The sequence below is a fragment of the Strix aluco genome, chromosome 9 (assembly GCF_031877795.1).
Source record: "Strix aluco isolate bStrAlu1 chromosome 9, bStrAlu1.hap1, whole genome shotgun sequence".
NCBI classification, from domain to species: Eukaryota; Metazoa; Chordata; class Aves; order Strigiformes; family Strigidae; genus Strix; species Strix aluco.
The window spans coordinates 20,245,959-20,367,854 of record NC_133939.1 but is presented as its reverse complement, the minus strand read 5'-3'; the positions used below and the strand labels follow the sequence as shown (position 1 = coordinate 20,367,854).

General features: G+C 50.0%; 4 protein-coding genes and 1 long non-coding RNA gene across 13 annotated transcripts; 3 read left to right on the top strand and 2 right to left on the bottom strand.

The window, feature by feature from the left end:
* Positions 1-13,281: 13,281 nt before the first annotated feature.
* On the top strand, positions 13,282-17,069 carry NPPC (natriuretic peptide C). The gene is made up of 3 exons (XM_074834086.1): positions 13,282-13,500; positions 15,003-15,294; positions 16,623-17,069. Exons 1-2 carry the CDS (start codon positions 13,408-13,410, stop codon positions 15,279-15,281), a joined length of 372 nt encoding a protein of 123 aa, XP_074690187.1. The 5' UTR covers positions 13,282-13,407; the 3' UTR covers positions 15,282-15,294; positions 16,623-17,069.
* Positions 15,698-41,008, bottom strand: COPS7B (COP9 signalosome subunit 7B). Of its 9 annotated transcripts, none has more exons than XM_074834080.1 (10): positions 40,901-40,997; positions 37,987-38,064; positions 37,478-37,606; positions 33,848-34,023; positions 32,575-32,650; positions 30,936-31,024; positions 30,153-30,355; positions 28,760-28,865; positions 16,597-16,707; positions 15,698-16,147 (listed from the first exon to the last, which is right to left on the bottom strand). In XM_074834080.1, exons 4-10 carry the CDS (start codon positions 34,007-34,009, stop codon positions 15,983-15,985), a joined length of 912 nt encoding a protein of 303 aa, XP_074690181.1. In that variant the 5' UTR covers positions 34,010-34,023; positions 37,478-37,606; positions 37,987-38,064; positions 40,901-40,997; the 3' UTR covers positions 15,698-15,982. The 9 variants fall into 9 exon arrangements, 6 of the variants coding, with proteins under 6 accessions (XP_074690181.1, XP_074690180.1, XP_074690183.1 ...); XM_074834079.1 differs by lacking the exon at positions 40,901-40,997 and adding an exon at positions 38,190-40,873; XR_012624306.1 differs by lacking the exons at positions 15,698-16,147; positions 16,597-16,707; positions 40,901-40,997 and adding exons at positions 17,067-17,401; positions 18,308-27,285; positions 38,190-40,865.
* Positions 41,009-41,218: 210 nt separating this feature from the next.
* PDE6D (phosphodiesterase 6D) lies at positions 41,219-81,400 on the top strand. Its single transcript, XM_074834078.1, has 5 exons — positions 41,219-41,380; positions 72,509-72,597; positions 77,324-77,449; positions 78,297-78,402; positions 80,771-81,400. The coding sequence occupies exons 1-5, from the start codon at positions 41,331-41,333 to the stop codon at positions 80,850-80,852; spliced, it is 453 nt and encodes a 150-aa protein (XP_074690179.1). The 5' UTR covers positions 41,219-41,330; the 3' UTR covers positions 80,853-81,400.
* On the top strand, positions 41,680-71,603 carry LOC141927150 (uncharacterized). Its single transcript, XR_012624305.1, has 4 exons — positions 41,680-42,078; positions 46,990-47,134; positions 68,891-69,104; positions 71,519-71,603. It is a non-coding gene; the product is annotated as an uncharacterized LOC141927150 (long non-coding RNA).
* A 10,732-nt stretch (positions 81,401-92,132) lies between the features above and the next one.
* PTMA (prothymosin alpha) lies at positions 92,133-101,598 on the bottom strand. Its single transcript, XM_074834077.1, is given in 6 exon segments — positions 92,133-93,000; positions 93,446-93,519; positions 96,075-96,162; positions 96,850-96,921; positions 101,375-101,452; positions 101,455-101,598. Coding segments are annotated over 6 exon segments (489 nt in total). The 5' UTR covers positions 101,584-101,598; the 3' UTR covers positions 92,133-92,952.
* Positions 101,599-121,896: the final 20,298 nt, after the last annotated feature.

The following is a 121,896-nucleotide window of genomic DNA, read 5'->3' as shown; positions in this document are numbered from 1 at the left end:
GATGGACTCATGCCAGTCGCGTTAAAGGCCCAGTGACAAGACCCCACTGGAAAGTAATCAGTACTCCAGGTGACACCAAGATAACCCTGAAAAGATAAAGTAATGATAAAAACTTTGCTTGATTATTTTGTCGCATTACCTTTTGGTATAAAGTGTGTATTGTTGTTTATATTCGCAATAATTATTTCTCTCTTCGTATATTATATATGGAAGCATACAAAATGTACTAAAGGAAATTGTTAAACTCATGCAACCACACAATATTGAATATAGAAAATATGTTGATATAAACACTCTAGATATACGAATTAAGTATAATAATTTGAACCGCAATTGTTATCCGTTTGCTTGTTCCAAGTGTATGGTATGCCAGGATAAATGGTGGACTCACTGTGAATGTGGATACCCTTCAATAGGGGTTTGCACACAGTGTTGGAAAATCCAAAGAACTCTCACTGAGTGAAAATCAAAGCAATCAGAATCTAAACAAGAAATTATTTAAGAATCCCATGAGTGGTGGGAAATTTTTACCAAAGGAATAAACCCCCAATATTATTGTTACTATTCCAATGAACCAATCCCCTTTGTAACTGAAATCTTGGCTATAAAGTGTAAGAAGGGAAGTACCAACTGTGCCTTGCCTCATCCCATTAGTTAAAGCTGTAAAGTGGGGAGCCTATATAAACAGGCAGAAAGCCCAAAACAGCTGTTCTCCTGAAGAATTCCCTTGCTGCCGAGAAGATGGTACACCCCGTGGCTCGAAGCAACCGAGTCGACGGGCGAGGCAGAGGAGGAACAAACTGTGGAGAAAAGAATCAGAACAATGGGACACAAAAGCAACAATGGCCAAACTTCCCCAGGGATGATAAAAATATACTTAAATTGGCAAAATTGACAGACACCTTTTTTTCTGGTATACCGCTAGTTTTGTTACTGATAATAACCCAAGCAAATGGAAACCCCCATGAACCAATGCTCTGGAAACTATATAACTTACAGGAATCTAGACTAATACAAAATCAGACCTCTCCGGGAAATTGGAATTTTACTGTCCAATTAGTCTCAATGATTCCGGTCGATATCCAGAGAGGCTGGGAGGCGACGGAAGCCAACTCCAAAGCCTTCTATGTGTGTCCAGCTTCCAATCCTGGAAAGAGTTATTGCAACTATCCAGGCCATTTTTATTGCGGTTATTGGGGTTGCGAGACAATAGCCTCAGACTGGCCAACAAAAGGAGACAAATATATAAGTATCACTTGGGGACCTCCAGGTTGCATTCCACCACAACATGGATCTGACGGCTCCGGGGTCTGGGGATCTGTAAGGGGGGTGAAATCATCTCCATCAGAATGCGACAGAATAGAAATTGAAGTTAAACAACCAGAAGATGACACATGGTTAATTGGCCGTACCTGGGGAATTAGATATTGGGAACCTGGAGCAGATAGAGGAAGCTTTTTCAAAATAATAAAAGAAAGGATACCCCACGATCCTTTACCAGTAGGACCAAATCCGGTCCTGAATCCACCCACTTTCTCTAAAAAAAAAAAAGTTGTCCCCGTGAACATCGCAACCCCTTCCCCAGACTCCTTCTTGAAAACAGCTAATGGTACCATGACTGAATTCTCCTTATCCAGGGATTTAAAGTTGTTAGAATCCAAAGACCCTTTATGGAATCTAATGCAAGCCTCTTATCGTACCCTTAATGAAAGCAAACCAAATTTAACTGAAGAATGTTGTTCTTTTGCTGACCATACGGGAGTTGTCCAAGACACCATGTCCGAACTTCGGAAAAGGTTAGACCAACGTAGAAAGGATCGTGAAGCGGGCAGGTCATGGTATGAAAACTGGTTTAATGTTTCACCTTGGCTAACCACTTTGTTGTCGGCTTTAGCAGGACCGCTTATTATGTTGATCCTGGGACTTATATTTGGGCCTTGTATATTACGCTATATTTTTCATTTTATTAAAGAACGGTTTGACACAGCTAAATTGCTTATTTTAACCTCGAGAGTAGAATATGAAAGTGTATCTAATAATGAAGATGAAAATTATTGTGAATGTATTATGCCACGCGAAAATCATTATTGTGAGTGCTATAATAAATGTCAAAATTGTGAAAAAGAAATTGTTTACAAGAATGAAGATGAAAGTAGCACCTAATAAACAATAGGATAAAAAGAAAAAGGGGGGATTGTGAGAAACTATGGACTAAGGTATTGTTTATTAAGATTTATGTTAAGCTCAAGGTAAAGTTAGACGACAGAAACCACTCATGCAAACAACCACTGGACGCCGCCTGTGTGAGATAAGATAACTGTAATCGCTCACACAAACTGAACCAGATACTGCTCATGCAAGATAAACACCAGATTTCCAGGAAAGCGACAAGAAACAGGACAAGACAGCCCATATAAGGATATATGAGTGAAAGATCAACTATGAGACAAAGAGGGAAGACTTCTTACTTCAGCCTCAACAAATACCAGGAGGCAGGAAACGACCCCCCTAACAACAACTGAAGCATGCGCGGAGTACCTCCACTACCTCATGAGCAGGGAAGTAAAGATGTATAAAAAGGGGACTGTTTGAACTACTCAGCACGGCAGTTGGCGGAGCGCAGACTCCCCTGCCGTCCAGCGCTGTCTTTGCTCATATTCTACTTGCTATAATTAATAAAGAGTGAATTATAGTCCATTGTGGTCTCAATTTATAACACTGGTATTGTCCCAGTGGAAGCTCAGAGCGTTGCAGACACCTGTACCTCCAAAAGCAGCATGAGGAAGCCTCCTTCAAGACCGACATGGCCTCACCTTCACTGCAGAGGAGAGCAGGCTCCCGGGCTCCTGTTCCCTGAGCTCTTCACACTCCCCTAGCACTGGAGGTTGGGCACCAGGCAACCTGCCGACCCTCCAGCCCACATGCGCCACAGCGCCCAAGTAGTGACCAACTCATGGTGCTGAGCAGCAGCAGCCTGATCTCTGCCAGGATAAATCAGAGCCTTCACATCAGAGGGTGACATTAAAGCATGAGATCAGAGTCAGGAGCTGGGACTTTAACTCCCTGCTCTTTCTGTGGCTGCACACCTCCCACGGAGCTTTATAGCAGAGTCAGACCCAGGGTCTGGCTGGCTGGGAGTAGGTGGTTTGGTCACCCTGGTGTTACCTGCAAACCTAGGCTGGGTTTGCCAAAGAACTTCAGCCAGAAGTAAAACTGGAGGAGAGCATTAAACTGGTCTGATGGCACCCCTAATCATGCCCATTGGATCTCTCTGCCTGGAGCAACCCCACGTGGGGTGGAGGACAGTTCCAAAGGGACCTGAGCTGGTGTGTCCAGGCAGAGATCTAGTGGGGAAAGGCTCTGTTGAGTCTTCAGTTCAGCAGGAACATGGCTCTGAGCAGGCTATCCGTGCTGCCCCTTTACTTAGGATGGGGAAGACACCTGTCCCATGGTGCTTGTTCCTCATCCTGCAGGTCAGTGTCCACAGTGCCTGGCATCAGTCACCTCTAAAGACTACGCGGCTGTGTCTGCTCAGTGTGTAGCACAACCCGTGGCTGCCAGCCCCTCCTTGACACAAACCAGTCCTGAGGTCATGCTCCCAGTCAGCGCTGCTGAGCCTCCAGGAAGCCGTGGCAAGCGTCTGAGATGGAGGTGCTGAAGGTGAAGTGCCCCATGACAGCTGTGGCAGGCACAGACTGCTCCAGCTCCCACCCTCGGGTCAGTCGAGGGAGCTGCTTTGAGAAAGCACTGGGCTTTTGCTGTGAGACCAAGTGCAGCAAGCACAGACCTGCCTGTGCAAGGACAGTCACATCTCCCTGAGCGCTGGGATGTCACCAGCAAAGGCAGCATCTTGTTCAGTTGAACCACACTCTGCTTGCAATTGCTGGCAGCTTATCAGCTGCCCCAACCCTGGCAGCTCTGGCCACCTCAAGGAGGGAACTGAGGACTCAGCTCTGCCCTTGCACAGCTGGGAGGCATCGAGCTGCCCCATGCCAGCCACACAGACACTGTACAGCCCAGACGGTGAGGAAGCAAGCAGCCCTTCTCTCTGCAACTGTGTGATTACACAACAGCTGGTTCCCCCTGAACCCAAAGATGGAGGGTGGATGCCGTTTCCACTGGAGCTGGTCCCAGCGGGAGCGTGGCCATGTGGAATCACCCTTCCAGTGGAAGGATGTGTGCTCCCTCGCTTCCTCCTGCTCCCCCAGCTGCTGCTGAAGCAAGGCGGTTGGCGTCTGTTCTGCTAAGGCACAGTGGTGGCATGTCCCCAGCTGTGCAGGACTGGTTTACACTGTCCCTCCAGGCTTCTCTTGCTGCTTGGAGAAGTGAGGAGCCTGGAAAAGTGGGAGATGGGGCAGGGGGGACCCGGGACCCCTCACCCCCTCTGCCCCACTCCCTGTGCAAGTCAGCTGTGAGCAGCAGCTCCTCTCCATGCCGCTGAGTCACGCCACCATGTCTCTGCTCTTCTTCATCCCGTGGGGATGAAGCTGAGCCCAGAGCTTGGCCAGGTTCCCTCCTGCACCAGGTGGTGCCACCAGCTGCAGCAGCTTCAGCGTGCCCCATTCCTTCCACAGAAGACGATGGACAGGGGGGAGGATGCAGGATGGATTCCGTGTTTGTTAGCACCGCTGCTGCAGTTGGGGCCTGTGGTTTCGCAGTGATATCATGTGTGGTGAGAGGAGTACGGCTCAATGGCTGGACACCTCTGTCATCCTCGCCTCCTGCCTCCAGCTGGGCCCCTGCTGCACAAGGGATCATGAGCACCCAGCAGACTGGCAGAGCATTTCTCAGCTCTCCTCTCCTGGTAGCAGCCAGGGATCTGGAAATCTGGCCTGGTCCATGGGGCAGAGCCTGGTTTGTGCCTCCTTTTGCTCTGCCCCATCACTGGCCCAGACAAAGAGATACAGCAAATATGTGTCACTCTCTCGGTGCTCCACGACATGCAGCAGATCCCTGTGTGGCTGGGACCAGCTGTGTGCCCATCCTTCGCACCCTTTGAAAGGAACCACCTGCAAACATGGCAGCAAGCCGATACCTCGTGCAGGATCTTGCCAAGCACAATCCCTCCCAGGGAAGGGCTGGACTGCTTCAGTCCCGCCTTTAGCTCCATCTTCCATCCACATCATCCTCATGGCTGCTGAGCAGAAAGGAGCAGTCTCCTTGCTGCTTCCATGACCCTCCATGGCAACTCATGGTCTTTCTAAAAGGGAGCGGGTCCATTGGCAAATTTTTCCCCTGCGCTCTTGTTTCCTGGGGTCCTGTAGCAGCAAGCCCAGCCCAGTGTCCCAGCTTGCTTTCCCACAGCACAAGATTATCTCACTATCTTCCCCCGGGCAGTAACTGGTAGCTGCTCCCCAAATTCGGAGGCTGGAACGTGTTGTGGCACCTCGGCTGAGGCAGGAGCACCGCATGGCTCCTTGGCCGGGAGCACCCCGCTTACGAAGGCTTTGGCTCCTCTGCTTGTGGTTTCAGTGAGGAGTAAGGGCCCGCCCGGTGCTCGTTTACATCAGTGTTAATCAGGAGTGACTGGCCAAAGGGCTGGAGCCGCCCCGAGATGACTCAACGAGGGGAACCCTGGATGGGAGCAGAGCGGTTCCTCCGATGTCTCCATCTGCTTCCTGCAGCCTATCTGGCGTGAACCAACACTGCGCATGGAAATGTCACCCCTGCCAACCCAAAAGTGACCTCTTATTGATGCTGAATATTTCAGATTGCAGGCCATGGCAGGGGGATGAAGGGCAGCGGGGTGCTCTGCCTCTGCCTCCCTGCTGTTGTCCAGAGGATAGACCCACATGCCACGAGGATATGCACAAAGGCAGAGCCAGGCCTTAGGTTTGCTCTGGAACCTCTGAGCACCCTTGGAAACATCTTGATTGCAGCAGCAGCACCCAGGTTTAACATCACTCAGGCGCTGGGAGCCGTCTGGGCGCTTGACCTGAGGACACAAGCCACGCTCAGGGGGGGATAGAGGAGGGGGAGACAGATTTATTACCATAAATAAGCTAAAAAACATCTCTCTCCACAGTAGATACCCATCTGCTAACTGTGTCACAACATATGTGGTCTTGCCCCACCCGTCCTTCAGCTTCTCCAGTCTTCTCCCGAGCCCTCCATACCTCTGGTTGGGAAACACAGCACCCAAGATCAGGACTGATGGGTTCCCATCTCCTTCAGATGCAGCAGCGCCTGGAGGAACGCCTGCAGCTCGCCCCGGACAGGGGAGAAGGTCTGGTTTGGCTGTGTTTGTTCAGTAAAGCAAAGGGAGAACCAGACTCCAGCAAAGAGGGACAAGCAAGCAGCACAGAAAGAGGTGAAGGAGGCAGCAGAGGGAAGAAGTGGAGTGTCAGGGTAGGATGTTGAAGCAGCAGGGTTAGTGCCATGCTCCTGGTTTAGCTGGGATTTCCTGGATTTGTCTCCTGGATACCTTCAAGTCTCCTCCTCCCTAGTTATAGATGGCCAAATCTCTTTTAAAACCTGGCCCTCAGTTTCTCTGCACCTTCCTGCCCTGCCAGTGGCAGGACTGAGCCTCCCAAAGGCGCTCAAAGTGGTTTTGGGTGATAAAGCTCTGAGGTCCCAGAGTGCTGGGGCACTTGATGGGACACAGCTCCCATCAGGAAACCCAGGCAGGCAGCTGCCCTGCACCTACCAAGCGTGTGGGCAGTGGGAACAGAGGAGGGGAGGGGGGGGACGGGGGGGACGGATGGAAGACGACAGAGCGCATGGGCCAGGTGACATGCAGTGAGTTCAAGCCCCATCTGATGCCCCCAGGGAGGCGGAAAAGGTGCCTTCAAGGCAGGCAGAGACTAATGGACCATGCTGCTCTGAAGTCCCAGCGTTAGGGACTCACCCCACAACCCTCCGTTGCTGCCACCCGTTTCCCCACCCCACACACATGGGACGGGGTCTGAACAGCCCCCGCGGTGGCCGCTTTGGGGCTGCCAGCCAGGTGGGGACAGCATGCCGAGGGCGAGTTGGGGGTAATGCTCCAGCAGAGACCACAGGACCAAGGGGCCAGCAGGCACGTCCCAGCAGCTTGGCGAACGCGAGTGGGGGCCACTGCGGGCCCTGCTGCCGGCTGGCAGGCGGAGCAGTGAATGAGAGCGTAACTTATCAGTATTACCTCATGTGAAAGCCCTGTGCCTTTGTATCTCAAGCAAACACCGGCCATTATACCCCAGCGGGCCGGCATTGTTATTCTGTCTGGTCGCAAAAGGTTAGGGCTGTGGAGCCCCGCACGTCCACACCGGCTGCCCGTGGGGTGACAGCGGGGCCACCGCGACGCAGCTCCCCGGCCACAGGAGCGACGGTCCCGGCCGTTCCCAGACCCGGCTGAGGCCTGGCTGGACTGTTATCTGCTCTGCAAGGCTGGCCCACTACCCACAGTGCCAAAATCTACCTGGGAAAGGCCCAGGAAGCCCAAAGGTTTTGCCCCGAAGGACCGATGTCAAAAGGGACTTCCCACCACCTGGCACTGGGTTCCCAGTAAGCCAGCTCAGAGGGGCTGGGGGGCGTTTGGGGCTGGCAGGCAGGGCCACAAGGGAGCTGCTGACGGCATCTTCAAGGGTGACAGGGTTTCTCCCAGCCAAGTCAGGTGGAAGAGGCTCCTGCCAAGCCGGGGCGTGCACTGCCGCCAGAGCCGTGGGACTAGTAAGGACCTGCTTGCCCGGCCCGGATGCGCACGTAGCACGTTAGGGCACAGACCCCCCTGGGGCTGCGGTGGGGTGATGCGGTGCGGCGGTGGCATCTGGCTCCAGCACCACGATGGGGTCCCCCCTGGGTACAGACTGGGGGTCTGCCCCCACTGGCCTGCTGGATCCCTGCCCGGGATCTGCAGAAGACACGGCTCCCTGTGGGGACAAATGTGGTGATGATAACTCATCCTTTGGCCTTTCCAGGCCATCACCTCTTTGGGCAGTACCTCTTTCCAAAGGGATGCCTAGCGCCAAAACTGACAAGCCTGGGCTGATGTTGGGACCTCCAGGCTGCAGGTGAAATGCTGCCAGTCCCGCATTTCTGGGGAGAAAGCGTCTGAGAAGGGAAGGACAAAGACGACCGTGATGTTTAGCTTGGAAAATCCCTACAACCTGCCCCTACATTAGCTGTGGCGCCGAGGCTGCTGACAGCTGGAGGCAATGCAACTCGTATCCTCTGAGGACTGACACAGAGGGAGGCTCATGGTGTGGACTCACCCGTGCATTAGAATTGCTTCATTTTCTCGACATTCAACAAAAGTCTGAGACATCGTGTTCCCGCTCCCGACAGCCCAGCAAGGCAGCCCAGCCCCAGAGCACGGCCATCCCAGCACAGCCCCGGGGAAAAGATACCCAGAAAGTCAGGAAGAGGCTGCAGCATCCCCGGGAGCTCAGGGAAATTGGCAAACCCCTAAAGGCAAACCTCAAAGCAAGCCCCTGGGGGGAAAACACACTGTGCCTGCTAGGATACCAGCACTTGGCTAGCAAAGCCCTGGGAGTCTCTACCGGGAATTTCCATTGTCTCCTTGCTCTTGCCACCCTGGGAGGCTCAGGAAGGGACAGGGGTGCCCTCTTGGTCTCCATGCCCTTGCTGCGTCTGCAACCCCATCCCCACCTGCCCCATCAGGGCATCTCTGCAGGGCCTCTCCCCATCATGATCCCGGTTTGGGAAGAGGGGATGTTGGCCATGTCCTGGGCCAGAGCCCTCTTCCAGACCCAAAGGAGACAGAGGAAAATGTAAAATCTTGTAGTGTTTCCTGTAATGCCTCATTCAGCAGCAACATCCAAAATAAACACCAGAGATGTTCAAACAGGTCGAAATCTCTGTCAGCATTTCAGACACAGAGACCTGGAGGTGAAGCAGGCACTGGTGCTGTCACAGCACTCCAGGAGCATCACACCCCTGTATGTGGAGCCACCCTGTCCCCATGATGGTCTGGTGGCTGCCTGGACCATGGGGCTATTGGTAGCCACATCTGAGTGCCCAGCTGATGCTCCTGCCCTTGGGGGCTATAGGGTTATTCTCCAGAAAATCTTGCTTCCTTTGAAGGTGATTCATATCACCTGCTGTGTCCTGCCACAGCGGTGGGACCAGATGGTCCCCTGCCACCACATGCACTGGTGGCTGCTCATCCATCCCTACAGCCAAAACTGAAATCCCTCCCCAAAACTGCTTTTCACTGAGCCTGCTATCTCCAGACCCCTAGAAAGGTACTCTAAAACCTGTAAAAAACCATGTAAATTGTAAAAAGCACCTGTTGTGCCATGCCAAACCCTCGATGGCTTTCTCTTGGCAAACACCAGCAAGCATCTTGTTCCTGGGGGCTTGTAGCTGGTGACTGTGCTGGAGGGGAAGTAGCTCCTCCATCCTTGTACCTGGTCTGTCCTTGTACCTGCTCCTCTCCCCTGGCCCTGCCCCGGGCAAGTACCGAGCAACACGGGCAGGACTAGCAGAGAGCAACCACTTTTTGAGGCTTGTTCCAAAGCTACTGAGGGACTTTGGGATGGTGCTTAACCAACAGCTCCTTGGGTTGGCCACTGGTTGTGGGAAAACATTGGCCACTCCAGCATCTCCATCACATGCACACAGCCTCTTTTTGCAAAGGGACAACTGGCCCTCACGCAGCATCAGCTGGAAATCCTCACGCTATAGTTATCCACCGCTCCGTCGGGAAATGCTCCCTGGCCCATGGCAGCAGAAGAGACATAAATCTGGGCAACAATTTCCCCAAATCAATATAGAAACATGCTCCCTAATAAAGAGTGAGTGGAAGAAAAAGGGGATAGATAGCTGGCTGTTCACTGCTGAGGTGGCACAGCTTTCTTCAGGCTAGAGTCCACATTTCTGTCCTGTAAACCTTCTCGGGGTCATCCTCTGGAAAGTGCCCAGAACCTGGCTCCTGACTTCAGCCGAGAGAGCCGGGACCCCAGCACTGCCTGGCAGGATCCAGCCTCACCCGCAGGCATTGCTCACCCCTTCCTTGTGATGGGGTCGAAACACCCAGTGCTGCTGTCACACGTACCCCCATGACCCGTCTCCTCCCACCCTCCAAATCATGCTGGCACTGGTCACACTTTGATGAATCCCTCTCCATCCTCAGGCGCGGGGACCCGTGTGTCCTCTCGCACACACACCCGTTCTGCTCCCTTCCCTGCTCCCTACACACCAACAGTCCCCCTTTTCACCCCCACTTTGGTAAGCCTCTGCAGTGTCTCCCCATTTTCAGCCCTACAGCAGCAATGTTCTCCGCCTTTGGGCAGTTTCCAGCACAAGCAGCTTCCCACCCCACTCCGGGAGCGGGGCTTTCTGGAGAACAGGATATGTCCTGGTGTTGGGTGATGCCCAGCAGCACCCAAAGGGGTGAGAGGCTCAAATCCAGGCTGGGCAGAGCCAGCACCACTGCCACTATACAGACACCTCTGAACAGCTGTTAGTCTGCTGTCACCCGGGAAAGGGTGTAAGGGACATTATGTGACATGAAGAGCAGTCAAATATGGATTTTCACGCCTTTCTTAGGTCACCCTGAGCCACCCCCTCACCAAACGCACCGCAGCCCGTCTCCCCATAACCCCTGGTTCAACGCTGGCATTCCTTAGGGCCAGACCAGCCCTGGAGCTCCTCCCTCCCCCCAGCTCTCTTGGGGCTCCTGGGTGCAATGGGGAGGGGTGTCACCCCCTCCAGCCCTCCCCGTGGGTCTCCATCCCTCCTTGTCCCGCTGTGCAGGATCCCCTTTGCTCTCCAGCTCTCGGGGAAAGCCCCCAGTGAGCGTAGCCCTCTCCACCTCACGCTCTAAGCTTCCACATGTGCCCCAAGTCTGTCAGTTCTGAGCCTGGGCGAGCATCCTGCAGGACCGTGGGCTAATGCAGGCACATCCCTTTAAGGGTTAAAAGCTTTCAGGCCCCCATCCCATGAAGCAAAAGGGTTTTGTGCTCTTAACCCCTTCCTGCCCACCTCTTCTCCCCCCCCTCTGAGTTTTTGCCACCCGGGTGGATCCGATCTGGTTTGAGTTAAGGGAAAGGCTTTGTGTTCGCTGGGCTCTGACTCCAGCAACTTTCAGCAGAAAAGGCAGAGTAATTTGAATAACAAGACTAATTGGATTTATAAAGCACAGCCCCCCCCCAAACCCGAGGCTCTGCACAGTGTGACAAAGAAAACACACTAATGAAAACCACTCTGGTTGAAAGCCGAGGGCTCGGGATGAGCCTCCTGCAGGCAGGCGCTGGCTGAGACCTGACCACGTTGTGGCATTTGTGGCAATGCTCTAATACTCCGTGGTGAGGGGCTGGTGGAGAAGCTCCAATACGGCTCCCAACCCCACGTCCCGCAGCGTGCAGGGGGCTGGTGGCAAGCAAGGCAGCCCTTCCTCCCCACACCGTGACATTTCCCTCAGCCGCCTGCCCCATCTCCTTCCCCATCCCGGGTCCTCCAGGGAGAAGTTGTGGGGCAGGGCTGCCCGCAGCATCAGGGCAGGAGCCAGCACAGCCAGGACAGTGATGGCAGGACCCTGTGTCACTGTCGTGCTGCTGGTGACCTCAGGCACCCCGACACCCCCAGGTTGCAGAGACCCAGGGCTCAGCTGCCTGCTGCTCCCCTTTCCCCTGCACAATGCCTGCTGAGAGGGGTAGTGCTGCATAGCCCCCCTCCTTGCACTCCAGCGTGGGGTGTCACATCTCAGCTATGCTTTGGGTGGGATGAGAGCTGAACCCCGAGAAGGGGCCTCTCTCTGCTTCTGGCCTGCACCCACAGCTCCCTGGCACCCGGGGTCAGCTCTAATCCCGACTCCATCGCCTCGCACTGCCTGCACGCAGACAAATGCCCAAGCACAACTTTACACTCCAAAAAGTCCAAGTTGTCTCCACCTGGCAGGCACAATGGAAAAACCACCGAGACCTTCTCCTTCCAGCTCCTGTTCACATGGAGCTGAAAAGCCAATCTCTCCTTTGAAGTGTCCCGTGCCCAGTAGCCTGGGCTGTGGAGGAGGAAACATCTCCCTGCTCCCGAGCAGGGAAACCACGGACCCCCAAAGAGCCATGGCCCCCCGGCAGCAGCAGCTCTGCAGGGGTTTGGGGAGCAGCAGAGCCCAGAAAGACCAAGAGAAGGAGCAGGAGGAAGGGACCAGCCTGGAGCTGACCCTGGGGACGAAGGGGGAAGAGCAGAGAGCATTTCCCTGGTCCCAGGAAAGGGATTTGGGGTGCAAATCCAGCCTGGTGCAATGCAGCCCTGCATACTTCTGCAAAGGGGGGGTGTCTTGTCTCCCTTCTGATCCCAGTAAGAGCATCCCCCCAAGCTGGGGTGACAGGGATGGTGCCCACCTCCATCCACAAAAACCAACCAGAGCCCCAGAGCTGCCTGGTGCCAGGCACACCAGCAGCAGCACAAATCCTGCCCTCCCAGCTGCTGAAGAGGAATGGTGAGGGCAGGGGGGAGCCCCCACTGTCCCCAGAGCCCCTGCAAGTCGCTGGGGTTAATCCTGAGATCACATCCCCCTCCTGCACCCTCCAGCTCTGGGAGCAGGTCAGAGGAGGCCAGGCTGCACAGACCTGCAGTGGGTCAGCCCCTGGGGTTCTTTCCCCAGCAGGGACCCTGTGACACTGACTGTGCCCTGCAGAAGACATCCCCAGGGTGTGAAAAGCCCCATCTCCAGAGCCAAGGACACCATCCAGCCCCCCCCTCCCAGGAGACCAGAGGCAGCAGGTCACCCCCTCACAGCTGAGGGATCCACCTAGGTGCCCTGAAGCAGTGCCACTGCCCCCCACATCCCCTGTGTCCCCAGTGTCCCTGCCAGGGAGAGCAGTGTCCCCCCTCCTGCCAAGAAGGGACCTGGGAGAGAAGTTGGGGAATGAACAGGTTCTGATTTAATTCTGGATGCGAAAAAAAGTGCCTTTTGCATTCGTTCCTGTCTTTTGGGCTTCACCCCTTGCTGGGACCCCCCCCCCAGCCTGCTACAGCCACCCCAGGCTGGCCCGTGTTCTTTCACGGGGGGGGTCACTGGGGAAGTGGGGAGGAGTGGAGGAGCTGTGGGCAAGGGGAGGGCAGACAGCTTGCAGAGGGGTCCGGGGTGCTTGAGGGGGGGGCATGAAGCCAAATGCCCCCCGATTACCCTTTCTGCTCTCAAGTCCCGGAGCCGGTTGCCTTGGGCTGATGTGTCATTTGTTCCTGCCAGGGGAGAGGGACACCCCCCCCCCCTTTAAATTCCTGCTATTGTGGAGTGGGAGGCCGGGTTGGACCTGGGTTTAGATGACATCACCGAGCAGGTTGGGTTATAAAATGAATGAAGCAGAAAGCCCAAGTTCACTAGCTCGGCACTTCGCAGGCGGCAGGAGGGACCTCAGGGCTCTGCTCTGAACTTTGACTCCCGTCGGTCCCGGCCTCTCCCCGGGGCTCCCCTTGGCTCCCCGCTGCCCCCCCGGCCCCCATCTCTCTCGGCCTCCCAGGATGCAGATCTCACCCTTGCTGGCTGGTGGACTTTTACTCGCTCTGCTCTCCGTCAGGCTGGAGGCGAAGCCGGCGTCTCAGCTCCCACAGAAGGTACGGCTGGAGCTGCCCCCCGGCTCTCCCTCCTCTCCCCGTCCCGCTGAGGGTCCTCATGGCACAGGGGGGAGACTTGGGGTGACTCTGGGGCAGCGGAGTCAGTGCAAAGTAGGGTCCTCCTTCCCTGTGGGCTTTTCGAGTGCTAGGGGACCCCCTGCTTCTCCAGCCTGTCCCAAAGAGTGCGTGTCCTGGGGACGTCAGCCCCAAACCAGGGGCTGGAGGGGGACGCTGTGTGCCCCGTACCCTGCGGGAGTGGGGCCGGGGAGGGCGGCAGTCTGCTCCCTGGTGTCACCCCTGGACCCCGCTCTGTGCCGGGCACTGGGGAAGGGGGGCAGACCCGGAGCGGGACGGGCAGCAGGTGCATGACAGGCAGGGTGCGAGGGCAGAGTCCTCCAGGCAGCCCTGCCCATACAGGCCAGGCAGGGGCACCCGGGGCGTCCCCCGGGGAAGGGGTACCCCAAATCGGGGTGTCCCAGGGAGCTGGGTGTCCTGCAGTGCTGAGGAGGAGGAATGGCCCGGTGGCCACCGACACTGGGTGGCACTGCCCCGAGGGCTGGGCACAGAGACGGGGACATGGACTGAGGGGTGCCCCAGGACAGTGGTGGGACAGGGCTGGCAGTGTCCCTGTAAGAAACTGGGGTGCAGGCTGCAGAGAAAGGGGTGATAAGGGAGGGGGGGGTCAGGGAGATGAATGGGGGTGAGCAACCCCAGGGCTTTGGTGGGCAGCAGTCCCGAGCAGGGAGAGAGATGGGGGGCCTGGGAGATGGGGGGGGGGGGCGGTAAGAAAGGGGGTGCAGAAGGGGGGTCAGAACTGCAGGAGTGGGGGGACCCAGAGAGCATTAATTAGGGGAGGGGGCAGTGGGGAAGGGGAGCCCTGATCTCCCCACCACTGCTGGGGACACTCTGGAAGGCAGGGGTACAGGGAGGGCTGCTCAGAGTAGTGTCACTCCCCCGGAGGTGGGCTGGGGGGCAGAAATACCCCCCCAAAATCTGAAGGGGCCCAAAAGCTGGCAGGGGGACACCATGATCGACCTCATTGAGGTCACTGCATCCCATGACAGTTTTCGGGCCCCTTCAGATTATTGGGGGGGGGGGGTGTGCAGCACCACCAGCCCTTTTTTGAGGGGGATGCAGTGACCCCAGCTGGGGAGGAGGGGGGAGCACGCAGTGACTAGGACAGTGCTGGTGGGACTGGAAGGCACCGCTGTGGTGCGGGGTAGGGGGATGCTCTGACCCCAGGGCAGGGAGCATGGATCTGGGGAGGGGGGAGGATGCCCCGGGCACAGTCGCGGGGTGATGGGCTGCACTGCTGAGGGAGGGGGTGCGCACAGACCCCAACCCCGGGTGTGCATCGCGGGGGGGCGCGGGGATACACCGACCCCGCTGCGGGTCCCTTACCCTGATGCGGGTGGGGGGGGGTCCTGAGCGGGGGGCGGCGGCGGGGGGGGCCGCTGGGGGGCGGCGGCGCTCTGACCTTCTCCCCCCATCTCCCCCCCCAGGCCTCCCGCGGCTCGGCAGCGGCGGCGGGTCCGCCCGAAGCGGCGGCGGAACGGGAGAAGGAGCGGGACAAGGAGCGCGGCGGCGGCGGCGGCGGCGGGTCGGTGCCGCGGGAGGCGCGGGAGACGCGGGGCGAGGCGCGGCCGCGGGCGGGCTGGGCGCGGCTGCTGCAGGACCCGCCGGGCCGCCGCCACAAGGGCCTCCATAAGAAGAGCCTGGGCAAGGGCTGCTTCGGCCTCAAGCTGGACCGCATCGGCGCCATGAGCGGCCTCGGCTGCTGAGGGACCCCTGGTGGTGAGTGCGAGGGCGGGCCCGGGGCGGGGGGGGACGGGACACCGTTGGCGGGACACCCCGGCCCCGCCGTGGCCGAGGATTGCAGGTAGCGAACCCGCGGAGCCGCCGGCACAGCCCGGCGTTGCGGGTGTAAAGAGGAGGAGCCCCAAGTTGGGTTTAATTGCCCGCCCGCCCTCCCAGCAGCACGCCCGCTGCCCGGCGGCCTGGCCTGTCCCGGCAGAAGGACCGGAGACCCCCGGGAGATCCCCCGGGGTCAGGCAGACCCGTCGGCTCCGGGGCAGCCATACGCTCCCGGTTGCTCCCTGTGCTTGACAAACACAGGTGACAGACGGACGTGCGTTAGGAGGGCAGGGTACCCCCTACGTGCCTGTGATGGGAGGATTAGTGAGGCAGCTGTCTCAGCCATGCTCCAGTTCTTTTAATTTAAGGAAAAACAATACACAAGTTCCCCAGGTGTCTCCTAGTTGTGGTGACAGCCAAGGGTAGCGTTTTCCCAACTCAGGCTTTGCATCCGAGCAGGTTCTGCGAAGCTGGGAGAAGTTCCTCCAGGGCCACAGTGCTTAGGGACCGATGGGCAGGAGAAGTGTCACTTCCCCGCAGTGACCGGTCTGGGAGAAACACAGCAGCTCCTTGCTGAGGGTGATGAGGGGGATGGAGGTACCACCCTGGCACGGTCCCTGCCAGCAGGTCACACGTAGCTGAACTCACACCTGGGGAAGCGCTCGCCTGCTGCAGCCCAGGCCACTCGCTCTTCATCCCACGGCGCGGCGCTGCCCCACTCGCAGGGACGTGCCTTGGCCCAGCGGTAACATAAACGGGCACAGAAGGGACCAGATCCAGGCATCCTGCTGCTCTGCAGAGCAATGGGAAGAGCAGGGCCCGGCGGTGTCTGCAGGACCCCCGTGCTGGTGCATGGCCCTGCCCGGAGGGATGGGTGCTGCTCCTCTGCTCCCTCCCGTAGAGGCTCCTCAGGTCACCCAAGGAATGGCCCAGCTCAGGGCTCTGAGAAGCACACGCACGCGGGCAGCCAGCTTGCACCCATCCTCTCTCATTAAATTCTCATAACAAAAACGACTTCTGCTAGACCCCGGACCAGGAGAAACAACAGCACACTTCTCTCAGCCTCCCCCCTAAATACCCAATAGCCAGAAAGCAAAGGGTGAGCTTCTTACTTGCTTTAGCACAAGCAAAAAGCTCAGAGGGCTTCTATTGACTTCAGCACCCCCCAGCCCTATGCCAAGATTATTCTCCCAGGAGTTTCAGCTTGGGATGGGTAAGAGGTGTTATATGGCAAGTACTAACAGGCACTTTGTTCTCATTCCTCGCAGGGCTTTGAAACTGTAGTCCATTTTCTCCTACCGTGGCCAGGCAGGGCCATCCCCCAGGCAACGCCTCGAAGAGCAGAGACCCCCCCTGGAATGGACAAAAGATGTGGCTGTGTTTTTCTTTTTGGTACGAGGAGTCATGGCACCAGCTGTTTTGGTTTTGTTATTTTTTTAAAAAGTGCTCTCTACCTTATATATATTATATATACAAACACTCACCAAGACAAGGGACAGTGCTTTTCCAAGAGACTGATGAAGCCAGCTGTATAACATTGCTGTTTGTAAATTCATGTCATGCATAAATGTATTTATGTTGTAAAGCTATTTATATATTGTTTATAAAGAGATATTTATAAAAAAATTATTTATGTAACTAAATGAAAAGTCAAGCATTGTAACATTTTTTGTCCTAAGTAGTTGAAAAACTTAAAAAAAAATCATTCCGTGTGGCATTTTGTAACCTGTCTTTATTTATCAAATTCACATACAATTTAAATGTCAAGAGTGATTGATTTTAATAGAGTTAAAGAAGAAATCGTTCAGATGTTTTAGAAAAGTCAGGAGCAAGAGAAAGGCCAGCTTTGATCCTCTATGTAAAAGTAAACTTGCACCCAAACCCTGTGATGCTCTGACGGACCAAATCCTGCCCGGCGCTGCGTGCAGCTGCAAGCCTCCGCAGAACCCAGCTGAGCTCCCTGCGAGAGCACACAGCCTCGGGCAACCCGTCTATCACCCAGATCCTGAGCGGCACCGGTGGAAACAAGCCCACCACGTTCAACGGCCTAGACCCGGATTGAGAGCAGAGTGAGAAGAGCAGCGTTCGGCCTGGACGCATTTTAACCGCTTCCCAGTCTGCAGGTTTGGGTCCAAATTTCATCCCGTAACTATAGCTCTGCCACTGGGCGCCGTACGGAGATGCGGTCCCCGCTGACAGCAACAAAGAGACGGCGCTGGATCCGGCCCCCGGCTGCGCTAGTGGGAGCAGAGCTTTATGCCGGAGGCGCTGTTATTTAGGATCCAGCAGCTCACTAAGTATCTTGTCGATATTCCCATTCGCCAAACCTTTGCTGCTAAGCTGTAAAGTCCCTTCCTCCAGCAGAGATTTATTTAACTGTGCCTGGGACAATACATAGACAGACTAAAATATACCGAGGGCTGCCTGGTAAGGATTCACGGACACAGCTGTTGCTACAGCTTCTTGCTATGTAAAGTGCATGAAATAAATCATTAAAATGACTTGGAGCTCTAAAGGAAACAGCAAGTGAGGGGGTGGGGAGCGCAGCAAACACACAAACTCCTGCATGAAGGCTCTTTGGTCTTGTTCTTCAAAGACGCCTTAGAAAAAAAAAGAGTGGCAGGCACCCAGCCCAGCCGTGACGGGAGTCACAAATTATGCCCTGACCATTGTAGTGGGCTGGGAAACAACGAGCATTATGTTCTGCTGGGCTCTGGTGCCTAGGACAGGGCAAAAAGAAAGTCACCAAGACCTAGAGGCAGAGAGATCCTTTTCCTTAGCAACCACCAGGAAACCATAGAAACCTCCAGCCAGACTCTCCCCAACTATTAGAGAACATTAGGTTTACAGAACAAGAGGATTCGTCCCGAGAGCTCAATCATCAGGTTAAGAGCACGCACGTGACATTTGTAGCCTCGTACGATCAAAGCCTCCGTCAGAGACAGGTACCCACCTCGCGGTGCCCACAGAGTCCAGCTGGACGGGGAGCAGCAGCTGACGGACCATGTCAGATGTTGCCTATGGAGAACAAAATCAAGACCCTGGGAGGCCGGGCTGGGAGGGAGGCAGGACGGGCAGTGGCAGCTCGTGCCCTGCCTCAGGGTCAGCTAGAGCCCTCCAGAAGTGTCTGTAGGTAACAACAGCCCACTGTCAGGGCTCTGTGAGGCAAATACAACCCTGGTGAAGGTCACCCTACTGGCTCCACACACCTTTAGAGGGAAAGAGGGGCTGTACCAAGAGCTCCTAAAGAGATGTCCATCAGAGGGGACTGTCTGCTGTCACCCAGCAAACATAAAGGACAATAAGGAAATCACCTCCTGCACAGACCTTGCACACCAGGTCTGAACAGTGGTGAAAGGGGATGGTACTGCGGGTCCCCCTCAGGGTCCTGGTCCTTGAGCATGAAGCAGTGACCACAACAGAGTACCAGGCTGGGACCAAGACGGGGCCAATTCCCCTCCCAGTTTTGGCTTTTTGCTGCAAAGCCAGAGCTGGAATGAAACCATCTGCCCAGTGACAGGGGGCCTCTCCTCAACTGAGCAGAGGGAACTCAGTCTCAGGAATTCAATTCAATTTTGACCACCTAAGTGCAGCACAACCTGAGATCAGGTTGAGGGAGATCCCAGAGATCCCAGCCTGGGGTCGCATACGGTCTGGATTCCCGTTTCTCCTCTGCAGCGTAGTCCGAGGGGAAAAGCGTAGCCCCACAGCACGGGTTCCTTCCTTCACTGGGCTTCCTGGAAAAGAGTAAGCCCAAGGAAAAGGACAAAGCTGCATTGCAAAAGGACACTAGTTTGGCAGAAGGCGAGCGATCTGAGCAAGAGCTCCCTGGGCAGAGGGAGGGGATAACAGCTTGGCTCCTCGCCTTGCTGCTTCCGCTCTGACTGGGGATAAGTCACCCTGTTCCTCAGCACACTGGTTTCCCACCTGCAGGACAGGAACGTGGTGCCCACGTTGGGGAGTGAGCTTATGTGCAACAGAGGAGGCAGCACTTGGGGGTGAAAGAGCACTTGGGAAAACTTCCAGATCCACTCAACCTTAGCACCCACGTGGCACAGCCAGACTGGTGGGTCTGACGGGCAGAGAGTGGCATTGCGAGTAGAGATCAGTTTTCAGAGTGCTGACAAGCACCTTCCTCGGTTTGGTGGACAGGCCAGAACAGGACATAGAAATGGTTCATTAGAGCACAGCAAGCACCTAGTAAGGCCACAACTGGGTCTCCCTGACAGGGGCTCAGTAGGAAATGAGGCCAGCAGGAAAGTGAGGGGCCACAGGAATCTAATTAATAGGGGAGGAGGCATCATGTGCAGTAGAAACAAATTGATCTCACCTCACTGCCTCCCTTGTGGGCCAGCTAGGTCAAATCCTCACAACACCCAGTAAAAGCATACAAGGCCAGCACTGGAAAACCCCCTTCCCACATTCCAGCCCGGAAACAGCATAACTGAACAGCAAGAACTGTCCTGGATGAAATCTGCAGCCTCAGGGGGGTGGCATCTGACATCTCAGCAGCACGCTCAGAGAATGGCCTTTAGCAGAGGTGTATACACACATCTGGGAGCGAGGGTGGCAGGAGTCCCAGGCTCCTCTGTTCACACTCAGGTCAAACTAGCACTCAGGACCTATACGTTTCCTGTGCTACCAGCTGAATAAGCAATAGCCACATTCAGCTTCCAAGTGGGAGCACTTGTGACATGACATGGGAACAGCCTTGATTTCCCTTCTCCAGAAGCTATTCCTACCATGAGACGAGCCATAGGCCCTCAGCCTGAAAAAGCACACTGCTCTCCAGTGAAAAAGGGCAAGAGCTGTTGTACAAGTGCCTTGCAAAGCCCAAACAGGCCAGAGCAGACCTTGGAGCTCTCACAACAGGGACAGAGTTGCCCTCTAATGTGTGGGAAGTCCGTTTGGTTCCCCCAGCCTGCACTGCATGTTCTTCCCTGGTACCATTAATGCAACTTTTCCAAGGTATTTATTGCTGAAGGGTTACAAAGCCCAGCTCAGGTGACAGCAAATCCCAAATCAATGGAAGAAAAAGAAAATCCCAGAGTCCCAGAGCAGGAGAACAGTGGAATTTTCCAGCTGGAAAGGGACTTGAGGCATTGAGCAGGGACTGCTGGGGGCAGTAGCACACATGCCCCTGCCACTTGCTCTAGGACTTCTCCAAGCATGGGCTGCTTCCCTCAGAATGCAGAAAAACAAAGGGAAGGGATCACAGAGCAGCTTCCAGAGGGAGCCTGCGCTTGACACAAGCGTGAGTTGAAAACAAGAAGGGAATTGAATTCAGGCCCCTTCCTGTCAGTCAGCAACTAACCTTGTCAGAAGGGATGGCAGCACTAACCGAATCAGGCAATTCATTAGGTTGGGGCACACAGCAAAAGCCCACGCTCTCTGGAGCAGAACTACAGTGAAAATCCAGGGTAATGAGTTGCAAACTGCCTTTGTAAATGACACTTCTGCAGTGACTCTGGCAGGCTGGGAAAAGAGCTAATAGGAAAATCATTAGGTAGCATCCCTTTGATATTGTTGAAAACGACACAGGCTATTTTTCCTGCCCCCTCCATAATTAACCTGGCATATTACCCATAATACTCCAGGCTGATATTCCCACAGTGGACCACCTTATTTGTGTCAGGGGAAAAGAAGGGTATGGTACACAGGAGGAAGATGACTTCTGGAAAAGCTTAAAAAGCTTTTAAGATTCCCCCCCTCCCGTACACATGCATCTTCTTCAATTCCATCAGCAATGAACCTCTCTGCCCAGCCAGGGGACCAAAGCACTTTCCAAACCTCTGTCACAAGTCAGCACACAAGAGAAAGGCTGTCCTGGGAAACGCAGCTGCAGAGGAGCCGATTTGCCCAAGGTTGCTTTCTGCAGCTGTAGCAGAGCTGGAATAGACACAGCTCTGCGCTTTGCCCCCTATTTATAACACTGTCCTTTGTCCTTGATTTCCATTACGCTAAAACAGGCAACAGCCTGCGCCTCCCTAGATGCAGAACAGCTCCGAGGAGCAATGCCTACCCACCTGGCTTGTCTGCCAGCAAGGAGAGGTGTCATCTCACAGTCGTGATGTAAAAGGAATAGCATCACAGCTGGCAGGTGATCCTGTAGGAACTGGTGCTCTCTAACAGCTGCGGAGGTGACAATGAAACACCAAGACGTTACTTATTGCATCAGCGCAAGGCAGCCTTAGGACTGTGCTGATCATGAGACAGCGACTGAAACATTAGGGCTGGTGAGGTAAACAGCATCTTCAGGAAGAGTCTGGAGGGCTAGACAGCACTACTTCCAAACTTCGCACCCATGAAGATACAACCCTGCAGTCAGAGAAGCTCAAAATACTCACAAAAAGGCTGATCTCTGATGGAGCGAGGCTTCACTTACCCACCACAATCAGCTCTTCTGGAAACACAGAGGTATCATGTGCCCGAACATTTGAAAAATGCCCTAATGATACTGAGGTTCACAAGCCTCTATAGGAGACCTGGACCTGTAGGAGGGTGTCCTCTCTTCTACTAAAATTACACCAAGCAAGGACTATTGGCACAAATTCTTTTGCGCTCTGTGGCAAAATACACATTTCAGGACTGTTGAATGACCTTATGGCGTACCACTACCACCTAGAATTTCCAGTGTGTATGTTCATTTGCTAAGACAGAGACACCTTTTCTTCTTGACAAGAAAAAGTCATGGTCACAGCTATCACACTCGTGCAATTTGCAACCCGTAGCAAATATATCAGAGCATCTCGTGAGGTCTACACACTGTGGGAAAAAGAAGCGTGCGTGCCTGTGTATTTTGAGACAGTGAGCAAAGTGCTGCTCTGAGTAATCCCTTACGTGGTTCACTAATCAGAGAAGGGGGTACCACCACAGTGCCACTAAGAAGCAGGGTGCAGCCTAGGCTAGGGGGTAAATACGCACTCTCTTTACAGTACACCTCTCTAGCTTCAATCACTTACCTCTGGTAGCTCTGTGGTAGGGCCAAACTTGATGAAATATCAGCAAAATGTCAACAGTCCCTGAGAGACACTGACCTTTGCCACAGAGCAGAGTGAAACAATGACATACTTCTAAAAACTCTGCTGAGAAATTCAGTCAGACTGTCAGGTTAAAATTCCATAATAAAAATACAAGGTTGAGGTTACAAGTAGGAGCTGAGATCACTCTAAACTTTAATTTACCATTCTTGATGCCTGTGGGTTACTTTCTCTCAGATTACGCAAAAATAAGCTAGACAGATTCAGGTTTTGGTTCCCTTGCATTAGGTCAGATGCCATAAAGGACTTGGAGGGGAAAAAACAACAGAAAACTTTGTATGGGAGTAGGTACCAGACATCTGGCTAGCTGGGTCTATATACCTGTGAGGCAGGTTCTTTAATTTCTCCATTTCTCCATTATTCAGAATAACAAAGAGCAATGCTGTTTCTCTCCATTGCGAAGTTTGCAACAGGCTCAGATACTGAAGTAACAAAACCAGCATCAGCAACACACGTAAGAATGCACAAGCTGTGACTGTTTTACCCCAGCAGGAGTTGGGCTTTACATGGTTTTCAAGGTCAGAGGCCTCCCTAAACAGTTTAGATGCCCTCATATAAACCTGTGCAGAACTGAAAGTTTAGGAAAAGCCTGTTTTACCCACGTGACTTGTTACATTCTAATACAGCTATCAAAGTTGATGGCACTCTTCCTTCTGCCTCCCCTGTGATGAGTAAACCCAACTTCCTTCTTGCACACATGGACCAATGCATTTTCCCCTCATAGGAGAAGCAAACACTAAAAACAAAATCAAAAACGCCCACTGGGTTCTGTACCATTTTCCACTCTTCCAGGAACAGAAAGCTGTTCAGCAAAATGCACTTTGCAGGGCTGGTAGAAAAATGGCCACCTCTTACCACCGCTCCCTTCTATGGGAACAAAAGCTTCACTTTCCCCAGCTTCACTCTGAAGAGCAGGTCTGCAGGTCCTACTCCTGTACACGGTCCATGGAGAGAGACCTGCAAGCCTGCACACAGCTCCACAAGCACCCACGGGATTCCAGAAGTCTGCACAAGACTGATTGCAGGATGGGTCTCAAATCTGAACACAGAAGGGTCTGTCAGCATCACTGATTTTCCCTCCTGCTCTCAACAGAAGACTAAGCTAGCATTCAACTTACCTAAGGAGGTGAGGAGGGAAGTAAAAGAACAATAGATTTTGAGCAAAAACTTCTTTTCTGTAAAAAGATTGACATCAGCATTGCTTTATCATGTTCCAGAATTGCCTGATGTTAGCTGGTATCAACTGAGTCACAGCAGGAATGCCAGGGACATTTGTTAGCATGAGGCACAGCTTTAGGGCTAGGGCAGTCTACCAGCACTGCAATCAGCTGAGATCCTCTCTTTCATTTTCCAGCTCAGTGCTCAATTCCATATTAAACAAGCACTAGTACAAGTGGAGCTGCAGAACATGAAGCTAGACAATAAAGCCCTGAAGAGCAGAGGGAAGGCAGCTCCATCTACTCTGTCTCCCTCCGGGTGGAGGAGGCAAACAGAAGTTCCAATAGCTCAAACTCTGTCCTGCTGCAGTCTTGAAGTGAGCTGCAGCTGGAGCAGCCCATGGCTGCCATAAAACAAAGTAGGGCAGGATGCTGTCCCCACATCAGGGAGCAGTGTCCAGCAGTGCTCAGACAAACGGCGTTAGCTGCCTCCAGCAGGCACAAGCAATACATGGGAGTTTGCATCAAATCCACTTCTGCTTCCATCTCCCTCTTGTTCCCAGAGCACAATTAGGCTCGCCAGGCACTCCCCACTTGAAACTGTCCAACAATTTAGTCCCCACCAGCCCCCAATTCACACAACTGCACTCCAAGCTGATGCCCTCCCTGAAGTCACAGGGAGTCAATGCAGCCTTTTTCTGCTGCCCTTCTCAAACAGCATAGCACCTCCTGCATCCTTCCCTGTTAACAACTATGCCTTCTGCTTCATTCCTGGAATAGCTTCTAACTCTTTCCTTCAAGCCAGATTCATTAACCAGCTGCTGCAGAGCTGTTTGCCTCCCCCAGGTACTCTGTGCATGTCATTTGTTAATGACTCATCTCCGACTGGGCTCATTGCAAAGACACCCCCCTCCTTTTGCGGCACCAAGCGCATTGCTGGCACAACAGGAAAGCCAAACACGCAAACAGCTCGGTTCCCTCCAATACCCCATTCCTTTCTCCGTCCTCTATCACCGTCAGGCATGGGACAGCTCTTTATTCAAAGTGCTATTTCCTCCCTTGCTTCTTTGCTGATCAAAGGCAATGTGTACTGAAGCATAAATAATATCTTCACCCCCAGCCAGGCTTTAAGAACAGCAAAAACGTAAGAACAAACTCAAAAACTTCCAACACGCTAAAGAAGCTTCAGCAAACTAATGTGACTCCTGTAACTGGCAGGGACTAAACACCAAGGATGCCAAATTCACATCTATTTCCCCAGCAGACTGCAGCTTGCTGAGGAGCTAAAACGATTTCCAAAGGCATTTCTATTCTCCAGCCTCTTCACAGGACTGATATTAAAAATGGGAAGGAACGAGAACAGCTAGTGAGGACCACAGAACCTCTCCTCAATCTAGTGACAAACTAGTCAAATCTAGTGAGGAACTGGATGGCCAGTACACTGCAGCTGCCCCCGCGGGAAGCCATAAACAGACTCGGTCCACCTCCATCACACAGATCGATTATACTTGGGTACACAAAGTCTACCTACACGTCCTGAGAAGCTGACAGCTAAACACTGGAAGAAGTTAGTACAGAAACTAGTACTGCTGCTGCTTGGGAAACAGTTCCCTTGAGATACAGGGGAAGGCTTCGTATTCACTTATCCTTCCCTTGGACTTTTTTGGCTAGCATTTCTAGGGGGAGAGCGAGCTGGCAAAGAATCAGAAACCAAGGGACTTGACCCAGAGGAAGCTGGATGGGAGGTATTTAGATCCACCTCTCAAGATTAAAAGCTGGTGTGCCTGCACTGCAGGAGAAGGAGAGGAATTTACTTTCACAAGAGTACAAGTCCTGTGGCTGAGGACTGAAAACACACAGATGGCAAAGAATTCTGGTAGCAATAAGAGGAAGGCACGTGCATTACACAAGTAAGTGCAGGTGACAGCTGGCTGCAGGGCTGGAGCACTGTCACAGTCCTCTGTTTGAACAGCTCCCCTGCCCGCTCACTGAAAGCCCTTCTCTTTACAGCATGGAGTGAAGTGAAATGCAGGGGCCAAACTACAAAGCAATACTCTGCTAGACCCAGAGGAAGGAATCAACTGGCCTAATACAGAGCACAACTACAAACCTTCCACAATCAGGCATCAAAGGTATTCAGGCTCAGGACACTGGGCTCAGCTACTGGCTTTGCCATAGATCCTTCTGCACAAATGTGGACAAACTACTGACAAAATGGGAAAAGCACTTCCCTGCCTCCCGGATGCATCAGGGAGATTAGTCAGACCTTCTGATAACATAACATCAAGAATCATATAAATGCTCAATTGAACAAGTGTCGTTGGACTACAAGCCTAAAACAGCCTCAAAGCCAAGACTCCAGACTCTGACATTAAATCAGCATTTTTAATTTTTTTCTAAAATGTGCTTTTTTGTGAACTGCTGTTTCAATGCCAACCCCATCCTCCCCCTTAAAAAAAAAACCCCACACCTTGCCAAACTAGGTGCAAATCACCTGAAGTTAGTCTGTAACAAATAAAAAACACAAAACAAAGGCTGAAATGCTTTAGAATCACAACAATGTACAAAAAAGTGAGGAAAATACAACCTGAAAGTGTTCAAAATTCAGAAAGACTAGTCAAGTCCATTGCTTCAGCAAGGGGATGCTGCTGCGACCCCTGCCAGTGGGTCCTGGGCCACCAGCCTGCCATGATACTAAACGGGCTCTTCTCCCATGCAGACCACTGTCACTAGCATCCAAGGAAGAGCGAACACATCACTCTTTGAAGGTATCAATGGGGGAAACAACTCACAAGCAGCTCTGGGAGGTCATATCACATTCAGAAGGAACAGTTTCTAGTATGCTCCTAACTACCTGTAAGAAGGAAGGCTTGAAAGAGCAGCTCACTTCCTCCTTATTGTATTGATGCCTCAGAGATGCAGAACAGTGCTTTAAATCTGTGAGAGATTAAAGGGCTTTGTAAGGGCAGTAAACAGACAGTTAAGTAAACAGCCCAGCACTGGATCTCATCTTCACAGAGCGAGGTAGTGTGAATTTCACCCCAGTTTAAAATAGACAGGGGTAGCGGAAAGGCTGAAGACTTCCATGTAAAGCAGTTCCTGGCCTAGAAACCTTTCTGCGCTCCCTTTGGGAATGTAAAGATCTGTGTTGATGGCTTCCTCGCTCCCAGCCTGGCTTTGGTAGCCACACTTCAACCCTGGGACTCAGACACTTGCTACAGAAGTTCTCCCAAGATCTGATTTAGTACAGCAGCTTCCTCAAGGTTAAGCAGCAATGAGACTGGCTGGGAGGGAGCAAAACTGTCCACAGATATTTTTTTTTCCTGCCCCTTTTGGTTAGTCCCTCTCTTTAGAAGTCTCTCTTTACAGGACCAGAACAAGGACACCCTGGAATTTAATAGGGGCTGCACAGTGTAACTTAGCCAGGTGCTGCTAACTGGGAGCTGTATTCAAACAGGGCTTTTATTTGCCAGCCTGGAAGTGACTGGCCCAGAACCCACTGAAAAAGGAGACGCAGGCCCTTTTTTGCTCCTCCTGTTGTCATTCCTAGCTGAATGACATTTAGATGGCATGTTCTAGTGACGGCTGGAGACCAGCCCTTTGACTTTGGACATCTTCTTTGTGGGCTGCCTTTGTTCTGTGTGTGGAGGGCACTCTCGCTCTACCAGCTGCTGTTCCATCTCCTGTGCCGACGACGAGGCTGTAGCTTTTAATGTTTTCTTTATGTTTGTGACCTGGCCAAGAAGAGACAGTGAATCAGCACCTGCTTCTTCCTCCCCTTGCAGTAGAAACTCTGCTCATATACATATTGAAAAACCCCTGGAGTAGCATGGAGATTATAAAATAAACTCTCCCATCAGAAACATGCTCTGCACTTGAGTTTATTAAAGGTAATGTTTCATCCTCACTTGGAGCCAGGAGTTATAAATATTTCCAGTCTGGGTCCAATACGGAATAACTAGAGATTTTTTTTTTTTTTCTTAAGAGACAATGGCACAATATTGTACCACCTTTCTGGCTGGCTGGAGGGACCTATTACTGCCTTGGTACAGAAGGCAGTCATCCTACCATTATGTTGGCCAGAAGCAGGAAGAACAAAGGAGACTGTGAAAGAAACAAACTTATACTTAGGGCAGCACTCAGAAAGAGAAAATGCCATTTGGCCTAGCCCGCTGTCTGGGACACAGATATTTGCTAGAAGCAGGAACAGAAATTGGTTTCATGCGAGGCAACAGTAGTGCTTCTGCTACTCTTGCTGAAAAGGAGAGATATAGCACCAGGCACCATACTCTGTCCCCTGGAACCCTGTAGAGCTCACCAGAAATACAATGAGCAAACCTCAAAAAAAAAAAAAAACAACACAGGCCAAAACAAGTTTTCGAGTCAGGTGTGCCAACTCCAGGCCAAAGGCATCTGGCAAACCAAATGCACCATGGGTGCCAGTCAAGCCGCCAAGCATATGCTGCTTCAGAAGGCAAACGTAAACCTGCAGGGATGCAGCACTCCGCAAGAAATAAACCCTGAGCAAGCGTCTCAGGAGGACCATTTTCACCTTTACAGCTGTATTAGCCAAGATTTGTTCTCACAAGTAAATACACATCAGCAGGGGCTACAATCGCGTGCCCCTGCTGCCATCTATCGCCTAGCTGCCGTGGAGCAGAGGCGGGAGCGCTCCCCGGTCACAGCTGCTGCGAGAGCTCAGAGCCCTGTCTGGGTGCTCAACTTGATTCCCGAGAGAAAGACCCCGAAGGAAGCCGCTGAGGATGCTTTTTGCAAAAGCAATGAGACTCGAGAGATTTTTGTTAATTACACTTTCAGGTTTAAAACAAAGAGAACTGTTTTTTCCTTCCTTCCTGACTTGTACAAAAGGAAGAGAATTGCACCAAAGCTCTGTGTTAAAAGCACAGTTTTCTTAACAAATCAATTCAGGAAACCATAGCTAGTGCAGCCACCTAGCCGAAATTTGTAAAAATTTATAAAGAAAAGTTCCAACCTGCTCGGAGTGGGCAAATTGGATGTTTGTGGTATTACTAGCACACGGAAGCAGACGTGTTTTCTTCCTACCTCAAACCACCACATCCAGTTTGCATGATTGCTAGCCTACTTCAAAGAAGCCATGACCATTATCCAGGTGTTACCATATTATCCTCCTCAGTAAAGAAACATTTATTAAAAACGATGAGTGGTCTGAAGTGACTCTGTACCCACCTCCATCTCTACCTGCTGTTGAGTTCGGTGGTGGTTCTCTTTGTATTGGTTGGCTCTAAGTACTTGCTGCTCAATTCCTAAAAGAACCGCTTCACAACCATCACACCTGCAAGATACAACGTCAAACAGTGTTTACAAGTCCACTCTGGAGCAGCTCAATCAGGCAATCTGAAAAGTCATGCTCACCTAAAAGTTTAGGAGATTACTAAATCGATGCTTCATGCTTAAGAGTTCCAAAAAGCTGGCAAGAAAAAGCTTTGCTGTTTATTCAATGTATTCCACAGCATTCTTTAGCCAGTCCATGTTACTCTTACCTGCCCATCAAAAAGTAAGTGCAGGTTCGATGCACTTTCAACTTCCTTTGCAATCAGAATTACTGCTTAAACAGGGATGCAACACATTTCTCAAAAGTAAGTAAAATTTTAAAATTAAGCCAAAAAGTTAGATTGACAGAATTCCCCTGTCTGTTAAGTGTTCAAGAGACAAGAGCACTCCTCCAACACAGAACTCATAACCAGAGAGGACAGAAAGGGAATTGGTAGTGGTTCATTGTTACCTTCCAAACAATGCTGTAAGGTCCTGGAAGCTGCCAGAGCCCTCCCACCATGATGGGATTGGGGGAGTTGGAGCAGAGAAGCAAAAAATCTGCCCTCTCCTCAAGACAGCATATTTGCCCAGCAGTTTAAATACTTTTCATGCGCTCATTACCATAGCAACTAGGAAGCAATTCCCAGTCAGCTCAGAACCTGCCACAGGCTCCACAGTCTACAGAAGAATTTGTTTGGGTGGGAAAGGAATCCTACAAAAGGATGAGAAGCAGCCTGCTGGCAAAGGTACAAAAAGATAGTACCACAGTCCCAGTATGGTTGCATGCAGCCTGCATTTGCAGGACAAAGAGAAGGCAAACAAAGGCATCTGAATCTTCAGACTTGAAGAGACATCCCCTCCAAAGAACTGTGATTCTCTAGAATTCGCCCATGCAGTCCTCATCACAGTGAAAAAGGCTGAAAAGTAATGGACTGTACTGTTTTCATTATCAAGTGTAACAGCAGAAGGGGAAGTAGCTCCCACCATAAGACCATGAGCCCAGTTTGGCACATCTGTTTGAAGAGGCCTTGACTCCTCACTAGGGTTCTGCCATGTAAGAACTAAGGGGAGAGCAGAATCTCAAGACCTAGTATAGTTTGGCTTGATACATAACACAAATTAAATCCTAGATGGGATCTTGGAAAACATGCCCAATAGAGTCTTCCTCCAAGTACCTACTTACAGCATAAGACTCCTGATTAATGGAACACGGTGAAATTGAGCCAGCACTTGAAACTTTGAGGAGTAAGAAAAAACCAGAACAAGCCATGTACAAGGAACAAGGAAGGTGGAGAGACTGCCTCACCATTCCTGGAGTGTTTTGACAATGTTACTGATGTCCTTCTTCTGAATGTCTCTGCCGATACAAAAGTCCACCTCTAGCACCTGGTTTCGTTGATCCAACTTCCCCTGGATAATATCTGTATAAACCGCTTCAATAATCAGATCTTCCAACTCCCTCAGATTCCTCATATCCAGGTCCTTCAGCAACACAGAATAGGGAATGCACTGAAAACAGCAAGTCCAAGAATAAGTTAACAGTCCTAGAGACAAAATGAACAGCTGAGTCTCAGGTCAAGACCCAAGTGTTTATTGTATCCTACACTTCAGCCTGCAAGTAGAGCAGTGACTGATCGTAGCAGAACAAACGCCTGCTACTAGGCTACATAATATTCTGACACAACTTTGGTAACTCCTGAAGCTTTGGCATAGCACATTCAGGAGGAAAAAAGGTAATGGGATTGTAGAAGTAATTAAGACTGTTGCTTAGTTTTCTCTAGAACGAAAAGTCAGTGTTTTTAAGAATGATTCTCCATCTCCAGCCATGGAAGAAGCCATACAAAGTTTCCCAGCCCTTCCTGACCAATTTGCATGCAGTTCAGACAGCCCCACATCTAACCCAGTGGACTTCCATGGATGAACATCCCAAATGCACCACAAGAGAACACCATACATTACGGGTAGTTTCCTAGCTGCAGGATTTTTTGTGAGTACTCATGCAGGCTGATACAACTTCAATACTACAGAATCGATGCCATTTTCAAAAACAAACAAAAAGACGACTGCTACCATACACGGTGTACGTTACCTTCATTCTGGAAGCCAGGCTTACAATCGTCAAGTGTTTCAGCTTGTTTTTCTGAGTCACCGTTAATTCAGGCAGGTTATCTTTGTTTGCTGTTGATGTTAAAAAGACAAGATTTGGGACTTTCCTTCAAGAATTATATATCCAGGCCGCAGAACTTCAGGCTAGTTACACTACACTAAACCCTGAAAGGCTGAACTCCTCCAGCTACTGTGGGTGCTGGTGAGCAAAGTGAGCTGCCGCTGATGACAGATTAGCACTCCCAGAGAGAGAGGGGAAAAGTTAAAAAACAAGTTGGCAATTCCATTCTTCTCTGCTTCTTCGGTAATTCTGGTTTTGGAATTAGAACATAATTCACATCTACACAAGTGGTGTCCTGCCAAACGGTTGGTCAATGCTTTGTTTCTACCACCAAGTCATTTTTACTTCATTAGCAAGCTGACAGAATAAAATCTTCCCCCTTTGCTGATCTGGTTGTAAATACAGCTGGTTTTATTTCTCTGAAGAGCTGCAGAATTTAGGGTTGAAAGTGTAAAGTACCAGGCTGAGGAAGAGAGGAGAAATTACTAATCTAGATGGCCTTACTGTCATTGTATTATATCCATGTGCCTCATGAATATTTAAAAACAGAAGGGAAACTGGCAGCCTTCCAAAGCAAAGAAACTCTTTAAAATATCTGCTTTAATGGAAATTAGTGTTGCAGAGCCACTCAAGTCCTCCCATCTATCCCACCTCATTCAGAGCTCTACATTTTGATTACTTTTCCCCCTTTCTCTTTCTTCACTAGAAAAGGAAGAACAAACTGCGCTGTCACATGCTGGGACACAAGACCCATGCACAGCAAACACATCCTCTAATCAGTCACAGAATTCATGAGGCTCGTGTTGCTCCACAGCCACTGGAATTTCCAGTCCTTGCACTTACGGATGCCACTTCTTACAGGAACTCGATAGCTCATCCACCACAGTGACAGCCAGCACTATGACAGAATTATCTGTCACACTCTGTAATGGTCTGGATTAGGCTGCTACCCACAAATGAAGTGTTAAATTGTAGCAGAATGGAAGCATAAGCACCAGAGATAAAAGCACATCTCGACAGATACTAAGATGATTCACACATAGTCCTTCTGAAGCTGTATAAAAGTCATTATTTCGATTTGTATTCTAGCTAAGAAATGCTTCATTTTGTTTCAGCAATGCCATCACAGAATAAAAGGTTATCCCATAAACCATATAGGTTTTTATAAATAATGCAGAACAATTTTGTCTAAGTTTTCTGCAGCTTCCATAACCAGTGTCATCTGAATTTCAAAACAGATGTCTGAAATTGCACTCCACAGAGGTAAGTGGCCTGTGAACATCAATGAATACTGCTACAGACCAACTCAATCCAGTGCTGCAGTCCAATCCAAACCAGTAAAACACCATAGTCTCTTGTCCTTCCTCCACATTTTAGCAATTCAAAAGCACATATGACCCAGAGACCCCCTACGAACAATTCTCCTCCTGAGCAAATTCTGTTCTTGGACACTTTCACCCAGCCGCACTACACCAGCTACCACAGAAAGCAAAGAACTGCCTCTGACAATTCTAAAGGGCAACCCAGTCTCGTACTCTGCAAACAGGCAGCCGTCTCTTACCTACATAGTCTGGGTATGTTCCATATGCAAACAGGCTCAACAACTGGAAATAAGCAGCATGAGACCCTTCAGCAAGCTGGATGGGAAGAAAACAAAAGAAATTCCACGTAAAACGGTAACATCCAAGACAACCCTGGTAGGCAACTTCTCCAGAGAACGTTTTAAGTCTACATAGGACAAGCAATACCCAGAAAAGCAATTATGTCCAGGTCTTAAAGAGCTGGACCTGCTCTAAGGCCTCATGAGCAGAAGCAAATTTCAGCAGTTTCAGAGACAAGATGATCCAGCCATTTCTGTGCACCAGAACATAACTACAGTTTGGACTGTCAACCGCTTTGTGCGGCACCTTAGGAGGTAACAGAAAAAAGTGGCTCAATTTCAGCTGACATCCTGCAGGGCCAGCTCTTCTCATCATGTGACAAGTAAGCAGGCAGTGGTGTTGGTTGGTTAAGCATCCTTGCTATTAGTGGGAAAGCTAAGACAGCTTACCTGCAGAGCCACAAAAACTTCAAAGCAAAGCAAGCTAGTACATTGGAAAGTAATAGCACTCCTCTCACATGCAAACACTTCACTGGAATAACTGCAGCACCAAGCAGTGATTTTTATTGAGTGGTTTTTTTTAATACCATTTGCTGCACACAGATTCAGGAAAAAAAACATACTTTGGGATTTGATGCTGCAAAACCATAGAGGCATTTTTCGGCATATCTAAGAGCCCCTTTGGAAAGCCAAACTTGCTGTATGCCACATTACCCCAGCTGCAGAGATACTCAACCTAGATTTCCTCACTGTAGTAGAGGGGCATGCTGGCAAGGCATTTTCAATAAAAGCTCTGGAACTTACTTTCCACCTTGGTTTGAAATGGTTTGGATTTGGTTACCACCCAGGCCTGATACACTAGACATCTGTTCACAAAGACTTTTGGAGCGCATTGAAGTTATGCTTTCCAGGACAATGAAGGAACAGAAAGGGATTTCTTCATTGTTGGCTGGCTAGGTGCCTTCTTAAAATTGTGACTGCGCTGATGCCAGGTTTTTGCTGTATTAGCAATCGCATTAAGGTAGCAAAGCTTTATGTAGGTATTTTTTAATGTCTAATATATACAGGGAAAAACAACGTCAATCTCTCACACACAAATATCTCAGAACCAAGGTAAGTAGCACCAGACCCTTCCTGGCACAGAAATTTCACACACGGGTTGTCTGGGGGAACTTCTGAGATCCCTTATACAGGGAGTGCAGAAGGGGCATTAGGATAGAAACTCATCTCTTACCTCTTGCACATTTGTTAACTCCAATAGCTCTCCGAAGACATAAACCCCAGGAGCCTCCAGCACTTGATTTATAAGAGCAGTCAGAGCTGAGCCACTTGTACCTTTGGCTAGTAAAATAAACTGCTCTAGAAGATTGCAGGACGGTTTCTGTTCTCCTGCCATTCTAGGTTTTCAATCTGTCAATAAAAGAACATGATATTAATACATCCTTTCTCCTCTGCTGAATTCTGTCTGGCAGAGGATCGGAAGGTACACTCAGCATAGTAATGTTTCAGTGTCAGCAGAGCCAGGTTTTTCTTCAGCATTCAGAGGGCAGGCCAGGAACCCAGCAGGTTTGACTGCTGATTTATCTGGGGAGCAAAAACGATTCATGCAATATCTGCGCAAAATTTCTGCAGACTGGCCGGTCAGTTCCCTAAAAGGATCTACTCCTGCTAGTAGGAAAGGAGATTAGATTCCATGCTGGTTTCAGACTTTTTCTTCTACTGATGCTGCCAAATAATACTAACTGCAAAGATGTTTATTATTACCTCTAATAGAGGCCAGTTAAGACTTCCTCCTTCCTCATTACACAGCTTCAAAACACCAACTAAATTAAGTCTCCATGAAGAACTGATCCACCTTGTAGGCCAGCACATCATACCTTTTCCTTTGATATCAGCTACAGATAAAGCGTGCATACATAATTCCTATTGCTTTTTGAGCCTAAAATGCAAAAAAGAACTGTGGCCTGTAGGTAGCTTACCAGTTTACATTGTACTGTTGAAGTGTTTGGGGTTAACTGGAAAGCTTAAGTGATAAAAATACCCTTTCTACAAAGGCTTTATTTAAGTCCTGGTAAAGAGAGGTCTTTGTCTCCAGCTGCTGCCTGACATTTCTGGTGTCCATGTTGCCTCCCAGCACCAACATGTTGCTTTTGAAATGTAAACCACTATTTATTAACAAGCTCAACAAAATAAGTTGTTTGTTTACAAACAACTAAGAAAAAATTTCCGAAGCACATTATTCAGACACCAAACAAAGCACTTAGCAGATAAGGGTTTCTTTGTGTTGTGTTTGTATTGAATAATTATCAACTGTAGCATGTAACCTTTACTCTGGGGTGAAGAAAACCAAACACCAGAGAACCTGTCTCGTTCTGCATGACCACTGGGACCACATCCGCCCTTGTGGGGGTAGTACAGTCACACAGGTGTTTGCACTGTTTTACCATGCCTAACCAAATTAAGACTTGTGAAGGCAACGCTGCCAGCTTCCTTTATTAGTCAACTTCTAAAAACACACTTTACTTCATTCAATTGCGCCTGCAGGTATAAATGGTCCCAACTTGAGTGGGTAATCTTTTGCACTCTCCACACAAAGATTTTTCGGTTCTCAGTGTAAAGTCTCTTTGGGGTTCTTTTCATCAGAGGCACAGCCTGACTGAATAGTACTTCAGTTTCAACCGAGAAATCCCTGCAATACAATAACACTCAATGTGGCTTCCTGATACACCTGAGGGCACATCAGCACTGCTCTCCACGCTCACCGACACAGAGGACTGGCAATTTTCTCAGGAGGGCGCATGAAGTGACTGAGCTGGGAATGAAATCCAGATTTCACGGTTCCCAAGTTATTGTCCGCCCTCACAGGTAATCAAAACACACGCTGGTGTATGGGGTTACAAAAGACTGGTTGGCTTTATCCACGCCTTGCTAGGAAAGGAATGCTAAAATGCCAATTCTCTGCCCCTTTCCAAGTTAAGGTTCAGACAACAGCATCGCTATTGCAACCTGTCCGCGCAGCCGTGTCACCGGGACGACCTCAACCGACTTACGCTGGTGAGAAGTGACTGAAATACAAATGGAAGACACTTTAAGGGAGCTTGCCCGAAGGCTGCAGCAGCCCACTCAGGGGACGAACCGGGCTTCTCCCCACAGGCCGGCCTTGCTGCAGCCCCTCCGGGCTCCCTGGAGGGGGTTCGCGGCAGGAAGCGGCACGCAGAGCCCCCCGGAGGGCGGCGGGCACGGACGCAGCCAGGCCCCCCAGACCCCCGGCAGCGCGCTCGGGCCCCGCCGAGCCCCGCCGCAGTGGGCGATTTACCCGGGGTTCCGCGGCGGGGCCCTCTGGCCCCTCACCGCCGCCCCGGTCCCCCGCTCGCCTCTCTCAGGGCTCGGGGGAGCCGCACGCCCGGCAGCACCGGGACGCGGCCGCGGAGCGGGGAAGGGAAAAGGGTCGGTGCGCGGAGGGACGGACGGACGGGCGGCCGGCACCTCCCTCCCCCGGCGTTACCTCTCCGCTCCCGGCCTCTCCGCCTGGCCTCCCGCCCCGCGGCTCCCGGCGCCGTGCCCGCCGCGCCTCAGGCCGCCATGATGGCGGCGCCGGTGTCCCGCGCGCGGCTCCTTCCCCCGGAACGCGCGGCCGCGCACGGAGCGTTCCGCCCCCGGGCGGCGGCCGGGCCCGAGCCCCGGCATCCCCCGGCGGCGGCCGGGCCCCTTGGCGGCAGGGGCGGGGACACCCCCCGGAGCAGGGGACGGCAGCCCGGCTGTGCTGGCAGCGGCTCCCGCTGAGCTGCGGCCTAGCAGCCCCCTCAGCAAATGCCGCCCCTCCGGCTCCACCGCGGCCCGAGCAGCTGTTTAATTACAAGCAAGTGAAGTTTCTGCCTGTCTCTCTTTGGGGATGGCAGCGTCGCGGGGTTTACACGCTCCCAAATGACCCATGCACTGGGCCACCCTTGTAAGGCCACACTGTAGCGTGTTCTTTGTTCTGACAGCATGGCAGCACGGGTCTCTTTTACATGTACAGGTCCCATTCCTCTTTGGAGTCCTCGCATACACCACAGCCTTCAGAGAGGATTAAATCTCCCGGTTTATGGCAAGAACCAGGCAATGCCCGAAAAGCTGAAGTGGGGCCATTTTTACATTGAACAGTTGCGCGAGGCTACCAGCCGAACCCCTTGGGCCAGTCCTGCTGGGGTGCGAATGGAAAAATGCCAAGAGATGGGGTGAAAGATCACAAGGTGCTTGAAGTGATTTTAAACTTTATAGAAAAATGGCCCATCTAAATGACAAACCAAAGGGCAGAGCTCAGTCTGTGATGTGGGGGAGCAGGGAAGGAGCTGGAGGGATTGAGGTCCTCTCCAGGCACAGATCAGACTCTTGAGGAGGTAGAAGAACCGGTGTGGAAACGAGGGCTTTTAGGGTTGTTGCCCTCTCCAAGGTCTGTACGCTCACCTGTGCCACGCTGTGAATAAAGCATGCTTCTCTTAAAAATCCTTTAGCCAAGAGCAAAGTGCTTCTGGCTTTCAATCAGCTAGTCCCTGAAGATCAAACCGTGGACAGGCACTGTCAGGAGGGGGGAGCTTTCAGGGAATGAACTATCAGAAACTATTAGGAAAACTGATGGGGCTTAGCCTGTGCCTCAGAGCCATCTGCAGCCGGTCCCCAGGGTCCCATCTTCCAGAGAAGGGGTGTCAGATAAGTGCAGACATGCAGGTGTTGGGATGCTGTTGTGACACTGGACTTCATAGCAAATTGAATGTAAAAAACCAGGCCCTGCACAGGAAGGGTGCTCAGCCAGGGCTATAACAAGCCGTTCGATAATTTACTTAAGCCACACTTAGATCTCATCTGCACAGGGAGGGAGAATTACCTCTTCAATCACATCCTAAACAGGCCCTCCACCGTGGTTCATGTCCCCCGCAGACACGTTGGAACAGTTGCCTTGGGCAAGCGGTGCGTGGCCTCATTTGTCTCGACTTGTTAAAGCTGAAATCCCAGGCTGAAATAGAAATAGAAATGTATGATTGTGAGCTATTTGCCATGGATCATTTTTGCAACCTCTGGCTGGAGCCTGCAGGTAAAAATCAGCTGTTAGCCCTGTGTAGGTCAGCCAGGAGGGTCTTTTAGTCAGGCTGTTCTGACACCTCCTGGCTGCTGAAAGCCAGCCTGGATGGCTGACATGGACTTTGGAGGACAGCGTTAGCTAAGCTCAGCTTTTGGGATGGATTTCTTTTTTTTAAGAGAAAAATATGTGGATGCCCAGCTGTCTCATCCCCTTTTAAATAGCTATTGCAACCTCTTGCTCCACCCACGCAGCTTTCTGCGTGCAGGATGTTAATCCATTTTATCTTTTAATGTTGGCATTATCTCTTGACTCACCCCATCTCTTCCCCTTGTGATTGTGCAGTCCAGGTCCCTTTTAGGCAGCAGATAGTTCACCTTATTCCCCTGCATTGCCTGAGAAAATAAACCATAAATTCAGAATAATCTCCCTAAGCAATGGGGTCACCAGAGCCCCAGAGAAGACTTTGAGAACATGGTTTCTCTCAGTCAGAAGCCAAGACATGAGGCTGCAAAGTCACCTGTAAGGGACAGAGACCAGGAAGGGTGTGATTAACAGCACAGAGTGACACCCCTCTGTCCTGCAGCTTCCATCACGAGTTCAGTGTCTGGTTTTCCAGCTGCTCATCCTGCCTGCATCTGCCTCCTGCATGCCAGGCCAGCAGCACCAGCTTCACCCCTTGTAGGTGTGCACCCCCTGATGCCCGGGGACATAATTCTGGAGCTGGTTCTTCCCCTCCTAAAGTCCCAATTCTGAATGTCATTGGCAAGAAAATTACCACCTGGCATCACCAAGGAGAGGGTCGACAGTGAAAGTGGGTACTTTTGTGTTTCTTATCTTTTTCCTTACCTTTCATAACTAAGGTGGATTAAATCAAAAACTCTTGTGAAAAGTGGCACTTAAGGACAACATAGGACCTTACCAATAACCCACATATAATACACATTATATTCAGAAATCATATGCTAGGCTAGATTTAACCACCAGGATTAGGATCTGGTTCCTAAAGTGCCTATAATAATTTTACTTCCTAACAACTTAAAGCAAAATAAAATCAACTGTTGGCACCATGGCCACGTTAGAGCAGGAGCAGGTGCAGCTACACATGACCAAATGCCCAGTTGCTCTAGGGGTAAGCTGGGCTGTGTAAATGCTAACACAATCCTGGATGCAGTTTCATTCCTCATCTGTGTGTGTCTTCACCATGCTTCATCCATTTATTCTTTCTCCTTCCAGGCTTCCGATCAGCTTCCAGCACACATCTCCAGAGCACAGGGTGATGGGAGCTCCCACGCTCTGCTGAAGATGCTGTCAAGCTCTCTGCATTCCCCAGGATCCAGAGACTAAGCTGCTCGCTGGACTCTCATCTCTCACCTTGGCCAGGCAAGGAGCGATGTGTGTGTCTGGATGGTTGTAGATACAACCTCTTCCATCAAATGTGGGGTGGGATGAAGCCCCAGCTTATGAAACCATCTCTCAGTTACGCTGAGCTGCAGAAACACCAGGTCATTTATCTGCACCTTGAGAGAACAGCTTCTGGGGAAGCAGAAAGCAGGTTGGAGGCATCTTGTCACCTGCAATGGCAGCTCAGAAACTGTCACACCTGCTTGAGATGTGAAAGCAAAGGTGAAGTCTTCAGTACAAAGTGGTACCAAGGGACAGTGAGACTTCCAGCAACTTTCTTGCAAGTAGATTGGAAAAACGACGTGCTCAAGGGTGTCATTTGTGTTAATGCAGCCAAAGGATTTTGAGAGAGATCCCAGGGTTTCTGTCACTCTCTGAGTTACAGTGTCACATGTTCCACCGCTGCTCGTGCCTGGAGCAGTCACAAGAACTTCACACTTCAGCCATGAGATCTTTTGTGATTTTCCAAAGTTCAAAAATGAGAGGCCTGTACTTCCCTGCACAGCATGGTGAATTAGGGAATTCTGAGATTTGGTCAGAAAACACAAAGGCCCCAACTCTAAATTCTGGAAACACTCCTAGCCCTGTGCTGGAGAAGCCCTTCAACATTGCAGGAGTTCCTCACTGCAAGATCTATTTGCAAGACCTCTCTTTCATCTCTGAGGAGCCTGAAGAGAGGCAGGATTGAGTTCCTTATGTCTTGTGTAAACCAGCATGCCATACATCCACCTGGCAGCCTCTTCCCGCACACACAACCATTTGTTTCTGCCTTCTTCAGGTCTGCTCTTTTTCTTGCTCACCTTTTCTCCCTGTCAGTCTTTTTTCCTCAGTGATCTTTAGTCCCTCTTCCTTACATAGGCTGTGTAATTGCATGCTATCTAAAACCCAGGAAGGATTCTTAATAAAAGATGGATATATATTAGCATAGCATACCCCTGGCACTCTGCCCAGATTCAAAATGATCTGTTCATACAATTTTAAACTGATGGTGTGGAACTGAGCATGGATCACATGCATCAGGGAAATAAATGCTACCTATTTTTATTATTAAGATCTCTTATTGGTTATACTGGCAGTGGCCTTGTCCTTATGCATTAAACGCAACCTTTATTAATGTTCATGTTCTCATTTGTACAGTGGCTGATTTGGAGGCAAGCAGAGCCATGAATATATTGGTGGCACCCTGATTGTTTGCTGGTCCTGTTCTGAGCCTGGATTACAACTGCTGCCTTTATTTTTCTCATGACTTATTAATGCTCTGTATTACTGCACTCAGATTGTTAATGGAGAAGTTAATTTGTCGTGCTCGTATTAAAGAATAGCCTGGCTTCTGGCACGCGCTAATGAACCAGAGACTCCCCCACAATCTGCTTTGTTACACAAACGCCAAATTTCTGTAGTACAAAGAAAGCTGCTTTTGTTCTAGGGAAAATAAACTATTTGTTTTAAACTTTCCCCATAATGCTGGCCCTACGAGCTCCGGCCTTGGCACGCAAAAGGTGCTCTGGGTCTGAAGACAGCAAGCACCAGGTCCCCAGGACTACCCAAATCCACGGCTGGGGCTCGGCTGGGCCGCCCTCAAGCTTGATTCGCTGCCGGACCTGCCCACCGTGTGAGGAGAAGCGCCAACCGACCTCCAGCAGCGCGGGCACGGCCCAGGCGCCGTTCGCCCGGTCGGCACCGAGCCGGGAGGGCTGGCGGCGGGCGGGTGCTGACAGACCTGTGGCGATTTCTCGCCCCCTCGACTACACCCCCCTGAGGCCTCCCCTCGCCCGCGCCGTCGCCACCGCCGGCCCCGGCCCGCGCCCCCCCGCGGCCCAGCCTCACAACGGCGGAGCGGAGCGGCCGGGAAAGGTTTGTCCTGCGGCGACTCCCGTCCCCCGGCGACGTCAGGCTCGGCCGGGGCGGATCGTACGCCTTAACGACCGCCGCGCAGCCGCCCTTGAACGAGGGGGGGTGGGGTGGGGGGTGGGCACGCGGACGCGCCGTCTGATTGGCCAGCCCCGCCGTCCTTCCTGCGCCAGAAGGCGGGGAGACGAGGCGGCGACAGAGGATGATTGGCCGGAGTGGCGCGCCGGGGGGCGGGGCGGCGGGAGGCCGCTCGGGTTGGTTGCGCCGGCCAGTGGCGGGTGCGAGGGAGTGAGGGGGGAGGGGTGGGGGGGTCCTGAGGCGCCGCTGTCACCGCCGCCTTCCCGCCCAGGCCCACGCAGCCAGGCCAGCCCGGCCCAGCCCCGTCCGCCCGCGGCGCGGCAGGACCATGTCGGCCACGGACGAGCGGGCCAAGGAGATCCTCCGGGGCTTCAAGCTGTATCCTCCCGACGGGGGCCGTGAGGCGGGCGGGCGGGACCCGGCCGGGAAGGAGGCGGGGAGGGCGGGGGGGGGTGTACGGGGATCGTCGCCCCCCTGTGGCGAGGGCGGGTGGAGGGTCCCCGGGGCGGGGTTGTCATGGAAACGTCTCCCCGGCTGAGCTGTTCCCAATGGCGTCCTCCCCCTCCGGCGGCGGGGTGGGGTGTCCCTCCCCCTGGAAGCGGCCCCCCCTCGGGGCTGGGACCGGCCCTGAGCCGGACGGGGAGGGGTGGGCGGGGAAGCAACCCCCGGTAGCGCTGGGGCCTGACTCCCGCCGCTGGTCCGCGGGGGGCTGCTGTGAGGCGCGGGGTGGGGGGGTCCCCAGCGGGGCGGTGGCAGATGGCCAAAGCCCTCGCCGGGGTGGCGATGGCCGCCACCTCCCCGGCTCCCACCGGGCCGGAGCTGTCCGCCGGGCGGCTGCTGATGGGCGGCCGGAGGAGAGGGGCTGGTCAGGAAGGCGGCGGCCCCGGAGCAGCGGGAGCCCCCCGCCTCGGCAGTGAGGACAGCTTACAGAGGGCAGGTGAAGTAGCTCGGCGCCCGGTCCCAGGAGGATCTGATCCCTTCCCATCCGGCCTGCGCTTAGGCACCTCTGCTTGGAAAGCAAATACCTGGTCTTTCGGTCCAGCAACTAAATATCTTGTTCCTTTTCATACCGTGAGGTACTGGCACACGGTGAGGTCTTGGTCATGATTGGTCATACAGTGTTTTTTATTGCTGATGCTGACGTATTCTAGGTGTTAATGCCTTTCCGTGCAGTTTGTTTTAAAACTTTTCATGTTGTGGCTTTCAAAAAGCATTCTCCTTTCGTGTCTGTATTATCTGAATATGAATTTAATGCTGATGAAATGAGATAGATCTGAGCTTGGAAGAGATGTGAGATCCTGTGTGCACCCTTCCAACCCAGAGTTTCAGTGAAGTAGAGAATGGCTCAGCCTAAAGACCCATGTGCAAACTAAGGGTGGAAGAAATATGCCACATGTGAAATAAAGCTACTATATTTTACTATAGTAACTTATAAGCTTGGAAGACAAATGCAAGCTTGTTAGCTTCACCTTTAGACACCAGAATTGTTGTGGGTTGGTTGGGTTGTTTTTTCTTTCTTACAATAAGAAGGACAGAAGTGAACAGAATACCCTCTTGACCTAATACTATTATTTCTAAATAGTGGGGGCTTTTTTTGTCCAGCAAGATGTTCATAATCTATGTGCCAGCTGTAGCAGGATCTAATTTTCTAGACTGGATTTAGACAGATAGCTGCTATCAAACTATAAGCAGATGCTTTTCTTAACTTTTGAATCGTTGTCCTCTCCCCCAGCTGCTAGAACTGCATCTGGTTCCTTTGCTTCTGCACTAGCACTATTGACAGTTCTTTTTATTTATGAAAATGTAGTATTTTAGCTGTCAAAACATGATTTAAAAACCTTTTGTGCTGGCAATTAGAAGAAGAATAAACTTCTGACCAGACTAAGCTGTTGGTAGAAGTGAGGAGTGCCTGGAAAGTTAAGCCTAGGGAACAAACTTTTAAGTGCTTTTTGCATGTGTTTGTATGTAGTCTTTGCTGGACAGCAGAATTTACTTGAAGGCCTTTGTCCAACTTTGGATGAAATAACCCATTTTGTTGTTTGTTGGCTTAAGTAGGAAATGCTTTTTACCCTTTGAGAGGAAGTATGTTAGACAAGGTAAATTTTTATTATCTCAAGCAGCCATAGCATGGGCAAGAAGCTTTGGTAGAAATACTCTGCAGTTCCATGTTGAAGTACCTCAAGTTTAGTTTTCCTTTGCTTGTCCTTGAGAAAAACATTATATGAATTTTACTTCTGACAGGACAGTTTTAAGCAAAAATTTGTGCTTCTCCAAAAACATGCTGGAGTACTTCAATAGTTGCCATAGGGGCCAGGTAGCATAAAGTCTGAGAAACAGGAAAGTTTGGAGAAACATTTCATAATTGGAACTTTTAGCAAGTTAAAACAGTTGAAAAACGTCTCTGTATGCCTTTAATAAAGCAGAAGAGTGGCTGAACAGACATTCCTCATTTGTGAGAGGAAGCCTTGAGCCACTGCGCCATCCACACAGGAAACTACTCATGCCCAGATGTGACCATGCTCTCTGTAAGGCAGCCACCAGCTCAGACTTCCACTTACTTTTCTGAGAGCAAGTGTGTATTCTAGAGAGCATTACATTTTAAAGAGATGCTTTATCTTCCTCCCACTCTACTGCTGTGTGTGGTAATTTAATTTTCTTAATAAAAAAGAAGAGAGAAACATGTTCTGAAAAGCTGTTAAGTTCATACTTTGAGTACTTGAAAACTTTTTCCTCCTCTCCCAGGAGGGAGAGGGTTCAACTCCATCAATTTAAGCACACCCTGCTGACTTGGCACTTCAAGCTGAACTTGCTTTTAGCACAAGAAACTAGCACAGTATTATACCTAGGATCTGTATGTATTAAATTCCTTGTACGGCAAGATCAGTTAATAGGGTGGAAAGCATTATTGAAGAAGCAGACTTCCAAATACTTGCTTACTTTAACACAGGAACAGGCACTCTAGCTGGAAATCCAGTTCACGGTGAGTAATCAAAGTTTCCTCCAACAAATTCTGTTTACTTGTGGTTCCTGAGAAGAGGTTAATTACAAGCTTTCCAACTGATTGGGACACACTGCTGTGGAAATTAAATTATAACCCAAATCCACCCTCTGACTTTAATGCAGAGATATGCTTTCCTTCCTCTATGACACTAGTGTAGAAGCATGTTGTGGCTAGTGTCCTGAAATTCAAGCCAGAAACATTTACTCCCTCTTCTCATGGATTTAACCATTTTAAAAAGATTAAAACCAGAGGAGAAATATTTGATGTTTGCAGGCAAATGTGGATATTCAATATACTTTGTTATACTCATTCTAAGAATTTTTATGGCACCAGGTAAAAATTGAACACTGACAGTCCAGTAAGTATGGTGTGGTAGAAGATTGAAAGCAGCCAGCAAAAGCTTCTATAGCTTCTAACTTCTTCAGAGATGGTATTTGTTAACAGAGCTTATAAGTATGTTCATCAACGCCCTGTTTTGAAGGCACTTCCCTGAACAGCAGTTGTTACACTTAACATAGTAATATCTACAGGTAGTCTAGTACTATGAAAATGCAGACTCGTTGTTTGACTATAAGCAATATCTGTTCAGTTGGTAACTGAAGATTCATTCCTCTGGAATATTAGCCAAGTCCTATTTCTGCAAGTATTTATGCACAGCTGGTCCTATAATCTCCAAAGCATGAAATTTGATTATGTCTTTCTTTCTCCAGAAGATGGGACGGTTACTCTGTCAGACTACAAAATAGCATTCTACTTGACCCTCACTTACCCTTTCAATACATTGTTCAGGTTTCATTCTGTCATTTTATCTTTAGAGTTGGTGTGTATTATTAAATATATGTATTTAGCATCCTTTTTCATAAAAAAGTAACACCGATAACGTATTTCCCTAACAGTCAAAACTCAGGGGTTTCTTTTCGGATGGCTTCCCCCCACCACCCCCCTTGATAATTTGTGGGTTGCCTGCTTATCTTTGTCCCAATATGAACTATCACAGAATTATCTTTTTATGTACTATGTTCACTAGAATGAGGACACTGTAGACAGTTATCCAATTTAATTGGGTTTGCCATCATTTGGAAAGCATGCATGCTTTGCCTTCTTACATAGCATTCATGCTGTAGATTAGAAATATCCACATGGTTTGCAACAACAGATTCACATCCAGCTCTTGAGGGACCACAGTTCAGCTTCTTTATGCACTTCCTGTATTGTTTCAGCCAGAACAGCAAGGAAGAGAAAACCCAAACAAGTCAGTTGGGTCTCATAGCATAGTTAAGGTGCTAAGTCTAGCTTCTCAACATATGAGTAAGCACATCCATTTTCTATTTTAAATCTGACAAGTCAAACAAGGTATCACCTACTTTATTTGCTTCTATACAGAGGAGTCTCATCAGAATTGGATCTCCATAGTGTTAATTGCCCTGTAGATATTTATCAGTTTAGGATAAGTTTCTCCATGAACTTCCATTTAAGGCTATGCAGTATATCTTACTGTACTTCAAAGTCTCCTGAAACAAATTAATATGGTGAGCATAAGCATGAAGAGACAATATTAACTGTAGGTCAGAATAATTATGGAGTTATGAAACTAGTATCTGTGGTCAGTATAAACATATACCTGTAGCTCAGGCACTCCAGCATTTGTAGGCAAAACTTTATATGTCAAAGGCTGTCCTGCCTTCTGGAATCTGAAGAGGGAAGTTCCCTGTGCAACTTCCTTCTAGCTCCCAGAACTTCTTACAATCCTCTTCTCGCCATTGTTTTTCTGTCTAGAAAGTCATTGTAGCAGAGCTGTAACCTCTTAGAAAGGTGAATAGAACCATAATGAAAATATAGTTATACCAGAAACCATTAAGAACTTCTGTGAACTTTATATTACCCTGCAGACAGAGACTTCTATTTCCAATTTCTACCTGATTTCTGCTGAACATACAAAAACTGTAGTCAATGACAATCTTGCCTATCAATTCCTAGAATAGTCACCGCAGTTTTGAACTAGTGTCTTGTAGCATTCAAAAATTGAGAAATCCAGATAGAAGTTCCATCAAATTGAGTTTCCAATTTGTTTGTTAGGCCAGCAGATCTTTAGCTGCTTATTCACTTAAAATGCTTATCTGTTGCAGTGTGGCATAAAAATTCCCCTTTGTTTTGAGGTTTCATCTATGCACTTCCTCAGATCTTAGCTTATTTTGACTTCTTGCAATGGAATAGAAAGATGAATCACCAAATTCATGGGTTAAAAGGAGACACTGACCAGCTAAAAGAGGGGACAGCTGGGCAACGTACTCTGTAGAGAGCTAAAGCAGAACTTGCATGTAGCTTGTGCCAATGCAGTTTTAAAACACTCTAGAAAACATGAATTTGTGCACCCCCATCCAAGCTTCTGCTTTCTGAAAACTGGAATGTTCTTCCATATAATGCTTATAGTTCATTTATATCATATGAAAAACTGGTCTTCTGTTCTTGAACTTTCATTACCACTTGCCCATCTACAGATCTTAGAGTACTTTACAAGCAACAGTTGTCCACGTTCCCAGTTAGTCTGACTGCAGAACAAGCTCCCACCCTGGCAGCATCAAGAGGTCTTTGTTTCAAAGAGGCCAGAGTTTCACATAGACGTTTTAGCCAGGTTGTACTTGGTAGTTAAGTAAGCATCACTGTGGTCAAGGTACCTTTACTATATAAGAATTGTTTCCAGCATTGTCAGAAGTTCTGCAGTATGCAATGATCTATAGTTCTGGCATGCTAAACACAGGCTCGTCACGTTTCTTATGCATAAGTCATGAGGCATACCTCCAAATAAAGCAGGAGTAGTTTCACCAGGTTTTGTTTTACCTGCCTGGTTCCTCAGTGGGCACAAAAACTTCATGTCCTCCCCTTGTTAACTTTCACTGAAAAAAGTGTAAATATTTAATTATGCTTAAATTGTGATTTGCATTAACTTTGTATCTGAATGAGCTACAGTCAGTTTTCTGCATTTCAGATTTAATGTAATCCACTCGTAGTGTTGGACGTGGTGCTTTGTGCCCTTGACAGCAGAAGGGGCATCAAGAACTCCACCATCACAGGAAACAAATGAGTTGCCAGGTGCTACAGAGAATACATCTAACTAACACTGATTTAAAAGTGTAAGTTGTCATTGAAGTTTGGGTTTTTCTTTTTAATCAGCAATATTACTTTGCATCTTGTGGTTAGAATTTTATTTCTAAGATTTATCCTTTCACCTCTCCAAAGCTTAGCCATACAGCATTTCACTGGAATTATGGTTTCAGTGTTTTTAATTGCTTGCTTAGTGCCAACCTAATAAGGTACCTAAAATAGTGCAGTTGTCATTAGCAAAGTTATTTTCCCTTACTTCCTTTATATCATATTAAGATAATATCAGTTATCTTTGCATCCTTGGAAGTCATTGGTGCCTTATGCTTCAGCTGTTTCTACAGTATTTGAACTTCCACACAGCAGAATATAGTCATTTAATTCATCAAGTGAGAGTTGATAGAGCTTCTTTCCCCCATGCATCTTCACAGCCAACATGTAGGAAAAACGCCAAGCTTACACAGATGTAGACAAGCAAGAAAGGCATCTAAAAATCCTCAGATTAAACAGATACTGTTCAGAGTACATCTTTTTATGCAGACATCTGATGTGTCTCCTGTGTCTCTGAAAAAATGGGTTTCTGTTAGCTAAAGCAGTTTTAGCATGGAAACTGATTTGACTTGCTCTTACACATGTTTACCTCTGAATTTAAGTTGATCTGGAAAAAATGTTGAGTCAGAATTTTACATGACATTTGTAACATAGCAGGCCACTGTAGTCCAACTTCTGCCTTTGACTTCCACAATTTATGTAATATAAGCCTCTTCTATTTCCCTATCTGTAAGCTGAGAAATTAAGGCAGCTTCAAATCTGAGCTCAGACCCTCCATTAAAGATAAACCAGTGCTTTGTTTACATCTGCATAGTCAAAGTTTGTAATAAAGTATGAGGTATGCTAAGTTCCCAGGTAGAGTTAACAAGCAGAAAACATCATGATCTATTAAGGTTCACCTGGCAATATTGAATTTCGTCTTTTTCTGCATATCAGTATAGCAAAATTTATCCAAAGTTAATTCTGTAACCACATTAAAGGTGACTTTTGCACATCTGTTACGCATCTTAAGGAACAGATCATGTATTTACACTTGATGTGCAAGAAACTACGGTAGTGAGCACTGAATACTAAAAACCATTCTCAGGGCTTCTTTTTTATCCTGAGCCTGCATAAGGAACATCCACAGAAACAAGAGGTTTGGCATCTGTGTAGCATCACTCCCAGAACAGTCTTAAAGAATAGATGACAGTTTTTGAGGGGACACCCCCATACACTTATTGGGCATTATTATGAAGTTTCCAAAGCCGTTTGACATCATGTCCAGGTAAACACGGTAGGGCTGTTGGAAGGCTCTGTTCAGAAGACACCTGACAGTAGCTGAGGTTCTCATGAACAACAGTAGGAACCACATCTCAGCTGCATATTGTTAAATCCTGATTGACAGCCAAGATTCAGTTGTGACTATGAACTTGAGATTCCATTGTCAGATTTCTCCTGAACAGAGTTCTCACTGTGACAGAAATGTTAGGTATAGGAGAGACTTAAGGGAGACGGTATCAACTAATTCATCCATGAGTGAACCTTTGAGATGATTATGTTCGTGACTAGAATATCAGGCAACATTATTCTGGAAGAATGGCAGGCTTAGGTAAAAAGCAAGAGCAAGAAAAATAAATTTTTATTTTCAGTCAGCCTTTGGCATAACAGTGCACAAAAGCATCGTGTTATTAAATTTATCCACTCCTGTATTGAAAGGATTGCTTAGCTAACTAGGAGCAATATTGATAGAATATCAGGTTAGAAGGGACCACAGGGATCATCTGGTCCAACCTTTCTTGGCAAAAGCGTAGTCTAGACAAGATGGCCCAGCACCCTGTCCAGCTGAATCTTAAAAGGGTCCAATGTTGGGGAATCCACCACTTCCCTGGGGAGATTATTCCAGTGGCTGATTGTTCTCATTATGAAAAATTTTCCTCTTGTGCCCCATCAGAATCTCCCCAGAAGTAACTTTTACCCATTACCCCTTGTCTTTTCCATGGGACTCCTTGTAAAAAGGGAGTCTCCATCTTCTTTGTAGCTGCCTTTTAAATACTGGTACATGGTGCTAAGCTCTCCCCTAAGCCTTCCTTCTCAAGAAACCCAATTCTCTCAGCCTTTCCTCATACAGCAGGCTTCCCAGTCACTTGATCATCTTTGTGGCCCTTCTCTGGACCCTCTCAGCCTGTCCACATCTTTTTTGTCTTGCATTAGACAGAATGAGAGTGCAGGGGAATTTACTTCTTAGTAATTTGATAGAGGAGTATTTATATGGGTCAGTCTGTATGCTATACTGTGTACATAAGCTTCATCCAGTCTGTAGTGAGTCAAGCTCATTTGGTCCTTGGTACAGCTGATTATCTCCATCTTTTCCTATTTATTGTATCATGAAAATGGGGGAATCTTACACTTTAATCACCAATGAATGTATAACCCCCCCCAGCTAAGAAGACTGTATGCCTCTTTCCTCCTCACTCCAGATGACTTGATTTAAGCCTTTCCAAAAAGTTTACACATGCTTGGAACCAAGAAATCAATCTGATGTTTTATTAAGTGTCAGAAACTTCTAATCAGAGACAGCCTGCTGGGTAAGCAGAGAGTTAACATCAAGTTACTTTGGTTTGGAAAGTCAAAGGAAATTCTATTTTAGGAGACAGTGAAAAAAACCTGTCTATTTGCATTGCTTTAAATAAAAATCCTTTCTGTGTATGGGAAAATGCTTATAGAGACCCTCACTAAGGAAGAACCCGTTTTCCATTCATCTGTTGTCAGGGACTGTTGCTAGCTCTGTGCTTAAAGTGAGTTCTGCAACACCGCCAACTCCTCTTGAAGGAAGAGGTTTGAAAAGAGGGTAGAACCACCACCATGTGGTAGAATAGACCAACCTATCTGGAAACTGGACACCAAGAAATACCTACTGACCTTTGATAGAGGGGGATATTCTGGAGATACCGTAGACATTTGTCTTCCAGTTTAAGTCTTTAGGGTAGACTCTTTAGTGCATTAGAATACTTGCCTGTCAGTCACAGTCCAACTTCAGACTTCATTGTTTCTCTAGTAAAGTTACTTTCTTTCGCAGAAGCTGAGATAAGGAAGAAAAAAGTCCTGACTGTAATTTCGCTTGGACCTTACCAGCCTTTAAGTGACATCTAAAAAAAAAAATCTTAGTCCAGGAAGTGGTATGTTTGTTGTCTGAGGAAATATCTGCCCTTACATTCTTCTTGTTGTGTGCTTCTGTCACAGAAGCTGTGCAGAGCACAGATTACCATCCCCAGCTGCTTGTTACCTCATTTTCGGATTTACTAGCTGAGCTGCTCAGATGACCACTACGATCACCTGTTTCAGTCAGAATGAGGCATGCTACCTTAAACAGCTTAAACAATAGGTTAAGGAGCAGAGACCTGTGCTGGACAAGTAGGTCAGGTTAGCAGTTTTACAAACAGCTCAGCTGTTAGATTTGAGGGAGAAAGTAAGCAGCAGCTGGGGAGGGCTGTAAACAGTAGTCCTCTCTAGCTACTGGTGCTGTCAGGTGTCATGTCCACAGCCCCAGTCTTAGATCAGATGAACTTGTTCTCAGTGCAGCCTCATGCTATCTCCTCCAACACTCAGTACCTGAGGAGGCTTCTCACTTTACCATGCTTAGTTACCCTCGCAGCACCAGTTCTGAAATCCTAGCTTAGCATTAACTAGTTGAGCATTTTAGCTTCACATCAGTAAATCTGTGGTCACATAACTTCCTTTAAGTAAGAGAAATTAACTTGAGATATCTCTGATAAGGTAATTATCTTCTCTTTCCTCTTGTTCTGTGCAAGAGGTCTTTAGCATTACTGTGCTGTGTGATAAGTTACTGCCCTGACACCAAAGTCACAAACAGGGTCTGGGACCATTTAGCAAGTCCTACGAGAGACTCTGTTCCCCTGCAGCTCTCATAGCAAGCCAGACATAGGAAACCATTGGCTGAAAAATCCCATGCAGCCTTGGAGAACAAATGCGTGTTATTTTTAAAATACTCTTTCCAGAAAGAGGGAGAGAAGCCAATAAGTTTCTCAATCCAGTTGGGGCTGTTCATTTATGGCACCCTCATTAATCCACAAGGAATCGTTACAGTTATACTGTTGCTATAAAAATACAGTATTTAAACAGCTCCAGGAAGGAATTGTTTTACATGCTTCCCCCTATAATTTCTTCAAAGGGGACTGCGTTATTTTAGTACAACAGTGATCTTAAGCTCAGCTTCTGCAGAGAAACATTTAGCTTCATATAAAAAAAGAAAAAACTGGTTCCCTGGTTTTCCCAGCATCTTCCACTCTGCCACTAGAATAAGTTCCTTAGAGTTTTAAACAAAAAAATCCCCGCAAACCTATATATGTATTTTAAAGTAGTTTGAACTGAAGTACTAGTTGCAAAAGAAAAACAAAGATCAAAGCTCCCTCTCACCACTGGTAGTCCCACCACCTCTTCTCCCTATCTATAGAAAGTAGAAGTAAAGCATTAACCAGACCTACCCAGAGCAAGCCTTTACTCGCTCAAGATCTCTAGCCATACTACCCTCATCAAGCCCCTCTTTCTCATTTAAATACAGCCCTGCCAGCGGCCAGGTGAAAATGTTTCACGGTTCATGATGGTCTCTTGCATTTGTTTCACTGATAAAACAGTAGTTCCTTCTTGTCCTGCTTAATAAGGTTGTTTGCCTAAGTCCTAGTTTTGTCGGTTCTGAAATAGTAAATGTAGTGAATGAGGCAAAGGAATGCTTGAAAAGGTGTAAATTCAACTAAATAAAGACTGTATTTTAAGGTAGGCACACCTGTAAAGGGTGTAAATAATGCTATTATAGTATTTCTTGAGCTTTTTGTGTGTAACTCCATAACATTAGCATTCATCTGAACATAAATGCTTATGAAGTTCCCACTTTGAAACACCAAAATAATATTTTAAAAACATAGTATTTGTATCAGCTGTGTGTAAGTCTAGCTTTTCACTAACTAAATTTTTATTATTTTGTTATTAATAACTAAATTGAAATAATCCACTTGTGAACGGCAGCTGATAGTATTATTTATACATGCTGTTTTTTTCACAGCAGAAATAAGATACTTCATTGCTTCAGCTGAAAAATATATTAATAGATTTTGATTAAAAGTATAAAAATCAGATTTCAAATACTTTGAAAATTTAACATACAGCTTGTTAAAATAATAACATTAAAAACTTAGTATAAACATAATTGTAGATTTTATTGACAATGAAAGCTATAGGAACTGCTTAGAAGTAATAGAGGTCATTGCTTTTTTGTCATTTCAGTGGAGATTTCATTACTGTATCCCCGTGTCCTGGTTTCAGCTGGGGTAGAGTTAACTTTCTTCCTAGTAGCTGGTATAGAGTTGTGTTTTGGATGAGAATAACGTTGATGTTTCTAGTTGTTGCTAAGTGGTGTTCATACTAAGTCACTGGGGGTGCATAAGAAGCTGGGAGGGGACACAGCCAGGACAGCTGACTCCAGCTGGCCAGAGGGATATTCCATACCATATGCTGCCATGCTCGGTATATAAACTAGGGGCAAAGCTGGCCAGGGGCTGCTGCTCGGGAACTGGCTAGGCACTGGTCGGCGAGTGGTGAGTAGTTGCATTGTGCATCCCTTGTTTTGTATAATCTAATTCTTTTTGTTATTATTATCATTATTACTATTTTCTTCCTTTTCTGTCCTATTAAACTATCATTATCTCAACCCATGAGTTTTACTTTTTTTTCCAATTGTCTCCCCCATCCCACTGTGGGGCAGGGAGTGAGCAAGTGGCTGTCTGGTGCTTAACTGCCATCTGGGGTTAAACCCCAACACCCCACAGTAATGTTTTTCCAATGCATGCTAAAGCAGAGAGGTGCTGGTTTGGGCACAGACCCTCTGTCTTTGAGAGATCCCCTAGTGACATGCTCAGAGGTTCACATCAGTATAGTTCACATCACTGTATCTGTAGAGGCTGATTGCAGTACAGCATTCAGAACTAAATATTAGTATTTTCCTATTCTAAACTAGTTTGGAACTGATTTTTTAACTTGTAATGTCTGTATTTGGCTTTAATGCTTTTCCAACAACTTACTTTCTTTTCAGACTGCCATACTGTCTAACACTATGTAAAATGTTGGGACGGTTAAATTGTCAAATCACTAATCCACACTGCAAATTTAAGCACTTCTCATATTCTAGTAGGTTCCTAAAAAAGCACAGTAATTCTGATATGGAGTCCTTGTTTTTTGAGAGTTCTGCTTCAATCTGCATAAATCCCCCTTTATTCCTCCTCTCCGCCTCCGCTTTCAGCAGCCTCTGGTCCATTTACAAGATTAGTTTCCTCATGCAACTGCCAATCATTCCCTCCTGACTGTATTTTCAATTTTGTTTTGATTCTCCAGTTGGTCTGTGTGCTCTAAGTTTTCCTTCCTTCCTCAGAAGAGACAAGATAATGAACTTGTTTTCCTTGAATAATCTTAGTCCTGTCAGTTTTAAGTGGAAAACCAAAAATTGTTGATCTGTATTGCAGCATGTGGTCCTGCCTGCGTAGTGCTCCAGAGGTATAATAACTTTAGTGGCTCAGATCTATGACCTATTTTTCTCTTGTCCCTTTTTGAACTATGATTCTCACTGTGGTCTTGTCCTGTGAGTTTAGAGGGCCACTGACTGCCACCTAAGTATTCACATCCTACTTAGTCCCTTGGCTTGGTGTTCAGAGTGTTCGTAATATTTTTTTGCCAGTTCATCCCTGGAAAAATAGGGTAGCTGGCAGTGAAGATGCTCTTTGTGTTTAGTCATGGAGTCCCTGACTGTAAGGGTTGTACTGTTTGCAAGACTAAAGCATGCCCATTTCTCATGCACACATAGTCAGCTTTAAAAAAAAACCCCAAAGCTGAAGTATTTGTAGCTCCAGTGAAATTCAGGCCAGTACTGTCCACATGGATTGTACATCCGAGGAACCATTTAAGCTAATGCCAGGAAAAGGGTGGCTTGTTCCCCTGCTGTGCCGTGTCAGCAAATAGGAGATTGGCATTTGTCATTGTGGACTTTATGAAAGTGCTTGTCGTAGCTGTTTCTCTGGCTGATTTGAATTTTTATTTTGTTTATTAGGTGAAGAGTGTTAGTGCCAGGGCTAAACACTGTTTTACTGTAAAATCTCAATAAGATTAAATTAATTACATTTCAAGGATACTGAGTTGCTTTCCCAGAGAACCTGTGGTGATCTCTAGGTGTATCCCTGGTTACAGAACAACACTGGATTAACAGCAAGGAATATGCTCTGTGTGAGATATTTGGGGGCAGTTAAAGGTGCAGAGGTTCAAAAAAGCATGAAGTGCTTTGAGTAAACCACCCTTAGTAGAACTGAGAGACTTCTGCCCTACCAACTCCGGTGTCACGTTCATGCCAGTGCAGATATGCTGAGTATTGCTATGGGAGTGAACAAAATAGTAGAACTGTGTTCAGCTGGTATTACTTCTGCTGCAATAGTTAGTTTTCACTCCTGTCATAAACACAAATCCTTATAGACTAATTAGCAGATGTACTGCAGCAGCAGCACTTGTTTCACCTTTTCCCTGAAGGCTACAATTGGCATTTGCTTTGAAAGCTATGTAAAGAGTATCTTTTCAGGATTTCATTAATTTTTGTCGTTTTTTAGCATCACTTGTGAGAGAGGGCATATGAGCACACCTGGAAAAGGAAGTTCAATTGTCTGGCCTATTTTTCTGAATAGCACACAGAGCTGTAATCCCACCCTGAGGGAATACACACCATCTTTATGCCAACTGGCTTGGGTAATGTGGAGCTTGTCGGTGCCAGGAGTTTTTGAACTGATGTAGCTACATTATTGAAATGTACTGCACTGAGATAAAGCAGTGTCTATACTTTTCTTCCCCAGTGTCAAAGAAGAAGTGGCTGTGATGTTGCAAAAAGCTCAAATCCAGATGAAACCATATGGTTTATATGCTTGAAACTTACTCCAGCTTAACTATTTCTGCTTGATTTCCCCACTGTGCATACCTTTATCCCAGAACGAGTGTGTCCAGGTCCAAATCACAGAAGTCACTTCAAAGCTTTGGAATTGGACTCTCTTGATGCAGAGTAAGAACATCCAGGCAAGGGTTAAATAAGTGATAATTAGTTCAACTCTAAATTCACTCCATGCCTTAATTTGGATTGGCTCCTATGCATTGACAAACTCCTAATTAATTCAATTGCTGGCAAAAGGTACTGTTTAAAAATTAACATTGTGTTGATAAGCTATTGAGGAACAAATTCTCTTTTGGTAGAGCAAGGGGAGCTTGGGCGGAATCAGTGTGTGAATGCAAGAGAAATTCAGTGCTTGACCTTTTATTCATACCTTCCCTGAGACTGCCAACAAGAATCTCTAAGTGCTCCCCTTACCGTTGATTTTGGTGGTGCGAACACCTGCCTATTAACAATTAAAATAAAACTCACAAGCTCATTTCCTGGAAGGTAGGAGCTATCAGACATAATGACTGCAGCCTTTATTGATCTGACGGGGATTTGGAGTGCTAACAGACAGCCTAAAGTTTTCACCGCCAAATAAAAATCCCAGAGTCCCTGAAGTCCTTTTCACAAATGAATTCTTCTTCTTTCACAGACCTCTCTGAAATCAAGACATGTCTCTGTGAAGACCGAGCTACAGATTTTCCCTAAAAGTTTTTATGAACAGTCTTTTCAAATAGTGATTTTTTGCTTTGTTCTGTGTAGGTGGATACCTCACTTGACAGTAACTCTGAAATCTCCCCTGGCCTAGTTTCTGTTCTCAGCAGCACAAGTTAAAGTATGCTCTTGAAGACAGTTTTATTTCTGCTCTTTTCTGGTTCCCTGGAAGAGCAAGAGGCTAAGCAACATCAACTTTATCAGAAATATAAAAAGTCAAGGGCAGGACTTTCTAGGGACAGGTATCTGTCCCTGATGCAAAAGAGATGGGTGAACAGGTCTTGATATGAAAGATGCCTACTTTCATGTACCAAGCATTCACCAATTATATAAGATTGCTGGAGAACAACAAACTACCATCTGAGAGTTCTTTAAAGTTATGGCTCTTGAGGACTTTTGTGGTAGCTGCTGTTGCTTGAATATCCAAAGTTAAGGATATCTGCCCTCGTGTCCATGGAGGAGTGTTTTAAGGGCCAGCTCAGAGCAGGATCTCTCCCCAGTAATAATGCAGTGTGCTTGTAGCCTCTTGCAGTCTTTGGGCAGTTAACCAGAAGTAAGAAATCTTTCAAATATACAAAATCTGTACTCCTGGGCTCTGCCCTGGCCAATCTTTCTGCTGTAAAAGATTTTTTTTAAATGGCAGTCCCTCCCAGTTGCTAGATTTGATGTTTAAGGACCTGTGTCACAGTCCTTGCTAATATAGCTCTACGTGTTGACTTGTTATGTCATATACACAAATCCTAATTTGCTCCTTTTTTCTCCTAACATCTTATTCTCCATTGATAGCACCATTCTGGTGTGGGATTCTCCTTGCCAAGGTGGGTATTTTGGAATATCTAGGAGTCCAAGTCCAGGGAGTCTGAGTCTTTTGGAAGTCAGAGCAAAGTTGTGGAACTTTTGTTCTATGTAGGAAGTACCCCCAGACTGTACTTTTCCCACACACTGTATAGAGAAGAGATGAGTGTGTTTCAAGACGACGTAAAACTGTATGTGTACCACATTCATTAACAGATCCATCTAGCATCCTCTAAAAGAGAAGGTGAAGGTAAACCTGCATATCAGAAATCTTAGGATATACAGAAGCAGTTCTTCAAGCTAACATCATCAGTGCCATCCTTTAGAGGCCTTGGTGTGTCCAAACAAAATCACAGGTTTTGAATGAATACGAAAGCAGGTGGATATCACTTTCTCATCTCTTTCTATTGGAATGTAATCAGTGTCTGAACCATAAGGAAGATTGACCTGGCAGAGTAAATGTTCTTATAAGTGCCAGGGAGGCCTTAACAGACCTGATCACATACAGTTGATCTCTGAGCCTCTGTATTCACTGCTCAGGGTTCAGATTTCTTCATGCTGCTTGCTACTGAGAGAGGAAATCAGTGTTCGGCAACATTGATTAGGATTGCTTTGCCAATAAGTTAATACTATTTTTTTGTGTACAGTAGTTTTTATCAGCTACACAAATGTTTGTGGACATACTTTTTCTTCTGAAGTTCAGCAGTATCTCGATAGTCTTTGTAGATGTGCATATGTGATCTGGTTTTTCTTGCACATCTGAAGAAGTGCTTTAATTTTAGTCCAGAGAGGATGACTGAAGAAAGCTTCATTTAAAACAGGTGACACAGAATAATCTTACTATTGAAGCTGTCAAATTCTGGAACTTACATTTAAGGAACCCTGGAATCTCAAGAGTGCTGCAGGAAGCTTCTTAGATTGCTTTCAAAATCTGTTATTTTTCTTCATAGGTGGAAGCATTGCTTCTTGTTAAGGCTTTATTGTTGGAGTTATAGCTCCAACAAGTAGAATCCTTTTCTTATCATTTTAATGGGATGAATCAATTTACTGCGGTACAGCAAAAATTTAACAGGAAGCAATGTTCTCACTGATACCTTGAATAAAGATTACGGATAAAACTTCATCTGAAATTTATAGGTAACACTAGGTAACAGTTATTCTGGAACCTAAGAAGGTTTCAGACTTAGGGCAGAGCTAATTCAACTAGGGTTTAAAAAAAAAAAAAAGGTGTTCTGTTTTCAAGTCTCGTCTCCTTTAGGACATGTTCGATGTGTAAGTACGTCGACAAATGATGTCACCTGACATACTTGCTGCACCTTCTTGATCATTGAACCAAAGTAGGATTGTAAAGAGATTTGGTCTTGAAATTAGCCTTTCTTAATGATTTAAATTTTGAATGGCCAAGTTGTTTAGTTCAACTGAGAAGAATACTGGGACTAAACTATTGCAGAGAACTGCTGATTTTCCTATCCATATTTCCACTATCTCACATGTTAATCGTCTACTCTCTGCTCTATATCAATAGGGGCTTTGGTAAAGAGAAGGGAGACAGCTGCTTCTGTGGTAAATAACCTGTTTCTTCTCTTAATATGTGCATCTGTGTGAGAACATTTTCATGGAAGATACCTTTCTTCTCTTACCAATAGTTGCCCACAGAACAGTGTTTCTCCAAGGGGTATTTAAAGGGCATACAGTTCAGTATAGGAGGGCTTAAATGTATCTCCCCTTTATTTTGCAGAATTTGTCTGCAGCTGCTACAAGTTTGTTTGTTTGTTTGTTCTTTGGGTTTTTTTAATGAAGACTGAGAAAAAGGATTGCACTAAAAGATGGAATATGTGTTCTGGGTGGAATATTTTTTGCTGACAGAGATCACAGTAAAATTCTTGAGTAAACAGTATCCATCTGAGAGAATTAACCAAGCTAACAGGACTATTTCCTTTGCGAACACTCCAGTCACCTACTTAATGTTAATTTATGGCAGTACAGGAATGATTAATAGGAGGCTTTATAAACATAGATGTCTAGGTAGTACATGCATCCTCTGTGTGTGAACTACATGGTGCTGGTCTTTGACATGGGCAGCAGTCCAAAGGAATGGTAGTATGAAGAACCAGATGTTGTTGAACTGCTAAACATTCAGCAATGCTACCGTACTGTGCCTTTTTTATCCTTATAAATGGAATAAATAAAGGTTCTCTAAGAGAGGGAGCCCAGTTGAGTTGCTTGGAGTACAGGCACAAAGAATCCAAAAGAATTTTTGCACTGTTGAGGATGGCAGCATAGTAAAACAGTGGTTTTTGAAATTAGAGCTCTTTTGGATTACTAAGGGAAGCTTTTATGCAAAATATTACTGTAATTTCAGGCTCATTTTCTGATTGCCTTATCAGGGGAGATGCATCCTCAATAGCATCTTTGTTTGTCTTACAATGGAAAAAGATAGAAAATAAGCAATTAAAGCAGACTTATTTAAATGAAAGGCAGTTCAGATGCCACAAATCTGAGCATTCAGATATGCACTTCTAGCTAAGATTGTTGGTTAGTTTTCTATTAAAAAAAAACCCTAATTTATTGCTGCTGTGTGTACTTGCTTTGTAGTGCAGCCAGACTACTGACAAGAGATAATTTTTCTCTTTTTGTTTCAACTGTGATCTTCTTTTCTTTCTTCCCGCTTCTCACCCTAAAGCAGTCTCTTATGAATGTGAACATAGAAATGAGAGGTTAATTACTTCCATTATGTTCTTGGGATCCTTGTTGTACCAATTAATCTTGTAAAGAAATACTATAAAATCTGGTACTGGTCATTTCAGAAATAGATGAACTTTGCTCTGAATGTATGTCAGTTGACATTCTAGTAGCAAATAGTGTATTTGTTGAGCTTTATGAAAATGAAAAACTAACTCCTTGCTCCCTAGCTTGTGGTCTAAGTGCCAGCTACGCATGGGCAAGTCCACCATTAAATTTGTATCTCCCAGGAACAAAAGATACCCTAGGTAAAATTAGCAGACATCTTTTATATAGCGATAAAGAAATATATTTTCAAAAGGAAATGGTTTGGTTTTATCCTGTAATACCTACTCATAACAACAGTCTAATACTAGTGGAAGATTAACATTATGCAGTTATTTAAATGTCAAATGTTTATGGCAAACCAGCACAGATTTTGAGTTAAATTTCAAAGACTCTTGCTTTCTCATGTTGTGTCTCTGTGTGTTGCTTAATCTCCCTGGCCAGTATAGAGGATGTTGTGATCTCCTCGTTAAAGACGTCACACTGAGAAGATTGTAGTAGAGGAATAAATAGAACAAGTGTTAGGAAGCCCAGCAGCTCGTCTTGGTTGAACTAGAACGCACTCCACACAAACTGGCTTCCCCATAGGTTTGGGTTTTTTTTGTAAGTTTAAGTAAGACTCAGTTACCATTTCGCAAAGTATCTAGCTAGCTCATTTGAGGCTCTTCTAAGTACATTTGCATCCTTTTCTGGAATGTTGTTTTACCTATTTGTGCAACTAAGTAGCCAGTATTTTTTACAAGAGGTTGCTCCTCTGGTGGAGAGAGCAGTCAAGGGCAATGGCTTGTATGAAGTGGCTCAAAATTTCATAGCCGAGTTTTGGTAGGGAACCCCTAAAGTTCTATTATATCTGGGCTGGCTGTGTGCAGGCCCATCTTATTGTCATTAGCCTGTATTCCTGGCCTACAGTGCTGAGGTGTGCAGTGCTAAAACACCGGAGTCGTTCTGGGTAGGGGCTGCCAGACCTCTCCAGGCTGATTCTTTCTAGGTGCCAGCTGTACAGTCACAGTGTGCATCTTTGCTAACTGGACTGCTGTTTCTCCTTATAATTGGCCTATATGGAGCAATCTGAAGGGATAGGGCTATCAGATGTTCAGACATCCCTCACAAATAGAGGAGATCCATCAAAACAAATAGACATATTTCTGCATGGCATTTTGTGAACGGAAAAATGGCAGCCTGATGTTTAGGAGTTCAACTAAAGGTAGCTATCTAAGATTTGAAAGATTTCCCGCTAAAATGTTAAACTGTATGTGTTAATAGATGGCATAAAAACAATACAAGAATGAGTGAAAAACAAGTCCTTGCCCATTCTCAGCTGGATCTGGTGAGGCTGGAAATACTGGAAACTTTTTCAGGCAAAAATAAGTTAGGAAAAGCTTGCTGCAGGAAATTACTGCTTTTTTCCAGAAGTTTTTTTATTCCAGGATTGTGCTCAGACTTTGTTCTGCTCTGATCCCAACAGATTCTGAAAGAATGTAATGAAAAAAGGAAACAAGGCAAGATGCAATAGTGTGGACCCTTCCCCATAGTGGCTGCCTGCTTGCAGTCCAACGCTGGGAAGCTTCAATGGATATGGAAACAGCTAATCCCAAAATATGGTTCCATTACGACACAGTGTAAGGGAATATCACGGTGTTACAGGTCCATTCATAAAGCTGGTCAGGTGGCATTCATTTTGGAAGCACAACTCTGTCTAGCACAGAGAGTTTATTTTAACCAAACAGCTTCAAGACTTGGCATTTTCTCTGAAATTTAGACTAATGGCTCAACCACTGACTGGCCATGTTCAAGGAGTCTGACTCTGAAAGTGCTGATGGAGTGAAGGTGGTATCAGGCTGTTTGGACTTACTTAGGCAAAATATGTTTATATTGGTACAGCTCTTAAGAATCCTTTAGACAGTAATCTCTGAAGGTCATGCTGTACAAAATGGATGGTCACTTTGTACAAAATGGTGCCTGCCTGTCCCTGCTAGCAGTGAACAGCCATAGCATTTGTCCTAAGACTTTGTCCTTTCAGATTAACTGCTGACTACGTTTTGAAAAATTATTGCTATAGTTCCCGGAGCTGGCAATTTTGAGGACAATTTGAATACATGAAAAAGTGCTGTCTTTCCGCTCATTCATTGGGCTCCTTTTTACACCTAATGAAATTTTGTAGAAGGAAACCTTGTATATTAAAGGATGTTAGAAACTGTGTATCAGGGGCATCTCTCATTTTTAGAGTGGGGGAGATATTTTAACTTGTCTTAAATGAACAAAGAAACAACCTGTGATATTAAGTGTGACCCATATATGGACTTCACTGAAGCACTTTGTCTCAGAATATGCTTGAGTGTCCAGAGTTAAAAAGGAAAAAGGAAATTAAACATTTTCACAGGAACTCTGTTTGAATTAATATGAAGCAAGAAAAGAACAAATGTGATATTTTCCCCCACGACTCTTATTTTATACTTCTGGTGGTTTTAAGTTGTCTTAATGAACAATAATATTATTGATAAGTTTCAGAGGTTTACTTATTTTTCTAGCTAGAAGCATTTTGCTTCTATTGTCAGAGCTAATACATCTACTTTTTGTCCTGCTTTAACATACCATTTTAGACACTAAAAAGTACTTTTAATTCTGCAAACAGTCATCTTTATTTCCTTCCTGACCCCCACTTCCATTAGTAATGCTTGGCAGTCATTCAGAACCACCCTGCTTTCTAGTTAGGGTGAAGGAGAAACCATCAAAAGCAAGAAAAACATGGAGTGAAGGGAACCACTGGCACCCGCTTCATAGCATGATTGCAGCAGTCTGTGCTACTGCACAGTCACTCCAAGTTAGAGTAAGAGTTTCCATAGCCAGAGAGCACAGTTCCTGGCTGTCTAAAGAGAGAGGCAGTATTGTCTATTGAAGCACAAGACTTGAAGCCAAACACCTCCTGAGATGTCTTTCCTCTTCTCTTACTGATTCATTGTGTGGCTCTGGGCAAGTTTTCACGCTTCTTTCCCAGTCTCTATGATATGCAGTTATTAAAAAGCTACTTTGAGGACATTATTTGAAATCTTTTGAAGCAGAGCGTACTACTAGGAATTGTTTAAGTTATTAGTCACTGAACTGTAGTGTATTGTGTATTCAGTGGGACATCCTATCTTTCTAGTTAAATTAGACAATTCGTCTCCTGTCTGGCGTAGCCCAAGGTAGGTGGTAGTGATGGTGTGAAGCTGTGCAAACTGGTAGCACAGTGCATGAGTTTGTGACAAAGCCCCGTCTTCCATCAATTTCCAATCTGGAGACCTGTTCTTAGATGTACATGATATATTAATACCTCCAGTAAATGACATATTCTTCTAAAATACATGAAACTGATAAATCTGTGGATTATCGGAAGCAGTCTTTGAAGCTCAGTAGGCTGGTGTGCTAGGGAGCTCTGTAAGAAGAGATATGAAGTGAAGGAGAAAAAATAGAAATTAAACATTAATGGGGGAAAAAGCACATAGTCACAACATAAGTACTGGCAGTTGGAAGTCGTCTAGGCTTTTTGTGTTGTCAGTTGCTTATTTTACCAGGGGGACACTTTCAGAACGAGTTGTTGCTTGGAGTTCAGAGGATAGATAAACCGAACAGCAGGGGAACCTGCTGATGCTCAGCTGTGCCATTTTCAATAAACATCACTTTGCTCAATAGAGAAATTATTGCAGAGGCCTTCAAGGAACAAAGGCATCGACTGGCCACAAACAGTGCTGTATAAAACTGCCTTTTTAAAGCCTTTTAGGTAGTTGGGTTTTTTTCCACTCTCCACTCAAGGCTACAGGTCATTCAAGTGAAGCTACATGAAAACGCCAGCTAAGCAGCCATGTTTATCCCATTTAAACATTTGGTCAAAGAAGTCTTTGTTCCTCTGCTCGGGTCTGTGCCCTGTCAGTATGGGGAAGTGTGAAGATCCTTTTAAACATGTGAAAAAAAAATCCACTCCTACAGTGTTGCAAAAATGACATGAAATCAAGCCAAGCTTTCTTTTATAAGCAAGCCAATATAATGCATATTTTAAAACAATTGAATAGTGGTATAAAATAAAGAGGCATATCAAGGTTCAAAATACCTCATTCCGTTAAAGCTAATTTTATTGCGTGACTGTCGTGACATCATGCATTTCAATTCTGTAAAGAACAATAGGCCATAATGATTTACAGGGAGGTAAAATCCTCTGAGGGCTTCTGGTTACAACCTCATTTATGAAAATGAAGTTATTCACCAGAACCCCTTGATAGATTATTTCCATGAAACTCCCTCTAGTTCACTTATTGCTGAGAACCTTGAAATATTATCATAATAGTTCAGCTGTGTTGAAATGATTGAATGTTCTGAAGTAGTTAAGATGAAGTTGTTTCAATCGCTGAATCACTTTCAGCGTTCACTTGCAGAAAGGAAAATTGTTTGATGTGCTAAAATTAAGAAGTGGGCAAACTTATTCCAAATTGTTTTGAGGTTTAAAGCATTTAACTTAATTTTAAGCATTCTGGATAAAAAAAATCTCTATCCAGCCAGATTTGAATTGCAGGAATGTTCTTCTTTTAATTGCCTCCCCCCTCATCATACCGTTCCTCAGAGTGGCTTCTCAAGCTGTCCTGTGAGCTACCTCACCTTTAGATAGAGGTGAGGCATCTCCTGTAAGCAGGTCCCAGTGTTTTATGTTTCAACTGTATTTTTAGTTCCCCTGGTGTATGTGGTGTCTCTATTAGCTTTCTCCTTAGTTACATTCAGTTTTGTTCTTTCCACTGAGCTACAAGCAACCCACTTTAAAATTGCATTCTGATAAAGCCCTATGGATTTTAAAGGTCACATTCTTTTCTCGGATGAATACATCATTCCCATTGATTCACCTGCTGTTTCTGCAAACTCAGAGTATTACTGATGACATTAATTATGTTAATATTCAAAGGGTTCTTAGCATGAGCTCAAGCTTTTCTAACATGCTAATTTTTGAGATCCATTTAAAATTCAGGGAAGATGGGAAGGAGTTGAGTGTTACCACACTGGAAAAGAGAAAATAATTTTCTTTGTGCAATTCATGGTTCTGAGATGGTCCTGCAAGCAATGATGACTTTTTCTAAGTTATTGATTGTTTTACTACCTAGGATGTAAAGCAATCTCCAGATGTGATTGCATGTTGTTTTTCCTGCTGAGGCATTGGTATAAAGGAATTCTGTCAAACCTATTCAGAGAAGCCAAAGAAAAGCCTAAAAAACAATAGGCAGCAGAAAGCAGCATAAAACCACTGCATTGCTTCAGCTTGCTTTTATTTTGGCATTGTTTTCTGGTTCTAGGAACCATTTTAACATCTGTTTCTTGAGGAAACAAAACACATTTCTAATAGTAGCAAACAAAGCACTTCCACAGGTCTGGCACACAAAGCCACTTGCTCCCTCTGACAGGAGAACCTGCCCCATAAGCTGGTGATTTGTGTGTGTAGATTTGATTTGGAGTTTATTCCCACTTTAAACAAACTCTATTCTATGTACCACAAGTGCATTTTGTTTTTTGCTTTAACTTTTGTCCTTAAGGATCTCAAATCTTATGTATTTTCTTTTGGGGCTTAGAAGTGGCTGGTCTTTTTAGGTTGAGCTTAGGTCCTAGAGAAGTGCCTAGCACATGCTCTGGAAGCGTCTATGTGGCCTTTGCTGGTACATCAGGGTAGCAAGGCAGTCTTCTCATCTGCTGCAGGCAAGAGCTGCCGGGGAATGTCACATATTGTTGCTTTTGTCTGAAGAAATCAAAGGTTACTTGCAGGTGCCTGAATTGGTTCCTATTGCTCAGCGGTGATAGGAATTGCTGGAATTTCTAAGAGAGTTCTACAAGACTAGACTCATCTGGACAGAGAGGTAAATCTTGAAACAATAGTGTGTGCATCTGTCCCTAGTTCAGCCGTTTGCAAACCACTCTCATTTATTCTTTCTAACCTTTTTCCTTCTGATGACCCTTACCTTCATCTCAGTAGGCCTGTAACTCTTCCCTTCAAAATGTACATCCGTTTGTTTCTTGCTCCTTTGGTTTGAGGAAGAGAGGAAAAGTCAGTGAAATCAAAGCCTGGCTTAGTTTGCAATACTTCTGTGTTACACTGAAGAAACAAAACACATTCTCCCACCCTGCCTGCCCATGCTGAACTCTTCTCTTTACAGAGTCTAGGAGCAATCCATCTTCATTGTTTTTGTACAAGTACCTGCTTGTGTTAAGCCTACTACAGGTGTCACCAATTCTGATGTAAATATTTAAGATTTGTAGAGATTTCACTCTGAATATTTTCAGACAGAAAATTGACAAGAGTGCAAATTAAATGTAAACTAACTGAAAGCAAACTCTGTGCCTTATTCTGCTACATGACGTCACTAGGATGCTATGGAGTAGAGATGTTAATTGTCCATTTTAATGAAAATAATGAATAATAATTGTATTATTCAACCTAAACTGTTTGAAAGGCACAGATGTTAAACTGGATAGTCTGCATAAAATTTTTATTAGCAAACATTGGATGTGGTTTTACTGCGTTTCCAAAGTATGACATGTCAAACGGCCTCTGTATTTCTCTGATTTGATCAACATCTCTTTGCAGCTGATCTGACTATGAATTGACCTATGCTGCATTTTTGTTGTAGACTTTTGCAGTGTGTCTCAATGTGAGCCCTGCTAAGATAATATATATTAAGAGGCTCAAGCAGGAAATACTTTCATGGTGGGAACATAGCTCATCTTCAAAACGATTACCCAAGGTGCAGAGAGTGTCTTTGTTAAGTTCTTACAGGGAGAATGTGACATGTGGCAATGAATACTGTAGCTTAACAACAGCACCAACCTTACTGCATAGCAGAAATGATCTGAGGTCTACTTAATATAATATGATGTAGCAATATTAACTTCTGCCCTATTAGCATAATTTTCTATTACAATCAAGGTAAAGTTCACAAGGTATTCAGTAACATGTTTAGCTGTCTTTCCAAGTACAGGCCAAGAACAGCTTAATCCGGGACTGTCTGATGTTAGATGAAAATATGGGGTGATATAAGATCCACACAGACTGCATCTGCAAGCGAAGATGTAAGGGGGAAAGTAAAAAGGGAAGTACAAAGTATATGAATATATGAAATTGTGTTGATTTTTTTTGCTGTGATGCTATAGCTGTTAAATATATCCCTCTGATTACATAATTTTCTGTGAAATGACTGTCGGTTGCTGAGGACTTTTGCTGCGTTTTGTCATGTGGTTCACATGAATCTGTGGATCTCCCTGGCTTCTGTTGCGCAGCAATTTGTTCTGTGCATGAGACTTTAAAAGCAGGCTCTTTTACAGTGAGTACAGGAGTGTCAGGAGTGCTTTGAAGGGATAATTGGCTTCCTTCCATTTGAGGATTTAATAGAGCACCTTTCCAGTCCCCAGCACAGTAACCCATATCTTGTGTGTCACTCCAGGAAAGTTGGTTTATAATAGCAGAGTTTTACAAAATACCTGCTCCTGTAAGAGCTGTCATAGCACGCTTTCTGACTAATCTGGAACCCAAGAGAATGTGCTGCTGTCTGAAAGCAGTAGAAGTTGACATTGCTGTGCCCAAGGCTCCAGTAATGTTTGAGGAATAGCTTCCAGTTTGCGTGTTTGTTTTGGTACTTCTGTTACCAGACAGAATGGATGGACGCTCCTTCAGTTCCTTCAGATATGATTTTGCACTGAATTTCAGCCTTAGGCTAGGAGGAAAGACTCCTTTTCTCTTAACACACTGCCAACACGTTTACTTGTGTTTTATTAAACACCAAAGACAGCAGCATTTCTCTTCAGTGTGAACAGAGTGAACTCAAGGACCTGATTCAGCAGAATGTCTATGCATATGCTTAAATTTATGCCCACGATTAAAAGTTCTGCGGAAGAGGGATTTGGGACTTGTAATAAAAAGTGAGATTAGAGATTTGAAACATTAGAGGACAAATGGTATGAGTGGAGTAGAAGCATTAGGCTGTTTGGGTGGTCTACTTCATAATCCTGTAGTTTGGTAGTTATTTTGCATAACTTACTTTGGTCTTTACTCCTCAGACTGGATTGAAACAACTGAGATGCAAATGTTCTTCTGGGAAAGTATGTCTGATAAAAGTATAATCCTTAAAGGTTGATCTTTACTTACCTGTAACAGTCTTTAAAGTAACATGCTCGCACACGTCATGAGTGCCTGGTTGTGTCTGCTTTTCATGACAGACAATGTAAAATCAGGAGTGAAAGTTGGGCAGTCCAGATCAGAAGCTTTTCTGGGTCTGCAACAGAGATGTAAGTCTGAATCGTTCAGGGCTTTCAGCTCCACCTTCTCCACCTTCTCTCTGTCATTTGTCCCGTAGGACAATTCTTACTAGCATGTAATTGTTGAGATCCTGTTTGCACCTGGCATGTAGTGAGCAGTTCTTAATGTTGCATTTCATATACAAAAAACCAAAAAGCTGGCAAAGATGATGAAAGACCTTCCCTTCCAGGAGTGGTTATGAACATTAGGCTTGCTTTTATTATGAAAGATAAGAGTGCAGCCATTCCTAAGGTTTTAGAATGGTGTAGACAGCAAGAAATAAAATGAAAAATGGACTGTTTCAATGGAAGAAATGACACCTACTGTTTGTTGCAGACTTTGAGATATTCAGGAAGTGCTAAACATTACAACATACAAATAATAGTCAGGGAGATTGGGGCAGAACTTCTTTAACTCCATACTACTTCAATGATTCATTTTGTTTGTACTAATTTTCTTCCTTCAAGGTTATTCTTAATTACCAGCGTGGTAATACATGGGAATCTTTTGCAATGCTAAAGCACTTAAAGATAAGTATGTATATTTTGATTTGTTTGAATGAGGTGATCTCTATGGCAGATACAAAAGAGAAAGAATTTCTGTTCTGAGATCAGAGGTATTCAAGACAACAAAACTTGGATTTAGAAATGCACAAACCATTTCCTTTCATCAGGCTAAGCAAAGCAGGTCTGTGAGGAGGCTAATTCATGTCATGTATATAAAGCAAGTCAAATTCCAGCTACTACAAAGCTTTTATGTAAGACTTTGCTGACCCAATAGGTGGTGGAATATAAATAGATCAACAGTACACCCTTCCTTCTGCTGTTCTGCCTAATCCTTCCTTGCCTTCAGCACTGAAGAGCATTTGATCTATTGAGTCCTAAATCAGACATTGTTTCCTACAAAAAACCCCAAAATCCAGGAAAATGAAAATTTAATGGCATAAGAGTGTTCTTGTGATTTTTAGAATGAGAAGCTGAGTTAGGAATATGCTATTGTTCTTCCTTTTTTTTCCATATATGTTAACTTCACAAAGCTGTAAATGCCTTGCTCTCTACTTGCACTCCTTAGCTACCCCTGCCATGTGGCTTGACATGAGCCACTTCAAAAAGAGTAATTGTGTTAAACCTGTATTAATTTACTTTCTCCTTTTGAATAATACTTAAAATGCCCTCTTCATCATGCCTGCAGGTCTCCACTGCTGCTCGGAAGATGGAGCACTTTTTATTTTTAGTAACAATATCTCTCATGCTGGGATGGAAGAATCTTAAACCAATTAAACACATTAGAAGATAACTGTGTGTGGGTTTGGTTCAAGATCTCCATTTTCTTCACTCTGGAGTATGTCCTAGTACCAGCCTTTCTATCCAAGATGACAGAAATAGTGTGATAAGCTGCTAACTAGGTAAGCAGTACAGCTGCTGCTTTGTCAGGTATTTCGTTGCCAAAAAATCACTTCTGATGGGCTTTGCCTTTTTTTTTTTTAATTCCATTACAGTTAAGTTTTATAAATTATCTCAGTTTTTACTTAGGAAATTTTTTCAGATGCCTGTTTCTTTTTAAACATTTATTTGTTTAAAAGAATGAATCTCTTGAATGCAAAGCGTTTTTTCAAATATAAGAGGATTGTGTGTATGCACTTTTAAGATTTGATGATTTGTTCTTCCCTTTTAATAGTGCTTCGTTACTGAGAAAAAACTTGTGAACTGGCTAGAGTATTCTTATCCCTTAAATATGTCTGGATCCACATATTTTAACTCTGTATACACTCTGAATAGCAGGTCGATTTAATTTTTTTATTTGCAGAAGCTGGAAAAGCATGTCCTGAACCTGCACATGCATCTGTCTAGGCCAGAAAGCCTTTAGCTACACTGACACTAAACCTTTATTTATTTGATATGGAATTTACATGGATTAGCAATGTCCAGATTGTTTAAATACAAGATACTTTCTAGGAACTGTGGCATGCATTGCTGACCTGCATGCTCTCATCAGCAGGGATATAGTCTTGAGCTTTTTATTTGTTCGTCATCTTTAATTTGACAGTCAGAATACAAAACATGGGGCAGGCTGTCCTGCATGGATTTACTCTTACAGTGGAACATCAGTACAGAATAAAGTCTGATAGCACTTTATAGAAGTCTCAACACCCCAGGTGTTGACATATCTAGCATCGTTCAGCATGGCAACGCAATTTGTTTCATCTCTCTTGGAGTGGGTTGAGAGATAAATCCTTATAAGGAGAAGTGACAGAGGTCAGTAGTCTACAGTAGTGTTTTCTCTCACCAGAAATAGTAGGTCACTATCACTCTAACTGTGTATTTCAAGTAAGGATAATAATTAAGCTGTGAGGCTACATATACTCTTTGAAGGGCAATTCTAATGTAATACTTTTGAAAATGGTAAACGTGATTTCAGAGTAGTCCAAAAATTGATAAGGGAAAAGGGACAGGAAGGTAAGGCAAATCAAGGCATGGCAAGGAAAAAAGGAAGATAGTCCAGTAGTTAGAGTACTGGTATAGCACTTGGGAGGCTGGATCAGTTCCTGTGCAGTGCTGGGTTTGCTGTTCTGGTTAGTGGTTCATCTCCAGTTCAGAGAAACTTGTCTACTGCTCAGTTTGGCACTACACAGCCTGTGGCCAGACCTGTTAGCTCATAACTCCCACTGATATTGATAGTGAACAAAGAGCAAGTACATACTTCTGAAGGGGATCATTTCTTAAAGGTAGTACAGGTTTTTGATAATCAAGTGCCCAATCTACTGAATTACTGTACAGCTAATAGTCAAAAGTGTTTGCATCGCAGGATGTTGTGAGATAAATTAATTTGTCAGTGAGATGCTCAGATTGTCTCATTTGCTATTTTTCCCTCATACATGGCATTTGATAGATTGCACACTGCTTTCTATGCAAATAGCTTCACCCTGGCTAGTTTGTATGTTTGTCTGTGGGAAGATGTATCGAAAAATGGTGGAATTTTTTTTACATTTTAAATTACGGTTGGGGCGGTTCCATCCTGCGGATTGTGTTGGCTGGGGACTTTGAGTTTTCCAGCCAGCACCACATGAAGTGCCCAGCCCCGCTGCAGGTTCTTCTTGCCATGCCGCTGCTCATTTTTTCTCTCTGACTTGCCTGCCTACAGCCCCCGTCTCCCTTGGTTTGCTAGCTGGGGAGACGTCTCCACTTTCCAGGTTTCTGCCAGGATATGGAAGTGACATATGGGGCCCTCCAAGGATAATGTTTTCCATCTTTTCCCCCTTTCACTTTTGCCTTAATCCCAGAACAAGTGGTAGACATTATATGTTTTAGAACAAGTCTAGAAGGGCATGAGCAGGATGCCCTATGCTCCCTCTTCCTGTGCTCCAAGTTGTTGCTAAGTTTTGGAAGCTGTAAGGCCATGCCTCTATAAACGGACTCATGCCCACATTCCCACCTTTCTCTTCTCTCTTGCCCTTTCAGTGGGACATGGAAAGTCTGGCCAGCTTTCTGGAAGGGAAAGGTTCCTCACATCTGCGCTGAAGCAGCCATCTTTCCTTCCCTCCTCCACACACGTAATTTTAAAACAAATGTTACCCTGTAATGCAAAATTTGCTAAAGCATCTGTTTCTTCCCTGGAGCTCTGGAAAAATGTTATCAATGTGACAAGTTTGTGTGAGTCTGCCTGGAAACTGTGTATGTTAGAGGATGAGTTCAATATGCATATCTCTGACAGCTCCTATTTATACCTACATCAAGGTCCATATTGTCCTTCTTCTACTTTTCTACCTCCCCAGTCAGTTCCCTGAGCAGTTGGTCTCGCTTTCTCACGGATAGTTTCCAGTCTCTTGTCTAGGAAGTACTGAGTACGAAGGGCACACTGCCATAAACCAGCAGAAGTAAACACCTGAAAAAGCATTGGTTTGCACGGGCTTATCTCACATATCCTGCTCTATTCGGGCTCCTTGCGTTTATGCTGGTGACTCCTCGGAGCCACCCTGATGAGCCGTGGAGCAGGAGGCTGCTGCTGTGCCTCAGGCTTACTGACGGCTGTATCCCTGTTCCAAATGGCATCGGGCAGATGTGCAGGCTCCTTGTTCTGATGTGTCAACGTCTGAGTTCTGTTACGGGAGAGGTTTTTCAAAGGTGTGCTTACGATCATTATTAATTGTCCCTTTGAAAACATGAGTATTTCATATTCGCCTATAACTTTAACAGTTAATCACTGATCTGGGCTTTTCGAAAGCTGGCACAGCCTCAATTGCTGAGAGTGAAAAGAGAGGATCTCTCTTTGCTTAGCGCTCAGCAGCTGAAGAATTCCCATGAGTGGCAGTTACCAGGTCAACAGCAATAGAACAACCCTTGATATTAATATTTTGTAAACTAGGAAAACAAGCTCAATCGGGTGTTATTCTTTTTCAAATATTATATAGGAAGCACTTCTTTTTCTAGCATTTTTCAAATGCTGGAGAACAGCAATTGTTTGTGTAGAATTATCTGTTATTGTTAGCAATGTTCTTGCTTCTCTGCAGCACAGTGACATTGCCTTTATCCTTTAGAAGCAATGGAAAATGATAAATGAGGTTAACAAGCTTCAGTCTAAAGTGAAAACTAAATCTGTGACTATACAACTCTTACTGCATTCATTCTGGTCAAGGGTTGGTTTGTTCATTTATTTTCTGGGAAAAAGTGTCTCTTTTACTTGGCCTCCTGAGAATCAGAAAACATGATTGAAACTCAGCTGGAGTAGCCTATTTCAGGGCTAAGCAAAGAATACTAGGCACAGTAGTTAGGGATGTACATAGCTTGTTTTCCTTAACTGCTTCCCAATCAGAAACTGGATGAACCTCCGGGATGCAGAAACAGGGAAAATCCTCTGGCAAGGAACAGAAGATCTGTCTGTACCTGGAGTGGAGCATGAAGGTACTGTGTGGCCTTATTGTGCATTTTGAGGCTGGCTGGTGCTGCATGTCTGAGTCACCAGAGTTGCGAGCGTACCCCTGCTTTGAAGAACAGATGTCCTGGCTGTGACTTCACACCTTCAGAGGCTTCCACCACAATAACCTGGGGACATGTGGAGAAGGGTGGGAGTGGATCAGTGGCTGGCAAAGGGGACAAGTTAAACGATGCTAAACAGGAAGCTCAGCTTGGATAAGGAATGAGTGGCTGACCTTTGCTAGGTTGATTATTGGTTCCAAAATTACAAGCATAAAAATATATTGACTTTTCTCAGTATAATAACAGGGTTTACTCAAGGTAGAGGTCAAATGGAGAACCAGTGGGGAAGAAGCATACACAGTTACTACCTTGCCTGGCCACAACTGTCCTAATATTCTCCTGCACTAAATTTGACCTCTGCTTTAAAATGGCATACATGACACATTTATTCTGCTCTCCAGTCCCTCTACCATTGCTAGGAAGGCCTGTTGCCCTTCCACTTCAGTCCCCACTGAGTAGCAGAGGTCTTCACTGTCCCTTACTCTTCTCTATTTGTGACAAAGCACTGTGACAGGTAACGTTCCTTGCCAAGAGCTTTGCTTCAGCTCTGTGAAGAGTCTGACCTCACTGAATTAATTTTGAAGGCTTTTCTATTATGTGAGTACCATAGCTGATCTCCAGTAAGTGGAGTGAACTCGATCATTTAATTATGCTGGTGACATTGATGTATTTTTGGTTAAGCATCAAGGACTGAGTTCTGCCTGTCACTACTAGGACTTACCTCTCCCATAAATTGGAAAATCTGTTGTGTCTGAAGGAGGCAACCAGCGTACAAAGATCCTCCTCTGCCGAGATTGTGTACAGAAGATCTGCGGCAAAACACTGTGAGTCCAGTAGTCTTCCAGCAATATGCCTGGTTTCAAAGCCAGCTTAAGGCACAAGAGAAACAAGTTGCCTTCTCCTCATTTGGTCCCCCCCCCGGTCACCATTCATCTGCTTTATGACAAGAGTTCATTAATAGGACTAGTAGTAGGTTGTCTCAGCTTAAGAGGGGCTTGATGCCAGGAATAGAGGATGCAGGTCAGAGCTAGGGGAAAGCAAAGCTGTGACTCAGCGATTACTAAGAGCATTTTCCAAGCTTTGTCTCCTTCAGCCTTGCTAACCTGTACTACCATTCTCATACCAGTGCTAACAGCAAACAGTTCTGCCAATAGGCCTTAACAGATATTTACTCATGCCTATCATACAAAATACCTATATTAAAGAAAAACATTCCAGCACCTTCATATACAACTGTAGGAAAGCAATTGAAATACAACTTTCAAAAGAAATGTGGTAACTAATCAGTTTAATACTAAATTTCTTAAGCTGCAGGTTAGTGATGCTTTGCCTTCTTAAAATAACTATGTGACAGGAGACCTAGGAGAAATGAGGAATCAGGCTTTAGAAAGCAGAAGAAAATCAGCCAGAAATATTCCCAGTCTTCCCAGATTTTGTGCTGCAAAATCTGCTCCTTGGAGGCATAGCTAGTCTTTGAATCCTCTTCACTCTGTCTCAACAGACTGTTGCACTGCCATGGTTCAGTGCAAACTGCAGAAAGGTGTGCTCTGGGGCAGAGAGGACAGCTGGAGCTGTGTCTCAGGAGGGTTTGTTGTGTTGCCCCATTTCCCTCCTGCCATCTTTCTCACTTTGGCAGATCATATCACCTCTCTGTGTGTCAGGTTTTCCTCACATATAAAACAGGGACCCTCACCTCCATCAGAGGAGCTTGGGGAATTAATTAAAACATACTCTGGCATGAGATTAATGCCCATTGTACAAGGAATTGTTAAGACCTTATCTGGTGTGCAGTTCAGTCATCCATCTAGAAGATGGATGACTGCAAACTGGAACAGGTGCAGAGAAGAGCTATTAGGAGAAGCCACTGAAAAGATTATGGATGGGATGATGGTCCTCCTTAGGAGAAGAGAGGAAAAAAGCCATTCTTGTATGGCTTAGCAAGAAGAGAAGGCTGAGATGGATAGATTATTCTCAATAAATAGGCTAAGAAAGGGGAGCAGTGTCCAACAAAGGAGGATAATCTGACTATGAATTAAAAGAAGGTGTGAGGAAATGCAATTCTGGTACAGTCCTGCAACAGAAACAGTCTGAGTAATTGTTTTAAAATTAAGGCCATGTGGTCTCAAAGTCATTATATAGTACGTGTGTGTGTGTGTATGTTCTGTGGCCATTCAGGCCAAATCACAGTCTAGACATAGCAAACAAAGAATCAAATATATAGTAGAGTGAATAAAATATATTTCCTTTAAACAGGACTTCTATTTGATTTAAGTACAGGTTTCTTTAAAAAATGAACTCATAAGTTTCAAATCATGATACTGTATTACTACCTAAACTTACTATTACCACTTAGATTAAATTGGATTGCTGCCGAAGTCTTAACATTAAACCGCTGAAAATAGGGAAAATCACTGCCTGAGCACCTGAAACTGGAACTAACCATCTAAACCAGCTTTTGAGAGCAGGAGCTTTTCCATGTACCCAGTCAGCTCAATTTAGTGACAGTGCATTCAAAACTGGGAGGCAATCTGGGATATGCAAATCCATAAAGTTTGGTTTCTTCCGATATACAAGCAAATCTTGGAGTAAACTGCTGAGGTCTAGCACTTGTAGAATCCCCAGTGTCGTTCCCAGTCACCACAGCCAGCTTTCATTCAGGAAATAAAAATAATCCTTTCATTATCTAATAAAAGATGTAGTTTGAAATATAAAATAAGTTTGGCTAAGATAGCTTTCTTTCTTACATGTCCCAAATATTTAAGGTTGTTTTATTAAACTATGTGAAAACATGATATGGATATTTTAATTGACTTTCAGTGTTTAACTAAATGCGGTTGGACCCAAAATTACTTGCTTAGTAAATTAGAAATGTGTCATTCATCACTTTCTAATCTAATCAGAATTAAGTATCTGACTAAATCTATGTTAGCTATGTAAGCACTTAAATAAATGTGCAAGTATAGTATATCCTCAAGTTAACAAAAAGCAGTAGTAAATTTAGGATAAAGTCTATGCTTACCTGCATTTCAGCATGTTTTAAAATGGACCTAACTGATGAGAATCTAACTTCTCTCTCTTCTATCTTTTTAATGGAAAAAAAGAGGTATAAAAGAAAAATTAGTTTAAAATAAGTAACTTTAATTAAAATTTCTGCTTGATGGTATAAATATCAGTTAAAATCTCTTAGATCAGATGCTTAAAGACTGCACAGTCCTACTTTTATTAAAAGTAACCTTTTATTTTATAGTTTTACAATATTAAAGCAAACATTCTCAGCCGTCTGTCTTGGGGATGAAAGAAATGTAATTACTAAATTGCAGAATAGTTTTAACAAGTCATTTTACACTTAACTGCAAGGGGATGTTTATTCACAACAGGCTGTAGTCTGTACTTGTGAGGGCAGTAAAGGATGGTGCCATGCAGATTTCTATGCTGGAAAAAAAAAAAAAGACTGAAAATAATTAGAGCTTTTACATTTAAAACTCTTCCTTTACACTTTTCATTTTCTTTTTTACTTCTTTTAAGCAAACTGTGGGCTGTGTACTTCACCATGGGATAGGATGGTAGCTTACATTCCCTAACCCTCCAGCTCTCTAGATTGGTTTCTTATCAAGGTCCTACTCCATTAAACTGTTCTTCATTAGATGGATTTGCCTGGGGTTTTGTAGACTTCCTTTTATTAAACAGCAGCCTGCTGTCTACTCATGGATGTTTTGATACGCTTTCCATTTAGGAACAGTTTGGCTCATAAAGCACATGCCAGCTGTATTCCCTCCCCTCTTTTATTTCTAATAAATTTACATGAAATATTTTCTATTACGCAGGAAGGATTATGTACAATCACACCACTGAAGTACGACGGGCTTGGGAGAGTTTTAGTATATTTACTCCCCCCCCGCTATTCTCCTGATTAGGACCTTTCAGCGTGTTAATCAGTGCTCCCAAACTGTCCCTTCTTTTACTCCTCCACTTTTAAAAAAAGCTTCATGAAATATCTACCAGGTACAGTTTGCCACTTGCTGTTAGTGTCTCACCCCTTGCAAGAGCCCAGAAACCCTGGATTGTCAAATTACTCTCTCTCTTAAACTCTCTAGTTCAGTACTGCCTGTGGGTCTCAATGTTTGGGGAACAGACATTTTGTATACTTTTACAGGATGACTTCCCAGAGCTGTGTGAGATGGCTGAAACAGTGCTGCTGGTCTGAGAAATAGCCGTTTGTGGTTTGCCTGGGGATGCACACACAATCTGAAAGGAGAAGAGAAGTGAGAAGGGCTAACACGCTTGGTGTACTAAGCAGCCCTTCGACTGCTTGTGATCATCAGCACACTTCCTAAAGTAAAAAATAAAGTTACATCTCATATGTTGACTTGAAGAATTGTGGGTTTTAGTAATAAACAACGAAGAACCGGGAGTCTGAGAGATCACTGTTGTATCCTTGGTTCTGTCACAAGTTTCATTCCTGGCTTGGGGCAAGGTACTTAATCTTGGATTTCACTCCTGCAAATGTAAAAACAAAGTCCTTTGTATTTGTATTTCTCCTGCTACTATGATCTTGTACTAGCACTAATCATTATTCGAAGTATTATAATAGCATCTGAAGCATCTGGGTTTGTTTTATTCTGTCCAATAATGCTTCTTATCTGTTTCACAGCTCGAGTTCCTAAAAAAATCCTGAAATGCAAAGCAGTGTCTCGGGAGTTAAACTTTTCCTCAGCAGAACAAATGGAAAAATTCCGACTGGAACAGAAAGTTTATTTCAAAGGGCAGTGTCTAGAAGGTATGCATCTGCTCTGTGTGCAGTCCTGCTGCAGCACAGGGAGTGACCCCCAGTGCAGCGGGGATTAGAGAAACTAAAATGGGTTGAACGTGGTGATTTTAATTTTTCAGAGTAGCACTGAACCACTCATCTTGTCAGGACTAATGGGCCACAGTATTAGGGATAGCATTTCATAAGTGTATTAACAGTTCGTTATGTAAGCAAAAAATCTGGGTAATCATGCTTCAGGGCATAAATCCACCACAGGCTGCCTGAGGCAAGGAAACAGGTTATTTTAGAGTCACCCATTATGGGGATTCATGTATCTCCCTCAGAAGCACCTATTGCTGGCCACTGCCAGACTGGAGGCTGGGCTAAAGGAGCCTCTGGTTTACTTTGGTTACAGCAGTGCCACCGAGTGTTGTCCCTGTGACTCCATAGCTGCACATCTGACCTCCCTCACTGCAGTATTACTCTTAATCTGGGGCAGAGCAGGGGGAGATAAAACATTGAGCTCCTTGTCTTTTGGGCAACCAATTGTACACTTAATCTCAACTCGATCCAGCCTGCAAGAGGGGGAGTGTGGTTTCCCTGTTTCCAATTAGGTGTGATGAAATTTCCACTGAATGCTAAGGAAGTGGTGTGGCTTTATCATTACCATCAGCTATTTTAGAAAGGGAGTATCTGCTTTAAGAGTAGGGCAGGGTTCAGTGCAGTTTAAGGCATACAAAGTAATTTAAATGTAAAATGTTGGCAGCACAGCAGGACAGTTTAGGGAGTTCCCCAGCCTGTCAGGTGAAAAGCAAAAGGACCATTTGTGGATTTTATCTTCTTTCAAATGCCTCTGGATCTTCTTTTTACTTTGCAGAATGGTTCTTTGAATTCGGTTTTGTGATTCCTAACTCCACAAACACTTGGCAGTCCTTGATAGAGGCAGCACCTGAATCACAGATGATGCCAGCTAACGTTTTAACGTGAGTGCCTTGGGCTTACAGAATCTGAGAGCAGGCAAAAAAAAAAAAAAAAAAAAGCAGTGTGGCATTTCCTTGGGGACCACAGTGGGAATGAAGAGAAGGAGCTGCTACCAACTCTGAATCACCCTCACTACTTTAGTTGTTGAGAGATAAAAGGGGCTAAGCCAACCTCATTACCTTCTTTCCCATAGGTCCAATTTGCATTAATATAGCAGTACAAGTTTAGAGAAAGTAGAACTGATCCTTTATTAGAGTTACTTAATTTTTCTGAAAGGTGAACTGTGAAAGGATTTTATAATGCTTTACAGCTGAATACCCCTTACATCCAGGGAAAAAAAAAGAGATGTTTGGGCCACTTTCAAATCCAGCTATTGATCACTCACTTTGTCCAAGGTGGTTGTTTTTCATGTAATATATCACGGTAGGAGCTGTTGTAGCGTTTGTTTCATCACTGTACCATTTTGCCAAGCTTTGCAAGTCTCATATTGGCTTATAAACTGTGCATTTAGTCACACAGAGTTGTATTCGGGGATAAAATACCCTTAACAGGTAGGAAACAGTCATTTTGCAGTCACCCGTAATGGGATTCACACACTTTCCTCAGAAACGTCTAGTGCTGGCCAGTGTTTGCACACTGACTTGTGAGTAGGTCAGCGATCCCTAGGACTTGTGTCAGAATAATGCACGCTGGGTGTTGCTCTGAGGTTGGACAGCAAGGCACAAGCTTTGGTGGGGGGACGGGAAAGGTTCCTTGAGGGAGGCCCCTGGGAAGCTGTAATCACTGACAAAAAGCCACCCTCCCTGCAGTGCTAGATGGGGGCTGGCAAGCACATGAGGAGCACGTTGCCAGCAGAGACAGAAGGGTATGGGAATCCTCCTGCCAACGAGAGGCAGACAGGGAGCAGCCAGTCTCACCGCAAGGTCACTGTGTCCTCTGGAAGACCCTCTCCAGCATTTTCCCTCTCGTTCCCTGTCTGGAGGAAAGCCAGTCGCATAGAGAAGGCACCAGGATGGGAACTACCATCACTGATTTCTATTCACAGCACGTTTCACAGAGAGTGGACTCAGAGAGAGCATCAGTGTTCAAACACTGCTCCCTGGCACAATCTGCTCAGGACTCTGTAGGTGCTACACATGTCCTTGGCTTCCAGAGCCAGTGGCTTTCAGTCAGGACAGGAGGAGCCAGATTTCAGAATCAGAGTAAAGAAATAAAGACATCTGACAAGTTGGTTTTGTCCATTTTGGGAAATCAAGGCATTTTCAGGACTGGGAGTTGAGAGAGTCCATTTCTCAAATGACCTTGAGGATTTTCCAGTGTCACATTCTTTCCCTGGAGTCTGTCCACTTGTCATGGGCAGCCCAGATCTCTCTCCTATTCATGGAAGTGTCCTAAAGTCATTCTTGAGGCTTTTCAGCAGAATCAGCAGCCCAAAGAAATCCAAGTTTTTTTGTGGCCCAAAGAAATCAGCTTTTTTTAGCTGCCAAGACTTGGAGAGCCCCTCACTTTCTGATATTCCCAAAGACCTCATGTTTGTCTCTGTTTCCATAGCGGGAAAGAATGGAGATGTGGTATTTGGTGCTAACTGAGGCACTCTGCACAAAGGATTCCCAGGATGACTGAATGTCAGACTGAGAACATTCCCTGACATTTGAGTTCAAGCATTGGCCACGCCACAGCAAAAACCTTACGCTCTTGCCAGGTTCAGCTTTGCCAGCATTTACAGATACCAAGAGCCACAGTGGAGATGGAACTGCTCTTTTGATTTTCAAGAGCCAAAGTTCTTACTTTTGTCTACCAAAACCTCAAAGTCAGCACCTTAAATCATCAGAGCTTTTGTCACACCCAAATCTACATTTCCATTGCAGTTTGTATAAAATATGCTTGTGTGTTTGCATTTAAGCATTGCTTGAGGGAAGTGACATGTTAAGTTGCTTGAAGTAGCTTGCTCAGCACTAGAGGACAGAGATGGGGAATAAAAAAAGAATTCCCATTGGTTTTCACAAATCACTGCAGAAAAAGAGGGGCCTGAAGGTGCTGGGACTGCTAGTTTATTTTTAGCAACAGACATGAGCAGAAGTTTGCTGTTTGTGAGCCCTCTGCAGCCTGTGTGGTACTGTGCCCAGAAAGGGGGTGACACGGGAGGGATGGGGGAGCTGCTCCACGTAGGAATGCAGTGGAGAGCTCCTGCAGCCCTGACGGCCCCCGGATCAGGACACAGTGCTCACCGCACGCGGCTCCAAACCCCAGCTCCTGTTGCGGGGGTCAAGGTGTCAGCCCAGGCTTGTCAGAGCAGTGAGGGGAGCAGTTGTTTTCTACTGTTCATGCATTGTTCTAATACCTCTTCTTTCTCCTCTTTTCCTTCCACAGTGGTAATGTTATTATAGAAACCAAATTCTATGATGACGATCTTCTCGTAAGCACTTCCAGAGTGAGACTTTTCTACGTTTGAGATGGGGCTTTTTGGAGCTGTTTTAGTTTTCCTCCATACAGTTCTTGGTGCAGAACCCCCCGACTATCCAGTGGAAGACACTCCTGTAGGCGGTGACCCTGGGGACCAGCTCAACGTGGGTTGTGACCTTTGCCCATCAGTTATTTTGCTTTCTTCTCTGACAAGACCAGACCAAACCCTCAGAGACAGGACCATCTGCTCAGCGGGGCACTGGGGAATAGAGGCTGTCTCTGAACACGGGCAAACGATGGTCATGCAGAACCAATACTGTAAATTATGTTAGTCTCATCCTTTGTACTTCTCTGGATCCTGGTATAATCTCCCATTTCCACTCACACCAAATTTGCAATGCGTTTCATTTTTGGGGGATTAAGTTAACCTTTTCATTTTTCTCATGTTGTAGGTTTTTATCCTTTCACTGGATTTCTGTGTAACTGGTCCACACATCCTCTTACCCTGAACTTGTAAAATAGACTGTGATATCACCTAATGTAATTAAAACAAATTTCTCAATTAAAACATTCCTACCGTCCAAAGAAGGGAAGAAATGTTAGTTCTGTGCGTTTTCCTTTCCGTGATAAGAACGCCTCGCAGCAGGCACAAACTGTTATCACTTAAGCCAGCAGCAGAACCGGCCTTTCCACAGCCCTGCTTCTTCCACAGCCCCCGTACCCTTGTTAAATTCCTCTTCCTCCAGCTGACCACGTAGGAAAGGTTTCCTGACTGTTTCTCCTTGGCCTCGTTTCTGTCTGTTCATCCTGCGTGCCCAGTCACCACTTTCTTGAGCAGCACTGCACGCTGTTCTGCTTTTCTAAGTTCCTGGGGACACTCAAACCCCCCTGGAAATCCCGTGTTCCCCTGAGCCCACCAGCCTCAGTCCTGGGCTGGGCTGAGTGCCCTGAAGCGCAGCCACAGCTGCGGTTGCTGATGCCAGCAATCCCCACACGCGCGCGGCTTTAATGACACGTGGTGACAATTTTGCTACCACAGGCTTCTCAAGCCCTACCGCTGCTCTTTCCCCTTGTCGTTTATAATTCGCTCTAGCGCGTGTAAACCTTGGGAAGGCGGCACCTCCAGCTCCCGCTCTTAAACATCACGGACAGCTTTATGGTCGCTCGACACCTTGATCCGCCTGTCCTGTGGCTGGGCTTGAGATTCCCGGCACAGTCACAGGGAAGTGAAACGCGTCATTTCAGATCCTGAATTCAGCCACTGAGCATATGTGGGAGAGACAGAGCGTCTTTTTTTTTTCAGGTGAATTGAAGTTGAACCATTAATCCCCATGAGAAGAGCGTTAGCCATTGTAGCAGCTGTCTCATGAGCCCTCTCATGAGCTGCTGGGTTTCAGCCTGCTGGACCCGCAGGGCAGAGTCTCCTCAGCAGCCTGCGAAGAGAGAGAGCAGCTGAAACTGCCTTCCACACCCAGCATGAACGACACCCAGCGATGCGATCTCCATCAAAGATGAGAGAAAAAGTATCCAAAGAGGAAATAGAAAAGCTGGAGGGTCCTGAGAGCAGGTTCCTCTCTGTTCTAGGACAGGTGCTGTGCTGGGCACACGCACAGGAGGTGTCTGGGGAGAAGCGTCTCCACTCGCCAAGCTGAGCTGCAGCCGAGTGCCGGGGGGCTCTGCCCTGCAGCAGTGGGGTGCTCCCAACCAGACCAAACCTAACCTGGATGCTTTTTCCTCTAACGGCAAACAAGCTTTCAATTCTTGTGCCCACTTAACCTTACGGGCAAGCCCGGCTCCTGCAGGAATGCCCCCCGGCAGAGCCCCACACGCTTGGTCTCCAAGGGGGTTTAGGTGGCCACCGACACGCGTGGCTGCGGCTCCCGCGGGTTGAGCTGCCCTGAGAGAGGGCCCTGGAGGGACGCGGGTCCTGAGACGGCCCGAGGAGCCCCTTTCCTCCCCGCCCGCGCCCGCCCCGCCCGGGCTGGCCCAGTTCACCCAGTTCACCCAGTTCAAGCTGGCCGGCCCCGCGGCGGCAGCTCTGCGGCGGCTCGTTGCCGCCCTCAAGTGGCTCTGTGGGAAATAGCTGGCAACTCACCCACTCCTATCACTGGACCAGCTTCTCCCAGTCCCCCCCAGTCTCTCCCAGTTCCTCCCAGCCTCCCTTAAAGAACTGATGGAGCAAACGCCGGGCCCGGGGGGAGAGCAGGGGCCCGGATCCAGCCGGCAGAAAGGCCCCGGTAGGGCAGGGGGGCACAGCATGGTCTGACCAGACACCACCCAAAATCAGGGTGAAGGGCCCCCAGGTGCTCAGAGCAGGAGCCTGTGCCCTCCAGGCAGCTGTGGGTCCCCTCCCCGTGGGGCTGATGGGGATTTGGGAGCCCTGGAGAAGGGGCAGGAGACACGGCCAATGCACTGCCCTCAGCATGTCCCATCCCTGGGGCCCAAGCGTGGCACGGGCAGCTCTCAGGTCCCTTGCACAGGGCTGTTGGCACTGGGGCAGAAAAGGCACCAGCAAAGGGAAAAGTGGGGCTGGAAAGGGCGAGAGCAGAGCAGGAGGTCGGGGGCGTGTGTGCGACCACTGCCACAACCCATCCATGTGCCTGGGGTGGTTCTGGCCATGGCCCGAGAGCAGCCCCATGCCACCCTCTCTGCAAAGGCAGGTGGTGGGGGGAGCAACACAGCGATTCCCCCTTTTATTTACCAAGAAAGTTCCCACCTGAGAGCTCACGGCCTTGGCAGGCATCTTTGGGGCAGGGAAACACCCTCCAGCCTGGTCCACACACCAGGGTCTGCATGAGAGGAGGGCTCCGTGGTGGCGAGAGGGGCAATTCTGGGCCAGTAGGACCTGGCTGGGCCAGGTGAGGACCTGGCTCTTCCCAGAGCCCAGCTGCTGGCAAAAACCCTGGCTCACCTGGAGCTGCTGCTTCTGGCTCTCACTGGAGCCGTCGGCATCTGACTGGCCAAGCGGAGCTCGGGAGAGGGAACCGGCCGGATTCAGCAGCAGCAGCCTCCGCCGCGGGTGAACCCCAGCCAACAGCCACGGCGTTCCCCGGCTCATTGTTCACAGCCGGGAGTTTTGGCCTCAGCAGCTCCCGTGGCGGGCACGAGAGCCTTCCAGCTGCCGGCACGCAGAGGGCATTTGTTTCTGCGAGAGCCTCGGGGCAGGGAACGTGCTCAGGAGGCTGCTCCCTGCCAGCTCCCCATGTTGGGAGGGCTGTGAGCCACCCCGCGAGCCCGTCAGCAAGCTTCATTCTCACTGCCCTTCAGCCATGTCTTCACCTGGGAGCCCTCCAAGCTGGGGTGTTGCACAACCGCTGGGTAAAAGCAACGAGGCAGCACAGGAGAACGGTGATGCACAACACACTTTTGGCCTTAGGGAAGCTCTCTGCATGGTTTTGGGGTCCATCACACAATACAGGCACCCTGAAGCATGGGTTTGGCTTATGGCAACAAAAAGCACCCGTCAATGGGCTGCGGGGCTGGCTGCAAAGCAGGACCCTGCCCCTGGGTGCCCTGGGCTCTTGCCTGCGTGCTGCGATGAGCATGATGGGGGAACAGGGCCAGCTCTTCCCCCTCACACAGCAATTACTGGGCTCTCACACCCTTGCTGCCCATCGCCAGCACCCCATCAGGGTGTTACCTACCCCGGCTGCCATCCAGGCACCTTCCCCAGCCACCGCAGGAGCTCTCAGCTGCCCGACTGCCTGGCAAAGCTGACTGGGGCTCCTGCTGGCGTGCTGCCCCAGATCTGCCCTGCCCAATAACGCTCAGGCGGGGAAGCAGAGCCGGCCTAATGCGGTTAATTAGCTGATTCATGAAGGTTACTGACGAACAAAAGGCGCACAAACAGCCCAGGGCCACGTTATGTTCGGTGCCTGCTTTGCTACTCTTACCTTTCCGTGGGTGCAGGCAGCACGGGCAGGCAGCGGGCAGCGCGTGGCAGCAGGCAGGCAGCCTGCGGGGTCAGCACCATCTTGTCCCACCTCACCCAGCTCTGTCCTCCCCAGGCAGCGCTGGGAGGGGGACAGGAGGGCTCTAAGGTTTGAGTTCCTCTGTCCCTTTTGGGGGACACAAGTCCCGCTCCCGGTCACCGGGACAGTGCAGGCAGAGCCCCAGCCAGCCATCGAACTGTTCAGACAGAGGGACTGCGGGGCTGCCAGGTGACTTGGGTGCAGCCCCATCCATCCCCAAAGACAGGAGGGCAACCGGGGCAGAGGCAGGACCCAAAGGGCCCTTTTTCAGTCCAAGATGCCCAACTCCTGCTGCCCTAGGGAGCCTCTGGCCACCAGCCCTTGGTGCCGTGGGACCCAGGCAGGATTCCTGTTGGGGTTTGGCACCCACCTCGCCCCACTGCACACCTGACATCTACATCAGCGCTCCCCACCGGAACCCCCCGCCACAGGAGGGCAGTGGGGCCAGCCATCGCCATGGCCCCTCTTGCAGAGCATCCCCTTCTCATGTCGTCCAGCTCTGTGCCAAAATCCTGCCTGCACCACCCTCCCCGCACCAAAACCCTGCCTGCTCTCCCAGCACCCCAGGGACAGGCAGGGTGGGGAGCAGGGCAGGCAACCAGGAGGGATGACAAGCTGGGGACACAGAGTATGGAGGAGGGGACAGTGGGACAGAGATGCAGAAAGCTCTCCTGGTGTCCCAAAAGCCAGGCTGTAAAGGGCTGACATTGCCCTGGGTGTGCAAAAGGGGAACAGCGACCAGTTGTGGGAAGGGATCACACTCACACCAGCTATGGAAGATGAGCACCAAGAAACTGCTGGAGATACAGGAGGAAGCCACAAGAGAGAGCTGAAGACCCTGACAGTGAGGAACTTGCAGACCTGGGGTCACCTGGCTCATAGAGAAGCAAAAGTGGTCAGAGGAGAGGGCAGAGGCCCAATATCCATGGGAGGAGGTGGCAAAACCAGCAGCTGAGGCCAGATACATTTGACTCAGGAACTGGGAACACCTGCGCTTGATGCTTCCCCAGATCCTTGCAGGAAATTCCCTGGCGCAGAGCAGGGGCCCAGGGGGGTGGTTCTGGCTGCCCCAGGCCAGCGGACACGCTGTGCCGCTCGTTCATCCCAGTCACCAACAGCCCGTTTGGGTTTCCTGGCAGGTTGGCCTTGGCAGCACGACTCACGGACACCGGACAGCCATGGCCTGTCCCCGCCATGCTGCCATAGCTCTCGAGGGGAGCGTTGGGGTGCTGGGCTTCCCCATCCCACGGCACTAGATGGTGCTGCAATACAGCAATAGTGCCTGGACTGCACAGCGCCGGCACCGCGCCGGCGGGGAGGACGCTGCTGCCTTCGGTCACCGCACCGGCCGGGGACCCCGGCACAGCCACCGGGGGCCAGCTGGGGCCGGTCAGCCCCACGCCAGGTAGGGATGGGACGTGCCACCAGCTCTACCCCAAGAGAGGAGCAGCCCTTGTGCCGGGCTGAACGTGCCGAGCCCCCTGCCAGGCCGGAGGCCCCCGGGGTACCGGTGGGCACACGGTTTCCTGCTCCTGCCACGGGGTGCGACGTCCCAGCATCTCCCACAGGCACCGACCCCTCTGTGCCTCGTGCCTGCCTTCGGCTCTCCTTCGGCCCTACCCCTGCCAAGCCAGAGGATGCATGAGGAGCTCCAAGAGCCCGAGGCCCCAACTAACAGCCCGGTGGGGCTCCCCATGGCCAAACGCAGCCCCCAGCCCTTGCTGGGGACCAGCCTGCTCTGTGGGGTGCCCCAAGGCCATGGTGCAGCACGGGGGGGGGCAGGGAGCAGCATCTCCAGTGTCTGCTTGGAGGCAAGTGCCCCATAGTCGCCCCTTCCCACAGCAGAGCCCCCCAGCCCCGCACCTGCCCACTGCTCACCTCCCCGGGACATTGCCCCAGAGCTGCAGCCTTGCTCCCACGGTCTGTCCCGGGGACAGACCTTTGCCCTGGGAGGGGTCCCCAGAGAAGCAGCACATCCTCACCTTGGGGGGATAAGCAGTACTAAGAGGGGTTTGCCCCAGGACAGGGAGCCAGCCCCTGCAATGGCTGGGGTTTGGCTCACCAGGGGTCTGGGCTGCTCACTCTGCACCCATCCCTGCAGGTGCACCCCATGGCAGCTGGGAGCCATTCTGAGCCCTCACACTGCCTTTGGGGCCTCTCTTGGCGGTGGAGCCAACCCCGGGGAGGATCAGCAGGCTCCCCAGCCCCAGGCAGACCACACTCCCTGACACTCCAGCCAGGGAGTGTGGAACCACGTCCCTTCTCTGCCTGTAGATCCAGGGGCTGGCAGTGCCCAAGTTGCCGGCCGCAGAGCGGGTGGCTCATACTTGCCCTGGGTTGCCCTCGGGTCATGCACCAACTGAGCATCCAGGTCTCTGGCTTTAGGCACCAGCTGCATCACCCCTCGCACCTCCTGCCTCAAGTCATGGAAGAGGGGTGCTGGTTTCCAGATCCCTGAAAGACCAGAGCCAGGAGCCTGCTCTGCCTGCGGCAAAGGAGAGGGGGACAGAGAGGTGCCCAGAGAGCCTGGGGCACCCCCATGCCCAAAGCAAGCTGGAGAACCCACGTCCCCACCTGACACCCAGCTGGCATTCAGGGAGAGGCAGAGCCCCTCGCCTTCAGACCTCCCTCTGGGGCAGGAAAGGACACATGCAAAGACCCCATCCCTGCAGATTTATGGCCTGAGGTCTCCATCCCTGTGAATTCTCCAAGCACTAATTGGGTTGGGCTTTCTCATCCCCCAGCTGCCTCGCTCACACTCTGCTTTCTTACAAAGGTGATGCAAGAGCCTCTCCAGGTCTCCATCTGCCCCGAAGTGCAGCACTCGCCGCTTCCTCCCGGGTCTCTTTCTGGGTCGTGTGTGGTGCAGCACTATGGAGGGGCCTCCGAGCCCACCACCTACCCCATCCTCCGGGGCTCCGCTGCCAGCCATGAACAGGACTCACGGCCCTCCCTGGGGTATGCAAAGCTGAGGGACCCCCCACAGCCCTTCCTCCTGCACTCCTGCCCTTTGGAGAAGATCAGCTCAGCCAGACAAGACGGAGCAACCATTGGCACAAGGAAAGACAGAGGATTCCCAGTGTCTGCACAGGAGCCACAGGCACCCCAACCCTGCTCCCTCTCTGAGGCTCCCACCCCAGAGCAGGGAAGGGGTGGGGTGGTGGCCCAACAGAGACCTGGCAGCAGGGGTTAGCATCCAGCTGGGTTTCAGATCTCAAGGACCTCCACTGGGCTGGGGACTGACAGGTCCCTCCAACTGCCAAGTCAGGGTCCAGGACCAGCACTGCCCCAGCTCGCCGAGGGGGACAGGCCATGGGGCATGCAGCAGCTCTTCAGCGTGGGCTGGTCTTTCCTGCCCATACCAGACAGCTCTCAGGGCAAGTGCACAAACATCCCTATGCCATTTAGGAGGAGTATCTTTGCTATGTGGGATGAGCCAAGACTGGCCAAGGGCCCCGGGCTTCCCCAGCCCACTCCTGAGGGGCCCGCTCTCCTGGAACACCTCCCACCCTGAGCCATTGCTCCGCCAGAGGAACAGCTCTTCGTGTTTATTTTCAGCAGCAACACACCAAAAGTGCTTCTGTGTTTGTGATCTTGAGGAGTCATGCCTGAAAGGCAGTTTCACTCATCAGACTCTTAAGTCAATGCCAATTATTTGCCCAGACACAAACTGCACTAGTAACCCCATCCTGTGTCTAGTTTGGAGTCCAAGTCCTGCATTCCCCACAGGCAGGTTCTCCACCAAGCTCTCAAGGTGCTCCAAATTTCACAAAGGTTGTCAAGATGAAACAAGAAGAGTTTTGGATGAGGCTGAGAACTACAGCTGGTGCAGGACAAGCTTGAGCTGATGAAACAGGTCCTAACCTTCCACAGACAGGAGGTCAGGACTGGAGATAGGTCTGCTGGTCCAGACCCAGTCCAGTTGCCCACAGGGCATGAGCTCAGCCCCACTGGTTACACCAGCTGTGACCTTTGGTAGCACAGCTCCACTGGTGCGTTGCATTTCAGGCTGACCACGTGGAAGTTGTTCTCAGTTCACCTGGTTGTTCAGCCACATGCAGGATGCGGTTGCTCCAGCCACAGCAGAGTCCTTGGGAAGGGCTGCCCTTGGTCAAAGAGGCTGCCTGTACACATCAGCACAACCTAAGTCCTTCCAGGCACCCTGCAGCTCTCCCGATGGCTACATTTGGGAGCTACCTGGGCTATCTTCAGTGGTCAGCAGCCAGCTAGCACACCCCAGAACAGCTTCAGCCATTCGCCTCCATGGTCTCCAGGACCAGCAGTCCAACCAGGATTCAGATCACCCACAGCACATGGGTCATGTCTGCAGGCAAGGGGCAGCACAAGCAATACTTCTGCTCTGTGGATTACAGCTGAACGTGTGACCTGTGAAGCTCCAGGTGAGGGACCCAGCATCACAACACCATGCCTGAAGGTGCACAATGGCCACACGCTTTTCACCTCCAGTCCCGTGACATCAGCCCCACAAGGAGCCTGACTCTGGTCACCAGGCAGCAGCTGAGATCATCTTCTGCACAGCAGAGGCAGGTGGGACTCCCCAGGTGCCAGCAGGCAGCCCCTGGCACAAGGCCAGCTCACCCAGGGAGACCATTTCTAAGATCCTTGGCGGTGCCTTCAGCTGGCACACCTCCTGCAAGCCCTCTCTGCTGCTCCCGGTCCCCATCCCAAGACATCATCCAGGTGAGCAATCCCTGTAGCATTCTGGATTCCCCCAGAACACCCAGTGCGGCATCAGGCACCAAATGAGACAAAGAGCCACCTTCAAGCCTGCATTTTTCTCCCCCTACAGCCACAGAAGCAGAAGGCTCCCTCAAAGGACCATCACTCCTCCAGCCTCAGACAGGACCAGCCCTGAGCAGCCTTTATACCCCTGGGTGAGGTGTGGCTGCCCCTGATTGGCTGGACCAGCGGACAGGTGGCAGCTGCGGATTGGCTCAGAGCAGTCTCCCTCACCCCGCGATTGGTGAGACAGCAGAGACAGGTGGCGGCAGGTGGTTGGCTGGGGGCAAGCACAGGTGGCGGATCGTGATTGGTCAGGCCTGGGTGTTGCTTGATTGTGGTTGGTGGAGGCAGCACAGGGGAGGGAGGGACAAGTGGCAGCGTGTGATTGGCTGGGAGCCTGTGGCAGTGTGTGGGGATTGGCTGGGGCCGGGCAGGCAGTGGGGCTGGGGAGGGGGTTCCCTGCAGCGGCCCATGCACTGAGCTGTGCCCAGTCTCAGCCCCCAGCGCTGGGACCAGCCTGTCCCTTCCCTGCTCCACGCCTGGAGCAGCACCTGCCCTCTCTGCACTGAAGCCACAGGAGCACATCCAGGGGGCATGGGGTGACGGGGGCTGAAAGACCCCCCCAGGACCCAGCCTCGAGGGGATAAGGACGGGGCACAGAAACACCAGGGCTGCCCTGCACAGCTGGAGGCAAAGGAGCGGGGCTTGTGCTCCCCATCGCCAGTGGCCATGGGGCTCATGGCAGCTGGGCGAGGACCAGGAGCTGTGGGGCTGGGGGCTCCCCCTGGCCTGCCCTCTCCTCACCCCTGGCTGCTCCATGCCCTGCCCATCGCCAGCCTGTCACGCTGGGAGGCGAGGGGCAGCCTCCAGTTTTACCCCACACCCCCATCCCACACCAAAGAGGACCCTACTACCCAAGACCCCCAGGTTTTGGGGGGGCTGCAGGCCCTAGGACAGGTCCTGCTCTGCTGTGGGGGGCAGTAAGGCCACTGCCCGCCTTAAATCTCCCACCTGGGGGCTTCACGCCAGCTGTGTGTGCAGGCTCCCCACGTTTTGGTGACACACGGAGCCAGCTCTCACCAGCTCCTCGGCTGCAGAAACTTATTTGAATAATTTGCCTCGCAAATCTGTGAGCGCCAGCTTGAACTGCACGTCATCAGAGCCCACCGCAGTGCACGAGCTGGGCGCGGGGCAGCCGCGGCGGGGACACGGACACGGCCCCTGGCGCTGCACAGCAAAGCACCACCCAGCCGTACGGTGACACTCGGCAGCGCTGTCTGCTGCTCCCACGTTGTCACATCCCGTTGGGGACATCAGAGCACCTGCTAACCAAATCTAGCGCTGGCCTCCAGCCCTGCCCTGAGCGCCCTGACACCTCGGCAGGCGAGAGGCAGGCCTGGATACGGCCCGTGAATCGAGGCAGTAAATCTGATAAGCTATCAGCTAGCACCACGATTACTTGGATAATTAAGGACAAGGAGCCAGATTTTGAGCTTATTTGCCACCGGTATAAACAGAATAAGTGACCTGGCTGCTCCCAGGGATCAGGAGGAGCTGTGACCCTCGCAGCCAGAGCAATAAGTGCACGATGGTTCCTCTTAAAAAAAAATAGAATAAAAAAAATCACCCTCCAGCATCTCAACGCTAACTGCCAGGATTGCAGGGCGAGCGGAGGAAATGAGACCATCTGGGCGGGTCAGCGGGGGAAAGGGGACTCGCTGGAGCCGGGCGAGGGTTTGGGAGGCACAGCTACGTGGCGGGTTCCTCCAAAGGGGTGTCCGCACACCTGGCAGAGCAGGCTGAGCTGTCTGAGCTCCAACGCCCTAGAGGAGGGAGGAGAAATGAATTGGAGGAAGGTTAGGAGCAAAGCAGCAGAGGTGGAGGCTGTTACAGCAGTTTTGGTTTGGTTAGAGCACACAGACAGAGCCCAGCCTGCCTCCCGGGTCCCACACCACCACCCCCCTGCTGCTAACTTGGCACCCCAGCAATTGCTGGGTGGGCGGTGCAGGCTGGAAGACCCCTCAGGGACCAGTTCTGGCTGAAGTGAATCCCCACTGGACACTGCCTCCTCCAGCACACCCCTCCTACCCTGCTGTAAACGAGCCTCGCACAGCCCAAAGGAGTGGGGAGGCACTTACGCAGCCTCAACACCCCCCAGCAGACGTGGAAGTTTTGGGATGGGTTTCTCATCCCCACTGCACCAGCCAAACACTCCCCACCAAGCCTGACTGCAAAGGGAGAGCAGCGCTGCCGAGCACCCCATCCCCACGCACCCCAGTTCGCTTCCCTTGGGCCTGTTTTCCAGCTGGCCCATCCCCACCACTCCCTGGGAGCAGCGGGAGGGTGCAGGATGGGGTGAAGGCCACGCTGCAGCACCGCTGCAGCTCTCCAGCCCTGCACCAGCAGCAGGGGAAGGCCCAGCGCTGCAGCCATCAGCTGGGGCCACAGACACCACCCCCCAGCAACACCCTGCACCCCTCTGCCCTCTCTCCAACTCTCTTCCCAGCCCAAGTCCAAAGCAAAGAAAGAAAGGAAGAGGAGAAAGAAGGGGAGAAAGAAATAAAAAACTAAAACAAATGAAAACCAAAACAAAAAGCAGCAGTTGGGAGGCAGCCTTGTTAGGACAACTCAGCAAAATAAAATTCCGGTTTATTGTTGGACAACATTGTTTCACACATACATCAAACAGGCCAAAAAAAAAGAAAAAATAAAAATAAACAGCAACTTCATAGACAGAAAAAAAAAAAAGAAAACCTTTTTATCTTTGGCCTTGCCACCTCATACAAACCACGATCTATGGTACAGCTAAAGTACATACACAAAAAAAGTTACTGGAATGCTCAGAATAAGATTGTAAATTTTTTTTTTTTGCATTTTTGTCTTTTTTTTAATTTTTTTACAAGGTTTTGTTTTATTCTCCTTTGAGATAATGGTTTGGGCCTGGTCACACCACAAGTAAAGTCAGAGATAGGTAACAAGAGAGATATACACTTCAAAGCCCCCCTTTTGGTCAATCCGAGATCACTTAAAAATGGCGGACCTCCTAACAATATGTACAAAAATATAAAATGTAAATAAAAAATACAAACAAATTCTCCTTTAAAGTACTTTTAAGAAAGAAAGCAGGGCCTTGAAGTTTTGGTGCTTGGGGGGAGGGGGTCTGTGGGGGAAGGGGGGGTTTCTCTCCCCGCTAACGGGCGAATCGTTTCGTATGTTCGTTGAGTGGCAGCGCCGCGCCGGGGGGCCGGGGACGGGGTTCACTCTACTTGGTGAGGATGACCACGGCGGAGGGGGGAGGAAGGGGGGTGTGTGTGGGTAGGGGGTTGCAACGGGAGGGAAGGGGAGGGGGGTCCCAAGGGTGAAGAGGACGCGCTGGCCTTTTTTGTTGGTTTGTTTTCCTCCTTATTTAAAAAAAAAATAATAATAATTTGCTGCCTAGTCATCTTCATCGGTTTTCTGCTTCTTGGGATCGACGTCGTCGTCCTGGGGGGAAAGCAAAGCCGTCAGGAGAGGGGACGGAGAGCAAGGCTGCTGGGGGGGCTGGCGAGAGCCCCACCAAGGCGGGCACAGTGAGGCAGGAGATGGTTTTGGGTCCCCCTCCCACCTCAGGGACAAGTACAGAGCAACACCAGTGTTTTACCCCTTGTGCAAAATCCTCTCTCGCAGCTAGAGAGAGAACTCTTGCAACCCCTGCCCTGGACCCCACGAGCACCCTGGGGCTCCCCAACCCCCGGCCAGCGGCTCCGTGCAGCCAGAGCGGACACCCCACTAACCGGGCCAGCATATAAACGGAACTGGGCCGCGTCCCCAGAGGGGCACGGGGAGCACTCAGGCAGGGCATCCCAGCCCCAGAGCCCAGCCCGGCCCCCCTGATGCTCCTCTCGAGCCCTCTGGGGAGATGGGCAGCTCCGAGGGACTGGCTTCCTACCTCGTCGTCCTCAGCTGCCCGTTTGCCTGTGGCTCCCTCAGCTTCGTCGTCTTCATCGCCGTCCTCTTCCTCACCTGCATGGAGAAGGGGAAGAACGTCAGACCCTCTCAGAGGGTTACAGCACCATGCACCTGCCCGCTCTGGGTTTAATCCTGGCTCAGCCCCACACGGCGATGTCCAGTGTCCCGTCTTCCCAGGTAGCACAGACCCTGCTCAGCACAGCAGTGCCTGAGGACGTGGGGGGGGGGGCGCTTTCAGGGCATCCCCCAACCGAGTTAACCCACCAAAGGGGAAATAAGGATTAGCAGCATGGAGCCTGGCTCACACCATGTTTGTAGCACAGGCAACAGGACAGCAAAACCAGCACCTACAGTGAGTGCCAAAATCACAGCAAAAAGGGGAGGGGAGAAAAAAAAAGGGGGGGGGAAGAGGAAAAAACTCTTTCTAGTGGCTGCTCTGCATAACCGTTCCAGATTATTTCTGCTTCCCTTCGCTGCTATTAGCCCATCTTTAATGAGTTAAGAGAGCCAGGACGCATTAGTTCTGAGTCAGAACACTTTCTAATTATCAGAACAGCAAACAAATGCTACCAACTTATCTTACAGCCAGAGAGGAGGATGAGCAGAGAGCTCTGGGCTTTGACCCACTTTGAGCTCAAATAGGCCAGTGGATCAGAACGAGCAGGTCCATCGCCTTCAGACAGTTTTGGGGGTCGGAGGCAAGACCGGAGGTCCAGAGGAGGAGCAACCTCTCAGCTGCCGAGACGAGTCTCTTGTGTAACAGGAGACCCTACTAAAACTTAGAGCGTTAAGGCCAGTAAGCTGGCTTTAAACCAGCACCACGAGTGCATAGACAGCCGGGGGGATTAAGGTCAGCCCATCCTCCCTTCGCCTCTCCTCTGCCCGGCGTGTGCCCAGCCACGGCGTGGCCCATGCAGCGGGAAGGGCCAAGATTAGCTCCCAGCGGTGGATCAACACCCCAGCAGCCATCGCATGCACTGGGCCGGCCGGCGCATCAGGTGACAGCGCCAAGCTGATTGGGAGCATTTTTAGTTCTTTGAGCTGCTTTAAGCAAAGCAAATAATGAGATGGGATGGGGAGAAGGGTGAGAAAAAAAATATACCCTCAAGCTCCCCTTTGCTGTCAAACTCCAGGATGGAGTTTGGCCGTAAGTGGTGGAAAAAGCTGATGCAAGCTGCACTCGCTGCCTTTAAATCTCTCTCCTGCAGTGTTCAGCTGCTCAGGTGCAGCTCTCAGGCAGGGATCACCCGAGGGCAGCAGGCACAGCCGGACAGAGCCCGTGCAGGATCCCAGCAAGGTGTTAGCACCTCCAAGCACTGCGTGCCAAATCGTGCCTGTGCTCAGCGAGCTGGGAAGAGCAGGGCTGGCACTGCGGGACCGAAGCTCCCCGGGCTTGTCACAGCAGTATCCAAGCAACACTTCCACCCCACACACATGCGCGGGCAGCACACGCATCCCCACTCCTGCCTGAGGGGAGCTGGGAGAGGCAAGTGTTCCTCACTCTTCCACCCCGAAAGCAGGGCTAGAGGTGGGTGGGCTCAGGACAGCCTACAGCAGCACTGCGCTCTGTCCCCAGGGGTTAAAATCCTAAGTACAAAAAGGGTCACGATTCCCAGTTTTTCCTAGTAAACCAGTTCCTACTGAAGGGCAGAGCAGACAGCAGGCTGCTGAGAGCAGAGCGATACCCCAGAGGAGGCAGCTTTCCCTGCTTACACTGTCCAAACAGGCGCTGGCCTAACGGTCACTAAATTTTCAGCCCTGTCCCAGTCTCCCAAAACTAACCAACAGGTTAGTAGGTCAGCACATAAACCAAAAATTCACAGGGAATTAACCTAGTAACAGCTAATCAAGGGTTCATTTCAGCATAACAAGAACGGTTTTCTCCCAGCCTTAACGAGCGATAAAAATAAACAATGTTATTCATCCAAGCAGATCTTGGGAAAAAAAATAATAGCGGGGAGGGTGAGAAGTGATTCGGCAAGTCACTGCTGGATTTCTGGTGGCTGCTGCCAAAACCCACTTCCAGGCTGGGTCAGGTCAGGAAGCAGGGGAGGGCAGGGAGACGCCAGGACCCTGCAGACACAGGGAAGGCTCGAAGCAGCACAGCAGCAGGTTCTTCTGCCCACTTCCACACGGGATCCAGCCTGGAAAGGGCTGGGAGGGGACCACATCAGCCTCTCAACATGCTGCTCCACGACCAAGGATGGTGACAATAGGCCATCCAGGGCTGTCCCCGTCCCATGGGCCGGCACTCGCCTCTGCAGCAGCCATTGTGATCACAGGAGCCAAGGGCAGGTTTTACTATTCGCACGGAAAGGTTAATGCGCTTATTCAGCGCCGTGGTGGTACGGTGCCGTCTGGCTGGAGGAGGGAGGAAGGAAGGAATCTGCCCTCAACCTGCTGGAAGGGATTCAAGGCTGACTTCACTCCCAGCACTGGTGGCCTGGGCAAGCGAGGAAGGAGCAAGCCCGGCTGGTGAGAGCCACCTGGCCACAGCCGCGAGGGGGAGATGCTGCTCTCGGCTCTCCTCTGCTTCCCCAAGCCTGCTGTCCAGGGCAGGACATAGGCCTGAGATGGGGGCGGGGGGGAACAAAGAAAGTTACCATTACCCTCTTCCTCCTCGTCCTCTTCCTCACCACCTTCCTCTTCCTCTTCGTCTACTTCGTTGTCAGCCTCCTGCTCTCCATTTTCCTCGTTCTCCTTGGCAAGACAAAACATCACTTAAAAAATGCACTGGGGAAGGGAGAAGGGGGAAGAGATGTTCAGCAGAAGTGCGTGTCCCCACCTTTCCTGCCTAAAGCCAAGCACCAGCCCACCGGAGCCCCAGGCGCAAGTCCCGCTTCCTGCCTGCCTCCACACGAGGCGGGCAGCCCAAGCACGAAGGATCAAGGCTAGAGTAACTTGGGGCTGTAGCCTGGAGGCCAAGACAAAGACTGCAAAGGCTCTTGTGACAAACTGAAATGCAGCAGAGTGAATTTCCCCCAGCACGTTAAAAATAGGAAACCAACCGGTTTACTTGTACACAATGTGTTTCCCCCGCTCAACTGATTGTAACACTGTAATTCTAGGGTTTGATTTTTTTCCCCCCCCTCTCCTTTTCCAGCGCCCAAGGAGGAGGTGGCACCTCACTCGGCTTTCAGGGAGGGGATCCAAGCCCAGCCCTTCCTTTCTGCACACACATGAACTGCCCACAGGCTCAGGAGCATCTGCTGAACCTGAAGCCCCAAAGGCTCGAGGGCTCTGCACAGCACAGTGCTGTCATTTGGAGGGGTCTCCTCTCAGCACGGCTGGGGACAAGCTCACAGCAAAAGCAAGAAGGGAGAGGAAAATAAATAGGCGTTGGTGTAAGGGCTGCCTCTCCCTGCAGATTGTAGCCATACTCACAGCGTTGCCGTTGGCCGGTGCATCTCTGCCATTTTCTGTTTCTTCAACAACTTCCTTCTTCTCTTTTAGATCCTGGAAGGAGCAGAAAAGCAGAGATGTCACCCCAATTCCAGCTGCCTGGGTCAGAGAAGCTGCAGATCAGGTGTGAAAAACACAGTCCGAGATAGAGAGAGCGGGAGCTGGTTTCTCTTCACACCGATTTGCTCTGCGATTTGGTCGCCACATTCTGGCTCCTCCTTGGGAACGGGAGAGCGTGGGGGAGAATCTCAATCCAAGTCAGCCTTGCCAGAGAGCAGCTATCTAAAAAAGAGACTGCTCTGTTTCACCTCCAAGCTCCCAAACACACAGAGCTGGCCGCCTGCATATGCTCAACAGCAGCAGAGCTGGCTGATTGCCCATCTTAGCACAGTCCACGCAAGCTCCTGCAATGCCATGGAGAGCCGACAGCCCCATCCAATGCACGGGCTCTGCCGCCCCAGGGCTGCGGACGTCCATGGCTGCTCAGTACCTTCACAGCAGGAACAAATCCCAGGGACTCATTAGCAGAGACTGTGGTCTCTGCCCTGCCTGGGGAAAATCATACAGCAAATATTACACGCCTGGTCTTTCTCGCAGCAGCAGAAAGGAGACTCCAGTATCCAGCTCACAGCTTTAAGTGTAACAGGATGGGGTGGGGGAAGAAGTCTATTTTTACACTGTTCCAAGAGCCGTGCCTGGCTAGTTCGGTTCAGATCTCCACCGCGAGCAGAGCAAGAGGAGAGCGGGAGCTTGTGTGTTTTTGCTATTGATCACTGTCAAAATGTCATGCCAAGTCGCTCGGCAAACAGGCTGAGAAGATCCAACTTTATGTTCCCGCATAAAGAACACTTGGATTTAACACTGGCATCTCTGCTTGCATCCTCCTCCCCTTCTGTTCCTCCATCAGCTGGAGCGAGATCCTTCAGCACAAGGAGCGTTACCCCAGCCAAGGAAAGCAGAGAGGCCCTTCCCTGGGGCCAGCAGCACAGCCACACAGCCGGCTTCAGCAGCAACCACGAGGTGTTTAAAAGTTGCTGGCAGCTCCCTACTCCGCTGCAGCAGCGGCAGTGAGCGGCTTTGCCCCCCTCCCACCCGCCCTTTGAGGCTGCTTGCAGCCCGCAGCGAGCGGGCACTTTCACTCCCGCTGAGCCGCTGTCACTTCCTTGTGGGAATGCCGGCGGGTACAAGCAGGGTCCTGGCCCTGCTAGCGGGACTGTGCTCTGTTTTGGGAGAGTTTTTAGCACCCTGCAGGCTTGCTTAGGTGAGACAGCGCGGGGGTTTTAGACCACCAGGTTATTTAAACCACTCGGGACCCAGAGGGACAGGCACAGACGCTGTTACCGGAGGCACCCAGGCTGCCAGTGCACCGAGGAAAGGCTTTCTTTGGAAGCAAGCTTTGGTGCAACTACACCTGTTGATCAAACCTCACCTAATCAAACCAGCATCCCAGGAGCCTGGGGTAAAACAAAAACACAAGCTCCCTCCTCCCTTTGCTGCTCACATATAAATCCCAGGCCATCTCCTCCATGCTGCCCAGTTCCACCACAGTTTTACACTGTCAGCAGCTCCAGCTCCCTTACTCCCCAGAGGCTGATCACAAGCATTTAACCTCTCGCGCACCATCGCGCTGCTGCATTCGGCAGCCACTGCCTCCCATCAAGCACACGGGCATGAGGGCGACAAAGCATTTCCTAAGTTAACTGCAGAGCAAATCAAGCAGTCAGAGTTTCCACATCTCACTATGCCCGACGGTTCTTTTCAAAGAGTTGTTCACAAAACGTAAGCGATTCTCCCGGTGAAGGAACAACTCATTCTCGGGGATTTTAGCTGGACAGATCTCCAGCCCTGACCTTTCCCGTACCACTGAAGACGCTCTCAGTTAACAACCATCAGGATGCCAGGTCATGAAGTTTGTGCTAGCAACAGGGTTGCAGAGAGGACCACAGCTTCTCCCTTTCCCCAGGCCCAGTCCAATACAAACAGACAGATGTGTACAGCAGCCTCCAAACCGGGAGTCCGTGCAGCAGGACTGCTTTAGCTCTGAAGCTTTGACAGAGCCTCTAATTATAGGTGTGGCGAGGCTGTTTGTCCATAAAATAGCAATGGTGTTTAGTCATACACCAACTGCCCGGGAAGCTCTACCTTCGCTGCTGCTCCGCTCCCGGGGCACGAGCGGCAGCAACTGCCGGTGCAGCCGCGGCTCCTGGCGGGGCCGGGGGGCAGGATCCCGGTGGAAAGGCCCGGGAGTCCCGCGCGCCGCTCGCCCACCGCCCCGGCAAGGAGCCGCGCCCGCGCCTCCCGCCGGCAGGGGGCGCCTCCCGCGGGCCGGGCCCCCCCGCGCCGCCACGCGCCCGGCCGCCGTTCAAACCGCGCGCCACTCCCCGCGCCCCTCTCATTGGCCGCCCGCCAGCGCGCCGGCCCGGCGCCCCGCGGGATGCCGGGAAGTGTAGTCCCGGCGGGGGCGGCGCGGAGGACTCCGGCTCCCAGGGGGCGGCGCGGGCAAGGCCGCACGTGGTGGGCGCCCCGCGGCACGGCGGCGGCGGCCGAGGGCGGCGCTCGGCGCGGAGCCACCGCCCGGGCGGGGCGGGACACCCCCCACCCCACCCCCCTCCTTCCCCGCCTCCCGGGAGCGCTCCGGACGGCGAGGCGGGACGAGGGCGAACGGCCCCGGTGCCTCCGCGCTGCACACCACCCCCCTCCCGCCACCGGGTGCGTGTGGCGGCGGCGGCGGCGGGGGGGGGGGGGGGGTCACCTTGCCGCCGTGCGCGCTTCCGCCCGCCCCGCAGCACCGACCCCCCGTATCCTCCCCCCCCCCCAAAACCCCCGGGAGGGCGATCCGGGGACGAGGCCCCCTTCCCCCACGCTGTAAAGGGCAGGGGAAGGTTAACGGCAAACTTGGCCCCGTTCCCCCGGGGAGGGATGGGGATCGACCCGCCTCGCCGCTTCCCGGAGAGCCGGAGGCAGCGGGGACCGAGCCGCGGCCCCGGAGCGGAGGCAGGGCAGGCGGCGGGGGTGGGGTGGGGGGGTCCGGCTGTGGGAGCGGGAAACAGAAGTGAAATCGAAATCCGCCAGAAACGGCGTTTTGTTGGTTGTTTTTTTGCAAACCCTCCTCCCTGCCGGATTTTTTTTTTTTCTCCTCCTTTTTCACCTCCAGCCCCGCTTCCCCCGGGAGCGGCTCGACCCGGTGCCGGCCGGGGCGCAGGGTGAGGAGGCCCCCCCCGGACACGGCCGCCCCATCCCCCGCCGACTTCCCACGCACCCGCCCGGGCCGGGTCGGGTCCCCCCTCAACTTTCCCGGCCGCGGCCCCGGGCTCGACGGGGCGCATCTCCGCCCACGGCCCGACGGGGAGCGCAGCCCGCCCGGGTGCCCGGTGCCCCCGGGGGACGCTCCGCCGCGGCTCACAGACAAAGGCGGGCGCCGGGAGCCGCAGCGGGGACTCCCGGGAGAGCGTCTCCCGGTCGGTATGGGCGCTCCCCATCACTCCCGGTACCGACTCGCAAAGTTATCCCGCTGCGAGGAGCTCGGCCCGGGGCCGGAGCCCCCAGCCCCGCCGCCCCAGCGCAGCTCCGCCGCCGTGGGGGGCCACCCCCGCCGGGGCAACTCCGAAAATAGCAACTGCCCCCCCCCCGCCTCCGGAGCGACTCCGAAATAGCAACCCCCCACCATACAGGGCAGCTCCGACACAGCGACTGCCCCCCCCCCCCCTTCGGGGGGGTAACTCCGAAATAGCAACTGCCCCCCCCTTCCTCCGGGGGTAACGCCGACACAGCAATTGCCCCCCCATCCCGCATCAACCGGGCGCAACTCCGAAATAGCAACCGCCGCCCCCCTCACCCCTTCTCAGGAGCAACTCCACAACAGGCACTGTCGTCCGTGTCCGTCCCCCACCCCAACCCGCCGGTGCATGTTCCGGAGCGCCCCCCCCCCGCAGGGACGGGGCCGAGCGGGACCCAAGTTTGACGGGGCTGTCAAGCTCCCGCAGCGGATTGAATGAGGCGAGCGCTGCCCGCCGCCGCCATCCCCCCGCCGCAGACGGGTGCCGAGGCGCAACCGTGCTTCCCCCGAGCCCCCCCCCACCCCCCAATCCCTCCCCGAACCCCTCCGCGGCGGGACGGCCCCGCAGCCGCCGCCGCTGTCCCCGGGAAGGCGGGAGGGAGCGGGCCGCGGAGCCCGGCGCGGCACGGCGGGGCTCGCAGCACCGGCGAGGGCGGCGAGCACGTTTCCCGCACGCTGTAGACAAAGAAACGGCGGAGGCAGCTCCGCACGGCGAGCGCGGCGGCCTCGCACCGAGCCCCACCGCGAACTTCAACGAGGGGGCGGCGGGAAGGCGTGGAGGGGGTAAAAAAAAAAAAAAAAAAATTGTAAAAGGGAAAAAGATTTTTTTTAAAAGCCAAAAATCGCTCGCGGAAAAAAAAAATACAGGCGGAAAAAAAGCGGCGAGTGGGGTGTAGGGGGGAGGAGGGAGGTGTGGAGGAGGGGGGGGCGAGGCGCGGGGCGGCGGCTCACCTTGGCGGAGATCTCGGCGCTGGTGTCCACGGCCGTGTCGGACATGGCGGGGGCGTGCGGGGCTGTGGCGGGGCTGTGGCGGCGCGGGCGGCGGCGCGGGCAGAACAATGCCAAGATGGCTTTGCGCGAGCCAGTGGGGACTCACGCGGCGCCACGGCGCCTCTTATAGAGCCGGGGGCGGCGCGCGCGCTGCCCCGCGCCGCGCCCATTGGCTGCGCGCGCCGCAGCCGCCGTCGCCCATTGGCCGCGGCGCAAACAATGGGCACGGCCGCTTAAAGCGGCAGGAGCCGGCGCCGCGGACACTGCGGCGATGAGTTCGGGCCCGGTCTCAGCGTGGGCGAGGCGCGGGGAGGTGGGCGGGAAAGCCCCGCCCCCTTTTTTTCTCCCCTCCCTTCGCGCTGCCTCCGCCCCCGCCGCCTCCGCCCCGCCCCGCCGTGTGAGGCGGCGGGCGGGAGGGAGCTCACCCCCCACCACCACCACCACCCCCCCGCACCCCCCGCTCCCCGGCCGCCGCAGCCAGCCCGCATGCCTGCGGAGGGGCGGGAGGCGTGCGCGCCCGCCCGCGGAGGGCAGGAAAAATAATAAGAGTTAAAAATAATAATAATAGTAATGCGGGAGAACCGGCGCTGCCCCCCCCCCCAGCACTCCGGTCCCCTGGGGCCTCCCCGCGCCCGGGGAACGGTGCCCGCCCGGAGCGGCCGGTGGTGCCGGAGCAGGCGGGGGGTACTGCGGTCCCCGGCCCCCTCGGTCGCCGCCGGGGTAACCCCCCTCCACCCCCTCCCGCGCAACCTGCGCCGTGTTTTCAGCGCCGCGGAAACTTTTGCCACAACAACAACCGCCACCCCCGGGGGGAGCGGGGGAGGGGCGGGCAGTGGAGCCCGCTGGGGGCGCCGGCCGCGGCGCCGCGCAGAAATGCGGGATTCCCACCCATTTGCTTATTTTACAATAAAAATAAAAAAACCCAAAACGCACTCAGTCCGCCTCACCGCCCCTCTCTACCCCCACACACACCTTTCGCGAGCTCAAGGCTTGGCACGCACCGGGAACTTCCCCGCACTCCCCCCTCCGCAGCCCGCCGTTACACCAAGCCGCGGTCCCCCGACCCCCCCCGCCCGCGGGCACCGGGGCCACCTCTGCCGCCCCTCCGCCGCCGCGGGGAAACGGGGCACCGACGCGGCGAGCGAGGGGGGCTCTGCCACACTCAAGATGGCGCCGAGAGTCTTTCGTGGGAGAACCACACGGTTTTGCCACCCGCCGGGAGCCGCTTCGCAGCCCGCAACGGCCCCGCGGGCGAGGCAGCGCCGCTCCTAAGCGTCCCCCTGTGCGAAAAGGGCGAAGGAAAGGGCGAGGGAGTGAGAAAAAGCACCTCTAGACGGAGCAGCACCTCTGCCACACTCAATATGGCTGCCAGGCCACAGCAATAGTCGGTAGAGCCTGTCCTCGGAGGGCGGGATATAGGGATCGAGCGATGCGGATTGGCCAAGAGCTCTGAGCGAACGCTGTGCTGACGCTTTGCGGCTTCTTATTGGCTGAAGCGCCTGTCTGTCTAAAGCGGAGTGGTTTTGAAAACCCGGAGAGGGCGCGGGGCGGAGCGCTGGAGCGGAGCTGGGGCCACCGGGCTGGGGGTACGGGACACCCTGCAGGGGAGCGACCCCCCGGGGGGCTGCCGCGGGCAGAGGGTACGCTTCTCCCGGCTGCTGGGAGCAGGGCTACCCCTGGGCTGCCCCTCCACAGCTTCAGGAGAGCTGCAGAGAAGCTATGGCAGCCCCTGCATCGCCTGGCACCGGGCGTCGTGGCACGAGGTGTCATGGCGCCGGCCTCCCTCACCCCATCCCCACACGTACCCGGTAGCTGGACACCGAGGCCACAGGGCCCCGTTTCCAGGGCAAAATGTCTCTCCCACAAAACACTGTAGCCCCATGAACAGGCTGGTTTGTGCCTGATCACACCGTGGAGCACTTTTCTTCTCAAGACTGTGTCTTGCCCTCGTGGGAGCAGCCCTGAGGTGATGAGGATGGGGGGGGGGGCGGGGGTCAGGACCTCAGGGCTGTGGCGGGAGCGGGAAGCACCGCGGTGACTGAGACCTTGTGTTGGCCACTGACCTCCCGACTGACCTTGCGCCGGGGCTGGCCATCCCCTGCGCCGGCCGTCCCCTGGCCCCAGGGGCCGCCTCACCGGCTGCCAGCCCGCCACCCAAGCGCTGCGGCAGGAAACTCTCGCTTTGCGTCACAGCTGCTCTCGGCACAACGGTGCCCTCCTCGCGGCTTTCGGGCGCTGCTGGTGAGCCGGCGTTTAGTCAGGAGGGGCCTTTTGGGGACAACGAATTTCTCACGTTGGATGTCCCGCTCTGACCTGGTGGCGGGGGCCAGGTGGGAGCGGGGCGAGAGCCTCTCCACGCACTCAGGGAAAGGACAGGGCTGTGGAAACCAGGATTTCTGGTCGCTGCTGGCTACGCCTCTCGCTCGGTGCGTCCAAGACAAGGGCAGCTGCTGTCTATTCCCAGAGACGGCACTCAACGGCAGCTGTAGGTTTGGGGCAGGTTGCTAACAGGGCTGGAGGCAGGAGCGCCCTCTGCTACAGCCCAGCTGGGGGCTGGCGGATGGTGAGTCTCAAAATGTGTCCAAAAGAGGAAAGAAAAAACAAAACAAAACACCACCAAAGCCCAGCCCTAAAATAAAGCACTTCTGCTATAACTCGTCTTTAATATGTGCCTTCTCCTCAAACCAGGGGTGGTCCTTTGGGCTTGGGGTTCCCACGTTTCCCGAACAGTTAAAAAAAGAAGAGATGTGGGATATTTGGGAAAGAAAATTAGGAATCCTCAAGGGATGGTCACACCAGGATCCCACTGAAGACAGAGAGAGAGGCGGAGGAGAGAAAAAAAAAAAAAAACAAAACAACCGAGCCTGGAGTGGAAGCAAAACTGCCTTAAACCACTCTGCGTCGGAAATCCATGTATAGCCCTTGCTGTCCCTCCGTGCAGTGGGATAACCCGGCTGGTGAGTGCCCCTGCGCGTAAGGCAGACAGAAACAGGCTCAGCTCGGCGTTTATGCCTCAGCAGTCCAAGAAGAAACAACAAAAAAAACTGTTGCCTGTAAAAGGCAGCTGCCGCTTTACCTCTTCTCCACCCCTCCCGCCGGCTGGGGCTGGGGAGCGGCTCCGCAGGGAGCAGCAAGAGAAGGAGGAGGAGGGTGGAAGGGGACTTTGCAAAAGTGCCCGAGCATCGGGGACAGAAGTTTCCAGGGCTGAGCTCTGCCTGGGACCTCGCTCCATCTGCGGCAGGCGATCGCTTTGGCAAAGGAATCGAGGTGCCGGAGGAGGCGGTAGGAGTTTTCCCTCCTCGTCGGCCGTTTCCCTAGCTCAGCAAGTAGCAGCCTCTCTAATCCTCGGCGAAGATCCTGCTGCTCGGGCGATTATTTCATCGCGGCAAGCTGCTCCTCGGAGGAAATTCTCATTACACTCTTCGGAGAGGCAGGGGAGGGGCGACTGTCACTCAGCTGCTCTGGAAAAAACAGAGGGATGAGCCTGCAGCATCCCCGGGCTCCGGCGCACGAGACGTGGTAGTGTTTCTAGGTCAGGCTGGTGATGCGGGACATGAAGCCAGCGGAGATGACATCCTGGCTGTGTCACCTTCTGTTCCTCGATGGGCAAGGGTTGGATGTGGGGGCCGTAGCTTTGTGGACATTTGCTCTGTGGGGCCTGGAGGAGCACTGCTGGGGGATCTGGAGGGCAACGGGGAGGTGGGAAGGAGCTTCATGTGCTCGCAGGAGGGAGTGGAGGTGTGTAGGGCACTGGGGCTGGCTCACAGGTCCAAAAAATGTCTTCGTGAGACTGTGGGGCCAAGGCTGAGACCTCGCCACAGGAGAAGGGCTGGTGAGGCCGCCCTCCCTCCTCCCCACGTCCCAGGCTGCCGCTCCTCCGTCCATCCCCACGAACCACGTAAACAGGAGGGAGCGGGTCCCTGTGGCGCACTTTAATTAAGGGATGGAGACACCGACTTTGCCTTTCCCCAGAGGATTGCAAAAGGCTCAGGCGGGCCCCACACTTCAGCTCACGGCCATCCCTGCTCCGACACGCGCTCTGCCCCCTGCATTACAAAACAGGGCGCTGACTCACCGGCCTTTCCCAGCCTGCTGCTCACTGAGCCTGGAGACATTTGCAGGGATCCCTCTGAGGGATGTAGGGAGTCTGGCTGCTCTGCACCCCACTGCTGGCACCCAGAGCAGGGTGTGGTGGACAGGACGTGGCCCCGTCCCGCTAGTGTCCCCCTCGGGCCTCTGCATGGAGCCCCAGGGTGAGGACAGCTTTCTAGGGGGTTATTCCCCATGACTGGAGGATATGGGAAAGTGAGTGTGACCTCTCCAGGTCCCCTGACCCCAGCAGGTAATGACACCATGGTCGCTTGATGTCCAAGATGCTCGCTGGCTTCCCCACGACTTCAGGAAGTCATGGCCTTGGCTGGCCGAGAGGCGGTGGCAAGGGAGCACCCTTTTCTGCCTCCCTCAGCTGGGTGCTGGCAGGAGCCAGGGCCAGGTTGAGGGCAGCACTACACCCCAGCACTGCTGCTAATCCTGCACCTGCCTATGGACAGGGTGAGGATGTGACGGGGACACTGGGGGGACACACCACACATGACACCTGGGACAAAGAAAGCCTCTGTTTTGGGATGCTGGCTTTGCCAGGGAGCAGGAGAGGACCCAGCATCACCTCCCTGGCTGCCAAGGGCCCGCACTGGTGATGCCATGGCCTGGGAGCTGGCACTCAAATCCCTGTTCTTCCCTGCCTGCATGCCAGGACGACCCCAGCTCGCCCCTGGCAGGCTGCCGGGGCCCCACGGCCGGGTTTAATGGCAGCAAAGCTGATTATTGCCTTTCTCTCAAGCAAAGGGTGAGGAGGGCATCAGGGCAACCTGCCCCAGAGGCAGAGGGAGAGAGATCTGTGCCCCAGGGTGTGGGCTTTGTGAAGTTGGAAAACAGTTGTCTCTGTCTTTTAATGAGTTTTCTGGTTTTTTCCCCGGTTTGAAGGCTGGTGGTGACTACAAGCCTGAGTGAACAACACAGTGGATCAGACTCAGGGCAAGGGCCCATCACACAGAGATTACACACCCACACCCTGCCCCAGGCCTGGGCCTTGGGCCAGAGACGTGGTTTTACTCCTCGGAGCACCCGTCCCACTGCTAAAAGTGATGCACAGAAGAGATTTGAAAGGAGAGAGAGAGGAAGGTGGGAGGGAGGAGGTGAGGCCAGATTCTCTTCCCTCCCTGCCTCTTCCCAGCACTTTGCAAACACGAGGTCTTTGCAATGTCCTCAGGAGGAGGGAAAACACCCCCCTGCACGTGCCCAAGGCTGGATGCATGCTAAGGCAGGGGTTGCTGCATGGTGTGGCCCTGCTCTTCGTTGTGTCCTGCTCTCCATCCCCCTTCCTCCCACTGTCCCCAGCAAGACACCCCCCAGAGCCACCCTATGGGGATCCCCACCTGCCCGGGGCCACCCTCCTGCCCCAAGCCAGCCACGGGGTGCCGATGGCTGTCATCCTGCAGGGACAACTGTGTGGAGAGCCACCATTCCTTCGTCTCGTCCCTCCTTGCTGTGTCGGCACACCTGGGAGAAGACGGACACACAACGCGCACACACAGACTCACAAAACCAACCCCAAATCTGGATCAGTATCAGAGAGAATTAATTACTGGCTCATGCATATTCAGATGAGAAACTCAGCTGAACCTGGCGGCAGTTCGGCGCCTGGGGCAGCCCTGGAAAGGAGAATTCCTCTGGAGAGATATAAATCACCGCTCCCCTCTATCGCTTCCCCTGTGGAGCGCTACCTCCTGGGGAAGAGTGAACCTTGATTTCCTTTTTTTCCTCCTTCTTCTTCGTTTTCAATCTGCGCGGGGCCCCTGTAATTACAAAGGGCTGCTTTAGGGCTTGAGTTATTTATTGGGTAACAGCGACACACCTACTCGGCTCCAGCCGCCTGCCTGCCCGCGTGTCGCGGCTTGTCCTGCCTACCCAGCAGCGCCCGCCATGCCGTGCCGTGCCGTACCTTGCTGCTTCAGCTTGAGACAGCACGGGCAGCAGCACCAAACAGGGACCACCAGCCTTAAGCGATCCACTACAGACACATCCATGGTGGCGTAGCCCCTGCGGGCAGGGGCGAGAGCCACACTCTTGTTTTATTGCAAAATACCATCCTGAACACACATTTGTGTGCTACTATGGTGGGCAGTGGGTGCCACTGAAGCTCACACCAATTGTGAAATCTTTGGCCCCATTTTACAGGTGAGAAAAGCGAGGCACGGAGCAGGGAAGTGATTTGCCGGGGTCATCCCAGCAGATCGGAAGAAGAGTCCACCCCTCCAGCCACCGTGTGGCTGGGTGAGAAGATGCCAGCCAAAGCGCTTGGCTCAACACTTGGGCTGGTGAGGCCTGTCCCCTGTGCCTCTGCTTTGCTTCCCAGTGGCAGTCCTCTGCCAAGCCCCAGCTCTACATCCCCTGCCTAACCCCGCTCCCCCCACGCACAGGCTTGTGCATTCGGAGGAGATGAGCACTTGGGGCTGAAGACCACATGGCTGGAGGGAATTAAATAATTGATGGGCCAGAAGTCTTGAGCAGCTACCGAATCTCCAGGGGCAGCATTTGAGAGGCAAAGCAGAGCCCCTGACAAGCCCCTTCTGTCTGGTACAATGCCAGAGTGTCTCACTCCTTCCTGGGGCTTCTGGTGGGCTGAAGACATGGGGTGCTGGGGATGGAAGCACTCCTCTGCTCACCTCGCCTCCCAGCTTGCCCCCCGCGCTGCCGGAGAGCTGGAGGGACTGGCCACCTTCCAGCCAGGCAGGGAGGAGCCGGGGGGAAGGAGGCTGCCGCTTCCAGGCTGAAATCCTTCTGCATGGGATGGTTCCCACTGAGCAGCACCCTCAGAAAGAGTGGGCTGAGTGGGGAGGAGACAAAAAGCCTGCAAAATCAAGGCGGGTGTCCAGCTCTTCCCTGTACAAGAGCATGGGGCCACCAGAAAGCAGCAAGCTCCGCACCAGCGAAAGGGACATGCTGTGGGAGCATGGAGAATGGCTTTAAAAATTACAGGAGAAAAGCAACTGGGTAAATTCAGCATACAAATCAGAAGGAATTAAATCCAATGGCCCTGTTCCCTGCTCTAGATGTCCCTCAGCTCCAAGGCCTCGGCGGCTGGGAGAGGGTCACTGCCCCACAGCCCCATTTCTGCTCCCTGCCCTGAGCATCAGGACAGAGGTGCCGGTCACTCACTGCCGGCACAGCCACGCCGGGCATCGGCGGATCCCAAGGCAAGAGGGGTAGTGATGGCTGTGGCCATGTGGATGTCAGGCATCAGCCTCACAGGGCCCCAGCAGTGAGAGGAAGAGATTTTCCCACCCGAAGCGCTGATGCAGAGCTGCCATGGGATTTGTCAGGCTCCAGCGTGAAGCATCTCCATGCACTAGACATATTTGTCGATATTTAATCCACCAATAAAAGCAGTGCATGACCAAATTGAATATTTAATTTAATATACGCTAACCAGGAGTCAGTTGGCATTTCACCCAATGGAAAAGGAGCTTTCTCTCTCTTTTTAACTGATTTTTCATGAAAAGTTGTTGATTTTCTTTTTCTTGGCATTTATTCACATATTTTCTTCTTTTAGATGCTGCTGTTAGGATCTAAAAATGATGATTTTCCTTTACCAGCTCAGGAGTTTAATGAACAGCTATTTGAATAGCCATTTGGACAAGTATTTAAAAAAAAAAAAAAAAGAGAGAAGAATAATCCATTTCAAATCCTCAGAAGTAGCGCCCCCCCCCCAACTTCAGTAATTTGCAGAAGAGCAGTTTCTTCATTTTTTTTCCCCAGCATACTAGATGAAACAGTTGAAAGTGTTTGAAGCTGGCAAGAAATGCATTTCTAGCTACTGATGTCATGAAAATATAAATTGGCAGATTTTTCACGCTGGGTCAATGTGTAGCGATAAGCACAATGCCATACCTTTAGGAGCAGTATTTGTTGGTAAACAGATGGGAAGCAGCCTATAAAGTCCGTAGCCCATAATATACAGCCAGTGTGCATTGGCGAGGTTGCTGTCGGAGCAATAAATCATGCATCTTCCTGGCGGAGTCTGGACCATCCTGTGTGCAGGCACTGTTGAGCCTGTTGTGGGCAAAACACACAACGTGGAGAATCACAATGAATAATTTAGAGAGCATCCTTGTTCGTCTCTCTTAAACTGCCCATTGAGTCATTTCTGCTGCTCCCATTTCAAGCGGCCGGAGGAATCCTTCCTATTTTCCATGCCAAATATAGCAGTTTTTCCAGAAATGCTCAAACACACAAGCCAGGAAGTTTCCCTTCTCTGGGTGAGTCACTGGAAGTTCAGGCTGCAGTTTCACGATTGCTTCAAGCCGATCGAAATCTGTGCCGCTGCCAAAAGGAGCCGTCCAGCCCTGCCTGGTGAGCGCCCTCACTCCCTCCTTGTGCAACGAGAGTCAGATTAGGGAACGGGTCTGGCTAAAAACAAATCCTGCCAGTTGTTTGGGGTTTTTTTTATGAGGGAGGTTGATTTTCAACCAAATCATTCGGCCAACTCGTCTCATGGCTATGCAGACTTGAAAGGAGTCTTTCTGACCTGAGAGCTGTGTTACAAGGATGCTCCTTACATCAGTGACCAAAGGCAAAGGCCAAGGGGATTTGGGGGAAAATGCCATGCCTGTGGGGTCACAGGTGAGTGTGTGTCCCCTGTGTCGTCACACAGCTCAGCTGCAGAGCTGATGGGGGCTGTGTTCACATCCCTAACCCCAGGATGGGAACACAGGGAAGATCCCTGTCTGGAAAGGATTTTCTTGGGTGCCATTTCTCAGATCCAGGACAAGGATGTGATTTGGGACATTGGGACCAATCTGTATCTCAGGACTGTGCCCCGAGGCTAGGCCAGGATGCTCAGGCACCCTAATTCAGTGGGGACACCTGTGATATGCAGGGTTTTGGAGAGGAGGGATATTTCAACATCCTCTTTTAGGAGCAGGACCACTCTCTTCCTACTTCTTCTCTCCTTTTCACCCTCTCACATCCTCCAGCAATTTCTCTAGCTACTTTCCACACTGATTTCCGAAGAAAGGGAGCCTTCCTCCCATTTTTGCTTCCCGTTCCCTTCTAATTGTTGCAAACCTGTAGGACCAATTTTAAACAAATTTGATGGGGAGGTGAGGGGGAGATCCTAGATCTTCTTGCAAGTGTCCTGGAAACAAGTGGCTAAGCAGAGGGGGGACGCTCACTATCACCCCACCAAAAGACTGGCCGCAGCAAACTCAGGCCTTTTATTAGTCACCAGAGAATCCACAGCTGAAGCATTGTTTTGAAGCTGCAATTTCCCCAGCACTGCTCATCCCTGAGGGTGCACCTCATCTTCTCCCAGCATCAACAGATGCCCTCTTGCCCCTTCTTTAGTGGGTACGGGGCAAGCATCGCTCTTGCAAAGGCCGTGCCCTGGCAGGCCTGGGCTTTTGAGGCTGCAATCCGCTCCACGGAACTCCCACGTGGATAAACCAGCCTGGTTTGTTACGTGTTTCCAGCACTCTCGAGAGCTGCATCTTTCATGGCTGGGGGATCCCCGTGGCTCCATGGACTGCTTTACGGAAGGGTAACTGAGGCCAGCAAGCGTCTTGCCAGGTGGTGCAGGTTTGCTACAAAGGAACTCACGTCTCTGGTGAGATATTTTTGGAGATCAGCAAAGCAGAACAGGTTGAAAATCCTTGCTCTATAAACCTGCATTTTTTTTCCTCCTTCCAACGTTTGTTCCGTTATTTTTCAGAGGTGGTGCTTGCCTCTTTGTGGAGAAGCCTTGCTGACGGGCAATTTCTCTGCCTGCTTTGGAAAGGCATCCCAGGTCGCCTCCGGTCTTCCCCTCCCTCCTCCGAGGGAGTCTGATAGCCAGAGTTTGCTCCTGCTGGCCCTGATCCAGGCAGGCACTTACGCAGGTCACTTCTCCAATTCGGAAGCCGGTGGATGGCTCCCAGGCTGCCCCGGGGACTAACAGGTTTTCCTGCTCCATCTCCTGGAGAAGCTGAGGAAGGGAGGGGGGTCCGAACTAGGGCCAGAGCTGGCTCCGGTGCCCCTCTCCGGGTGAGCTGTTAGAGGCGCTGGGGCAGTTCTTCCCTACCCTGTGTGACACTGCTGTCCCCAGGTGCTGGCACTGCAGGGTGGCAAAGCCACTGGGGTGGGAGATGGCACCTCCTGGGCAGTCTGGGCTGGAAGAGTGCCTGTGGGCAGCGGCAGGCAGCTGGGCAGCCCCAGCACGGGTGGGACAGCCCCGTCACGGACTGCTGGCTGCCACCAAGGAAAGTTCTTTGTTCCAAGGGCTCTGCTTCCTATCTCCAGCATTTTCCATCTGCCAGGGGAGACTGGGGCCAGGACTCACCCCTGCTGTGAAAGCCTCTAGGCAGGACATGCCACCATGCCTGTCCTCCCTGGGGTCCCTAGGAGATATGGCAAGGAACAGCTGCGCTCAAACTGCGACTCCCTTGGGTCCCTACAACTCCTGCCCCGCCATGGGGATGGCTCCCCACACAAGGAGCCAGGCAGGCGTGGGGACACTTTCTGTCCCTCCCCAGATCTGGGTGACTCTGGGTATGGGGACACAGTTTGAGGGGGGCACCCCGCAGTGCTCCTCTCTCCACTGCTTGCCCGCAGCAGGACCCAGCAGCTTAGCTCAGGCAGGCACCTCGGCTGCCCTGGTGCAATGGGGACCAGCCCCTTCATGTCCCCCCTGCAGTGGGGGCCTGGGTGAGATGCACAGATCTCTCCAGCTGGACACCCTGCAACAGCCAAAATCTGCAGCTGAGAGCTGCGATGGGTGTCTGCTTCAAAAGGACACGGTGGGAGCCAGGAGCAAGCAGGACCAAAAGGCACTGCTGGGAGATGAGACCTCTCCGCACATGCTGAGCACGTTTCAGCCTTCACCCTGCTGCCTCTCACCTCTGACATGTACCGTCCCCCCCAGGGAACAAACTTTCCCAAGGCCACAGTGGCAGGGACACACAAGCCAGGGAGGCTTCAGCACATACAATGCTCCGAAAACCCATCAGGAGAAGAGGATGGAAGGGGAGGCAGGCGAGCAGGACAGTGCTGAGCGCTTGGAGATCAGCCCGTACAGATGAATTCAAGGGGTGCTGAGTCCTTCCACTGCATCCCTGTGCCAGATGCCCCTGGGTCGAACAGCCTCTGCCCATTCTGGGGGTAGCAGGGTCCCCGTGCAGCCCCTCTGGCTGAGCTGCCCTCTCCCCTCCGCGGCCGCCCCGGCAGCTCAGTCCCAGGCTGGGCAGTGGGCGCCGCAGGACAGAGCGGAAATGAAGCAGCCGAGGCCCTGCGGATCTGCTGTTTATCTCCACGCCACTCGCACGCCCTCGGACGGGCTCCGGAAGAGTAAATCACCCTGGCCTTCCCCAGCCATGCCGTTTCCACCCCAGCTGGAGCAATGGGGTCCCCGCCAGTGCTTCCCACACCCCACGCATCCCGCAGCCGGCAAGCCTGGGCTAAGATCTGCTCCTTTAGCCCAGCCGGGACTCCGCTCTCGTTCCCCAGCCGAGCTGCACGGGCTTTGCCCCAGGATGTGAATTTGGGTGCTGGAATTTATCCACCGCGGCTGTTTTGGCTGTGGCTGAACTCCACCTCCGGGCAATGACATGTTGTTTCCATAGTAGCTAATGGACTGGAGATGGAAGGGGGGAAACACATACCCGCACTAAAAAGGGACTCGTGAGTAATGTGGTTGCTCCCAGCGCAGAGTAGCAACAACTTTCTAGCACTCGACGGAGCCCCTCCTTCGCCCGGCGCCTGTGAAGTGTCAAGAGGAGAGTGTGTGTGTGTGCAGAGCTGTGCAGGAGCGGGCACGGGTGGGAGGACCAGGGGGTCCATGTGGGTGCTGAGGGGTCCAGGGATGCCTCATTGCATGCAGAGGGCAGTTCCCAGTGGGAAGAGGAAGCAGCCCTGGGCAGACTCGCATCATGGTGTTCCCCCGGAGCAGAGGCTGTCACATGCAGTAGCGTGGCTGGGACAAGGCAGGCCATGGGCATCCGAGGGCTGTGCTCACCCATGGGACAATAAAGGGTGACAAGGACAAAGGCTGGAAGGTGCAAAGAGGCAATGAGGGGGGATCAGGACTCTTGTCCCTGCTGGAACCCCTATGCAGGCACAGGGTGGGTCTCAGTGTGAGAGCAGGGGGTCAGCCCCAGCTCTTCTGCCAGCCTGCTCGCAGCCTCCTGACCATGCCCAAGTCTCACAGCTCTCCAGGAGCAGGGAGGACTGGATTTTCCTCTCATGCCGCAGCCCTGGGCTCACCCCTGGCCAGCTGGGCACAGCGCTGCTGAGCCACCACCCTTTGACATTTCCATTGCACTCAGCTACAACGCCATGGACAAAATCTGCCCTCGGGGGGAGAACAGCTCCGTTACTCCACATGCAAATGGAGGGCGGCTCCTGGGGACATCCTCATGCCCATCTCTGGCCAGCAGCCTCGGCTGGATCCCTGCACCCCGGCTGCTGTTACAGCATTTTTCTTCCACTTGCACGTTCCCCAGCTTGTTCGGTTGCGTAGCTCCCGCCGTGTCCGGCTCTTTGTGTTGTTTGCTGTTAAGTAAATCACTGGCAGCTCCCCAGAGCGCTGGGTAATGGCAGTATAATTCCCAGCAAGACCCTGGTAATTCACTTGAAGGAAAGCAGAGCAGAGGAAAACAGCACTATTAGCCATTATCCCGGCCTCTCAAAGGCCTCCTCGCCTGCAGAAACACCGCGTGGTGCAGCAGGCATGCCTGCCACAGCTCCCAGACGCTGCAGGCCATGGGAGGGCCACAAGCAGCAGAGGAAGCCAGGTTTCAGCCTTCACTTGCCAGCCTGGACCAGCAGATGAAATGTGGGTGAGTGCCTCTGCCTCCGGCAGGCATGAGCAGATTGGTGTTAGTCCTGGGAAAAGCACCCTGAGGATGGGAGTCAGGTGATGCAGAAATGCCTGTCAGGCAGCGCAGACCCACAGGATGCTCCAGCTTTTGGTCTCCCACTGAGCACACAGGATGCGTGACAGGGCTGAGGTCTCAAGCTTCAAGAGTGACCCTTTGGCCAAAAAATGCCAGGCCCCTGCCCTGCCACCGGCAGAGGTCTGACAGCCAGAGTGGGGAGGAGGACAGTCACGACACTCTGGCTGCCACAGGGCTGCTGACAGCTCCTCTGGACCTGGGGGAGCTTTGCCACCTGCATCAGCAAAGAGAATATCCCTTCCAGATGGCTTCATCACCTTTCACACCTCCCTGTTGTTGGGACACCCCGATCCCAGCTGGGGCTCACGGGAGACCAAAAGCAGGGTTTCTGACAGGGGTTTGCTGGGGCAGCTCAAGCACTGATCCTGCCACACTGAGCCACTCTGCACCCACCAGATCCGCATCTGTATGTGGATGTCAGCACCAAACAGCTTCACCCAGGCTCTCCAAAGAGCTCCCAGCTGTGTTTCTGAGTTGCAGGGGTGTGTGGCACAGCAAGGGGACACTGGGAAGGCAGACCCTCCAAAGAGCTCAGAGGGGGGCTCGAGACAACAGGCTCCCTGCAGAAGCCGCCTGCTTCCTTCCAGCTCTGCAACGAGGCACTGAGCTCCTTTGCAAACCTGTCCCTGAAGTGGCTGCCGGCATTTCTGAGAGAGGCCTCTGTTTACAGAAGTGCCGAACTTCCCCCCGTGAGCCTCCCGGCAGCGTGAGGGAGCCTGCAGCCACCATCAGCAGCCCCCCGCCTGGCTCCCCACGCCGGCACCCGGGGAGGGCGAGGTGCGCTCCTGCTCCACCCAAACCCACGCTCACACCCCTTGGCATGCTCACACACACACGGGCACCCACACACAGAGGAATGCATACACAAAGGTGCACTCACGCTTATATATATACGTATAGGTTTTCTGACGCTTCTCGTTGGTTGGCTTTAGAGCAAAGTCCTGCCTTTGTCAGGAGCAATAAAGGCTTCCAGGCCAGGCTAGTAGTAAAAGTAGTAAACTTTAAGGGGAAAAGGGTTCTCTGTTTCCGCAGCGGCAGTCACCATTGCCTGACAAAGGCTTTCCCTCTGTTCACTTTACGCACATGCACATTTGGTGCTGATTAAGTGTGTGGGACTGCAGCTCCAAGTGCGTGGGGCAGCTCTGCCCGTAGATGCACCCACACCCACCCTGCACACCCACTTCCATCCAGGTTCCCTATCCAAGCAGCCAAGTAGGGTCTGGGATACTGTCCCCAAAGCGCCACGGCTTTGGTTGCTCTCCCACATGCTCCCCGGCAGTGGCAAGTCCATGGAAGAGAGTTGTGTTCTGATAGTCAACGCATGCACGTGTTTCACAGCAACGTCTCTTGCTCTGTGCTCGTGTGGCAAGAAATGAATGACCCAGGAAACAGGGGGGGTTGCAGAGAGATTGGGAGCAGCCTGTCCCTCTCGGAGAAGTGGGTTCCACTGTTTTGGGCTGTCTCCTGAGGAGGTCCTAGGAGCATTATGATTGCCCTTGAATATTTTGTGTCAAAGGAACAGATAATGACCCTAACCCTGGCTTTCAAGGCTTTACCACAGCCTCACACCATGGAGCACCCAAAGACAAGGAGAGCTTGAACTTGCCTCAGTAAAGATGTCAGAAATCCATCCTTTTGGAAACCAAGGGCTTACTTCCATTTCAACGATGCAATGATCATTTCCATAACAGCCTCAAGTGCAAAGCATTCACCCTCATCAGCCCCTGTGGCCTCCAACCCTGAGATGCTGGCATGGAAAGCATAGGACAGGTTTGATGTACTTTGCATGAGTCGCTGGAGATAAATGTGGTAACACTGCGTGCTCACTGCTGTCTCCTCAGGGCAATAGTCCTCATGTCCAGGGCACTGTGCTGCTGTGGGGCGGCTAGAAATGGTGGTGAGAAGGGAGGAGATGACAGAGGTGTGGCCACATCCAGAGGGACCAGATGAAGTCTGCCAGCTGGAGCAAAGCTTTACTGAGGGATGTTTCAAGGTGATAGCTGAAGGTGAGAATTTACCACCTCTGGTATAACCATCTGATACTGGGATGCCCACTATCATCAAGCAGGATGGAAAATCACCTTCAGTGCACAGTTCATCCTCCCACCTTTCACCCATCCCATTGTGTTAGTGGCCTTCCACCAAGTAGCAAGGAAAAGGAAGTGCTCTGTGTCCAGAGGTACCTCTCAGTTAATAAGCCATCACAAGACTATATGTTGGGCTGCTTGTGAGAAGACAATCCTGGCATAGCTGCTGTAAGGCACGTGAGCAGCTTGGATCTAACGGGACTTGCCTCGATCACCATGGTCTGTGGGCTGAGCCTTGGGCTCGGGGCTAGGATTTTGAGAAGGAACAAGTTTCTCAAGTTGAGACTTCCAAGGGAGGCCCTGTTCAGTCTTTTGGGTTGGTGGCAGTTCCAGACATGTGCTGAAGATTTACGTATCAGAGAGGCTCCCAGGCCTTTGCTGACTCTGGGCTGGGGTTAGCCACACTTTGGGTCTCCGCCCTTGACTGTTTTACACTGCATATTAAGGGATCCCTTGCAGGTAAAGAGGAGGGCAGGCTGGATGAGCTGTCTCCCCAACCTTGCTTTCAGGGAGCCCATTTGCTCACCACCAGGTGTTGGTGAAGCAGGTGGAGGTGCAGTACATTTGGGACGATCAGACCAGAAAGAATGGCCACCCCTCCTATGTGGCTTCTTTGACACCACAGGCCATTGTATTTTGCCCACTTAGTCCTACAGTGGATGCCAAATCAAACACCTCTTCCAGAAGGGAACCAAGTCTTGATCTGGAGATAAACCCATGGAGTCTCAGTCTCTCATTAGCTGGTTAGTTCTGATGATTAATCACGCTTCTTGTGTTGAGGAAGCCTGATCATTTCTAATGTGGGTTTACCCTGGCTTTGGAATTTAGCCATTGGTTTGTTGCCTATATTAAAGCATTTAGCATTGAAATGGAGGCAATTAGGCTCCTGAGAGCATTTTAACTTAAAAAACTTTAACTCCTAGTTAAGGGTTTTGTCAGTTAGTATAAAGAAAAAAGTCATAGGACCTTGGATGAAGACTAAGGCAGATGATTTTGTTAATGGAGCAATAAAACAATAAATCTCTTGATGTGTAAAGGTCCTAGATTAAAATGGGTGTAGATGGAGCAATAAGGATATTTTAGCATTGGCTATCCTCATCAGACATTAACACAGTCAGGCTGTATGAACACCACCTTCTTTAAGACACTTGTGAGATCAAGGACTGATAATGATACATTAAGTGGCCCTAATGCTTCGACTAATGCGGAACTGATACGAATGTGAGGTTAGCCAGCAGAGGTAGGTATCCCAGGTATGTGCTGTGGGATACTTGCTTGGGCTATGTTGAGATGAATATGTACGTTTGGATTGCTGTAGGGGATCCAAGGGCATGTCTGAGGCTTTTGTTTCCCAGGGTGAGGTCTCTGACACCTGTGGTGCATCTTTCTTCTGCCAAGCCAGAGAGATTGGGAACAGGATGAGAAACGGCTGGAGGTTTTATTTTGTTAGAACGCGTCCTTCATGTCAGCAACAGGCTGTAGAGTTTGTGTCTGGTTGGTTTTTCCTCTGTAGATGTTCAGTGTTACTTACAACAACTGAAATTAGCTTTCCTGTGGCCTTGGGAAAATACTCATACACCTCTTAACCTCTATTTCATTTAGATAACCAGACTAGGCATGTGTGCTCTCGTTCTCTCCCATGTTCGGGCTTCCTTGCAGTGATTCTTTTCTACATCTTCTCCCATGTTTCATCCTCATTAAAACCAAAACAAGACAAAACAAAACAAAACAAAACTGAAAAGCATAGGCAGGACTTCTGCATCAGCCATGTCATTGCTTTCTATTTAAACATCCAGAAATTGTGCTACTTCTTCTAGTCCCTTATCACAGTAGGAGCTCTAGTTGAGTTGGTTGCTCTGAATCTTTCCATCCTCCCACTTGCTCCTTGCATTTGACTTGCTAAGATGGTTTGCTTGAATGAGTTGAGTTCACCAAAGGAGCAAACCACTGAGCAGGACTGTGATGCCTTTATCTCATTACCCATCCTTCTGCCATGTGCCAGCATTATCAGCAGTGAGGAGGATTCAGGAGCATCCACCTTCCGGGGAAAGCCCGTGGGGAAGACTCCGTGTGTATCAACAGAGGTCAACTATTTCTGAAGACCCACCTGTAGCTGGCTGCTGTAGGAAATACTTTATCATGTTGTATCTCAGAGTTCTCAGTCAAAACATTCACAAGAACAATGTTGTGGTCAGGCAGTGACCTTCACTTACGAAACCCAGGATCGTTTTTGCCTACCAAACCTTATTGCCACAAAACCAGGGCAATTCATGATTTATATTCTTCCCTGTTAGTTCGGTGTTGGTTAAAGCTCAGATTCTCTTCCACTCTTTTGCATGATGCCAGGTTAGCAGGTATGATTTATCCAGTGATCTTATTTGCCTTTTTTAGAAATTCTGGCAAAACATTAGCATTTCTCTGATCTTCTTGCAAATAAAGATTAGTAAGGCAGGACACCTCTGCCAGCTCTCTAAGGACTCTTCTGGGCTTGTGAGTTTACTCTTGTATGTGCTCTAATATCTTTCCAAGATTCCAGTGGTCTGTATGATATCTCATCTGATATGAGTATATCCCCCTCCTGTTCTCCAAATGGAATTACTTACCAAGCACAACGACTTTTACATATCTCTGTTAGTTTTACCATCTCCATGGTGTTAGGTGGAGACTGTATCAATGCTGCCACTTCTTTTGTTCTCCATCTACCTCCAAGTCTCTCCTGTCAGCTTCACTGCTGCCCAACATGGATTTTTCCCTTATTCTTTTTTAGCTTTCCTAATCAGTATCTTAAGTTTCCATTTTATTGACTAATTTTTAGTGTCCTCCCTCCCCTCCAGTTGTGATGTGTAGCTCTTTGGTTTCCAATTCACCACTGAATCAGAATAGGCTTGTAGCCAAGCCTGTTTCCTCTCTGTTTGCACCATGACCTGCCTAGCTATCAAAAATTCTTTCTGAAGAGCTCACAATATTTTCTCACATTTTTTCTAAATTATTCCTCCCAACCAGTTTCTCTCCTACTTTTTCTCAGCTTTGGAAAAATCAGCCTTATGGAGCATCATATGTAAGTGAGCCAGAACTGTCCTTTTTTGCCCAGAACAAGTGGGATCAGGTCATGCTGAGTAGTCCACAGGCAACCACTGCCTTCCAGCCCAGCGATTAATTCATCTGCATCTGTCATAACAAGGTCTGGAGTCATGTTATTTTGTATCCTGTGTGGTTCTTTTCATGTCAGATTACTACCTACAGCTTTGGCAACCTTCGTTCTTTGTTTTTTAACTAGTGGATGGTCTTCACCCAGGTGTAATTTCTCTGAACAACCCAGTGTTTTATCCTGGTTCCCCCGGTTGGCAGGCCAAGGAGTAGTGAACTGCTCCTGCTCTCTGGTTCAGCTGCCTGGTGCAGAGCCCGGCAGACAGGCCTGCTCTCGGGTGGCAGCGTTAGCACGTCGCTCCATGTGCCGTCCAGATCTCGCACTTCGCAGTTATCAATAATTCTAAACCGAGGAAACAGCCCGTTCATAAAGCGCTTCCTCCCACGCAACTCTCACGCAGACTGTCCTTAAACAGTTCCCCTCACATGAACCATACCAGTGGCTTTTATTCCTACCAATGGCATCAAGTTTTTCCTCATCAGGGAGGGCTTCCCATTCTTTTGGCTCGGTAAGCACACATCTAACCCCAGCATATATGTGACCAAGAACTCTTCCAGCCATGTCCTCTGCCACATGGGCTCATTCTGTTGATAACACATTGTATTTCAACTGCTTTTATCTTCTCAGCGTCTTTGCCTTGCACTGTCAGCCCTATCCTTCCTCAGATTGTCACCAGCTCGTCTCAACGTCATGGCAGTTGCCAGCAGAGCCCCAATCTATGTGTAGCTCTGCCTCTTGAGCAACCCAGGACTTCATCTGACAAAACCAACACAGCCAGTCATGTCTGGCACCTTCTTCCTTTTCCTTTGGGACTGGAAGAGTCTCTACAAATCCCCCTTGAACTTTCTTCCATAAATGTTCATCATACTGGTGTGTGTTAACACCAGTAAAGACTTGTCAGATGACTTCAAAATCCCACCCAGCCTCACTGCTACATCTCCCATCATTTCTTCCAGGATAAAGCACAGCATGTCCTTTAGCTCCTGGGCTATTTAAACATCTCCGTTTACTTTTCATCTCTCAGTCCTAGACTTTAATTCTCCTTCTCCAGTGTATAATCCTCCTTCTACAAATGCCTGTGGCACCACTTGTCTGGGTGCGCAGAGGGTCTCTGTGGTGGCTCCAGCCTCCCCCCAAAGCTGTATCTGCTGGGCTGGGGCAGCGCTGGGGCATGAGTACCTCCTGGTCTGGAGCTTCTTACCCTTACCCTGGGCTGTTTAAGGGATCTTCAAATTTACAAGCTCCCTGGTGTGTCTCAGCACTGGACTAGACACCATGGGCACCTTGTGGCATAGCGGGCATGAGGTATGTGCGGTATTTAACAGACACCTAGCCAGACAGTGGGGCAAGAAATGGGGTAAGAAAAAGGGCAGGGGGTCATTTAATTTCCAGAAAAAATCCTTCAGCCCCAGCCTGGCAAAGGGTGTGTGAGAACCTCCGAGCCCCGCACCCAAGAGGCCAAGGTGATGGGCTCTCACCTGGAGCTTCAAGCACTCAGCCAGTGGAAAAGAGACAAGGGAGAGGAAAAGCCCAGACCATCTCCTGGCAGCTTGGAGAGAACAGAAGAGCACAGAGGAGAGCAGAGCAGTGTTCTCTGCTCTCCCCGTGCATGCAGGCAGTCGGGAGGCCGTTGTGATCAGAACACAGCCCGGCTGGGCTTTGTGTGCCTTGGCTTGCCAGGAGAAGCCAGCAGCCCCGGGGGCTGCAGGTTGTCTTCTGCAAATGGAGACCACAGCCTGGGGCACCAGAGCCTGCATGCAGGGCCGTCTGCTTGGCCTTCTGTGGGCTCCTTCCTCTTCAGAGCCAAACAGCCCCCAGAAGGGACATCCCTCACCCCTCCCTGCCCCCTCTGGGCTGTCCCCAAGGGCTTTTGCAAAGTTTTCTGCCAACAGTCCTGGAAGGAAGACTGCAACAAATCTTTTCTGTGTCCCATCCCTGGAAGGGGGACAGGAGGACAAAGGGGATATCAGAGTAGAGAGGGCTCTTGCTCAGAGGGGACACTCATCCTGTGTTCCAGTCTGCTGCTCCCTCACCATGACTCCAGCCTGTGTCCTCCCAAATGCTGCCTTCTGCAAAGTGGCTTTTCCCGTGGTGACCTCTGTCACCCCAGTCCTGTCCTCAGGGGACCTTTCTCACTCTTGAGCAATGCTGGTAACTCCTGGCCTTCAGGCTGCACGCAAAAGACTTGCCGGGGTGCCTGGCAGCACAGGCTGGCAAGGGACGGTGGCTTAGGATGAAGCTTTCTCTCTCCCTGCCCTGTGC

Bases quoted from the DNA above. Each gene is read 5' to 3' on its own strand.
- COPS7B (XM_074834082.1), bottom strand. From the start codon at position 34,009: ATGGCAGGAGAACAGAAACCGTCCTGCAATCTTCTAGAGCAGTTTATT. The intron at 31,025-32,574 runs GTAAGAGACGGC...TAACATCAACAG, and splicing joins AACATACCCAGACTATGTAG to CAAACAAAGATAACCTGCCT. The intron at 28,866-30,152 runs GTGAGGCAGTCT...TGTATCTTGCAG, and splicing joins GTCAAAACACTCCAGGAATG to GTGTGATGGTTGTGAAGCGG.
- NPPC (XM_074834086.1), top strand. From the start codon at position 13,408: ATGCAGATCTCACCCTTGCTGGCTGGTGGACTTTTACTCGCTCTGCTC. The intron at 13,501-15,002 runs GTACGGCTGGAG...CTCCCCCCCCAG, and splicing joins CGTCTCAGCTCCCACAGAAG to GCCTCCCGCGGCTCGGCAGC.
- PDE6D (XM_074834078.1), top strand. From the start codon at position 41,331: ATGTCGGCCACGGACGAGCGGGCCAAGGAGATCCTCCGGGGCTTCAAG. The intron at 77,450-78,296 runs GTATGCATCTGC...TTTACTTTGCAG, and splicing joins CAAAGGGCAGTGTCTAGAAG to AATGGTTCTTTGAATTCGGT. The intron at 78,403-80,770 runs GTGAGTGCCTTG...TTCCTTCCACAG, and splicing joins ATGCCAGCTAACGTTTTAAC to TGGTAATGTTATTATAGAAA.